This window comes from Tauraco erythrolophus, chromosome 5 (assembly GCF_009769465.1).
Source record: "Tauraco erythrolophus isolate bTauEry1 chromosome 5, bTauEry1.pri, whole genome shotgun sequence".
NCBI lineage: Eukaryota > Metazoa > Chordata > Aves > Musophagiformes > Musophagidae > Tauraco > Tauraco erythrolophus.
The window spans coordinates 80,293,597-80,437,423 of NC_141469.1; the positions used below are offsets into that span (position 1 = coordinate 80,293,597).

Below are 143,827 nucleotides of genomic sequence, written 5' to 3' on the forward strand. Positions count from 1 at the left end.
CACACACAGTCTTTGATTTCCCACAGCTTACTGTGGGGTGCAGCAGGATGCTGGATGTATGCAGTGCCCTCTTCCTGAATCTACAGATGAGATCTAGAGGGTAGATGGAAAAAAGCCAAGCTCACTGCAGTAGATTGTCACATTTTGATTGTTTGTCGGCTTTGGCTAATAATTCATTGCTAATTCTTGTGGCAGAAGCTTTTAAGTGTTCTGAAGCTATGGGCAACTGCTGCATGTTTTCTCTCATTCTTGATCTGGTAAGTTACAACTGAATCAGCGATTCAGTATGCTGAGTCAGAAGTAAGATTTTTTTGTTGATGATTTGGTCTACTGTAAGGGTCAAAAAAGGGTTTCCCTTCGTGAGGGAAAATGCAGACGCCAACAAGAATTGCACTGTTCTCTGCATGAAATGTGTGTCTTATGTGCCAGAACACTGCTGCCCGTTAGCTTTTTCTCTTAGAACATCCTCATAAAGTTTATAGTTTCTTCACAGATGTCACCAAGTTTAATGCTAACTTTTTTATTTATTACCTTTGGAAGAATGATAGTTGCATTACCCAGGTATTACAGCACATATGCAAATCTATGTGTTCAGTTGCACTCCTTGTGGTTTGCTTCTGTATATGCATTACTGCTTGCCTGGAAATTAAGGGTTTTTTTCAGACTTGAACATTAGGTTTTGTGTGCAGTGTTCAGTGCTAATAGATCACTGGGTGGTCCTGTAAGCTTCTCTTTCAGGATGAAGAGAGTAAATGTAGTCACTGAAATGGCTGCCCTTTGTAGCTGTTACTAGCTTTAAGCTCATTTATTGCTGCTTGTATCAGGACAGGGATATTGGAGTGTTACGAAACTGGTTTGTCTACTCTGTGTGTCTGACTGCTGTCTGCTGCTATTATACCAACTGCAGGTTTTGGAGTTTTTCTTAAGCGTTTTCTATTTTGCTTGTTAAATATACTGAAGAGTAAACATCTACCTGGTGTCAAAAGCCCTGGGTTGAAATACAAACAATTAACTTCAAATTCTGCTTTTCTGCAGTGTACCTTGTGGGCTTGGGCAGACCAAATAATCTTTGTGCTACCTGTAAAGCGGGTAGAAAAGTTTCTTCTGTGAGTGGTCTGATTTCTACCAAAGAGAGACCTGACACTTCCCCAGCACTGAGAGGGGAGCTCCTTCCAGCGTCTAGGAAAACGTAGGATACATTCAGCTTTGTTGACAGCGAGAAGGTCAGCTATCTTGACAGGCTTTCTCAAGGACTTGGCTGAAGATAGAGGCTTTGCTAGTCAGACTGATCGGCCGAGGGCTGTCTGATGGTGTAATTACCTTAAGAGTGAAAAGAGCATCAATGGTGGTGAAAGTTCAAGGTGTAAATTGACATCTTCTTCCGTGTGAGTTCTGCAGGAGACTAGACTCAATTCTTAAGCAGATCTTTAAGCCTCCTATTGGCCTATGTGATGTTTCTGGCGTGCAGAAAAGCCAATTTCAAAGTGTAACTCGTGACCACCTCAGAGTTCTGAGCACTTTAAATCATAGGAGGCCTGGGAACAATGCTGGTTTAAGAGTCAAAGTGAAAATATCCTGCTAGTTCCTACTATTTAAAAGACATACTATGTGGTAAAAAAATCATGTCTGGCTGAGCAGCATTTGGCAGCCTGCTCTCCCTGGAGGGCTGGGATGAGAGGGAATGCACAGTCACGTGAGGACAAAATTCCCCTGACGGAGCTGTTCACTGAAATTTACTTCTTGCCTCATTATTGTCTTGCTTTAACTAGATTATTTATTCCTTGTATGTGATAATTTGGGAATCAAGAATTTAGGAATTATTAGGCCTTTACTTGGGCAATTTCTGACTCTGACAAACGACATGAATCCCTCTCTCTCTTTTTATGTCTATAAATAGGGACAGTATCTGTTTATGTTACAGTGATGTTGTGGGCAATAGTTGCTTAAAAACTTTAATCAAGGAAGCCTTATTGCTAACAGATGTCTCTCTGACCGTATGGGTTGGCAGCACAAAGCTACTAAGTATTCAGATGAGAAGTTTTGGAATCCTGTCATGAAAGTTTCTATAGTTGTGTGTGTCTGGAAGGGAAATCCTGCAAGAGAAAAGGAGTCAGGGTAAGAGCAGGGTGGCTGAGCAAGGATCTGAATTCCCCAACACAAGAAGGACATGGACCTGTTGGAGTGGGTCCAGAGGAGGGCCACGAAGATGATCCAAGGGCTGGAGCACCTCTGCTATGAAGACAGGCTGAGAGAGTTGGGGCTGTTCAGCCTGGAGAAGGGAAGGCTCCGGGGTGATCTTATAGCAGCCTTCCAGTACCTAAAGGGGGCCTACAGGAAAGCTGGAGAGGGACTTTTTACAAGGATATGTAGTGATAGGACAAGGGGCAATGGCTTTAAATTGAAAGAGGGCAGATTTAGATTAGATCTAAGGCAGACATTTTTCACTCTTAAGAGTGGTGAAACACTGGAACAGGTTGCCCAGAGAAGCTGTGGATGCCCCATCCCTAGAGGTGTTCAAGGCCAGGTTGGATGAGGCTTAGAGCAACCTGGTGTAGAGGAGGGTGTCCCTGCCTGTGGCAGAGGGATTGGTACTAGATGATCTTTGAGGTCCCTTCCAACTCAAACCATTCTATGATTGTGAAGTGCATAGGAAAAGAAAGTGGTAGCTTGTCTGCAGCTACTGGGAATACAAGAAGAGAATGAGGGGACTCAAATGAGGGAAAAGGTAATGGCATCTCCTACCAAACACAAGAAGAGATTTGAGATTCAAGTTTCTGTCGACCTAAGTGTCATCAGAACATCTTTGTCTGTTATCTGCCAACCATGTACAGATGTTGCCCCCTCGTTATGATAATTTGCTTTGTGTAACTAACTCTCTGATTCACTTAGCACTCTTTCTGTCTTGAGCTGGAATGGTTTGTGGGACCTCTAGCTGAAATGCAAACTTGCCTTAGATGTCTCTCTTCAATTCGCGCTTCTTGGAAGAAGTGACACAATTCTCGAAAGTATCATAATGATGTTTCTGTGACGTGCAAGCACTTTATTTTGCATACATAGTATAGCTAATCTGAATCATACCAATATGCTTAAAGTCTGCCTGAAAGTGTAATGTATGCAAGTTGCACAGCATGTGGTATTTTTCACTGGATGCGTGATCTGGTGATCTCATGTGAAAACAAAATTTATTTTTTCAGAGAAGGGAGAAAAATGGGGGTGGGAAGTGCCCTTTACCAGAAAGGGACCAAGCAAACTTGTAGCAGTTAATGAACGTATGCACACCAGCTCCTAAAACTTCAGCATTTTTTTTCCGTTTTAACTTAAAAGCCTTGATCCCTTTCTAAATATAGGTTTATTGAAATAAGTATAGCAAAAATTGTTTCTTTATGATGATTAGTTGCCTAGTGAATATGGGTGGCTGACTCATTTCCAGTTCTTTTCTGTAATAATTGTTTTTTTCTTTCTGAATGTTCAAATTGTAAATACTCCTATATAAAAAAATGCCTATTTTTAAATTCTTCATTTTGAAACAATGTTGCACTGAAGTCTTCCGATCCATCAAATGATACAGAGCATCCATAAAAATGGAATGCTCATTTTGTATAGCAACTATTTTTGTGATATTAAAGCTGCTATTTTCCAGAACATGAATAATGAAAAAAAAAAATCATTTTGCAGCCATAACGCTTTTCTTCATCTATTAGAACTTGTTGTTATCCTGATCAGAGAGCATAGTAGTAGGTACGTCAAAATACACATAGCACCGCAAAGAGCTAACAATCTAAGTAGAAAAGAGAAAAAGAGAGGGGAGAATTAGATGCTATTTCTGTTCTGCTGCTGAGAGGACTTGAGGAGCAGTGAATGTTAGTGGGTTACTCAGGGGTAGTGACTGGTATGTGAAGGAGATGAACTCTACGGAGATTTATCCTGGCCCTTCAGCCTCCGTACTGTAATGTCATGGTGTTACTGTTGGACAAGCAGTTATATATTGTATGGAGCGACAGTGGCGGTTTGTAACACAAAACAGTCCTGCCAGCAGGACTAAAGTTGAAGTGAGGAATTTAATTACTCACAGCGTGGCCAGCAGGTTGAGGGAGGTGATCCTGCCCCTCTACTCTGCTCGTGTGAGACCCCTCCTGGAATACTGCATTCAGCTCTGGAGTCCCCAGCACAAGAAGGACATGGAGCTGCTAGAGCAGGTCCAGAGGAGGGCCATGAAGATGATCCGAGGGCTGGAGCACCTCTGCTATGAAGACAGGCTGAGAGAGTTGGGGCTGTTCAGCCCAGAGGAGAGAAGGCTCCGGGGTGATCTTATAGCAGCCTTCCAGTACTTAAAGGGGGCCTACAGGAAAGCTGGAGAGGGACTTTTTACAAGGATGTGTAGTGATAGGACAAGGGGCAGTGGCTTTAAACTGAAAGAGGGGAGATTTAGATTAGATCTAAGGAAGAAATTTTTCACTCAGAGGGTGGTGAGGCCCTGGAACAGGTTGCCCAGAGAAGTTGTGGATGCCCCATCCCTGGAAGTGTTCAAGGCCAGGTTGGATGAGTCTTTGGGCAACCTGGTGTAGTGGAGGGTTTCCCTGCCCATGGCAGGGGGGCTTGGAACGAGATGGTCTTTGAGGTCCCTTCCAACCCTAACCTTTCTATGATTCTATGAAATTTAGCATGCCTAAACAGTAAAAATGTAGGATCCTGGATCCATGCTGTTGTATCTTAATGTCTCAATGGTCTGAGTACCACATGTTGCTGAGGCTCCGAAAAGGAAGCCTTATATTCCCAAAGGAGAGGAAAGTAAATGAAGTGTGACTCACCTTGAGGAAGTACCGTTCCCTGGATTACAACCTATCTATTGTGTCCTTTTGCCAGCGGAATCCTAGAGCTTCCGTGAATGACCAGCCAACATGTATTTCCCTAATGTGCAACCAAACTGTGAAGAGTTACTGCCTTCCAGGGGTTAAGCTAGCATCACTTGAATTGTTTTCACAAACCCTTTGAGCTGTCGTTTGGAGATTACTGGCCTACGCTGTGTTGCTGTAGAACACCTTAACAGCCTTGGCAGAGAACCGTCACTTCTCAGCCAGGGATAGGAGGTTAAAATGCTTTATTACATGAAGAAACTTCTGTGTCTAGTGCAGACCTACTGAGGTCTCGTCTTTCTGCTTGCTTCCAATCTTGTCATGTTGGTGAAAGTGTAAACTAGAGGCAATTCCTTTGGCAGGGGGACTGAAAGTATTTGTGTGATGAGACTGTAGCCGTTTAAGTTGAACAGTTGAACTGTTCCTACAGTCCCAATAATTCACGACATTTGTTGGTAGTTTTCCATTAATAAGGAATTCTGGTGCAAGAGTCTGTGTGTTTGGCTTTTCATTCGAGCTGATGATGTTTGTTTCAGTAAAAGTGTGGTGTTTCGACCATATGCTCAGATGTTGACATGTTTAATGCCAGCAGCGGAATATTTACATTAAAGGATGCGGAGCCAAGTTAAACTCAATTGCAACTTTAACTGGATTACAGTATTATCAGCAAAAACCAGCTGTGGTAATCAATTGAGTGATCTCTTGCTTTTTTGCCTCTTTAATTTTCCGAGCAGGCTCAGGCAGATCTGCCCTTGTTGGAAGTTGTGCTCTAGTTCCTATCTTAAGTCTTAGTCCAGCAGGGTAGAGGGCGTTCCAAGAGACATTCCGCTCGGACTCGAAACCCCTGAGAGGGAGGGATGGGAAGGAAAGCATATCCAGGATTATATTCCGTACCCCCTCTTATCAGGGGACTAGAAAATGTTACGTGTTTTCTTTTGACAATGCACAATTTAGCTATGTTAAATTAGGCAGTAGTTCTGGAAGAGAGATTTTACAGGTGAGACCGAGGCAGTTGAGTAGATTGTCCCCAAAAGACTGTGGACACACAATATCTGGCTGTGGCGCATGCCTCAAGAGGTCTCCACCTCTCAGATGAGGCTTGCAAAGATTTACAGTTTCGATTGTGTAACTGAACCAAGGGCATTTTGATAGAAATGGCTAACGGAGAGACAACCAGACTAAACAAGTCAGCAGATTTGAGGAAGTGGTAACTCTGAGCAAGGCGTGGCATGAACGGTTAGTGATGGACATGACATCTGCTCTGTTACAGCCAGGGGAAACGGTCTGTTCATAGATGGTGTCAGAACTGGGACTGCAGTGCGGGATTAAAATCTCTGTGCTTTGTTTTAAACAGTAACGAACAAGTTGTTGCCTAGTGGAGTCACGGCTAGTGGTAGGGTGAGGCGACCATGAAGCTCAGAATTTGAACAAGTGTTCAGCCTTCAAAACAAAAAACCAAACCCCTAACAACAGCCTCAAAATCTGGATGTTCATGATGCCAGTTTGGAAAGAGGATGAGAAAAGTCTTTCTTTTTACAGTTCCCCTTTCCATCTGAAAAAGAGAACCATCTGAGGAGCACAGAAAGGAGAAGTTCAACGACACTTTTATGGTTCGTTTGTTGGCAAACACTAGGCCTCTTTCCCCACCCCACCCCCCTTTCCCCTCCCAAAGTTCTTAATTCTAGTTATGCCCATTCCAGATGATCTTGGAGAGGGCTGACAGGGGATTAGCATCATAGTATGATCCAGCCATAAGTGATTTCAGCAGAAGATGGACCTTCAGCATCCCATGTGTATTTTGTATGCAATACAGCTGCCGTCAGAGGAGTTCTGCCTTTTTGTTGAGACAATAAGGCAGCAGAAGGGGCACACAGTGGAGAATGAAAAGCTGAGGAATTTACACAGAGGAAAAAATTCATCTGCCACATGGGATTAGGCAGCAATAGAGCTGTAGACAGTTTTCTCCTTGCTGAGCCAATGTTTCTGAGGCTGGAGATGGTGAGTGTTAGGCAAGGTGTGAGGGCTTGTGCACTCGTTTTTGGAGAGCACAGTTTGTAGGAGAGTGTTGAAAGTGAAGTTGTCGGGGTGCTCAAGATGAGAGGAGACGATATGCACAATGGAGGTGATACAAATCAAAATGAGAGATGAGGGTTCTAAGACAACTGTGGAGATGAAAGAAATAAGTGGATTTTTTTTGAGGCATCTTTTTTCCCCACCTTGTGTGTTACTGCTCTAGTTTTACACTTGTGAGTGGCAGCAAATGAAAGAGACCCCTCTTTCCCTTGTTTGTTTCCTAGTGCCCATCAGCTTTTCTGGACCGCCTGGCAAAACCTTGTGACACATGCTTTGACCACAGAAGCTTGTTTCTCATTCTGAGAACATGGTCAGACTGCGGTGGTGCTTAGAAAAGGGTTATACAGATGGTAGCCTCAACTTCCCCAGTTATTTTCAGCCCCAACCACTTCTGAAAGGAAGATGAGCTTAGGGGGAGCAATTGATTCATTCACTCCTTAAAGCTCTCAAGCCATCTTCTGTCATTTTCCTACTTGTAGTGACTTCTCAAGAAAAGATCCTGTATGATGAGGCACTGACCCAAGAAGGTAAACAGTCGTTGGAAATGTCAGGAGGAAAGGTTATCATGAGTGCTATTAATGATGATTAATGAGTGATATTAACTCGTGGAACAGGTTATCTTGAGTGCTATTAATGAGCACATGCAGGTTAACCGGGTGATCAGGCCCAGTCAACATGGGTTTAGGAAAGGCAGGTCTTGCCAATCAAACCTGATCACCTTCTATGACAGGGTGACCCGCCTAGTTGACGAGGGAAGGGCTGTGGATGTAGTTTTCCTTGACCTCAGTAAAGCCTTTGATACAGTTTCTCATAGTGTTCTGGTTGAGAAACTGGTAACTGCTGGCCTGGACAGGCACACCCTCCTTTGGGTTAAAAACTGGCTGGATGGCCGGGCCCAAAGAGTGGTGGTCAATGGGACTAAATACAGCTGGAGGCCGGTCACCAGTGGGGTTCCCCAGGGCTCAGTGCTGGGTCCAGTTCTGTTTAACATCTTTATCAATGACCTGGATGAGGGGATTGAATGTACCCTCAGTAAATTTGTGGATGACACCAAGCTGGGAGGCTGTGTCGATCTGCTCGAGGGCAGAGAGGCCCTTCAGAGGGATTTGAACAGACTGGATCGTTGGGCTGAGGCCAATGGCATGAGCTTTAATAAGGCCAAGTGCAGAGTCCTTCACTTGGGGTATAAAAACCCCAAGCATCGCTATAGGCTCGGGGAGGAGTGGCTGGAGAGCTGCCTGGCGGAGAAGGACCTGGGGGTGTTGGTTGACTACCGGCTTGATATGAGCCAGCAGTGTGCCCAGGTGGCCAAAAAGGCCAGTGGGATACTGGCGTGTATCAAGAATAGTGTGACCAGCAGGAGCAGGGAAGTGATCCTGCCCCTGTACTCAGCACTGGTGAGGCCGCACCTGGAATATTGTGTCCAGTTTTGGGCCCCTCGCTTTAAGAGAGATATTGAGCTCCTGGAGCGAGTCCAAAGAAGGGCGACTAAACTGGTCAAGGGGGTTGGAAAATAAACTTATGAGGAGCGGCTGAGGGAGTTGGGGCTGTTTAGCCTGGAGAAGAGGAGGCTGAGGGGAGACCTGATTACGGCCTATAAATACTTGAGAAGGGATGGTGGGGAGGTGGGGGAGGGGCTCTTTACATTAGTGATGGGTGATAGAACAAGAGGAAATGGATATAAGCTTAGTCAGGGGAGATTCAGGTTGGATGTTAGGAAGTATTTCTTCTCTGAAAGGGTTGTCAGCCACTGGAATAGGCTGCTCAGGGAGGTGGTTGAGTCCCCATCCCTGGATGTGTTTAAGAAGAGGGTGGATGAACTTCTTAGGGATATGGTTTAATGGGGGATTAGGGACGATTGGACTGGATGATCTCTAAGGTCTTTTCCAACCTAGAAATCTATGAAATCTATGAAAGGAAGAAGTACTTCCATGTTTGCAGAAACTTTAACATTTGGTCAGGCATTTACCATGGTTTTAATTTTTTTTTTTAATGTTTTTTTTTTCCCCTGTATTTAGTGACTTTATTTAATTCCTTATAACGAGTTAGAACAGTTTTCATTAATGAAAACGTTACCCAAAACAAACAGTGGGCTTAAGTCTGAATTAATTTTCCTCTTGAATTAGCTGGAAAATTGTCTCTCGCATTCCGGATCCCAAATTTAAAGTGCAGTCATGCTTTGTGAAACTGAAGCCGTATTCTGATGTTGATTTCTATATGCGATTTAGTGGTTGTGTGGAGTGGCAGATGTACAACATCAGGACTTTCAAGTGGTACTGCAGACTGAGTCATTTAGTGACCTTTGGGCAACTCTTGTTTAAACACCTGCATGTGGAGCTTGGTCTTGAGCAGTGAGGAATGGCTGCAGCTTCCCTGGGCTCCCTCCCCTTGAGCTTGGCCAAGACCTGGGCAGAGCCTGCCCGGGTGCCCCGCACTTCTGACTGCCATCAGCAGGGGTAGCTAAGCTGCTGCCTTCTCTGGGAGTCCTCTTCCTTCCCTTTCCTCCCTCTTCCTTGCCTGGCAGAAGGGGCCAAGTGAGTAACCACAGAGCTTCTCCTCCTTGCTGCCTGTGCTGGGACAGGGCCAGGAAAGGGGAAGTGGTGCAGGGTGTCAGCTCGGAGGGCTGCCTTCCTGGAAGCGTGCTGCTTCCTATGGAGGTGTGTGTGGAGGTGGGTGTTACTGTCGTTCCTTTTTCTTCCTCCTCTCTGATGCAGGACTTTTGGTTGAATGTCCTGAAGTTTGCTTTCTTGATGTTGAAATGAGTTTGTGACAAATGTTTCCATAACCTGAGTGGAAAAATGCCATTTGAATCTCTAGGAGACTTACAGGACGTGAGGGTAGAGAGAAGGTAAGATGAGGAGAAATGACAACTTCATCCAGATTAGCTTCCAAGTTAATTATAAAATGGCTTGGGTTTGAAGGGACCATAAAGATCATTTAGTTCCAACCGCCCTGCCATGGGCAAGGACACCTTCCGTTAGATCGGGTTGGTCAAAGCCTCATCCATCCTGGCCTCAAACACTTCCACAGATGGGGCATCCACAGCTTCTCTGGGTAATGCCACATGCCAGTCAGATGACTGAGCACAGCTGCATGGCTGTGTGGTCCCATTATCCACGTCTTCACCAAGTAGTTTGCTAGTGACTTCAGAAGGGCAAGTCAGAGAAGGGGAAGGCAGAGAGACTGCTGGGACCCACTGTTGTGTGGCACGGGAGAGTTTCTGCTGCTGTGCTTCATGCTGGGACATGTGAAAACAGTGAACAATGCAATACTTTTGTGCACAGAGCCTGATTCTGTGAAAACTCAGGCTCAGAGGGAAAAGCAGCGCAAAGAATTCTTGTGCAGATGAGTAAATGCTCAAAGATTGCTGATTTCCACCTTCAGCATTGACTTTTTTCATGCAAAGAGATGTGGCGGCAGGCCTGGGGCTGTTGGCAGGCACAGGAAGAAGTGTTCAGCTGTATGGGCACTATTTTCTGTCCCCATTTCCTCCAGAGAAACAACTGTGGGTGGGTCTGGTTTTAGTGCGTGTCTCTTCGAACTCGCTTTGCACGTGATGCTGGGTGTGCATACCGCAGTTTGGGGAGTCCTGACCGAGACGCAGGGAAGCCAGCGAATTACTGCTCTAAGCCTCTTTGAAACTACAGTGCCATAAGTGAATGCTGCTTCTAGAAGGAAGTGCTACCAGTAAGGTGCAGCAAGCCAGGGGTGGTGTTACTTCCCTGATTGTTAGCAGAACGGCTGAATCGGACCCGCTATTCACATTCTCCAAACTTAGTCCAACACTGCGGAGAAGGGATTTGGAGAAGTACTGAGACGACTCAATATGAGTTAGCTGCAGGAAGTCTCGTTTATTGCGCAGTTCTTATTGCTTATATAGACAGTATTTGCCAATAATCCTGAGACCACACCTTTTCTACACCATTATTGGATGATACATATGCTTGTCATATTTAACAGCTTATTTCAAACAGGTACCCGCCTAGCGAAGCTCTGCTCTAAGCAAACACTACTCCCTTATCATACTGCATAGTTTTCTTATCCTTAACTTCAAGGGCATTCTGCACTTGAGGCCTAACTTTAGAGCTCCAGTCTCTATTTACACAGGATTTTCTTCGTGCAGTCTCTTCAAGGATCTGCACTCCGACAAATCCCCCTTTCTTTTCTTGCACGAAGAAAACCCCGTGCATGAGACTGTCACCCCAGTTACTAGCATATTGTTTTGGTACAGCCTTGCAAAGCAGTTTCTAGCATACTACTTCCCTTTCTGAGGGCTTTACTATTTCCGCTATATCCAAGATTCCGCTGAGCAGGAGGGTGTCAGTCGGCAGGGTCATCGCAGAGAAGAGAGGCAGGCACGGCACCTTCAAGGCGTCCCCTGTTTATCCACACAGTGTGCTCTGCAGCCTCTTTCCGCTCCGCTCTGAGCCATCCCTTTTACACCCTCAGCAGAGTCTATGAAATAGGTACTGACACGGCGTTGCTGCACGCGTGGCCAGTGCGTGCAACAAGGCCGCCAGGTATGTGCTCTGCTGGCCAACAGCGGATTTTGCAAATCGCAACATGTTGTTCAATAACAATCCTCCTAGCTTCTCTTTTCAAAGTTACGTGCTCACAACTAAGTCTAGTTTGTAATTCTTTGTCATTAATTCGGTACCAGTTAATGCTTTTCCTTCCAGTAGCTACGGGTGGAATCCATACACCTTCCGATCGGAAAAACACACAAAGCATATATACAAGCAACTTTCACACACGTAATATACCAAACAATAAGAAAACATGAAAACAGTTTACATATCAATATACAATCCTCTACCACAATTCTCCCCGAATGCTCTCCAAGCCATTGCAATTGTTTGTGGATGGACTCACCATGGTCACTTAGATTAAAACAACACGTTTGTGTAACGTGGTTGTTGCTGGCACTACCTGCAAATTTTGATCCTAATAAATTTAACTCTTGTGGGGAAATATACGGAAGACTGCCCCTTTTTTTTTTTTTTTTTTTTTTTTTTTTTTTTTTTTTTTTTTTTTTTTTTTTTTTTAGCTATTTGTTTTGATGTTAAATGAATTCATTCAATAACCACTTGTCCCATAGGTGAATGAGGGATACTGGTAGTGTGCGTCACTCCCCAATCCTGTAAAAAGGCACCATACTGGATCACTGTCTGTCCCGATTTTCTTTGGTACTCCCATGGTTTTCTTCAGTGTGAGCAGTAGCAACAACAAAGGCAGAAAACATATCAACAGTTACATGCACATATTTAGATTGATTAAACGATGGAATATAAGTAATATCAGATTGCCATAATTCATTGGCACATAAACCTTTTGGATTTACTCCTGCTGGATTATTTGAAGGCACAATATGTTGACGGTCAGGGCAGGCACGTACAATCTGCTGAGCTTGATCTGCTGTCTGACCTGACAGAGAGCATCATCTACCACCAACTGACAAACTGTAGGATTATTCATCATTCCTCGAAGCAGTACAATCCAATGATATTGTTGCGTGGGTCGTTCATTGTTAAGCACTGGAACTGAAAAGGCAAATCTAGGACAATCGTTAGGGTGTAAATAAATAAAAAGGTAAAAAGGTGAAATAACCCAATCTTTTAAATCAATCACCATCAAATGCTAACATTCTGGAATCATAGTAGGATTTGGTACACCCAGTTGTAATGCACCCATTGGTGAAATGATTGCATTAATAGCTCTTAAATCTTTTAACATAAATCTCCATTTTCCTGATTTCTTTGGAATAACAAATATCGGAGTATTCTATGGGCTAGTGGAGAGAATTTTATGTCCTAATTTGAGCTGTTCGTCGACTAATTTTTGAGCTCACTCCAGCCGCTCGCTTTTTAATGGCCACTGATCGACCCAGACCGGCTTGCCAGCTTGAGTCAGGACATCAGTGACGTGCTAAAAATTTGAGGTTAGCCTCACATTCCAGTGATTCAACAAAGCCCAACCTCATAATGTATATGGGACATCAAAAACATATGGTTTCAAAATAGCTTATTTGTTACCTGGGCCTACTGCTAACAAGGTCTGTGCACTCTGCTGTGGGATCTGTGTTCCACCTACTCTGATCACAGCTGCCAGGGCTTGTATCAGAGGCCGAGAGGGCGGCCAGTCAGGATTTTTCACTATAGATACATCAGCCCCTGTGTAAGCTAGGCCAGAAAAGCCTTCCCATTAATGATTACTGTTAAAGGAGGCTGTGCAGCTGTGACTGTCTGTGTCCAAAATTCTTTTGTGATAGCAGAGTGGCCTTTATTGTTGTTATACAGGCAGCTTTTATAGATTATTACTCTAGCCACGATGTGTCCACGCGCCCCTTACCCAGCTGTGATTGATTACAAACAATAGTGCACGCACCTATTTTAACTTTACTATTGGCTATGCCTAAAAAGGAGCTATTTTTTACTTGCTAAACTAAACATCATTTTCTCATACACTCTATATCAACTTCCCAAACTCCCATGTCAGCTTCTCACACTCCCTGCACCAGCTGTTCACACTCCCTTCTCTTTCTCACCCTCTTTATCGGTGTTTCCCAACTTCAGAAAGGAGCACAGGCTTAAATCATCAAGGTCAAACCCCAACTGTAGCTGTGTGTATGATGCCACAATTCCCCTTTTTTTGTTTTTCTATGACCATTACTTGATGAACCGTACTCTGTACCGTTCGCTGGGAGCGTGACAATAGGCGGGGGTGATTATTACTATGCATAGAAGAACTACTAGCAATATAATGCCTGCTTTACTAAAGATTTTAACCATCCTGTCAATTAAGAGCATTGATAAAGCAAAAGCTGTAGCATTAGTTTGTTTTGTAAGCCAACAACCCAACTTATTCAGTATAGTTAACACCTGTGCCACTCCAACTCCTGGTGCAAATATTGAAGCTGCAATGATTTTAGCTGGTTCCCAAAATTCTGCTCTGGAATTGCACTAGCTATCATAAGCATGCGTGCTGCAGCTATTCTGGGTGTGTCTATGACTTAAGTTCATGGTGGTGTTAGGGAAATACATTCTTAAAGTCCCTATAGTACATGGATATCCCCTTATATGCGAAGGAATACCCTAAGCTCTACTATAGCCCTGCAGAAGCAGTTACTAGCATTTTGGTGTTTTGTTTGTTTGTTTGTTTGTCTACTTTTTCCTCAGAATCAATTACCCTTGGGAGTACAAACAATCCTAATTTTGTGGTGGATGATCGTCCCAGCAATAGTGCACATAATCCTTGTGATATAAGACCAAAGACACCAGTAGGAATTAAATGCACCAACGTGTCAGTGATTACTGTTGACCAAAACATTTAGCTGCCAATATCTCTGCTTTATAGCGTTCCGAGCCCACATTGTGACACGCCTTTACTAAATCTACAATCGCTTTTTCCCGATTTTCGATAAGATCAAGAGCTTGTTGGCAGTCTGTGTTAGCATTTTCAATGGCTAACTGGAATACCAACACATCTGCAGTAGCCGGATTTTCTGTTTATCTCTGAACTGCCATTTGTAGCTGATCAAAGAAATGCTCATAAGGTTCCTGTGCTCCCTGCCGAATGGAAGCAGAGGAAGCCTCCCCTGTCCCCAAAATCAGGGACACGTCTTAATGCTCTCTTAGCCAATTCAGTCAGTTGTTGGAAAGCCACTTGCTGTAACCCTGCCTGTGCCTGATTTTGACATGTGTGACATTTTATTCATCCCAAAATATTTAGCTCTCGATTTAAGAGATTAAACACCTATAACACTTTAGCTATTGTTTCATTGGGAGATTTCCCCATCATTCTTGTTTTAAAAGCATATTCTCCGAAGTACCATGTGTGTATTCTATGATCGGTTGCCCAGTAGGATTGTAAGAAATACCAGCAACATGCTCAATACCTTATAATGACAAAAATACATGTCTGATAAGAAGTGTATGCCAAAGTTCCTGCGAGCGTAAACCACGAAGATCAACACCATTCACTGGTGGCATGATCATATTTTGACAGGTACTACACAATTGTACAATTGAGCGGGCTTGCTCTGTTGTTATACCAAATTGTCACCTAATAGCATTAGCAGTCTGATGGTAGCAGTCATGCAAGATTTTGCCTGCATGAGCGAGTTTGGTACCAGAGCTGCACTCGTGAGAGGCTCAGCTCGCCTGTTCCCTTCTGCTATAGGCCCTGGCAGCGTGGTGTGCGCTCGCAGATGTACAATGGAATATGCACGTTTACGGTTTTGCAACACTGATATTAACTGTTCAAATTGCTGGAACAGAAAAGGATTAGTTATTTCCCGCAATGCCGATCGAGATGATCCAAGTTACGATGCGCTGTCTCTCGGTACAACCTGGGCCCCGGGCCTCAGCCGGGCGGGGGGGCGGGGCCAAGCGGCCGCTCTCCAGGCGCGGCCGGCGGGTGGGGGGGCAGCAGCGGCGGGGGGGGGGGGGGGTCAGCCCTCCCTCGCCTCAGCCGGGCGGGGGGGCAGGGTGGCGATGACGACCCAGCAGCCCTGTGCCGGCCCCCCCTTGTTGTCGTTGTTGTTGTTGTCGCAGCTCCGGCCGCTCGCGCTCCGTAACCGCCGCCGCCCCCTCCCGCCGAGGGACCATCAGCTGCGAACGAACCGGCGCAGCGGGGCCCGCCGCGCGTCTCCGTCCCGTCCAGCCGCGGCTCCCTCTGCACACGAGCAGCAGCGCCGAGACAAACGCCGCGCCCGCGGCCCCGGCCGGCAGCAGCAGCGGCGTCCCCGGGGCGCCGCCGGGCGCGGTGGGCGGCGCGGCGCGGGGGTGCCGGTGTACTGACTTCGTTGGAAGAGGGGGAAAGCAATAAGTCTGTCTTTCGTTCGGGGTCCTGGATCAAAAGATTCGATGATGACTTTTCCAGGCCAGCAGCATCCCCACAGGTGGCTGCACGCCAAAGTTTAACGTCTATAGTGTCCCAAGTCCTTGTCATGTATATATTTGAAGAGTTTGCCTCCGGTACATGGGCTGATACCCAAACCAGGAGTACCGGGAGTTTTATCAAGTCAGAACTGTTAATAGTGCTGGTTTCTCTAGCACTTTGTCAACACTTTAACTACAGACTTATGTTCTGTTAAAGCCATGCTTCCCATTGTTCCCAGTCGCTTACCTCCTCCTGTTGAGGCAGTTGTCGCTTTTTTTTTTTTTTTTTTTTTTTTTTTTTTTTTTTTTTTTTTTCTTTTTCTTCAGTCGCTTACTTCTTCCTGCCTTTGGTTTCTAATTCTTCATGTTTCCGATAATATCTTTTGCATACCCCTCTGCAATCAGGGAGGGCCAATATCTTTTTCCAAGTTTTAATCCACACTTCTCTAAGAAGCTTCCCAACAACGACAATGCAACGTCCCGTTCCATCGTCTTACCGCGACAGTGGATCCTACAGATCTTCCGGCTTTCCCCTATAGGCCGCCTGTATGCAGATCTGCACGGCTTTCCCCGATGGGCCGCCTGAATGTGGATCCTGCGGATCGTCGGCTTTCCCGTATAGGCCGCCTGAAGTAGATCCGCCCGGCTTTCCCCGATGGGCCGCCTGTAGGTCGCCGTCCCTTCCCCGCTAAAATAACACTCGTTCAAAACAAGTAATAAATGTCCCGAGTGAAACGATGAGTCCAGCTCATTTTTTTCCCGTCCCTGTTCGGGCGCCATAATGCGGAGAAGGGATTTGGAGAAGTACTGAGACGACTCAATATGAGTTAGCTGCAGGAAGTCTCGTTTATTGCGCAGTTCTTATTGCTTATATAGACAGTATTTGCCAATAATCCTGAGACCACACCTTTTCTACACCATTATTGGATGATACATATGCTTGTCATATTTAACAGCTTATTTCAAACAGGTACCCGCCTAGCGAAGCTCTGCTCTAAGCAAACACTACTCCCTTATCATACTGCATAGTTTTCTTATCCTTAACTTCAAGGGCATTCTGCACTTGAGGCCTAACTTTAGAGCTCCAGTCTCTATTTACACAGGATTTTCTTCGTGCAGTCTCTTCAAGGATCTGCACTCCGACACAACACTAAATAGGACAAGGGATAGGACAAGGGGCAATGGATTTAAACTGAAAGAGGGCAGATTTAGGTTAGATATAAGAAAGAAATTTTTCACTCAGAGGGTGGTGAGGCACTGGAACAGGTTGCCCAGAGAAGTTGTGGATGCCTCATCCCTGGAAGTGTTCAAGGCCAGGTTGGATGAGGCTTTGGGCAACCTAGTGTAGTGGAGGGTGTCCCTGCCCATGGCAGGGGGGTTGGAACGAGATGATCTTTAAGGTCCCTTCCAACCCTAACCATTCTATGATTCTATGATTCTAAATGTAAAAATCAGGTAGAAGAGGGAAAAGCAGACAGGGAGGTGGCTAATTCACTTCTGTTGCTGTAATCCTTTTGCTTCATGCAACACATCAGAAAAGGATGGGAGAAGCACGTGTGGCTGGATGTGGTGATGGAGCAACTCCTGGAGAAAGCGTGTGAATCTGAAAGCTGTGGAGTCATTGAGACATCAGCGTCACTTCCCGTAATTACAGGGAAAGAGGAAACTGGAATAAGGGTTCAGACCCTGGCTAAAGGCAAACCCGTCTTCTACAAGGCAAAGGGTATCCTACAGGGGTGATGAGACTGGCCAGCAGTAGGGCAGGATGCTGCCCTACCCTGGCAGGGGTGGCCATGGCCACTTCTGTGGAAGGGCAGGAGAAGTGAGAAGCTCTTCACTGCTGGCTGCATGGTACTTCTCTGCCATTCTGGAAATGCTCCAAGACTTCAGTAACTTATGCAGAATGTATTTAAAACAGCCTTGGTTATTTCATGAGGCTGTTACGACATGCCGACTCTGCTATTTTTCACAAAAGACTGCTATGTTTTGGTAAAAGAGGAGATGATATGAATTTGAGAGGTCTTGAATAAGTTGGTTGTAAGCTCTGGAATTTTTTTTCTTCTTTCTTGGGGAAAAAAATAACCCACCCTCCAAAACACAAAAACCCCTGAAAACAAAGGTTATTATTTTCATTGGAGAATTTTGAAATGTTCAAACTAAGCAGCTGTTTTTTCAGCTGTTGCAGGTATTAAACAACAGCAAGAAAATCCTCTGCTATGACCTGTCACAGGAAATAATCCTTTCTTGATCATGGTGAACAGCTGGGTTCATTGCTTCTCCTGCAATAGTAGTCTTCAACTTCTCGACTTGTTACCTGCACAATGGCTCGTCAAAATTTCAAGCTAAAGGTATAAAAAAATGAAATAATGAAATTGCAGATGTTTAAGTGCCTCCTTGGGATTCATAAATTATTTGAGCTACAGTGAATTGCTGTTAGGAATGGATTAGGTGTTTGGAAGCAACCTACTTTGGAGGGATTTTTCCTTTTTTAAAAATGCTAAATGCTTTTGACCTTTCTCCCCATCGCAGTGCAAGTGACCACCTAGTAATACCACTTCAATTTTGTTGCTTTTTTGTGATAATAAATAACATTTACTTTTCAATGGTGATACTTGAATTACGCAGATCAAATTCTCACTAATAGCTTTTTTCAGACCCCATAAATCTGCAGTGTGATTTGTCCTTTAGTAAATAGGTCAGGGGAAATGCAACAATGACAAGGGTGGGCAGAGGCATTTTGAATCCTCTGTTTAACTATATGTAGGCTGTGTAATCACTTAAAACCAAATGCCAAAAAGCCCCAAAGACTAGTGGCCTGTATAAATGCTAAGAAATGGAAGTCAAGATTGGAATTGCTGTGTTTTGTGGTGGTGTTGTCAATAAAGGGGCTGTTGCCAATTTATTTCACTTAACAAATGTCAGTGGAACCAATCCTGAAAAATCTTACTCTGAGAATATCCTGTAGGGTTCCTTTATTTGGAGATCAGCATTTTTATTTCTGGCTTGAACCTGCTTATTTTTAGATTAAAATCTGCTTTGCATGGTCAACATAGTCGAAAGCAAGCAGGCTGCCTTCTGACTCCTACATCACCAACCCAAGAATAATTGCAATCCCAAATAAAAAAAGCAGGAGATAACATGTGTTACTTGAAAAAGAACACACAACTTTCATGTTCACAGATTTTTAACAGTTACTTTCAATTCTTTCTCCTGCTTTCAAATCAAAACATAACCCTACCCCTGAAAAGCACCAAAAACTTGGGAACAAGCGAACTACCCCAAAATGGCAACAGATTTAAACTGAAAGAGGGGAGATTTAGATTGGATGTAAGGAAGAAATTTTTCACTCTGAGGGTGGTGAGGCAGTGGAACAGGTTGCCCAGAGAAGTTGTAGATGCCCCATCCCTGGAAGTGTTCAAGGCCAAGTTGGATGAGTCTTTGGGCAACCTGGTGTAGTGGAGGGTGTCCCTGCCCATGGCAGGGGGGTTGGAACTAGATGATCTTTGAGGTCCCTTCCAACCCAAACCATTCTATAATTCTAAAAGCTGGGAAGCAGGCAGCTGTGATCTGTAATTGCGGGGAAAAATAAAAATGGTCTTTTGCTGTGTCATTTCTAGGCTCCTACTTGAGATTGGTAGTGTGATAGAATTGTTGCTGCACTACAGAAATAAAAGCACAGGGACATACCGAGGCGGAGTTGCTAGACGCAGCCAGACCAGAAACCCAGTGCACTGCAGATAGCTTTAAATTCGGTATGTAGCAACACCAACCGATTTCTGGATGATGTCTGTGCTCTCACATGTACACCAGCCAAGGCCATTTCAGCTGACTGATTGCATGGGATGGGAGTCTGAAAGATAACATGAAGAGAAGTGGAGACAGGAGAGTCGTGAGGAGAGGACTTGGAAAGAGAGGAGTGCTTTGCACCATCCTGCATACATTGAAAGTGGCTTGATAGCTATAGCCAAAAAGGTGCATTTTATCAGAGGAGATTAGATGTTCTTCATGCCATGCTTGTCCCTTCCCCTCACCATCGTTTTGATATTGTAAATTTTTATAACAAAAATTAGAGTGTGAGAGTGTGAGACACCTTAAAGAATCAGTAGGTGAATAGCAGTTCTTTGAAGATAGCACAGTCCGTGTCAGAGGACTTGTTGATTATCCAACAGCAATTTGATCTTGTGCTCTGTTGGTTCAGTGATTTGACACACTGTGTTGGCATTTTTATTTAGGGTGTTTTATATAAACCAGTATGAGCTGGTTTATCCTGTTTAGAGTGTGAGCTAGTTCTCCCACTCCCACAACTGAATCTAACAATTTCATTACGGTGAATGCTTTCCTTATTTTTCTCTGAACTCTTTACCATCACAAACAAAACAGCTATGACCTCTGTCTGTGACGTGATGTTGTCAGACTTTTCTTAATATAAGAGAGGGGATATTGCCTTGCCTTGCTTTGGAGAGCTGTTCCCCATTATCTTTGGAAATTAAATCTTTTTGTATAAAAAGGATGGTGGCATCTGAAGAGCCTCCATTATGTCAGTGTTTCTCAGGCTACGATCCTGGATTGCTGGTCAGCCATAAAACATGGGAAGTTACCCCAGGGAGGACAGAAAGTAAAATGCTCAACCTGTACCACGTGTGTGCTCTCATGTGTCAGCAAATCAACAAAGTGGGAGAAAATCAGCAGATAAAAATAGCAGATGTACAGAGTTTTAGCCTCATTTTTTGTTGGGAAATTTGAGTAAGAGGGCAACATGCATGGCCTTGGCTATTGTTTGTTTAATTTCCTGAAGGGGCAGATAGTCCTTTGATTTATTTATTTCTCGGTTGTTGGGAAGCATTGTGATCGAGCTCTCTTCTGGTGGGTCTGATCATGGTAGATGAGAGATGCCATCTCTCCTGCCTCTGGTCTGGAGCGTTGGTATCGCAGGCACTGGTCTGCGGGAAGAGCTAGTACACCTCCCGTCACAGCCAGCTCCTGTTCATCTGAACTTGGAAACTCTTTGATCCTGGTTTTTCACACTTAAATCCTTGGAGATGGACAGTCCCTCTATTGCTGTTCTCAGAAACACCTCCTTTCTCTGCAGGGCTAAGTGGTGTGGCACATCCATCCCGCCCGAGCCACGGACAGGCTGCTCTCCCTGCGGTGCTCCGTCCAGGCAGCTTTCAGAGGGTCTTTTCACACGATGGCTCGGAGGTCGGAGTGTTCAGGTCTCCAGTTTCTGAGGAAACTCAGCCCTTGCGAAACTGAATAGATGGATCTGAGTCCCAGCAAGCAAACAGGGAACTATGTTGAATTCCCACATCCTGGATGAGTGCTCTGACTGCTAAGGAAGGGCAAGGAAACTGCTGCTTCCTCTGGCCATGCTGTGTAGTAAAGATGTTGCCCTTCCTCGTGCGAGCAAAGGGGTAGGCAGGGCAGAGCTCAACGTGCTGAACTGCAGATGAAAAGAAGGGCCTCCAGTTGCCCTGCATGGAGAGCCTGAGCCCCCAGAAGAGGTGGGTTTAAGGAGCTTCTCTCTCCTCGGTGCTCCCGGCGCTGGTTGCAGCAGCTGATGGAGCAGTGAGCTGTGCTGCGTGGATCGCACTCTGAAGCATCAAGCCCCTTACCTGCACGCTGCACGGGGAACCTACGTGCTGAAATCACAACTGTTGCTTCTGCTGTAAAATCTAGAGACTGAAGTATTTTAGTGCTTTTGTGTAGCACTGCTGTGCCAAAAATCTACGTCCACAAATAGATTAATAATTTGTTCCTGCAGGGGCATTAGCGCCACAATACTCTTCAAGTATGTGGTTGTTCAGAGAAAAAGTAGCGTTTGGTGCTGCTTTCTTCCCAAACCCTCCTCCCAGCAGTCTGCACGTTAAATATACATTAACCCCCTCCAATAACTACACAATTATGACAGTTGAAATAGAGCCAGAGGAGCTAACACAAAGCCAGACCCTGCATCCCACCTGCACTGCAGGCTGCTGTCAGAGCACCCGTCACTCATGATTTGCATCTGCGTGACGGTTTCTTTCCTGAAAAAAAAAAGCAAAACAAAAAGCAGGCTTCCTTCCAGCCTGCTACCCCGATAAAGCTTATCAGTCATAGTGACAGCGACGGCGTAGCGAGGGTAGCTATAACGCTTGCATCACTTTGCGCTTGGAAGTGTAGATGACACAGAGCTGAAAATCAGTTCCTTGCATCTTGTTGCCCTTCTGCTGCTGGTGGGACATCTACCAGCAGTTACCAAAAAAAAGAATAAATCCAACTGTAGCATATGCAAAGCCTGCACTGATATTTCTGTGGACCTATGATCAATTTCTCAGTGTCCCGCTTGTACATAAAGTACATAATAAAATATTTGTACAAGAAAAAAATAGTCCCATTTCTCTAGAAAGAAGAGACCTCCTGGGGTGGACTAACACCTGGAGTCCTGGTAATCTATGCATTACCATAATTCAAGAATGGATGGTATCTTTCTCTTGAACAAGTAGTATACTTAGCGGGAGAAATAAGAGAACCTTTCCAAAAGGCTGGTATAACGCACCGGCGTCTTCAAAGGTTGTTCTGGAGTCTCAGCATTTACTCCAGTAGCCCTGAACTCTGAAATGTCAGTGTGTTGCATTCCTGGCTTTGGATGAGTGTCTCCTTTCTTTCCAAGCTAAGACCAAGCACTGAGGCAGTTGTAGTTGGAAGATAATAATGTCTTTAGTTAAATAAACCCAAGACTCTGCCATTTTTTTAAACGTAGCTCTAACCCATTTGTTGCAAATTACGGTTTTCTGTGTTTGCACCGCTGTGACTGTGCTGGTTCCTGATGCAGGCTCATTAATAGATTATTTCCTTGTTAGCTGTAGGTAAAGCTTTGACCTACAGCTGATTAGGGAAAAGAACTTCTGTATCTATTATCTTTTCTCTCTCATAATTAGTGTAATTATGCTTCTGTGCCCTAGACAGATCAGACAGTCTGCCGTGGAGCCACAGAAACCGTCTGGACTGCAGGAAGGGGAGTTTGCTGTTGAGCAAGGGATGGCTGGGTTCTGTAGTGGCAGGGAAAAGCTGAATTACAGCGTTACACACAAAGCAACCAAACCAGCGGAGACGGAGTTCCCTTCCTCCCCACCCCCTTAAATCCAATTAACTGGGAGGAATGCAGAAAGCAGGTTCTGCCCTTTCCACTTTTTAAAAGATAAATTGGCACACCTGTGAGATGGAAACATTTAAGGGCACAGTGTTTCGATTTGCAGGTGGAAGTCGCTGGCGGTGTCGAGGAGGAAAGTATCCAACTGAAACCGCTCTGGTTTTGACACAATCCTACAGCTTTTTTAGGAATGCGTTCACCTGCTCTCTGTCGACTTGGGCTGGCTGAGAGTGTTTGCAGCTGTGCAGAGTGGGTGGGAAGGGGACTCATTCCACTAATTCAGGTGTAGGTGGGTTTCCCTTCCCAGGGGGCACTGGTCAGCTGCAGTGTAAAGGCCAGCTGCTTCTCAACGTAGGTCACAAAACAAAAGTGAAGGGGAGGAGGACTCTTTTCAAGGTAGATCTTAGCAGCCTTCAAGGGGAAACAAGTTCAGAAGGTGAGTTTGATTTAGTGCCTTTGGTTTTCATAAAGCTTTGGTGGTGTTTTGAATGCAATGCTCTGTTCCTGACATCTCAAATCTGCCTGGTAAAAGTTAAGGCTCACTTTAAAAGGGATGTGGCTAAACTGCTGGTGGGTCTGGAAAGCATTGTGCAGCTTAACTGGCAAGAGATCTTGAACTTGAAGGAGTTTAAGTGTGTGTTGGAGGGCACTCACAGCTGTCTTTTTGTTGCTACTTACCCTTCCCACCATGTTTGTTCCTCAGAGGATGTGTTGCTTTTCCTTGGAGTGCAACTGGGCAGGCAGGTTTTAACAGGACTGCTGTTCTTTACGGCCATCTCTGTGGTACTATGGAGTGTAATTCCCTTCATGAAATGGCAGCTGTACCTAGGCAGTAGAGCTGAGATGCAAAGCTCAACAGAAGGAGAAAGGAGATGACGGTAGTAGGTAATTGTGAGGGTGCAGCAAGTGCAATTTCTTCCTTGGGCTCAGGGTTTGGAGTCCCCACCTCGTGCCTCGCAGGGGGGCTCTCTGATGAGGTGGGAGTGGGTTGTCATTCAGTGGGAGCAGCCTTCACCCATCTTTTTGAATTAATCTTGCAACCTGAGAGCTGCAGTCTGAGTGCCCGTACCTGCAGTGGAGAGGGAGGCTCTAGTGTTTCATGCTCTTCTCCGTATAATGATAAATGCATGAGCAGCCCCTGGAAAAGAGGAAAAAGCTCAGGCTTTGCTTAACTTAGTGCTTTAGCTTAAGTGTTAGGATGCTTTCTTGGGAACTAAGAGTTATAAATTTGGATCCCTTCCAGAAAGAGAGAGGCTTTAAGGCCTAATCTGCCACATCTCAGCTAAGTACTGACTAGTTGTGATCTGAAGAAAACGATTCCAGCTCTAAGAGTAGGACTAGAGGGGCTTGCTTTTAATCAGAGGATGTGCATTGGGAACCAGTGATGCTGCTTCTTGAGAAACCCTTGAAGTCCTCGGTCAGGCTGTGGGAGCTTCTGCCAGGGATCCTGGGCTGTGCTGCTTGTCAGCCCCCGCGTCTCCTCTTGCGGTACCTGGTTGTCCCTGGGTTCTGGGTAAGCTCAGTGGTTGTGTTAATGCAGACCCAAGTTCTGCTCAAGGCCTGGTGATGGGTTAGATCCTGCAACGCTGTGTATGGAGCTGCTCGAGTCCCTGTTTGGGCTGAATTCCCTGCTGTTAGCCCTGCCAGGAAAGAAATCACTGAAATGTGTGAAAATACTCTGTGTAATAGATCACCTGGCAACTGACAGGGGATAGTTGGATTTTTTTCTTGTTTTCACTACATAATTTCTCAAAACAAACGAACAAAAAAACCCCAAAAAAAACCCCAGACAAACCAGAAAAAAACACCCACACCAACACGCTAAACCAATAATAATAAAACAAATAAACCCCCAAACCCCCAAAAACTTAATTGAAGAACAACAAAAAAAATCCAGTTATAAATGGCAAATAATGTCACTCTGGGTTACGCTGCTGCATCCTGTGGTGTAACTATCCATGTTCTTTCTGTGTTCCACACATGATAAAGTAACCTGGGGAGAGCATGGGGTGTCTGTAATCCCGTGTCCCTGGCTCCCTGCCTGGAGGTGTTCCACAAGCAGAACCAAAGGGGGGGGTCATGTGTTACGGTTTGATGTGGTGGGGAATGAATGCGGGGCTGTGATTAAGGCTCTTGTGATGTGCCTTGGGAAAATAAAAGGCTCGTGTGTATTATTGGTGGAAATGGAAAAGGAGTTTTGTGACGTGTGGAGGAGTCTGCTCCTGCGTTCAGCTGTTCCCAGACTGGGTGGATGATCTACTTGAGGATATGGTTTAATGGGGATTAGGGATGGTTGGACTCGATGATCTCTAAGGTCTTTTCCAACCTAGAAATCTATGAATCTATGACTGTGATGAAATGCTCTTACACCTGATGGTTGTAGGAATTTTTAATATGGCAATGATAGGACTGTTGTGTTAGTGGAATAATTAACACATTTTGGAAGTGACTATGTGGTTGACCACACGAGTTTGTATGTCTAAACTGGGTTAGTGGCTTGGAGCTTGAGAAAACAGGTAAAACCTCTTGTCAAGAGGAATGATACTGTTTAATTCCAGGTTACCAAAGAGAAATCTGAGATAGCAAACCAAGGAGAAACTGCCTGCCTCTGGAACTGTTTCAGGCTTCAGCTAGGTTTTTACTAATTCCGAGAGACCGAGTTCCAGCGAATAAGTGTGAATTGGTTTATTAACTGGCTGTTACTGACCTTTCTCTCTGTTTACTTACGTTGCTGGTGCTTTCTGTGCATTACAGCAAGCACTCATAGCTTCGGCTTTCTTCCTGGGGAGCTTGTGAGCGTTTACTTTGCAGCGTGAAACCTCTCCCTTCAGCTGACAAGGAGCAAACTGTGTTGGAAGTGGAGCTGTTCAAACCCAGGCGCAGCTCCCAGTGGTGCTGGCTGGAGGCTCGGGAGCGCTCACTAGCCGTGGTTGAGTAGGTCCACGCTTCAGCGGGGACAAGCCCGGTGTGAGCAAGGCTGGCACAGGGCAGGTGGAGGAACTGGACCGTCTTAACCTGTTTAGACAACTTGCTGACAGTTTACCAACCAAATACATGAACTTGCATGCTGACTGTATCCAGAATGAGTTGGGTCATTTTATGAGATGGCTGTTTTGGTTACAGAAGTGTATGTGTGTTCTTCTTGTGAAAGATACCGAAAAAGAGCGAGAGTGACTTCCTTCTAACGTATGTGGAAGTTCTGGCATTCACTCCTGAGGTTTCCTTGTCTCCTGTTTGCCTGTTACCTCAAAGCGTATTATTTTTTTTCCAGAATTTGTGAATGTAATTTCTTTTTATTAGCGATCCAGCTATCATGCCATCTTCCAACCTAAGGGAATTAGTCATCCTCAACTCCTTTTTTCCTTTCTCATTTTCAAGGTGTCTTAAAATCAAACATAAAACCCTACAGTTTGGGTGTGACTTCCATGTGAGCGGGATTGAAGTGATTGGATTGATTCTCTGTTCGCTGACTTTCCTTTGAAAGCATCCAAAGTGAGCAGCTTTCATGTTTGTATTTTTGTGCTTCTCTTAAAATGAAAGAGATTAAAGGGTCAAAATGCAAAGCAATGAATTTGGACTTTTTCATAGCATCTTGGTTTAGATCCCGTTCCTTGCTGCTCTGTGAGAAAAGCCTTTCTATTCATTTTCTTATAGGTTACAACTACTGTTTTTAGAATGTTGGCTTCTATAGGTAAGTTAAACAGGTTACTGAGTTGCTAAGAGGGGAGGTGGAGAGGATGTTATTTAAAAAAAAAAAAAAAAGAGAGAGAAAGAAGGGGAATAAAGAGAGCCCATAGGTATGATTTCTCATCTTCTGGAAAAGCTTTGAGTCACAAGCACCAAGAGCTCTGTTTCAGTGGCCGCAGAACCTGGTAGGATATTCCCTTCCAGAGTGATGCGTGAGCTCCTGTCGATGGCCAAAGTTTTTTGTTAATTTTCTGGAATTAGTACAGGTGGTCATAGCAATAAAGCTCCATGGCAGCAAAATATCGTGAAGGCATAAGTGGGTTTTTTTCTGGACTGATGGAGGGCAGTAGACAAGCATACAGAGCGAGACTTCAAAACAATGTACTAAAATAACCTGCTGTGAACAGAAATAACATAATGATAAATAGAGGTCACCTAAGAATTCCCATAATGGCTTTTTTCCCCTTTCAAAATTTCTTTGCCGGTTGATGCTGTCAAGTCGGTCAGGGTGGTGAGCCTGGTAGAAGTGTGGAGAGCTCTGAAAGGGTGCTACAGCTCCTGCGAAGCTGCAGTCAGCGGGTGGTGAGGTTTAAAGTGCTGAGACTATTGAGGGATGATAGGACAAGGGGCAATGGATTTAGATTTAGATTAGATCTAAGGAAGAAATTTTTCACTCAGAGAGTGGTGAGGCACTGGAACAGGCTGCCCAGAGAAGTTGTAGATGCCCCATCCCTGGCAGTGTTCAAGGCCAGGTTGGATGAGGCTTTGGGCAACCTGGTGTAGTGGAGGGTGTCCCTGCCCATGGCAGGGGGGTTGGAACTAGATGATCTTTGAGATCCCTTCCAACCCAAACCATTCTATGATGAGGAGAGCATGACTCCTTAGGAAAAGGAGGTCTTCTTACTGATGTGTAAGAGTGTGGGTGTCCCAAATGGAACTAATAGCCCAAATAATGGTGCTGAGTAAAGATCCTTGTTGCCTTTGCTAGTAGGACAAATCAATTTCTAGCACGTTGGGCAAAGACATCTCTTCAGCGCCTGAAAATGGGTGTGGAGAAGCAAATCTTCAAATCCCTGGGAGAATTTGGACGCTGCAGAGACTCCTGTGGCCCTGAAGAGGATTGAGACTTTCTGTAGTCGTTGTTGATGTCGTGGTACTCCCAGGCAGCATGTGGTGCCTGCTCTGAAAGCTGTATTCTGGCTGCCCGGATCAATGGATTCCTGTGGATTCACTTTACACCCAACCTCCTCCTGCTCGTTTCCGAGGGCCATGCTCTGCAGGCAGCGTTGGCCGGTCGAGGTTTGCGTTCAGGTCCCTGTGTGTGGAGCCTATTGGATGGGGGCCCATGGTGTAAAGGAGAAACTGGACACTCGGCAGATGACCTTCGCTGTGTAAATGATCCTCTTTGTCTCGGCCTGACTCCCTGCAGCATTGCAACAGGCAACTGTAAAATCGCATCCATGGCAAGAAAATGTGGCAGTCTCTCTCCTCAGACTGTCCTTCCTCTCCTCCTCCCTTCTGTATTATGCCGGGATTATCCTGATTTTCACTATTTCTGTTTTTTTTCCTTAAGAAGGAAACTGAATGTGACAGAGCTTTCTCCTTTTTCTCTCTCTTTCCTGCCAGTCACATAGGATCCATTCAGAAATCCCCAGTCCATGTCTTGCTTTCACTGGTAGCAGTTACAAGATGGTGCTTCTTGTTCAGTGTAGCTTGTGTGCATCTTGGTGTGAAAACTGTGGGGAGCCTGGCTGGAGTTCTGCAAAAATTGCTCGTTGGTTGTACTGCTGACGAATAGGCAAGGGAGAGCGCAGCTCGCTCGCTTTTGTGTCAATTCCTCCACCTTCATGGTTATTCTGTAGTGCTCTGCAGAATGGCTGCATTGTCTTGCCTTGAGCTTTCCCACAAGTCCTATATCCAGTGTAATCTTAGTGCTTTAAAACTTTATGAATTGCCTTTTGGGAAGGACCTTTGGAGGACTAAGCCATTGTGGGGCTTTCTCGCGTCTTGAAAGGGCGAGAAGGTCAGGGCAGCGCTGTCTCAAACAGCTCTCACAGCCTGAGCTCAGCCTTGTAAGCAAGGCTCTGAGACAACCATGCATTTCATAAACAATCACCTGGAATCTCTACTACTTATATCCCAGCTTTTCGAGTGCGCCATAGGCTGTTTTGTGAGCGATCAAAAATTATATAAACAAGGTCGACCTTTGTAAATCTGTAATTGGAGGAAGAAACAAAAAAAAAAGATGGTTTTAATAAGTATGGAAATAGATGTTTTTGTAGTCTGATCTACAGGTGGTCTGCACTCAAATACTTTTCAAAGTGGCCAGCTGAGTGTTGGATGGTTAATGTGAGGTGTTAAAAAGAAGCTGAAGTACCTGTCTGTGTTCCAATAATCAGGTGGCTATAAAAGGTTTCACGCTGTGCGCTCTGAAAACCTTGGAAGGCTCCAAGAGCTTGTAGCGTATTTGGCTCCAGACTTTCTATAGACTTCAAGACGTTGTTTCGTTCTTTCCCTTAAACCATAGTGATAAGAGTGAGGGGCAAAAAAAGTGTGTGTGTCGGGGTTTGCTTTCTACGCATACGGAGTTAAACTAAAGGAAGAGAATTTAGGTGTCTTCACTTCTGCTTACCTTACCCCTGATGGACCAGAGGGTGCATCTGAGCAGAAAACACCCTTTGCCCCAGGGCCACTCGCGATCCCCAGCAGCTCTTGGAGATCGCTGCTGGTTGGTTGGGATACAGCCCTTCTGCCTGCAGAGCTGTAAACTCGTGGTTAAGATGCGCTTCTTGGCTTTGCAGTTGGGGCAGGTCGCTGAAGACAGCTTGCAAAAAGTTTTGCTTGCTTTGTTTGCTACAAGAAAGATGGGGAGAGGCTGTTCAGGAGGGCCAGTTGTGATAGGACAAGGGGTAATGGTTTTAAAATAGAGGGAGGTAGATTCAGGTTGGATATTAGGAAAAAATTTTTTACCATGAGAGTTGTAGAACACTGGAACAGGTTGCCCAGAGAGGTGGTGGATGCTCCATCCCTGGAGATGTTCAAGGCCAGGTTGGACGAGGCCCTGAGCAACCTGATCTAGTTGGAGATATCCCTGTTCCTTGCAGGGGGGTTGGACTAGATGACCTTTGAAGGTCCCTTCCAGCCCTAACCATTCTATGATTCTATGGTTTCATGGTTATTTCCGAACAAGGCTGTAATGCTGAAAGCTCATCCTTCTGCCTCAAACCTGCTGCCTGAGACAACTAGAAGCATCGTTGTCGAATTGTGCTCCTCTAGGTGAAAGGTGATTCCGACCGGTGGATTTTGGCTTTTTCCCTTGCAGCTAGCTGTTACTTGATGCGGTATGATTGGAATCAGAAAATAAATCATTTTGTATGGATTTTTACTTGAAAAAAAGCAGTCAGCAGATCTGCATCTCTAAGGGGTTTATTTTTAAGTTAGTGTTTTTTTTTTTTTCCCAGACATGACAGCATCTTTCCCATCTTTTGATGATGCAAATAAGATTTTATGGGTCATAATGAAACATTTTATTGATCATATTATGAGAAATCAATGCAAAAGTTGCCCTGGCTGTCAATTCTGCACTACCTACTGTATGTGCAGTGACAGGTTTGACTGCTCACCGTTGTGGCTGAGAAGAGAATACCTTGGGGTGCCCAATTACAGCAGCGGTGAGAGGAAATTCAGAAGAGTGATTTTGGCTTCCTTCATTGCCTTGATGTTGGCCTCTGAACGAGTGGCCGTTCCACTCCTTTCAGATTTCACAGCAGCACGAGCACTAATGGCAACTCTGTGCAATTTTGTCTTCTCGTGTCCGTGAGATTGAATCAATGCTTTTCCTTCCACATTTAGTAAAACAATTTTCCGCGCACGCTGAGCAGCTCTTTTTGTCTATATCTGCTTTGAGATGGGCTAGATGAACTGGAAGATTTTACAGAATGCTGCCTCTTTCATTCTTCCCCCCCCCCCCCCCACCTTTTTCTTTTTATAAACTGCCAATTGACAATGGAAGAGTTCTCTAAAGGAGGTATTTTCAAGGCAAAGATGTGGAAAAGCCAAGTGTTTTAATATAATTTATCTCATAAGGGGTGGAAGTTTGAAGCAGGAGAGAGGAAAGTTAACATAAACAGGAGAAAAAGCAGTCGAGCTCTCCCAGTTCAAGGATGCACAATTCAGGTGCTGTTACCATAGTATCTGAACACTTGAATCAATTTGTTAATGTATTTATTGCTGTAACGTTCCCGTGTGGTTTGGAGCAGACCCTTTTGCAAGGGAACTGGTGACCGAGAAACCCAGTTAAGAGGCTTGGGTACCTAAAGCAGATTCTAAGCAGAGTTTAGATGCTGAAATCCGTCACTGCGGTCTGTATATTCCCTGATCAGTCACTACTTACCCCTGGAGGTGATGCATCTCCCCGACATCTGTGAACAGCTGGATTTTGCTTTCATACTCACCAGGACTGCTCAGAATGGAAGACCCACAGCAGAGCTCGTAGGGAAGCGTGACCTAACCCCAAAATGCAGAGTTCCTTTGCCTAAAGTCGGATCAAAGCGGGCTCATTGCTCAGGGGAACTGAGCTCCCAGCAAGCATCGTGCCTCTGTTTTGGCTGTTTTTAAAGCGTAGCTGGGGAAGGAGGGAGCCTACTGGGGAAGGCGCTTGCTCATGAAGAGGAAGGCAGGGGTCAAGTGCTATTTCTGAGCACTGTCTTTTAATGTGCTGTTTCATATTAACGTCACATCCATAAGCAGAAACGAGAACAGGCAGAAATGAGGATTCTCCATTCCTGTACTACAAAGTCACACTTCTCCTTAGGCATAGTTCTCTCCCTCTGGCCCAGCAAATACATTATTTTAATTTGGGTTGAGTGGCAGGAGGAATCTTCTTCTTCGAGGAGGTGAACATTTTGGACTAACGCTCTCACACTCTCCCCTGCACTGGAGCCTTGAATCTCTTCTGGCAGTTGTTTAAAAACAGTGACCATGCTTCCTAACAGGAACCCAGCTGCGGTTTTGGAAAATGCGTGGTGAGCAAGCGATCTCTTCCCAGCCTCTGCGGCAAGAGGTTGTGTGTAACGTATCATCTCTCTTCTTAACTGTAATTGATTGATCAGAGTCCACTGAGCAAGCAAGAACTTTGTTTGCTCTGTGCCAGGAGCTGTTTGGGAATACTCACTAGCAGCAGGGCCTTCCATGGATCAGACGGCCTCTGCTCGCTGCCTGCTCCGTGCTCTAGAGGCAAGCAGGTAGGCATCAAATACCCAGCAGATCTCTTTGGTTTGTTGTTATCAGCACAAATACAACACATAACCCTCCCCCAAAAGAGGGCAGTGGCTTCGCTTGAGCGATAGTCCATAAGTTACGTGGTGGAGGTCTACCTACAGAGAAATGGAGCTGCCACGTGTAACGGGTGACCATCATCTGGCAGCAAACCGCTTTCTTAGGGAGAGGAAGAAAACAGCTGCCAAGGCTCCCAGCTAGTCAAGCGTCAGCTGTACCTGACTGTACGTGTACTTAGCTGTGTGTTTGAGTAGTTCTACAGCGCCTTACTACAGATGCGTGAAGAGAGCGTGTAGGAATACTTGTTGGATTCGCAGGAACTTGTCAGGTCCTCTTCAGACTCTGAAGTTTTCTTCTTTCCCTTACACTTAAAATGTGGGGGTTTTTTTAGGTCTAAGTATGTGTAAGCGAGCTGCTTGCCTGCCTTTCCCAAGGAAGCAGCTGCTGCTGTGCAGCAACAGTGTACGTGGTGGAGGAGGAGGAGGAGGCAGCACTGCTTTCTTCACATAAGAGGCACAGCTGTGGAAGCTCTGCAACCTCGTGGCTACACTTGACCTGGTTTCCTTAACAAAAGCACATCTGGTTTTCAGTTTGATTTAACCTGGAAACTGTGCCTCTGCCTGCGCTGGGGCTAGGAATCCCGAGTCGTAAATCCTCCTGTAAGATGCCAGTGTGTTGCTGCTGGGAGAATTACTGAGAGAGCAGATCTAAGACGTTTCCTGTGTCCTCTTGGTAGTCCTGTGAGAGAGGCCCACCTCGTCTTGTCGCATCACCTTGTGTCTAGGATTTGTACCTGGCAATGTGAGTGCTGCGGGAGCTGTCAGAGCCCCTCGTCCTCCCTGTACCGCTTCGGTTTGGCTGGTATCACCCTGCTCCTCCTCGCAGTGTCACTGTCCTGGTACAGATGAGTTTCCTCTGTGCCACCATTAGATCAGCTGGTACTTGCTGCCTGAGATTTCGGACAGGAGGAGCCCAGGGTGTCCTCTGCCAGGTGTGTGTTGTGTCATGGCCTTGGTCCCCATCTTCCCTGGAGCAGCTCAGCTGAGGAGTCCCTGCGGCTTGCCGAAGGGTCAGGGTGGAAATAGGCTGCTCTTGTGTGCATCCTGCGCCGGAGATGGAGCGCTTTGGTGCAAACGAGCCCTTGTTTTCAGCTTGGGAGCTGGGAGAATAAATGCCTGCGGACTGCAGCCCTCCCACAAAATGCATGCCGGCCGCTTCTGGTGCGGGAGCACTAACAGCAGAGACACAAACAGAGGGGAGGTTTGCCAGGGTTACTGATTATAAGGCTGTAAAAATTCTTGAAGAGCAGGCAAGCTTGAGGCTTTAAAATTCTGCCTCATACAGTCCCTTCCAGTATCCTGTCCCTTCCTGCCTTAGGAAGGCTGTGCAGATCCTACAAGGGTTCAAATACACATCCAGTCTGTGGAGTCTGGATGTTCTAAACCAGGGCCTGAACTGTAGGGCTGTCAGACCAAACAAATGCGCTGGGAGTGGTGGTGGTGGAGGAGGGAACAGCTAATAGATGTTTTCCCCTTGCTTGACATCTGTCACCTCCCCCCCACGCCAACCCTTCCTCTGTTTATAGCAAACCATTTGCTCCCATTAATTAGAACTGGATTCCTGCCATCTGACCAGCTTTATGCCTGTACGAGTGTCAACAGAGCCAGGGCTACACAGGTGGGGAGAAGGGTTAGCCAGAGGAGAGCTGTTGCATCTGTTTGGGGAGGGATAGACAGGGGGTGGGAATGCCCCCCCTCCCCTTTCCGAATCAGGCGCGTTAGCTACAACAATGATTGAAATGTGGGCTGGGAGCCCCAGGAAGCCACTTTCCCCATCCCTTTTCAGAGCAGGCTGCACTTTAAGCCATCCCCTCCAGTTAAATCTCTTTACCAAAGTGGTCTGCATGAAGGCTTACATACAGGAAGATAATGGTGCTGTCACTTTTACAAATAATCACAACAGGAGCAGGAAAATAAAAGGGAGATGATTACGCCTGAAAATCCAGTGAGGTCCCAGTTGCTAATGCAGTGGAAGGTAAAAGGAAGCTGAACCACAATCCCAAGCTGTTCCTGCCAGGCACCGGGCTGGCTTTTCTGCTGTGGTTTAGGAGCGTACAGCTGTGTTGCCATGACATTAGAAGAAGGAAATGCGCTTACCCTGGGATGGTTTTCCTTGTGTAAAATACTACGGAAGCAAAGTGTTTAATGCGCTAGTTGAAACAAATCCTGTGTGGGAGAAATGGGTTAACCTTGATTAGCTTGGCTAGGTTGTAAAAGAAAAAAAACCAAACCTGCAAACCCTCTCGTGGCCTCCTCCAGCAGCGAGTGCTGCGTTTCTGCTGGGATTAAGAATCGAGAGAGTGGCACTGTTTTTACACTGAGGATTAACCCTCATCTTAAAAGGAAGTGGAACAGCAGACTCTCCCTCCCCCACTCCTTCATGTAATGACTTGAAGTGGGTTTTTTATGTGACGTGGGAAGGAGGGGGGTGATGTGATGTGCCTGTGTGTACCCCAAAGTATTTTAAGCCTTTCGCATCCTGTGAGATGGTGCTCTGACTCTGTTCAGACAAGGAGGACCTGAATGTCAAGGTTGTGACTGCTCAAACCCACTGAACTAATGACAAAATGGTCTGGGGGGAAAAAGTGGTGCCTTGTTCCTACATCTGAAAGAGTCAGGTGCAGGCTCCAAACCTGGCAGGCAGGTGACCCTTCGAAGTCAAGAATAAGGAGATTTCTAAACTTGAGAGGCCTTGGGTATGTCTTTACATTATGTTGTAGGAAGTACGTAATTCCTTCCCCCATGGCCTGGCAGCTGGGGATCCCTCCCTTGCATTCCCCTCCCTTGTGTTCCCCTGTGTGGACAGGGGCCACCGTCACCCCGCTGGGCTGCAGGGTGGCTGCAGCGAGCGGGGTGCATGTCTGGGGCACCGGCGCCTCCTGTGCAACACCCAAGTCAAGAACGCAGCTTCAAGCGCCGATTTTTGAAGCTGGCAATGTGCGCTGGCAGCCCAGAGACCCAACCGTATCCTGGGCTGCATCCAAAGCAGCGTGGCCAGCGGGTCGAGGGAGGTGATTCTGCCCCTCTGCTCTGCTCTCGTGAGACCCCACCTGGAATACTGCGTTCAGCTCTGGAGTCCCCAGCACAAGAAGGACATGGAGCTGCTGGGGCGGGTCCAGAGGAGGCCACGAAGATGATCCGAGGGCTGGAGCACCTCTGCTATGGAGACAGGCTGAGAGAGTTGGGGCTGTTCAGCCTGGAGAAGAGAAGGCTCCGGGGTGATCTTATAGCAGCTTTCCAGAACCTAAAGGGGGCCTACAGGAAAGCTGGAGAGGGGCTTTTTACAAGGGTGTGTAGTGACAGGACAAGGGGCAATGGCTTTAAACTGAAAGAGGGGAGATTTAGATTAGATCTAAGGAAGAAGTTTTTCACTCTGAGGGTGGTGAGGCACTGGAACAGGTTGCCCAGAGAAGTTGTGGATGCCCCATCCCTGGAAGTGTTCAAGGCCAAGTTGGATGAGGCTTTGGGCAACCTGGTGTAGTGGAGGGTTTCCCTGTCCATGGCAGGGGGGCTGGAACTAGATGATCTTTGAGGTCCCTTCCAACCCAAACCATTCTGTGATTCTATGATTTTCTCTGCTGATCGGAAAGATTAGAGAGGACAGCAGTAGACCTTTAACAGACCTTTTCCTTCTTCTTTCTCACCAGAGTGCAAGGCTTTTCTTCCTTCTGAACTGCAGAATTTGTTTTTCTTTAAATCAGCAACACTTTCTGTGCTAACTTCATGCACATCAGTTATTCCCTTTGCTGGTCAGAGGTGAGGCAAGTAAAACATGGAGCTGACTGTTCTGCAAGAATCTCTCCTAGTACAGTATTTGCCTTAATTAAACTAACTTAGGGAGTCATTTACAGGTCAAAGTAAAGGTTCCCACTTAATACGTGAACTTAGTTGAAAAATGAAATGGCTCACACAGTGGTGGAGGGAGAGCTGTCGTTGTAGCTCGTGGGGTGCTGGGGGTGAAATGTTGGTCCTCTGAGACAAAATGGTCATTTCCTGAGTGCCACGAAGTTATTAGTTGTGTCTGCATTAGGTAAACAGAGTTGAGTGTAACAGGAACTTGACAGATGCATGTTTTTCGGGAGGGTGGGAGGAGAAAGTGTTACTGTGTCAGTTAAATAGCAGAGTATTGATGTACTGCTGAGATGATGATATCCACCAATTCCAATCTCGGTGCTGCTGGACTATCAGCAAGCTTCAGTGAGCTCGGTGTGACGCTTGCCAAGCAAGCGTGGAAGTAACAGGGAGCCCTGCCTTGCAGCTCTGCCGGCGGGCATGGCACGCTGCTCTTCTGAACAGCCTTTGGGAAAGAAAACGTGCATTTCTGTTAAGCTCTGCTTTGCAGCTAGGTTTAAACCACAAGTCTTGTCCCCTTGCCTTGAGTTTTACTTGAGTGAAAAGACTTGAGGGTTTTTTTTCTAAATATTTCCTAACTTGAAAGTAGTGGTAAAAACGTGCATACAGAGAAAGTAGTGGTAAACGTGCATACAGAGAAACTTGTGTTGGTCCGCATTCAAGGAGCACCTCCTCCAAGCTCAGCAGAGGTGCATCCCGATGAAGAACAAGTCGGGCAAAAAGACCAGGAAGCCCGCGTGGATGAGCAAGGACCTCCTGGACCAACTGAAAATGAAGAGGATAGCCTATAGAGGGTGGAAGCGGAGACAGGTAGCCTGGGAGCAATACAGAGAAGCTGTACGAGTGACCAGGGATCAGGTGAGGAAGGCTAAAGCCCTGAAGGAATTGAATTTGGCAAGGGATATAAAAAGCAATAAGAAAAGCTTCTATAGGTATGTAGGGGACAAAAGGAAGTCCAAGGAGAATGTAGGCCCCCTCCGGAAGGATACTGGTGCTCTGGTCACCCGGGACATAGAGAAGGCTGAGGTACTCAATGAATTTTTTGCTTCAGTCTTCACTGATAAAGCCTCTTGTCTTACCACCCAAGCTGTGGAAAGAACTAGCAGGGACTGTGAGGATGAACCACCGCCCACTGTACTTGAAGAGCAGGTTCGGGAACATCTGAGGAACTTGAAGGTGCACAAGTCCATGGGACCTGATAAGATCCATCCGCGGGTCCTGAAGGAACTGGCGGATGAAGTTGCCAAGCCACTGGCCATTGTATTTGAGAAGTCGTGGCGGTCTGGCGAGGTCCCCGATGACTGGAAGAGAGGGAACATAACCCCCATTTTTAAAAAGGGGAACAAGGAGGACCCGGGCAACTACAGGCCGGTCAGCCTCACCTCTGTGCCTGGCAAGGTCATGGAGCAGATTCTCCTGGGAACCATGCTAAGGCACATGGAGAGCAAGGAGGTGGTGGGTGACAGCCAACAAGGCTTCACCAAAGGCAGATCATGCCTGACCAACTTGATGACCTTTTATGATGGGGTGACAGCATCGGTGGACAAGGGTCGACCAATGGATGTCATCTACCTGGACTTGTGCAAAGCTTTTGACACTGTCCCGCACGACATTCTTCTCTCTAAACTAGAGAGGCATGGGTTTGATGGATGGACCACTCGGTGGATAAGGAATTGGCTCAATGGCCGCACTCAGAGAGTAGTGGTCAACGGCTCGATGTCCAAGTGGAGACCGGTCACGAGTGGCGTCCCTCAGGGGTCCGTGTTGGGCCCGTCCCTCTTCAACATCTTTGTCGGTGACGTGGACAGTGGCATGGAGTGCACCCTCAGCAAGTTCGCTGATGACACCAAGCTGTGTGGTGCCGTTGACAAGCTGGAAGGGAGGGATGCCATCCAGAGGGACCTCGACAGGCTGGAGAGGTGGGCCCGTGCCAACCTCATGAAGTTCAACCAGGCCAAGTGCAAGGTCCTACATCTGGGTCATGGCAATCCCAGGCACAATTACAGACTGGGCGGAGAATGGATCGAGAGCAGCCCTGAGGAGAAGGACTTGGGAGTACTGGTGGACGAGAAGCTCAATATGAGCCGGCAATGTGCTCTTGCGGCCCAGAAGGCCAACCGCATCCTGGGCTGCATCAAGAGGAGCGTGGCCAGCAGGTCGAGAGAGGTGATTCTTCCCCTCTACTCTGCCCTCGTGAGACCTCACCTGGAGTACTGCATCCAGTTCTGGAGCCCCCAACATAAGAAGGACATGGACCAGTTGGAGAGGGTCCAGAGGAGGGCCACAAAGATGATAAGAGGGCTGGAGCACCTTTCCTATGAGGACAGGCTGAAAGAGTTGGGGCTGTTCAGCCTGGAGAAGAAGAGGCTCCGGGGTGACCTTATAGCGGTCTTCCAGTACCTCAAGGGGGCCTACAAGAAAGATGGGGAGAGGCTGTTCAGGAGGGCCAGTTGTGATAGGACAAGGGGTAATGGTTTTAAAATAGAGGGAGGTAGATTCAGATTGGATATTAGGAAAAAATTTTTTACCATGAGAGTTGTAGAACACTGGAACAGGTTGCCCAGAGAGGTGGTGGATGCTCCATCCCTGGAGACATTCAAGGCCAGGTTGGACGAGGCCCTGAGCAACCTGATCTAGTTGGAGATATCCCTGTTCCTTGCAGGGGGTTGGACTACATGACCTTTGAAGGTCCCTTCCAGCCCTAACCATTCTATGATTCTATAAACCACCGTTAGTCACCACTTGTTAATCCCTGCTGCCTTCTGGAAGGTGCTTCTCTTCTCCAAAAGAAATACTTTTAAGTGTTTTTTTTTCCCTTTTCTCCGCTCTTCCAGGCTGGAGTCTTTTCTGTATCTCTGAGCACAATCACCTGTTGCTCTTAAATTTTGCCTTTGTTTGTTCGCCCCAGCTTGGCTCATCATCACAGGCTTTTCAGTCATTCCCGTAAAAAAGCTGCGTTGTCCTCTCTGTGAGATGTCCGAAGGCAGAAATGGACAGAACAGCTGGGGAAGAGGAGAGGCAAGGCAGAAGCGACCTCTGGGAGCTGGGTGCTCAGCTGGGCATCCCTGGTTGTAAGGAACTGACCAGGGCTGTGGCCTGGGCGGTGACGGTAAGCGGCGCCTTGCCCCGCAGCCACCCGAGCGCCCGCGTTTGCGGGAGAAGCGCGGGCAGCAGCTGTGGTTTGACTCGCCGGTGGCTCCGGCTGGGAGCGCCTTGTGCCCGTGTCAGCGGCGCCTCTGGAGCGAGATCCGCCGAAGCGCAGCGAAGTGAGCGCCGCTCACGTTAAAAAGTGGCCGGTGGGAATGCTCGTTAATGGAAGGATTTTTTTTTTTTTTCCAGGGGGGGGCTAAAGGGGTGGCAGACCTTTGTTAAAGCGAGTGCATCTGTCGGTTCCAGCTGTCTAATGCGCCAAAGTGCACCTGCGTGCAGAGAGCAGCAACACTTGGCTGCTGCAGCCTGCTCGCCTGCCTCAAGATGTTCCCATCTGGGAACACGCGGAGAGCCGGGGGTGAACATCATGGATTTCTGGAGTTTTAAATCGCTGCTTCCCCAAGCCACTTAGCTACATGAATGTACGGAGTTAGGGGGGGCTTTCCCAGGGTGCGTGGCATTGATGGATGGGGTAACCAGGGCTGACAACAAACTCGGGGTCTTAAAAAAGCAAGCCTGAAAAGCTTTCAAGTGCTGATTGCCACAGAAACAATTTGCAACCGTGGAGAGAGCAATTTCTGTCTCTTCCCACAAAGAATATTTCAGGAGTCAGTCCTGATATCCCTTGAAGTTAAAAGAAGGAACCAAGAAAACAAGCTTTTGTCTGATGCCTGCAGGAATGTATGTCCTGGAGTTGACTCAGGCACACTGCTTGCTGCTTTTCTCTAGGTTACGTGGGATTTAGATTATCCATGAGGTTTTCGGCTTTTATAATTTTGTTTTTTTTCTCAATCATAGAATCATTTAGGTTGGAAAAGGCTCTTAAGGTCACCGAGTCCAACCGTAAACCTAACACTGCCAAATCCACCCCAAAACCATGTCCCTAAGTGCCACATCTACACATCTTTTAAATACCTCCAGGGATGGTGACTCAACCATGTCCCTGAGCAGCCCGTTCCAGTGCCTGACAACCCTTTCCGTGAAGAAAAATTTTCCTAATATCCAATCTAAACTACTTCCCTCAGTTCAGTTTTATTGAGCAGTAGCCTGGGCCAGGTAGCTAGTGCCCAGACCCACGAGTCGAAGCAGAACCAGGGATAAACGTGATGTCTACGTCTCCTGTTTGGAAGTCCCTAGTGATGGGTTTTGTTGGAGTGTGATGCTTGAGAGGTGGGCTAAGCCTGTGTGGGTGTGTGGACCTGCTTCGTTGACAAGTTCGGGTTGTCCTGGTGCGTCACTCAAAGCATTCAATTTCCAAGCAACTTCCTCTGTGTCTCGTAACCCAGTTTCAGATTTAAGCTCCCCAGGCTGGCAGCTTCCCCAGCCCTACAACTGTTGTCTGGTTTCCCTGGGGCTGGTACCAGGGGCTGCATTTCACTGCACTGGCTTTGTTGTTAGCTGACAAAAATGACAAGGAAAGACAAGTTTCTGCAAGACAGACTTAGAGTGCATTAAATAAATATAAATTTTATTAAAAACACCCACATCTCAGCGTTATCAGGAATGATATAATAATAAACAGCTTTCAAATAACCTGCATTACATTACAATACTTACAGTATTTATAACCATCCTCGGATTCTTTTTATAGACATACCAAACATTTCATGAAAATGAATGAAACTAAAGTAAAAAAAAAAAAAAAAAAAGTAGAACATAAGCATAGAAAATGCACACAGAAGTTCATTACCTTAGTGTCAAACTGCTAAAGTCTCCTACACAAGTTAACCACTAGCTTTAGAAGTGAACTTTATACCACTGTGCGTCAATCAAGATGAAAAATTCATTCAAGTAAAGTTGACACCACTCAGAAGCATCTTCAAGTATGGCTATAGTCAACCTGATGATCCTATACGCGCGGCCGTGTGTCTGCTGTGTCATTCGTTCCAACTGAGGCAGGGTTCTGTACACCAGGAGTTACAGTCCGGGTATTTACAGCACGGAACCGATTCGCCAACTAAGCTTCCCGCTCCTGCTGCCAGCAGTTTGGCAAATGACGGTGCGTGGCATATTAACCAAACGTCTACTATGGATTACACGAATAAAATAGGACTTAAAAAACAAAGAAAAAAATCACTGAAAGATGAAGATTTATAATGATTTAGTTAATCTTGACATATAACCATCATTAATTTTTACTTTTTATTTTTTTTAAAAAAAGTGAAACTTTTGTTTCACTGCAGTGGGTAAAGTCACAGACTGAGAATTAAAAAACAAAATTGCCATAATAAATATTTGACCATTAAACCCAAAGGCCTCCTTTGATTTACTCGAGTTAGGCTGTGATTCTGTTAGATAAAATTTCTTTCGACCGAACTTAATCTTACAGTATATTGCACAAGATATATCTGGGACATGGAGGTTTGCGTGTTTAGGGAAGCCCTTGCACAGACTGTACCTTTTTATACTTTATTTTATTCATTACAGTATCCAAGAAGCCTTGTTTAGAGAGTGACTCGAACAACTCTAGCAAACAGTCACTTGCCAAACCCCTGCCTTACATTTTTCCCTTTAATCAGCTCAGTGCATTCTACTTTCTTTTCATTTATTCGTTTGAAACAGGCAAAACATTCTAACTCTCTTTAAACACTTTCATTACAATAAAAAGAACTAACGAATTTACAAAATTAGTTTTAGTTACATCAATACATGTACAAGAAAAATTAGAGAAGGGATTCAAAAGAAAAGCATTAAATCCCTGAAGAAAAAAAAAAAACGAAACAAAACAAAAAAAAACCCAAGAATAATATACTTAACCTACAACAGCTTTACATACACACAGGTGACACGTTGGCATAGGAGAACATGAGCTGAAATATCCCTGAATTTTTAGAACCAAAAAAAAAAAAAAAAGTTGAAGTTCAAGTTATACTTGCTAAAATGTCAAGTACTGAGAGAGGTTTTTTTTTTGTTTAGTTTTTTTGTTTGTTTTTTTTTTTTTTTTCAAAGGCTATTGGGGGGAAAAGATGGTATACAATATATAAACTTTCACACTCAGTTCAATATCCTATTGCCAAACTAGTGTTGAGGTATATGACAAGTAGGAACATCACTCAAACCTTTTAATGTATTTTTAGCTCACATTATGATATATTTGTAGCAGGCTGAGTAGCACCATGATGTGAATTCAGCTCAAAACCCAAATATATATAGATTTAATATTTTTACAGTACTAAAATACTAAAGCATTGCGTTAAAAAAAGTTTTGTTTACAATTTAATTTACTATACAACTCTCCTGCTTTTTTTTTTTAATAGAAATTAATGATTTAAAACCACCACAGCAAGCCAGCTGCCTATTTATTTATTTTTTTTCTATTTAGTCAACGGAATCACACAGAACTAACCCTGTTTCATTCATCTTGTGTAGGCATCGGTCTGCTCAATCTTCCTGGAAAAGAGGACACTTGCACCGAGAAATGACTTACACCACGATGTACGTAATTATCAACACAAAAGCAATCTGCCATTCAATATTTGAAGAGCGTACAGATCTTGAAAAACAGCAGAAGCCCAAGCTAACTAATTGTAGTCTGTCGCATGCTGCTAATTATTACCTGTGGTTAATAGAAAATTCTTTCCTTAAAACTGTACATATTTGAGCAATGAACTTGTCATAATAATTGTAGAAAACAGTTTACAGTATAGCTGTGTGAGATGAGCACCAGAAAAACATGTGTTTTGTGTACTAAAGTATTCCCTTATATCCAGTAAGCCCCATTTTTACCATAACTGACTGTATTAAAAATGGATATGTAGCCCACTAGCAGATGCACGGCTAAAACAAAAGTATTTAAAAGCTTTCTTTTTTTAGTTTAAAAAAATTATCTTTGCATTTTAAAATCAAAGTAAACTCTTTTTTTTTTTTTTTAATGTCTTAGTACCTTAGCATTGTTCAAGTTGCCAAGCTTAGGTAGACAAAGTGCTTTCGAAACACTATTTAAAAAAAAATATCTCTCTCTATATTTTATTGTCCTTTTCTAGGACTTGACTGGATGAGCAAAATCCAGAGGTCTTTGTAATTCCCATAGGTTAAAAAGTAAGCTTATTTTAACACCAGGTAAATTCAATACATACATGAATGAAAGGTCCTCCCTGTTGTTGAAGAACGTTTGACTACATCATTGACATTTTGCTATAAAGGCATTAACTGTTCGACTGTTAAAATAAAGACACCGTTCTCTTAGATAGCACCATGGTTTTAGAATATCCAAACAAATTCAGTGTTTTGCTGTCTATTCATTATGTTTTATACTTATCTACTTTGTTAAATAAAATCAAGAGACTAAGTTTACAGTAAAAACTGCATGTTAAAAAGCCATAATTCCAGTATTTCAGTACATCATAGATTCAGCACCAGATGTTATTTTAAGATTCCTGCAGTTGTAATACTACAGAATTATTTTTTTTTTAGGGTTTTTTTTGCTCCTGTTCCATGACTATGCAAACTCGATGACATTAAAAGTGGCCACAGATGTGCAAAACTGTAAGAAAAAAAATAATCCGTTTGCAGATTATCTCCTTCAGTAATGGAGCCAGTGTTTTCAAATGTAAATCGTGAAACACTTTTTTGTTTTGTTTTTGTTTTTGCATAGGATGCTTTGGTCTTGTTTCCTACGTGCCATCTGTGACCACTTAAAAATCAGTGGAAAATGAGTGCGCTAGTGAGATTACCTCTTTTTGCTGGTGTGCTGAGGCTTTTTTCCACTGAGGAGTTTCGTAAAAACACTGTTTTCTTCTCCACCCTTGCCTTCCCCAAAACCTAAAGGAGAACTGCCCTGCTGCCAAGGTGTTTTTTCGGATGAGGTAACCAACAAAGGTGTGAAGTTAGATGTAGCGGTTGTAAGGCCCTGTAACCCGTGTAAAGGCATATGGAGATGTAGTAACCGTGGAGTCCGTGGTGACCGACAGCGTCCGTTGTGCAAGAGACTTGATGAAGCGCACGTACGTTGGCTCCGAGGGTTCGTGTGGCTCCGCAGGCTCCCGCTTGGCTTTTTTGCCGTAGGATTTCTGAGGCACGTAGTCTGGACCGTACTTCTCACATTCCTCTTCTTTCTCCCTCGCCTTCTCAGCCATCTTTGCCTCCCACAGAGCCAGACCGTGTTTCGGCTCATTCATACTCTTGTGCTGGTAAAAGACAAGGGATATTCTGGTGGGATGGTTCCTGTTGGGATTTTTTAAGGGGGTCGTTGCGTGCAGCTCACGTTTTGCACACTCTATGAGAATTGACCCATGAGATGGAGCAACTGCCACTCCTCCGATTTCTGGATCCAGAAAGCTCTGCTCACTATCTGACCAGACTTCATCGGGATCCTCTGCTTTTTCTGGATTCAGCACATCAGCTTTATCTAAACCACCCTGGGGAGTAGTCCTATCGTGGTTTTGACCTGGAAGCATGTTAGACAAACCATTAACTGCATGTGAAATCATTTCGCTATCTTTATTTTGGAGATGCAGTGAATTAGGAGGACCACTGAACATGCTTGGAGCAGAATGGTAGTCGCGTGCTAAATGTGGAGGGGGTTGCACGTGATGATGTTCACTGGTTTTACTCATGGAGGCGTAATCCATGCTTGGAGTACTCAGATTAGATTTTAACCTTGAGGCAACCTCCATAAAATGGCCGTCAGCCTCATGGGTGGAGTAAGAGGAAAAAGACCCTACGTGGTGTACGTTTGGTCTAATGGTGCAATTACTGAAGGAGTCTACCTGCATATTTTGGTTTCCATAATTCAAGTACTTGGGACCAAAACTCTGGTTACTCCCAAACCTATGCTGGTATAATGTTTGAATGGGTGGTAGACTTAGTTTAGACATATGGTCTTGGCTCTGGCAACTATAAAAGTCCATGTGCTGATGCTGGGAAGGGTATGAGCCCAAGTAAGAGGGGCAGTTGTCCATAGGTATGTTTCCATTGCATTGGTAGGGTGGATATTGGTTATTTTGACTTAATGATCCTGAATAAGGGTTCATGGGACTGGAAGAATTCAAATAAGACCCCGCAGGCTGTGATGAGGTTGTATAGAGGTTCATGGGACTGGACCCTCCATAGGGATCTGAAGCGTATGAAGAGCTTGGATAAGCACTGGCTGGATTAGGCAACCTTACATAGAGATTTGCAGAACCTGAACCCGAGTAAGAGTTAATAGGATTTGACTGAGGGTTGTTAGGGAGAGTGCGCTGTGGATGCTGCTGCTGCTGCTGCTGCTGTTGTTGTGTGGCTGGTCCTGAAAGACGTAAAAGATCTGTAGATGTGAAAAGAGAAAAAAAAAAAAACACCACACAACAAACAAGCTTTTTTTTTTTTGTAAAAAAACCCCACAAAACAACAAAGCACGTACTTTATAGACTTTTCATGATACATATCTATGAAATTTTTAAGAAAAGTATATCATATGATACGTTAACAGAGGTTCCCTTTCTCATATCTCAAATATCATCCTTTAAGAAGCTGAATAAATACTAAGGCTACTCATTCTTTCTGGCACGTATCCAGTGAGATCAGATGCTAGTGGCAATGGGGAAAAAAGAGGACAGCACAATCTGTTCAGTCACATGCACAAAATCAGAGAGTTGAATCACCATTTAAGTAGCCCATGAAATGGAGCATCAAAGCGCTCCCAAACAGCCATGCACAAGGTGACCTTCTTTTCCCCAAGAATAAATAATTCTTCTCATCTATATTAATAGAACTGTCTCAAAAAAAGTCCCTAGCTTTATGTAAAAACACAACGGTGACATTCACTGATAGAGAGTACAGTTCAGTAACAAGAGAGATTAACTGAAGACGTAAGAGCAAAACCATCATTCATTAAAGTGAAATGGCATCATTTCCTGGTTACAACCCTAGCCTGGGTCATGGGACAGCTGACTTCTATTCACAGGTATTTCGGTGACCTTCTGGGTGGCCCTGGATGTTTCCCTTTTTTCCCCCCTGTGAGAAGGCTGCTATAACAATCAAATAGTCATGATGAACTCCATTGCTCAGGACTCTCAAATCTACTGATGAAAACTGCCAGAGATTGTTAAGTGGATTTTTAGACTCTTACTCCGCTACGGAAAAACCTGCTCTGCTTTTGGTCTTGAAGCAGAGAGTATAAATAGTGGTAAAGAGGTTAGGCTTGAATCCCCTCAAATTAGGAGGTTCTCTGTAACAGTGGCAGACAGTGAGTGATGTGTAGGTCACTCTTTCTTTGGCAGCAGCATCACACACTTCTCTTCATGGCTTCTAGCACTACTGGTCTTTTAAAGGTACTTTACAATACGCTGAATGGCAAGCAGAGCTTGCAAAAGCACCAGATTTCTACTGGTGTTAACTATCCAACAATAAAGGCTTTCCCAAACAACATTTTTTTTTTTTACTTCTCCAGAGTTGACCACAATTTGGCACTCTAGTATTTATAAATACACAATATTGATATTTACTTTCATGAATTCTCTTTCCTTTTTACTTTAAAATGTTCTTGAGCTGAGAATAAGGGTTTCCTTGAGACTCATTATAAATGGCCCTAATTTTAGGAAGCCTACCACTGTTGATAAAGATCCCGATCAGATTCACGTGTTTACCTGCTAGCTGCTTTGCATGACCCGCTGCCTCGGAGTTGCCTTGCTTGTTGCGTGCTGCAGCAGACTTATCTCTCTCAGCTTTGTTAGACCCATTCTCCAAGGAGGAAAGCTTTTCTGCAGCTGCTTTCTTTGCTTCTAGCTTCCTTTGCCGACACGTCTTAACGGGCTCTGCTAACATCCTTACTTTCCGGCGAAAGGAGGTAAGGACCTGGATGCTGCCATTCCTCTTCTTCTCCTCCTGGCCCTCAGTGCTTCCAAACTCATCCACATCAGAGACTTTGTACAACGGGAGCACGTGGAGCTGCTCGTCTTCTGGTGTTTGGCCAATTTCGCGATTGTCTTCTCTAGTTAGTGTGCAAACCTGTCAGAAAGGTGTGTCAGAGTAACCCTCTCAAACCAGTCTGAGACAAAGAGGTCTGAAATACTGGCCTGTGCATTCTACCTCGCCCTGCCACTGCTGGTGCTGGCATCTGGCAAGCTATTTGTTAAGTTTCTGTGCAATTTACACGTATCACCGTGAGCCTGCAATTTCATTTCTTCCATTGCTCTGTTGAACAGCATTAATAGAAACAGAAGGTGTATGGGTGTTTATTTCTTGTACTTGTGCTGAAATAAACCAGATAGTTAGGGATTTCCCTAATGTGAAACAAACTGTGTGGTCCGTTGTACCATGGCCAGAGAGTTAAAACAGTAGAACCTGGGACCTTGTGCTCACCTGAAGATTTTTTCAGTATAATCCATCAGCTAGCTACCTATTAGAAACAGCATGCAATAGAACACATTGCCATTGTGTTTCACGCCTCCTTGCAATGGCAACTTCAGGACTTTGCAAAGGAGCAAGTCACTATAACGCTAATAATAAGATTTAAGGAAGTTACTGTTGTGTCATGCAGCATGCTCGTTGTGTTAGCTCCAGCTACAACAGGTATTGGGAGGATCTCAGCAGGGAAAAAAGATGCTGATACAGACGTATTCTGTAGCAAAATCATTGCATCAGCCAGTTTTAGGAAGAAAGCTCAGCTAAAAATATATATTGTATTGGTGGTGGTTGACTTGTCAATTAAGTCAGACCCTGGAAACAGGAAAAATTTAGTTGTTATTAAAAAAGTAGATATTGTCTTCAGTTGTAGTAAGAGCTGCACTGCGAATTTAGGTAGTTGCTTCAAATTACAACCATGGCGATTATTCAGAATTGAAGATTATTCTTTCTCACGTTTACCCCAACTGTATTGTGACAGAGAGGGTAGGCAGGGAACAGAAATGATCCAATACACATTGAAAACCAGCTTGCTTCTCTGGTATATTCTATAGAACCTTTGCCGTACATGCTAGAGATCAGAACTGAAGACAGTAAAGGGCACGTGTACAATACTTAGGATGGCAAGACTTGCAGACTTTCTGCTCATCTGAAGCAGGAATGAAATCCACAACTTCCAAAACTCTCCTGTAAAGAAGTTATTTGTTTCCATTTTTATTTTATTAGAAGATATAATCCAAAGTTGTCAGGAAAAAAGTGTTTCAAAAGGACAACATAAACCATTTTGTGCCAGGAATGCTGTAAGAGACATTTCAGCCCTGCTGGGACCTTCCTTCCATTGTCTCCACGGTTTCTCTATCAGTTCTTTATTAAACCTTTCTTTAGTACACCACAAGTCTCATTCATTTGAATGAAAAATTGTGTAGGGGGTAATAAGTTAGCTCGATTACTGCTTAATGTTTCTTTTTTTTTAGCAATCTGCGTTATGCAAGTATAGATTTAAACAGATGGGAGATAATGAATTAAATATATGAAGTTAGTGCTGGAGCGAGGAGGCTGTACGCATCATGGACTCACCAGTGTACTCCCGTTCTGCATATTGTGCAAGTCTCTGTGAGCGTGAGCGCAAAAATCCAGGCAGGCAGTGACTCCTGAGAATGGGCGACCTTCTTTCAAACCCAGGCGACACTCGGGTGCTCTGTGTTCATACTCGATCTGCAAAGAGATGACCAATGTCACTGCAACTGAGCTGGATGCTCCATTACACGGAATGAGCACTGAATGCTCTGCTGTGACAACATGCAAGTCTCCTAACGTCTCAGTGGTGGCAACGTACAGATCTTGAAGGCAAATAAAATGAACTGTTGGCAGTTTTGTATCTGTGCTTCATTCCTTGCTGCTTTGCTCCCTGTTACCTTCTGTCTCTGGCGTGACTGTGAAATGGGCCAATAGTGCTTCTCCTTGTGTGTTACTTTTGATCCTCTGCCAGCAGCTGGTGTTCCTACACGACAAATGCAGCGCATGGTTTCAGTGTCTGGCACTGTAAGGGTGATATGTTTGTGTAGAGTGGAAATACACCAAGCTATTAAGGGAAAATGGCTTTAGAAAACTGTCTTCAGAATGACTTCATGAAAAATAATGATTTGCTTTTTGATTTGTAATATTTTGGCGTGCTAAATGTATATTTCATTAGCTTTGGTGCAGCTCTAACCACTGACCAAAAAGAGAGATAATTCAGTCAAGACAGAACTTTCCACCCATGCGGTCATTATTAAGGTGTTTTACAAAGAGTTGATAATGCAACAATAAACCTTACACAAAAATAAAGGACTTTGTAATGGAAGATAAACCCTTAGACAAATGACGGTTTCATATTTTATTTGGAAAAGTAAAAATGAAACCATGTTTGTAAAATGCTTGTATTTTCAACAACTGTCAGTCAGGACCATGGCTTACATGGAGAAAAGTTTTTGCGAATTTTTGTGGGGAAAGCAGCCCAAGCAAAGAACCATTTCATTGTTCACCACCCCCTCATTTTTTCTTCTTCCTCTTCCTTTCTTCTCTTGCAGAATGTCTCTCAGATATTTGGACAGATAACCACAGTTAGTGGGCACACGGCCACAGTTTCCTCCTCCACAATGAGTCTCCAAACATTATCTGATCAGGTAAGTCAAACTGAGTAAGTCTGTACTGAATCTGCTAACCCTGTCTAGCTGCTGCGAAACACGCAGTAAAGAAGTGAGTTTTACGGCAAATAAAAATGGACAGTTTTGTGTTAGTTTACTGTTTCCATTACGGTTGAAAATCTGTCTTATGCTGGTTGCTACAGAAAGAAAGAAGATGTCACAGTTTGCAGTGATGCTGATAGTTTGGAGACTAAGTTCTGTGGATCACAGAATCACAGAATGTTAGGGATTGGAAGGGACCTCAGATGTTTGTAATGGTAGTGAACCTGAGCAACAAAAATGAAGGCCAACAGTTATGCGTTCGTAAGGGATATGTTGTCAAATTTTGATGCAGATGTCTGAAGGACGTTTGATAAAGGGACGTAGATGAGACACAGCCATAATGGGAAACCTCATCAAGGCTTCTAATGTGTTAGTATCTGTCAACACTGCTCCACAGAAAACACGCGCGTACGATCCCCTCGTGCAAGAAGGCTGGTGCGTGCGGGACTGAGTGTGTGGCTTCAGGACTCGAGTGCAACATGACAATGCCTTCTGACGCCGCTGCCAACTCATGCCAACTCCATGGCTGTTTTGCTAGTTTGGCTGGTGAATCATGCCAAATCCAGGAATTTGTGTTGTAGAGCTGAAGAGTTGTGCTCAAGTGTGAAGTAATTTCATTGTGTTGATGTAGATGAAAAGCTTAGTTCTATTTAGTGGACTAAATTCTGCTAGTTTTACTCTTGAAAATGTTTAAAGTGGAATCATTCATTTCAATTCATCTTTCCCTGACGTTAAAGGAACGCTGGCACAAAATCTATGTTTTGTGTACATAAAAAAAATGGGAAGTGTGGTAAAAATCAGGTTATTTGCATGACTGATTCCCTTTTTCCCCAGCATACCTGGTTGTTATATGCATCAGGTGCAAGCTTCTTGTAGGTAGGTGCCATCAGGGTTGACAGATTCTGCAAATTGGATTCTAGTTTTTCTTCCTGTAAGGAGATGAAATAGAGTTCAATGACGCTTCCATACTGTATGTATGGGATGTAAGAAGTTAGAGTCTTTACAGAATTATGTTTACACTGAGAGTTGTGTAAAGGCCTAGACTATTGTCATTCTTGTTTGGACAGTAACTGTTGTGAATATCCTTTTAATTTTATTGTTTCACAGTCTCTAAAGTAATGAAGTAGTAAACTAGTGTAGTGTGATCCTTGCAAGAGGGCATCACGTACTATAATCTTAATTTTGTTTATGTTAAGAAGAGTCACATTCTTCAACATGGAGATGTTTTGGATCCAAGCGTGATGACCTTTGTTATTTTCCGTACTGGAGTTTTGGGAAAATAATACTCTGAAGAAAGCTCAAGAGAAATAATAATCAGAATGGTCCATCAAGTAAATCTGGCTAATTTAAGGGTTTTGCACATTGCAATGGCAGCACTTCAACACACTGAAATATAGGATCATTGAACAGTTTGGACTGGAAGGGACCTTAAAGATCATCTAGTTCCAACTCCCCTGCCATGAGATGGGACATCTTCCACTAGATCAGGTTGCTCAAAGCGTCATCCAACCTGGCCTTGATCACTTCCAGGGATGGGGCATCCACAACTCTGCGCAACCTGTTCTTTCATGAAAAATATCTTTTCATACAGCAATTTAAAATTATTTAAATACTTCAGACTTCAGAAAGTTCCCAATTCTCAAGCAATCAAGAATTGTGGACATGTCTAGTAGCTGGCAATATGGAGGTGGGAATGACCACACTTCTCTTCTTCTATAAGGAGAGGTACACAATCTTAAAATGGAGAGCTCTTTAAAAAATGAAGCACTCTAATAACACACTCCGAAGTTGTTCCCCATCTTCTCAGGATGGGATTCCCAAATTAAAAACCTTGCTTATATGAGGCTCTTATTTTTAATTTCGAGTGCACAACGATCAGTGGCATACTGGAGTGGTATACTTGGTTTTAGGAGTTTGTATATTTCAGGAATGTGTGAAGAGCTGTGAAAAACCTATGGGTTTGAGAGAGACACCTTTGGTGCATTAAAAGTTTTTATCTCTCACTATAGGACTATATCCTATTTGGGACTCCAAAATGACATTATGAAATTGTCAAAAATATCTTGCTGTGATCCCGTAGCTGCTGCCAGAACCTGGAGCTTTTGTATGGCCTGTAGGTTACCATTTGTAAGTGTTACTTCTAGTTTTTATTGGTGAGGATCCTATTTGTGTTGTCTATAAACTGTGTCTATGCTATGGGACCCAGCCCCTGGCTGCATGCCTTGGCTGCCCCCGACTGTGTGAGAACAAGACTGGAGGGTAAAACTGTCTTCCCTGCCCAGCTCTGCCTTCTATGGGAAGTAAATCCAGGACTGCAAGTTGGAAGAGTGCCCTGGTGGGCTCTGGCCAGGTATCCAGCTTAGAAAATTTAGGGGGTTTAGGATTGCAGGTTATGATAAAGAAGGCTTTGTGCCACAGCATGATTGAGAGCGTGCTATTCAGTAATTCTTGGGGCTGCTGAAGAGCAGTAGGGAGGACAAACTGCATGTTAATTATGATGATATTCCAAATGGTGTGCTATTCTCACCACAGGCCATAAAATGCAGAGGTGCCTCTCTGGTCATGTGAAAGAAATCCTTGGATTTGTGTAAGGCACTAGAATACAGTGAAAGCTGTGGACCTATGCGTCAGTACCCAAGCAAGGGACTAAATTTGCCCGTGCTTGCCAAAACCAAGACTCGGCCATTGGAGCCTCCCAGACACATGACTAGCTGGAGGTGTCCAGGAGTCACTGCAGTCATAACTTTAAAGGTATCCTGGGCCCCAACTAAGGTCAATGTTTTTTTATTTTATTACTCTGACTCGTTTTAAACAGTTGGCAGTTTGCTGTAACACAGAGCCCAGTCTGGAAACATTCAGTGGGGCAGGACTGTATGTAGAATGAGTCTTGCTGTCTTTTTCCTATTGTCATCTCAGGGTTTCATCATGTTTGTCTCCATGCAGTCTGCTCTGGTTCCCAGTTGCAATGTTATGTGCCTTCAGTTGGTAAACCTTCTGCTCTGGCACTGGGGAATGCCCAATTGCAGGCCTAATACAACCACAGTTACTCAGGCCATGCCCTCTTCTCTGATTGTGAAAGCCTGCAAACATGGTTTCAAGTCTCAGGGCTTTTTACCAGCTGTCAGAGTTTGGACAGTCAATTCAGCTGGCTCAGTGACTGCAGTCAATCAGTTTTGACTGGCAGTTACTTAATTACCCTACATGTATGCCATTCAGGCAGGACTCTGGCCCCTGGTCTCTTGTACTGTATCTCTATTTGCAGAGTGACAGAAAACATTTCCTTGCAAATGAGGCTCGATTTAGAAATGTACACCAACCTCTTTTGGGTCATCTCCCATCAGCTTAAACTTTCTTGGAATCTTGCTTCTGGCAAACTTACAACCATTGTAGTACATGCTCCAGGAGCAACCAAAGGAAAATGAAGCACCACAAGTTTCAGGGTCCAGCCCTTGACATGCACAAGTCCGTCTGAAAAATAAGAGAATATGGCTGTTAGCAGCAAGCAGGTCACCCTGGGGCGCTCCTGCAGCGGACATCGGCGTTTTGCCAGCACTCTGGGGAATCACTGGTCTTGGATTGTCTTCCATCAGCAAATAATGAAGAAATGAAAGAGGGAGGCAAACACATTATAACGGAAGAAATGGTCAGAGTGAATAATTTCATGGTTGCAAAGCGGTTTCTATGCTTCTGTGAGAAAACTGGCTTTGCTCAGAAGAGGGCACGTTTGCGTAGTGCCTTGCTAGGTCGTGATATTGTGGTACCTGAACCGAAAGGGGCATATGCCGACGGCGCTGCAAGAAGGCGGGAGCCCCCTGACAGGGGCTAAGCAATAATTCCTGAAATACAACTCTAGCCCTGAAGCCAAAGTACCATACAGTGATAGCTACGTTAATTTTGGTCTAAATGTTCTTTGCTATCAGAAAGATGGGGGAAAATGATACAGCGCAATTTCTTTAGACTCAGGCTAGTGTCTGTAGGCTTACGGTACGATCGAGCGCATCTAGTTTTTATTTCGAGGTTGAGGCATCTGCTGTCCTGGCCCCTGCTGAGATCTCTTCCATTAAATATACTGAGATGCTTCACGACTCTGGGAAGGCGTTTTTCCCTGAGTTATAAGAAATTTACTTTGCTTTTCTCATAAGGTTTGCGAGTTTTCAAACTGCCTGAGATAGTCGGAAAGGTTATCTGTATTTCAAGGTCACTGCACAAGCGGAGGTGCCAGGTCGGGGGCTGAAGCACCTTCATGGTGCGAGTTTGGTGAGCACACCCGTTGTTCCACTTACTCTTCGTTCAGGGCGCATCGCCGGTTGGTGAGCGTGCCGTACTTCCTCAGCGTGTCGGTGAGTTCCGAGTAGAGCTTGTCGGCCAGGCTCGTTGGGATCCCCTCCCAGACCAGGATGAGAATCACGATGACGGCCGTCTCGCAGGTGTGCCCCGCTCGCTCGCGCACCAAGCAGAGTAGCTTTTCCTCCTGACTGCTTCTGCGGACTACCTGCATGCACAGCAACACACACCCCCGGAGCCCCAACACAAACGATGCGTTTCTTAACGTGACGAGCAAGAGAATAGGAAACCTCAGCGTCAGCGTGTGAGTGGGGAGGTTGCTTCTACTTCTGTCTTCCTCTTTGTTTCCGGCAACTTGGACCATTTTTCTCTTTCAGGGATACAGGCCAGGGCTACCCTTTCTACTCAGTGAAGCAGGCACTACGAGGCTAAGCTTGACTGATGGCACAGAAAGCCACAGTGGTGGAAACCAGCTTTGTACAGGTATCTCCCATGCTCTGATTCAGCAGAAACGCTCTCCTGAACTTGCGTTATGGTTCAAGTGGCCCAGTTTGATTAGTGGGCAAAAGGAAGCGAGCTGTGAGATGCCTCCCTGCGCAGAGCTTAGGGTAGGAGCCATGCAGGGAAAGGCAGGCAGCTAAGGGTCTAAATAACTAGACATGGGAGCTCTCTCCCTTTCCTTCCCTTCCCAAACTTAAGCAGTTAAACTTGTAATCAGCCACTCAGGTTTGTGACCTGCCCTTACTACATACAAACGTTACAGTGATGACAGGAAAGCAGCAGATGTTGTTCAAACAAGAGAGTGTCCTCACTTCCCAGTGCTTGTGCTACTGTGGGCATTTCTGAAAAAAGGGTGCAGTCTGGCACACAATAAAGACTATAATCATGTATCAGTTTTTCCTCACCCTGTCTCTCCCCAGCCTACCCAAACCACTCAGTAATTAGTGCCAAAGTACGACAGTGTTTGCTATGAGCGTGTCCTAATGCCTCTCTCAAACTGAGAGCACGTTTTAAAAACATCACAGTGGTGCACTTACTGGACTTACTTGTAAGCTAAAATTAAACAGCAACGAGAACGTCTGGCGTTGTGAATGTTAAACCTAAGTGAAACCACCTTCCTTCTCAGGTTTCCATACCTTTAAGCCAAATTTTATTCTCGCTGTTCTCCACGCAACCAGTAAATGGAGTGGGAGAGACAGGGGTGGGAGCAGGCTACAGGTGTCCCGTGGTATTGCTGCTGTTGAGCTATATGAAGTTTCATAGCATCAACTAAGAGAAGGACATGTCACTGCTGTCTGCTTACACGAACCATCGTACTGAACTACATTACTCTTAACATTCGTGTACATCACTTACCCATTTAGCAATTGGACATCCTTGAGAACTTTTGCCTTCTTTCCCAGTGTAGACAACCCTCTCAATCCTTATAGCTTTACCCTTCTGTCCAAATCTTAAACAAACAAAAATACGTACGATAAGCAGATTCATTTGGTTCTGTGTGAACACTGAAAAGATGGAGCACATTTGCCACTCTTATCTTAAAAAATAAATGCTATGAATTACAGGGAGGGATGTGCAATGCGGTTTATCGTGCTGATTTTATTATAGTGGTGGATTGATACGTTAGAGAGGCAAATGTCTTTAAAATATCACGGATGAGTAAAAATTATCCATATCACATTAATATTCCCAAACCTTTTAACTGTTTCTGTAGAGAATCTGTTATAGATGACATTTTGAAAAGTGGACTTGCAGTCTATTTTGGGGAGGAATGTTACATTTTTCTTTAATTTCTGGGTTAAACTTCAAGTTATTACTCTGAAATGTAAACAATTAAGTTGTCATGGAACAGCTGGCATGCAGTAGTCACTCTATTAATTTTCTGTTCTTGTTTCTGGCTTAGATACAGTGTGAATCGGTTAAGCCATGATTAATTTGCATCATACCTATTTCTTTTACTTTATCATCTGCTCATAGATTGTTACTTATTTACTTCTGCCTGACTTCTATACTGAATTAGGATCACAAGGTGCCCCCAAATGATGCCGTTTGTGTGTGTCTTTTTATGACTGAGGTGGGCAAGCTCGGCTCTTGCTGAAGCGTTTAATGCAAGCAGTGCTGTAACTCAGAGCAAATGGGATCCCCTTTCCATGTCCTCTGATGGACCAGGTGGAAATATGCAGCAAACGCTAAGTGAAGCAAATCTTTAATCAATAAAAAGCATCAAACCTCTTAAGCCATTTCCAGGCACGTTGTCTGGCCAGGGCTCCCCCCGGGCTGCTGCAGCTGGGGGATGCCCACCTGCTGAGCCCCAGAACACACCAGGTCTCAGGTGAGGCCATGTGTTAGAAACCTCAGTGTCTGCAACGTTACACATCCAGCTACCACATTGACTCGGCTGCGTTTTGGGGACTGGACAAATCACACTTCCATCACCATTTCTTGAGTTCTGCCGCTCTCATTGGCGTTACCTTTTTTTTTTGTTTGTTTTTAAATAACCAAGTGTGAGCACTATATCACTATCTCCTGTTCTTTGCCTGTTCATAGAATCATAGAATCGTTAGGGCTGGAAGGGACCTTCAAAGGCCATCTAGTCCAACCCCCCTGCAAGGAACAGGGATATCTCCAACTAGATCAGGTTGCTCAGGGCCTCATCCAACCGGGCCTTGAACGTCTCCAGGGATGGAGCATCCACCACCTCTCTGGGCAACCTGTTCCAGTGTTCTACAACTCTCATGGTAAAAAATTTTTTCCTAATATCCAACCTGAATTTTTCCTAATATCCATCCTGTTACCTATAGAGCAACCAAAATGGTTTCTTCCTGTTATGCAGCCATTTAATGATGCCTTGAGAACTTTTGACCTTTCATCCCTCTTGCTTTTGCACTAAAATCTTGGTGACATATTTAAAAGCAAATATTTGTATTTAAACTTCTGTCCTGCAAAGGAAATGAAAAATGCTTGTTTTCAGATCTGATCTCATTGTGAAATTTCAGTGTCACAGGAAATTATACAAACAAAATCAAGTTGTACTACACGTGTTCTGCAGGCAACTGTTAGGTCACTTTTTCCTACTTAGGCTTGGATATTAGTATACATTTCTTTCTTTAATTAAACACACTAAAACCTCATTTTTGAATATCAACATTTTCTATCAGTTTCCTAATCTGGATTGCAGGACAGCTGTGCAGATGCGACTGTGGAAACATGTTGTACATTACACACTGGAAATGAAATGGACTTTCTCTCAGATCTTTTCAACTGTCACAAAGGAATTTGTGCCTGATGTTCGTCATGCTTGCTGTCAGGCCAAAGCTGATTCGCTTCAAAAGTGGTGCAAAACTCACTGAGCATGAAGTAGGGATTGGGAGAAGGAAGAGGTAAAATGTATGTATTCTGCAAGAAATTTGTTCAGGTATAGCTAAAATATGAACTTCAAGTCTAAATCCAAATCCTCGTTTGTTTGGCAGTGCTGACACCTTAAAAGTCAATCCATACTCATGGGAAGCCAGTTTAAAAGTGCTTCAGTTGTGATTAGTGTCACCAACTGCACATATGTGCTTGAGAGTATCTTTATAGTTAAGTGGTTTTTTTTACTTAGGGATACAAAATTAACTAATAAGGAGTAGTTCTGGAGTTCTTCAGTCAGGGACTCGCACAGTTCATACCATATGAACAGGTGAAAACTAGCCATTGTTCAAGTGGCTGCTGCTATACTCTGCAGAACCTGGCTGAGTAGATGCATGTTATCTATAATCTCTCAGGATTTCCTTCTGCCAACACAAAATGAAATTAAATGCAAAAAAAAAAAAAGAAAAAAAGGTGAGGTCAATATTAAGGATGAAAAAATTACATTCCAAAGAAAGAAATGAAAAAAGTTTCATCTCTAATAATTGACATCATGGTATGACTGACTTTCCTCTTTCATTTATTATTTGTAAATACTAAAGAATTAACCAGTCAATGATAGCTCTGGACATAACAAATTGTAAGAAGCTTCTCAGGAGGGTCAGTGTTCATTCCCTTTTCCCCTTTCGCAGGAAGAAGTTGATTTATGTAGCTTACATGCATTTGAGCTGCTCACAAAGCTGAAAAAAAGTATTGGGGCAAGCCCTGCACAGGAGTCACTGGGAAGGAGTTGCTGAGAAAGGACCTTAGGATTTAGAGGTAATCCGAAGGGCTAAACACGCCCTAAGTGGCCCATGGTTGTGCAGTGATGAGCACAAGCTGTCAGACCTTGCTAAGAAATGGCTCTCCTTAGCTCAGACACAGCACTGCAGTCATGTCCATTTGCTTTTGGTTCTGCAACTAGCTGGAGCTTCTTTGCAGTTCAGAGTCCAGATTTTTAAGGTATTAACAAATTGAATTCCCATCTGTTTCTGACTTACTGGGGATCTTTTTCTTTGCTTGTTTGTTCAGAGGGGAACTGAATTCCCAGATACCTCTAAAAATCTGGCCATTAATGTCTGTGCATGCCAAAAGCTGCAAGTGATGCAGAATTCACAGTGCAGAAGTCACTTTTGTGACAGTCTTTAATTTAAATACCTTAGGCTGATGGGTTTCGCGCTTACACATGTTTTTAAGTAGCATAGATCATGTGTCTGTTCAGTGCTGTTAAAAATTCCTAGTTTGGCTGGCTTTGATGAAATAAATATATCACAGGATGCAACGTGATGCAGGGATTGTCCATAACCAAGATAAGGCTGGTTTTGTGCAATGCTCCGAAGGAGGAGGATGTTTTTTCACAAAACTACTTATCGATTCTTGGGCTGAAATCCTATCTGACAACTTTGTGGCATTCCTCTGGACGTGACCAAGTTGGATTTAGCCCTTTAGGGTTGTACTATATACTTAGTAATTTGGAGGAAGGGAGCTAATTTTGGAGTTTGGTATTCTGCTTTTCGTCTTCCTTCTACCTTGGCATTCTGCTACCCAGAGGGCACACCAGGTCCATGCCTGCTTTTGCAGCCATTGCCAACTGTCTTGCTTGGCACGCTGGTGAATACTTGTTCCTGCTTGGGTTTGCTGGCATCTGTCTCAAAGCGTGCAGCCCGTGCCAGCCAGCAGACTATTAGCCCTGTCAAATATTGTGACTCTCTGGTGAATAGCACAGTGCGTAATGTTGGCAACACTGGAGTAGCTAAGCCTACAAGTAATTACTTGATTTGCAATTGTTTATTCCTTTATGTGCAAAAGCTGGAAAAATTCTGACATCCACAAAAGGATAAACGTTAATCTGCCCTGTGCCTTTGCACTAATTACCTTTCTTCCATGATTTCTCTAATAGCTGCCACATTAGGACCGGCTCCTAGATGGGTATAGAAAGGACCTTCATCTTTTTCAATAATTTGCTCTGTTTAAAACAAAATAAAGGTTATTACTTTGAAGCTTAATTCTTTAATGTAAAAAGTCACATTGCAAAGCTTAGATCTCGCTTCCAAGAATACTGCTGTACGGGTCTGGGGTCAGAGTTTTCAGACGCTTATGTTTAAAGTATGCCCACGCAATTTGTACAAAACATGCAAAGCATGTGGCTAATTCTGCAAGCAGCCGTGATACGGACTGCGTGCCTTTTGCTAGCACAAACGGTTGTTTCGCATCTCAGGCTCTACACTGAAATTCAAAAGGCATTTTCCTGTTATCACCAAACAATTGTTTCTCCCTCTCCCACTTCCTCCTCTCCCAGTATCTGGAGAGGAGGATAAATGGGATAACAACGGTAAATATTGACATTAGTGAGCTGTACAGTACTTGTTTTTCAGCAGACATGTTACGGTGTAGGAACCTGCAGCTTGAGAAAGTGGCCGGTAAGGTTACATAGAGAATTTCTGCCACCCACAGAAAGACTCTGGGAAATGAAAAAAAGAAAGCAAGTTTGCTGAAAGAAATCCTGCACAAGGCTTGGTCGAAATGCTTGTACACTAAGAATGTGGCCTCACTTTTCTGTGTGTAGGTAGGACCACGTCAGCATTCGCAATATACAGCATGCGTTTGGTTCTATACCAGGTGGCAGGCTCCAGCAGTGAGAAAAAACTGGCCAGGCTCTGCTTGGGTTCAGGAGGAGATGGTGGAGCTGTGCTGACTTGTCTGAGGGCTGACTTTGTGCTTTCTGCTACGCTAGCTCCAAAGGCTGGATGAGGTGATGCTGCTCTTGACGTGCCTCTGGAAGCATGAGGAAGGCATGCTATAAACCCGAACATGTCACGGGGGAAATGGCTTAATTTAATCTTCCTACGGACAAGTATTGGTAGGAAAGAGCAATAAACCCTATTACACTGGTGGCACTGGGTTCTTCAAAGAGGACAGGAACTAAGTTTCATGCTCTTTATTTCGTAGAGGGTCTGCTAAGACTGAAGAATTAAAATGCAAGTGGAGAATAAGCTCTTTTGCTTAGTTAGCGGTTGCAGTACTGGCTAAAATAACAGTGAGAATAATGAAATGATCGCCAGAAAAACTTGTGCCAACCACATTGGAGAAACCATCTCAAGAAAAAAAATCCCAAACAACTTCAGTGTTTTCAAAAATACTACATTTTATAGGTTGTTTCTTATAAAAGAACAAGGAACAGCAAGGGAACTGGCTTCCAGTTTTCTTCCTGGGAGCTTTGGAAATCCACTACCTCCTCTCTTTGTTCCCATGGATCATCTCTGAGACATAGCCCCAAGCATTCAAAAAGGCAAAAAAAACGTCCATTTGGCAGTTTTGGAGGAGCATTGGTTCAACTTTCCTCTTTTATAGTTGGTAGGAAATCCCAGTAAGTGAAACTATAACAAGGATTTAATTTTTTTTCTTCCATTTTTGGTGCTGAACCTTTTGTCTCAGCCTGAATAGTTTATCCAGTAGAGTCTGAAAGTGCCTGCTAGACCTGGCTATGTGTAATGTCAGTGCTGTATGGAGGCTTGGGCTACGGGGCCAGGCCTGTCACTCTACTTTGCTTCCATCTGCTCTATTCTTCCAGCTTTTGGAGATCGAGTATGCTATGAAGAAACACTGAGGGTCCCCCTCACTGCTTTTTTGGTGCTGCTTGTGTAGCTTCTCTAAGAAATTGCTGATCTCTTTAGCCTTGCAGGAGACAAGTGCGTGAAAGAGAGGATAAACTCTTGCAACAAGTGAGGAATAATGTCATTCCTTCTTTGCTTAGGCTTTACCGAGGGAAACTTCAGCAATTTCACTGTTGGAGCTAAAAATGGTGTAAGGATCTCAAGTTTTGGACCCAGGACATATTTTACAAATGCTACATCTAACCTTGACGAATAAATCAGATGATGAAGTTATGACCTACTTTTTATCAGCATGTTGTCATTCCATGTCTGCTGCTCAAGGAGAATGGATGTGAGGGGATACGTTAGTGGACATAAGCATTCTGACTGAAAAATCAAATAGGTCATTGCTTTATGAAATACCAAGAAAGGGCCTGTGTGCAGGATTAGATAAGTGGAGTAGGCATAAGTGTACAAAATTGCAATTTTAAAAGTCTTTACCAATTACCGTTCTGAAAAAAAAACTACCCAAAAAATCCTCCCACAAAAACACCCAACTACCCCTGCGATCCCAACTTGAAGGCTTATTTCCTTCCTGTGAACTAGCACGTTTTCAGTACATCTCAGCACTTACCAACACAGCTGCAAGATGGGAAATCATACTGGGTTTTGGCAGGTGTGTCCAATAAATTTTTTACAGGAGTATCCAATAACTTGGAAGGTGAGTCTAAAAAATTATTGAGAACAGTTCCAGCTGTTCTTTTGGTCGGGGTTTTCTCAGCAGACGAGTTCGCTTGCTGATCTAAGATTGGGGTCTGAGTGTCAAAATCTGCAGCACCAGTATTTCTTGATAGGATGGTAATGGGGCCTGCTGTTTCAACCTTCACATGTTTAGGTGATTTGATAGTAAAAGTCTTGTGATCAAACAGTGATTTGACCTGTATCTGTTTTAGCTGCTGTTCCATTGTCTCGATGATGCTCTTTTGTTGCATGTTCTCGCAGCCAAAGTGCTGATTCTCTTGTTTAATTGTTTTTTTCCACATTTTGTTATCCAGCTGTCCAGCTGATGGGCGCATGCAGACGTTAGACTTTGTGCCAGCTTCAGTTTTTATAGGCTTGCGTGCTGCACCGGGACCAATTTCGGGTTTGGGTTGCTGGTACGCTTGTTGCTCCTGTTTTTGCAAGAGATGCCACCTTAGAGCAGCATGCTTTTGAAAATCCTTAGGGGTTTGGGACTGCAAATGACAGCCTCTCTGGTCTTGGGAGTGTGGGGCAGTTTGCTGGCTGTGTGGTAAGTACCGCTGAGGAATCTGCGCAGCTTGTTGGCTCGGGAGATCGTGGTTGAGGCTACCACCGTAGCATGGTGTTTGCTGGAGCGGTGGCAGCTGTATAACTGAGGCTTGTTGTGTCTGTTGCTCTTGTTCTTGAAGACAGTGATTCACATCTTGCTTTGCAGTCAAGTTATTCGAAAAATACTGCACGTGTTGCAAGTCCTGCGTTTTGCTGGCTCCAAAGCGTTCAATACTCGCGGCGTTTTCTTTCTTCTCAGAGATCAAGTGCACGTTGTTTGGGCAGGGATGCTGCAGACCAGCGTTCGCGTTCTGAGCGTAAGGGGGAGCTTTGTTGTTCATGCTCTGTGCCTGCTCCAGGCCTAGCTGAGGGTTACGCAGTGGGAACGCGGCTGACTTCATGTACTTACTCCCCGTTTGAAAACACTCATCTACTTGGAGCTGGCTGAAGGCTGTCCTGTCTAGCGGCTGTGCAGCGCTGCTTTGGGAATGGGAAATGGTTTGGGGCAGGTCTTTATTTTTCATGTGCAGAGCCTGTTGCTGGCTTGGGGTTAGCTGCGGACTGCACGGCAGTGGCACCTGCTGTGTCTGTTTTTGAAGCATCTGTTGCAAAATGTGTGAATGCAAGAATTGCTCATTTTCCCCCGGCTGGGGATTCAAGTGTTGCTGTTTCAGCGGGGCCCCTGAAGGCTGCTCGGCTTGTTGTTCTGGTCTTTGCTGGAAATGGAGCTGCTGCACTTGGGACTTGAGTAGGGAATCCATCTTTGTAAGCTGTGGCTGCGGTGAGTGTTTCTGGAACGGCAGCTGCTGGTCGGCTGTGGGATGCGGCTGCAGCTGGGAGGTCTCACTTTTGTACAGCGAAGGAATTTGTTCCTGTTGCACTATCTTCTGGCTCTGGGGCTGTCCTGAAGGCCCCTTTAATGCATCAGGACTTCCAGCATACTGTTTTGTATAGGTTGTTTTGGCTGCGTTTGCCTGGAACTGAAGAATCGATCGTAACAACGCTTCGCTGGGCTTTTGGGGAGGCTCTCCCTGGCGGAACTGGGTGGAAACCAGTTCTATCCAGGCTGGTTTTGAATAACGTTGAGCCTGTTGCACAGGCTCTTTCACTTGGTCCTTTTCTGTGTCAGGAGGAATCTTGGGTTCTCTCTGTCCTGGGAAATGCTGATAGTGTTGCTGCAACTCACCCTCACTTCCGCGGGCTTGCAGGGTTTGGAGGGGAGGCTCCGACGGCGGCGGCATTTCTTCGGGGCGCTGCTGAATCGAGGCGGCCACAGCAGCTTGCGGGTTGCTTTCACTGGCATCTTGTTGTGACGTTTGTGCCTGCTGCGGAAGTCTCTGCTGAGGGTGAAGTTGTTGTTGGCTGAGGCTGGGACTTTCTGACACTGGTCCCTGCTGCTGCCCTTCATTCTTTATCTCCCCAGGAAGAGTTTCATCACATCTGCTGTCATAGGAATGGTGTCCTTCTCGCACCACCACGGACAGTGCACTGTTCATTTCCGGAGCAGGAGGAGCGGAGGAATCTTTGTGAAACATTGAGTTCTGTTTAAAGAAAGCACCATTTTTTTCTGCTTGCTCAGAAAACCTTTCCAGAGCGGTGCTCTGAGCTTGCAGGTTACTGCTGGAACTTAGAGAGAGGTCTTGGTTGGGAACCTGCCCTACACTTCCACGAACAGTACTGTTTCCTACGGGTAACTGGTGTGGATCATAGCCTGGAATCTGTTGCGGTAGCTGTAGTTCTGGTTTCTGAAGCAAACAGCTACCTGGCAATACAGGTGGTTTACTGGAGTCTTCTGCGTTGTAGACCTCAGTAACCACTACAGCTGGCACTTGAGGCAGCTCAGAGTTTGAGGTCTGTGGGGAAGTGATCTGCCCTGAGGTATGGGATGAATGCGTTGTCTCATAGGACAACTCATTAGTAGCCTGACTGGTAATGGCATTGATATGAGATGTGTTCTTCTGCATTGCTATGGAAACATGTTCTGGATAATATTGAGACAGTGTTTTCTCCAGGAGTTCACCATGCATGCTTTCCATGGAAGAGGCAGAAACTGTAGCACCATTAGGCATTGGCACTGCCTTGTTCTTAAGTAGTAAGACAATGTCCCTGTTGTGGCAATGAACGTTTTCCTGCTCCTGCTCATCCTGAATCAGGACGTCATGAGGGTTTTCTGAACCACCACTGTTGTATCTTGTAGGCTGTATCAAATCTGAAACTTCATTTTCTTCTCCTGTAAAACTCTCGGGTTTCTTCTCACTGTAACAATTGGAGATGCTTGGTTTTTCATTGTTATCCTCTGGCTCAGCTTTTTCTCCATTTACCTCTTTGTCTTGTTTCACTTTCTTGCTCTCATGAAGTCCATACAGAGAGGGCTCACTAAAAGTGCGTTTTATCCCACCATTTTGCATATATTTGGAATATACTTTCTTTTCTTGTAAAAGGTCGGGGCTAAGGCGGTTGTTTGGGCTTTCCTTCAGGTGGGGCACTCCATAGTTGCTTTTAATGAATAGCCGCTTGTGGTCTCCATTTATTTCAACTTCAGGCCTCTCTGTTGCTGGACTTCCATTCTGTAGCTTCACCACGGAAGGCTCCGCCTGGCAAACGTGAGAAGATTGCGGTATTAGAAATGGACTCAATCTATTGCCGTCAACATGGTTGGTTCTGTCCTGTTCCATCTGGCCTGCTCCGGGGCCATCCACAAGGCTACCCTCTGAACGTATCTGAAAGAGAAAAGAAACGAGAGTCTAAGTCAATTAGTTTCCTTTGATGGGTAGCCAATTACCGACAATTCCTGCAGCATTCCAGTGCCCCATTTCCTGACCAGCTCCCACACGCACCGGGAGCTCGCAGGAGCACCTGAGGGGTGCTTCACTATCCTATCGCGTCTCGCAGCCCCGCGTCTCCCTTCCTCTTGAAGGTTTGATCTTCAAGATGAAAAGAGAGTGAAAACACAGAGTGGCTCCTTACCTCCTTTTAACACACATGCAGATACGTTCCCCAAAAAAATCTCTCCTAACGGTGCAAAAAGCACTCTGCTTTTGAACGACTGCATCGACTCCACTGTCATCCCTTTTTCTACTTGGTAAGGCAGAAAGTCACGCCGAAACCATGGTTCCCAGACTCGGTGCTAATCCCATTACTTGATTAAGCGTGCCAAACCTCTTTTGTGTGACTTGAAGGATTATTGCCACCAAGCTTGCCAATTAGAGGGGAAAACCTCCTTTTTTCTGACTTCAGCTGTCTGACAAGGTCTTTTAAAACTGGCATTCCTAAAGACCACGCAAGTGGCACGATACACATGTGAGACAAAGCCACGCTTGATTTCTGTCCATACGAACTCTTACAGTTCACCAACATCTTGGTAATGTTGACAGAAACAAATTGAGGTATTTCTCTCGGAAAGATTTGATGGAAGTGGTATTTTTTCAGGTATTAATAGCTTTTCAAATTTACATATAGACATCAAGCATGGCTTAAACTATGCATTGGGTTTTGAACTGAGCCCCACAGCTGTGGAGCTAGGATTTTTTTCTTTGTTTGGATGGAAAATCCCATTTTCTCATATACTCTTTATATTTTTATTTATAAAATGAAGTTTTTTGTTGGATAAAAATACTGACAATATGCAGTGAACAAATTCCATATAATGACAAGCTAATCCTGCTCACATGGATCTTCCCAGGATTCACAATTCCAGCTAACATAGATAAAGCCCTTGTTTGACTCTGCTTGTAATTTATTCTTTGTTGGTTTTATGGTTCTCAACCGGTCACAAATGACAGAAGACAGTCTGACAGAGGGTCTTACAGATGTGAGACTGCACAGAAAAAATTTGGACTCGTGCATGTCTTTGTCCTGAAGCTTTTATTTTTAGTTTGCATAAAGGGGAATCTGAAGGGTTCTGTATTACCAGGTCATCCCTGGTTGGACTGCAAAGTCAGGAGAAGCACTATACATGGTTGGTATTGCCACGACACAGGAAGAACTACTATTTTGAAAAATTTCTCCCACAGTTCGGGAGAACATTCCTCTGCTTATATATTTATCCTACACTAATCTTGTGGGTTTCTTTTTTAAATGCTAAGGAACATCTAATTTATACAATTTTCAGTGCAATATTGCCTTACTTAGTTGAGTAATATGATTATAAAATGCTTTAAAAAGTAAATATCAATTAATGAGATTCATTACATCCAGCAGAATCCCCTCTGCTTGCAACTCTGCTTTCAGTATCAGGGCAATTCAAACACACATTTTGACTGGCAAGAACCTATATGATGACTTGTATCCACCTCCTCCTTATCCCAAACTTGGTTTTAGATTTACCTTTGACCTCCTGAAGTTTTTTTTCTTTTCTTTCTGTACTCAATTTATGTTTTGTATGACAGAAGTAGAGAAGCTCTCTCTGCAAGTAACAGTTCTTAAAAAAAGTTTTTGAAGGGAAAGCTAAGAATAGGGAGATAGAAAAGACGGTTTGTCCATCTTCTTACCTATTTTCTTAACAAGGTAAGGTAGGCTTCCTCCCTTCTAGATATATTTCAGTATATTTCCCAACCTAGCTTTAAAGCACCACAAGACACGAGCCTTTGCAGCTTTCCCAGGGAGATGATATTCCACACTTAATAGAAAGCAGCGTGGAAAGGATTCCTCTGATGTGTCATTCTAGGCCAGGCGGCAGAATGATGCTCCCAGAGTGTCTCAAAAAAACCCCGTCAGCCTAATTTGGAAACCATTTTTTGCCTTCACACCTTTCATACCTAGAAATTGCAGCTGAACCACAACTCAGACATGAGTGTGTAGGCTGCTGTACTTCGCAAGTATAAAATGAAATAAAAGGCACCATCGTAATTAACACTGTGCTGTCAAGCTGCTTCTAAAACTTTTTATTTTAAAAAAAAGCTTTTTCTGTGTGATTGAGTCATGAGCAGACTTCCTCTGGCCCTCTAAGTCTGCCTTGCTGCTTGTGTTCTGGTGTAGCGTGTGGGCTGCAACTAAAGTCCTTCTGACAGTTCCCAGACAATCTTTCTTCTCAACTCCATGTTGGTGATAACCTTCTATTGGTGATAAACTTCTAAACACCTTTTTGTTTAGAAGTGAGGGCTGCCCGACTTCTTTAAACTTAGCTTGCAAACCCCTCGAAGGAGCACATCTGTGCTTCAGAAAAGAGTCTTCTTTCATGTCGTCCTCAAAAACCACGAGGTTACCTTCACTGCGTGACATGGATTATTATTCACGGTATTCTCAAAGACCTCATGGCATGAGTCAACCAGTTCCCCCAAATTCTGATCACCTCCGGTGTAAAAGGCACTGCTGTTAAACATTGCAAAGGACAAGAGAATCATTTGGGTCTTCAAAATACAAAGTTAATTCATCGATTAAAAGTGCCAGATTTGCATTCTTTGAAACGCATGGAGGATTGCAGTGACTCTGCGTTATACTTCTTTCTGTCTACACTCAGTTATTCGCAATCCTTGAGTCACACCTGAGGGCAAGTCCTGCTCAAGCAGCTACAAATCACAGCAGTTATTTGTATTTTAAAACGGGCAAAAGACAAATGCCAGCGATACCTTTACGACTGGTTTTAACTGGGACATCATGAAGATACTCTTGATGCTGCTACTAAGCAGACCTGGTTGCACCTTACAAAGTCTGTGTGCTCTTCCTCATAATTGTTGTGGGGAGAACTGCTTGCCTCTCAAAGTAAATCTACCTTTCCCTAAGCGTAGCAGTTAGCTTTTTTTCTCTTTCCCATAACTGTATTTTATCTGGACCATTTAGTAGCTCACATATTTTTCTTCAGCTATAATTCATTAGAAATTCAAGTCACATCAGTAGCATCTGTGAAACAATTACTGCATCTAGGACTGACTCTGCAGTCTAATCCATCATAATTATGACTGGCCTCTTTGAAGATGCCACGATGCGTGACTTAAATATAGCACATTACCGTGCAAATGGATCAGCATCTCATCCCACCAGTACGCATCCAAGTTATAATTCAGTCCACCACTGTTTGACTTTTTCAGATGCAAGCAATGTATGAACGTTTATTTCTTGCCACATATGGGGCACAAATTGGAAACCAGCTACTGAAAGAGAGTTTGAGATTTTTTTGTGGTTGTTCGTTTTATGGGCAAATTTGGCATATTCCTGCCACCTCTATCAATACGGGAATACTGAAAGGCTGTGGAACGTGTTGTTATGAGCGCGACAACGTTTCTTTGGCAACAAAATACTCTTAGTTATGTCATTTTCTTTTATGGAAAATCTTCCTTTACTTTTAGTCAGCTCTAGAGGTTCGTGCCTTATTTTATACGGCACTTGTATCTGGGGAGTTTGTGAATGCAAAGCAGCTCAGATGAATGAATGGACAAATACGGCCACTGCAGGGGAGCACAATCTTCTGCAAAGCTGGGCAAGATTCCCAGTAGAAAAGTAGGTGAGGGGACGCTGTGTGAGAGTACTCATGGCCCTAAAAGGACCGAAAGGTGGGATGTCAGATGGGTTGTCTCCTCTTCTGAGGTTAGCTGGGATAGAAATACATTTCTTCAGAGGTTTTTCTCCCCAGCAGAAATGTACCTCCTCAGATCACGACCTCAGCTGACTTATGCTCGAGTGATTATCAGGATGAGACTCATGAAAGCAGAAGTCAGATACCCGGGAGCTTGTCAATGGCTCGCTGGGTTGTTCCTGGAGTGCTGCCACCGCCTCCATCCTGCTGGCACGCTTCTGCCACTGCCAGATGACACAGAGGTCCAATTGCTCCCAGACGAGAAACCCCTGTAGCACTTTCTAGACAGGAGGTGAATTTACCTATATGTCTTGCCAAACTCCAGTTTGCTAAGTCGTGCTTTCTGCTTACGCTCTCCTGCTCCTATCACCTGGGTACAGCAGTTGCCTTCACTTCTGGCTTAATTTGCTATGTATTATTACGTGCTGCTGTGCAGTTGCTTCTCTCCTCTGAAGCTCATGCCGCTGGGAAAGAGGTCTAAATCCTGAACTTCCAACAAGTGAAAAACCTACTGAAGTGAAAGGATTTTTTGTTTCCCATTTCAAGAATGAAAATTCAAGAAAAGGCATAAGTAGAGTTGTTCCTAAGTAAGGATGCTCATACATGGCATTATCAGAAAGCTCAATTTCTGCACTAAAACCTTAAATCTTTTGGACTTGCATACATGCAAAATGGTTTCTGATCAACTCTGTCTCAAAGTTTTCTCTTTTTTAACTTTGGAACAAGACATGAAAGCAGTTATAATGGTGCCCAACACCATGATTTATAGCTGCGTGGTTACTGTGGGATGTCATTTTTCTCCAGCCTACCTAAGTAGCAGCTGCTTTAGCTGTGCCTTGGGTTAACACCTGTAAGCAAGCTGCAAATGTCACCGGAGGAGAAAAGATGCGCAGTTAACTCAGATGGCTAATGGGCGATGTAACACATCAAACCCCCTATTAGTAAGGCATTTCTATTCTCACTGGGAAAAAATGCTGCACACATGAAAACTACGGTATATATGTTCTATTTATTCCACATAGTTCCTACATGTTTTGCACTTGAGGTGCACTGTATAGATAAGTGAGAAACAAGCAAGCTTCCACATGGAAACTAATGGGAGAAGCAAGACTAGGACTACACCTGCCCAGACCCTGGGTGGTTGCCATTTGCAGAACAGCTTCTTCCCAAGCCAGGGTTGCTGGTAGCTTGCAATACACACAATACCGTCAGAAACCAAACCCTGTGTGGGCCTGTTGTTTGAATATGGGTTTAACGTGCTTTCCTGAAGCCAAGGCACCCATGAGAGAGAATTTTAACCCCGTTGTCCAAAGCAGATTTGAAAGAGAGATTGCATTCATGCCCAGGGTGGATCGAGGCTCTGAACCCTACAACACGCCCTAAGGATTTGCTGTGCTCCCTCCCAGCATTGCTGCTGCCCCGCTGCAAGTGTGGTGGCTGAGGGAAACACAGTGAAACTTCAAGGCAGATGTAAAGGAGGCCCCAGAAGGACAAGGACACTCTGTTGTTTGCTGGGCTCTACAGCCTTACAATGGGGTCCTTTTGCACTGCATTCGTCTGTCTCTCATTTGGATAGTGTATTTATTCAGTGCCTTAGCAATGCATTAGAAAAACTCGCGTAAGGATGTCATGCCTTCTCTATCGCTTGAAGTCTTTAAGTTAAGGCTATATTTCTTTCTAAAATATACCTATTGCTTTCTCATTGTAGCTTTAAATAGCACTTAAGGGGTTAACTTAGAAACTACTGGATGAGACTCTGTGACTGTATTCTGCAGGAGGTCGTATTACATGAATATAATTGTCTTCTCTGGCATTTAGATGTATGAATAATCTGTGTCAAACAGAAAAGAAAATGTGAGATGGCTAAAATTTGTTACCCAACTTATAGCTAATTATCCTTAATTTACAGAGAAAATAGTGACTGGCGAATACAGATATAAGCAGACATAAGGGAATGAAGAGCATGGGATTTGTGAAATATGAGGATTAATTATTCATTAAATCTTATCCAAGCCAGAAGCCTCATAATTCATGCATTTTTAAATCAACTAGTGCTAACCCCCCCTCAATTTATTGACACCAGTTCTCGCATTTCAGTGATGCAATGATCTAATCGCAAAAGCACTTGAATGAGTTTGATTTTTGACCTTAATACGGAGCGCATGAGAGTAAAGCTAAACTGGTCTGCACAGTGATTTCCCCTTGTTACATTATACAACCACTAGCAAGACTGGCTACTGCACAGTATCTACCCAGACATGAAAAACTGCACTATTTAACAGTTGCATAAAATCAAGGGGAGAGAAAATTAAATGCCTCTACAATATGGGTGGAAAAAAAAAAACAATTATGTGAAGGAAATGAATTCAGGAATATAAAATGCGAGTAAATAGGAATTATAATGTCACATCACACAGCTCTCCAGTTCCTATTTTTTTGTGATTTATGTCCTATACAAACTTTGCACCTAATTGTACCATGTAGCACTTCCAACAGAAGAACACAACTCTTCCGGTCGCTTGTAATGCCACTATAGTAGGACTGGATCAGAAGTGTTCAACCGGAAATTGAACACTTCCCTGGAAGTGTTCAAGGCCAGGCTGGATAAGGCTTTGGGCAAACCTGGTGTGTGGAGGGTTGTCCCTGCCCATGGCAGGGGGGTTGGAACTAGATGATCCATTTCTTCTCTGAAAGGGTTGTCAGCCACTGGAATAGGCTGCCCAGGGAAGTGGTTGAGTCCCCATCCCTGGATGTGTTTAAGATAGGGTGGATGAGCTACTGAGGATATGGTTTAATGGGGATTAGGGATGTGTTGGACTCGATGATCTCTAAGGTCTTTTCCAACCTAGAAACTCTATGAATCTATGAATCTCTGAGCTTTGAGGTCCCTTCCAACTCAAACCATCTATGATTCTATGATTCTGTGTTTCCCAAAAGGTCAAACTTCAGAACCAGGGTTGTATTAAGAGGCAAAAGGACCTTCCTGCTCTAATAACCAGAACATTCAAAATGAGGTTGCCACCTACGCCTGTTCTTGCTGGTTTGGACGCTCCTTTCTGTGGTTTTTAGATTTGGAACACGGTGGATCCAGGTGGTTTATACTCACAGGCTGTATTACTTCCCAAGTTAGCCTGTTTGATATTACCTTGGTGTGTGGTATGCTGACTTACTCTAAGACCAGTATGGCTCAATTTCTTGAGCACCACCTTGTCATTATACATCTTCACAAACACAGAGAAGCTGAACCTAAAGCACCCTTTCGTCCCTTGCTGGTTTTGAGAGTCACTGCAGTTGGTAATTGTAATAGGAAGGCTGTAGGGAGGGGAGTTACGGTCTTAAACTCTGGAGATGCTCAAGTAAGTGTGCGCTGAGCGAGATGCTTCTGTCCCTGGCTATAATGAGAAATTTCTCTTGTGTGCCTGTGAAGTTTAGACCAGCAACATCGTGTCAAATTGTGACCCACGCAGGGCATCATCCAGCTGATTCACCAGTGCCTGTGGATTCAACCTTGGAACATGTTGGGGCAGGAAAGCAGAACCAAGTCTCTTTTTTCCTACATCTTGGCCAGTTATCATGCTAGGTTAGGCGTGTTGAGCAAAGGATGGAAGGTAGGGTGTGTTGGTGGTATCAGCTGCACAAACTGGTGCTCAGACCTGGTTTTGATTTCTTGAGAAACAGCGGAATTTGAGGGATGATTTTCTTCTCAGTACTTCAGCTACCCCGTGTGTCAAATGGTAACGATGATACCGGCCGCTGATTAAAATCAGCTATCAGAGAGCAACAGCGAAGTGCTCGTGTAATTCTGACCGAGCTCTGCAGTGCGGCATGCCTCTGTCTCAGCACGCCAGAGCAGCACGCGTTGGTGGCTGAACTGTTCTCAAGACACACTTGATGTTATCAACCTGCCGTTTAGGGAAGGTACCAAGAGGTCAGTGTCCTCATTATCTTCCAGTTTCTGTGATCTTTGTCCATCTGGCTTCAGAACTGGATATAGCACAGATTTCTTGGGCTGATCACTTCCTGACACCAGTCGAAGGTCGGTTATCCCTGATGATTTCATCACAGCTGCTGGCTGAGTAATTCTCTATAAAGTAGTACATCCTCCTTGAGAACTAGAAGCAGTGGAAGAGAATCGCTTGGCTCTCTTCATCCTGTACTATAAAGGAGAAAGGGAGGACCCAAAGGAAAAAAAACTGGCAAGCTAAAGATTTCAGGGTTCATCATGTTGAGATTAACATTAGAAAATAGGAACAAAAATGGTCCTGTTTGGCATGTGGGTGGAAGAACTGACAGAAGACAGTAAAAACGTTGTGGGCTGCAGTGTCCTTAGAAAGACTATTTACACAGCTCTGTTTTCCATTATCCTTTGAACTTCAAATAGGAAATCCTGTTGGTCTCCCCATTCTGATGAAAACAGAATTTTGGATGAAATGTAGTTTTCTTAAATTTCTTCTCCGAAAGCTGGCGGTGAAGTTCATACCAAGAGTAGAGCAGGGAGAATACAGAGACTGCTGGGCTGATGACTCTGAAGATTACTCTGGCTGTTGCTCCCACGTGTCCACATGATAAAGCATAGCTTTCAGCCTCTTCACTGGCCTCCCTATGGTAGCCTTTACACCCCTATACCCATTCCTCCTTCATTTTTCTCATGCCTCTGCCACACCTCAGGCTGGGATGCTGTAGTGAACTCAATTTTGGCTAGTCTTCTGGGCCACAGAGAAATGAGAAGTGGCACAGAGAGAGAGCTCTCACGCTATGCACCACCAGCGTACCTGAGAGGCAGGTGCTGGGGATCCCTCCCAGGGGCACTCAGGCACGAGACACCCATGTGTCCGCATGCGAGATGCTGCGTGCCACGGCAGCTTCTGCGTGGTCTCCTACGTCCCATGGGGATTTACTTCCAGATGGTGAAGTTGGCGGAGTTGAGCCAAAACAAGGATACTTGCTTTGGAACGATCTTGTGCTGTTTTAATCATTGCACGATTTGATTTTAAAATATGTTTTCATGCCCACTTGTGATTTTTTTTTCCCCCCTTCCAGTTTGTGCCTTGCACGACTTACAAACCAAACCAATCGCTCAAAAACACATGGGAAAAACAGGTTCGTGAGGGGGCCTGAGGGGATGACCGCCCTGTTCCTCAGCTCCAGGGCAGCACCAGCCAGACCTGTACCAGTCCCCTCCAACCTGTTTTCAAAGGTCTCTAATGACGAGGGTTGCATAATAACCCACAGTTATATGCAGTGCTTCATTAACCTCACTTATTAGAAAGCTTCTACCACTTAAAACATAACCTTAGATCGTCTCTTCCCATCTACCACAGACTCATGGAGCATTTTTGTTTCTTCTGTGCTATGGTTTCTTTCTCCCCATGTAACTGAAGGCTGTTACTAATGCTCCTCTTAGACAGAATAAACAACCCGTTCGTGACATCTGATCTCCTCCCCGGGTGGATCTACATCCATACCATTTGTTCCCTGACCAGATGCATAGAGGACACAAAGCAAATGCAACAGTCTGTTCTTCAGAGACCTTACACACATGCCACATTCCGCTAGATTTTCCCAGAGTTCAGATGTTTGATACACAAGCAGCTATCCTATGCGCCTAATAATATTTCAAATACCTATATGAGTTAATTTGGCTTTCCCTCCAGTAACTAAAATCAGTTTTATTCCCTCGCAAGAGAGGGACTGTGTAAATCACAATGAAATCAACAGAACAGGCTCGCTACTTCTAGAAGAGCTTTATAGAGGAGGATGTTTCCTTAAATCCTCTGACTTTGGTATTTTTAAGTTTGTTAGTTGCTGGCACAAATATCTCTTCTGACTTCCACTGTTGCTGAGGCACCACGGAAGATAAGAATCTAATGCATTTTTAGAGGTCTATCAGAAGATGCTCCCTGGAGCTACGGTTGCCATTCAGCTTCTTTCTGCATTCGTGTGTGGTCTTCGGGGAGCGGTTTTCATGTGGGTTACTGCAACCTACACGCAACAGTGGCATGGATTATGGTGCTGACATCCGCATCTGAGAAAATAGTTATGATTGCCTCTGCAGATGTACAAGTGATGAAAGGCAAGGTGGTTTTGATGACCAGAGCCAGGTGACAATCTAAGAGCAGTCGAGATCTAATTGTGACAAAAGCAGAACTCTGGGAGAGAAACAAAATGTGGGAGCCAGCACTGCCTTGACGCAGTTCTGAGCACATGAGAGAGCTTGACGTGGGTACTGTTGCTGTCTCCTTCAGTTTTAGGTTGGAGATGAAGATGTGGGACTACATTTTCATTTTGACTACTCAACATAGGACCTTGGAAAGAACTTGGTCATTGACTAATCTTAGATAAAATGGCCTAGGGCCCAAACAAATTGGAAGTCAAGAGACACCCACTTCACATCATGCCAGCATTTATCAAGGAGTTACAGCCTAGCTTCTTAAGGTTGGCTTGAAAAACAGATTTTATGTAGTTACCATCTTGGCTACAGTCATTTTCCTCCCTTTCTAATTTTAGCTTTTTATTACTTGGCAAGAGAGTTTTTAGCTTTTTCTTTAGAAGGCCACTATTAATCCTCTTCTGAGGATCAATCAACAGTTCATGATCCTACACAACTGAGGCCATTTCCGTCTTCCTTCTTATCTTGGTACATCCTTGCTTACATAGAACGCAGTTTTTATCTATACCATTCAAAACTTCTTAACGTTTAAGCATAAATGGGCATATATGGGGAATTTTATGTATTTTGTGGCAAGAAACATTTAGTTATAGCTACTAGAGAAAAAAACTTATTACAGGGAGACAGGCTTTTGCCTTTCTGTGGAATCTCCCTTTGGTGTTTCAGTGAAACTGGAAACCCATAAGAAGTCTAGATTTTGTGAACAGGATGTTTGCTTAAAAACACAGCTCTAACACGAAGGTTTCTCCCTTTAACCAAATTACAAGACTGGATAAAAACTTGGGATTGCTGTGCCGAGAAAGGTTTGGGATCCCAGAATGAGCTGGCATTCCTGCTTTCCTTTAATTTCCAATAATTCAAAGCACATTCTTTCTCCTGTTTAAATTTTCCTCTTTATGGCGAGATGCAACATGAAGAGACAGAAAATTTGCTGCCGCCAAGCTAAAAGAGGGTGAGGGGGAACTGGCAGATTGTGTTTTAACTCTCACTAAGACTTTCAGACTCCTGCAGCTGACGCTTGGAAGAGCAGTATTTCAGCAGTCCTGAAGGGAACTGCAACACTCCTCTCTCTGTCCTTCCTTTTCAAATATTTTCAAAGCTTTGAAAACAGTCAGTTGTTCTTCATTCTGGCAAGTCGCCACTTGCTGCCGGCTCACATCAGTTCATAGTCGTCCGAGGTATCCAGTGGCCCACGTGGATTTGAGAGAGTCTGAAGCTCTAATGAAAGACCTTTGATATTTTGGGATATTTAAGAGACATACAGGAACGGGTGAGTTAAAAGAGCTGTTGTCAGTTCCCGCAAAGCCCGCTTCATGTTCTCAGTCACGAGATAGTGTTTCGCTAATTGATTATTGTCTGCCCGTAACACAGTCACGCTTTTTCGTGCACAAAGAAGCAGTGTGGATGAAAAAGCTCACCCTTGTGAAGTACACACTCAACTGGATTTACCAAGCTGGGAACTACAGACAAATCTAAGATACGGGACTACTTTGAACGAAACTCATAATCATAGCCGAGTCTTTTTCAGCTTAAGTAAACATCTTTACTGCAGACGGTGAAAACTAACGGAAGCATTTTAAATGCTTCTCTGCACTCATCCTTGGAAGGGTGGCAGGTGAGCTCTCCTCAAAAGGGTCAGGTGACTTTTCGTTATTTAAATCCACACCTCCAGCAATGAGGACCTGATCCCGCAAGTCCTCTGGAACTGCTCCTAGCTGGCAGGGTTATGCGAAGTGTTTGCCAGGCCAGCCCTTCAGTCAGAAGTCCAATAGCTGTGGTGGTCTTGAGCTCAGGAACGCAGGTGAAGGGATGAACGCCTTGCATTGTGCTGGCTGACTTCCCGTAAGCTTGTGTGCCTCCTTGTACATGAAGTGTGATTGCACAGCACAGTCGCTGCTTTTCTTGCCAACACAAACCTTTGCTCCCTCTTCCACTCTGCCTCCCCCAAAACACATCAGGGAGAGAACAGGGTGGAGAGCAAAGCAAGGATGATAGACGTTATGCTCTGACATGCGCAACCGGTTTTGCTCAAAGAAAATGCAAGGCAGTCTGCCCTTGGTAGTACTACTGCTGTGCAGCCTTTGGGGGCAATGAACAGCTGCTTTTCCTTTAAAAAAAAAAAAAAAGGGAGGCGGTTGGGAAAAGAGAGGAGAACAGCTATCAAGATACTAAATATCTAATGCAGTCAGTTCAGCTATAACATGCATGCCAGTGTCCAATGAATATAAGGTTTCATTTTTGGTTTGTTAACAATTCGAGGGTCAGCCAGGTTGATGATGAGAAAATGAGCTAATTTCACTGTGGGAGAAGTGGGGGACAATGATGAATGGCAAAGTTTATCTGCTCATTACACTCCCCAGCAAACAGCTCTTTCTAACAGCCTCATCTAGCTCACAAAAGCTTGCGTGTAATTGATGCGTAATAAGTCAGAAGCGTGCCTCAGCTCCCCAAACCCAATCTTAAAAGTTTATGATAGGTATTGATGATTAAGCAATGTTCTGAGAAGTTATTTGCACCTAAAATTAGAAGTAAAACCGAGATGGGCAGAAAAAAGTATTCTGAACTACCTGCAGTTAACCTTTAAAAAAGCATGTGGGGGACTAAAGTAAATCAGGTGAGCACTAGAGACTGGATATGTGTTCCCTTACTGCTGTGTGTCAGCTCTGCAGCATTCCTTCACAGAAATTACGGAATGAAGCTGTTTGGAGTCCATGTTCAGGGTGCTGATGCCTCCCAGCCCGTCCTGTTTCCTGCCTTCTCCCTCTGGCACCATTAAGGTCCTTTCACTGGCTGGTCCCAACAAAACGATGCTCCTCTCTCCAAGGCTGACATGCATGCCTGGGGCACATGACAGTACAGGACACGTGTCAACACCACCCCGCAGGGTCCCAGTCCTGTCCTGGAAACCGATGGGGACCCTAGCAGCTCCTGACCTCTCCCTGCCCCAGCCCTTGTTCCCGGAGCTGCAGAGGCAGGGATGTCTTCAGAGCTTATGACAGATGACTTGTACGATCAGGACGCTGGCTACGCCGATGTTAAATATTTGTTTGCTCTTTTTCCTCCTGTCCCACTTCCTCATACACCTCAATATAAGCAGGCAGCACAAAGTCTTAGTTTATGCTTTAGTTTTTCTGGCTTCATTGAAAAATTCGATGTCTTAAGAACAGCTGCTACTACTTAATGATCTTTGGTAACTAAGGCTGATTTCTTTTGTTATGCTCTCTGAAGATTAAATTTTGCTCTGGACTCTATTGCCTGAAGGAGGCTATTGTAGAACAAGATACTCAGAAATCAGCAAAAGACGTTAAAGCTAAAACAGAAAACCAAAACACTTTAACTCTAGTGGTGCTGCTGCCAATGAGTTCAAGAAAAGATCCTGAGATTATGCTAAAACCAGTCTGGTATTGTGGGCTGATGGCTGAGAAACTGCTTTCTGACAACGTACATAGCCTTGCAAAAGAATAAAACTTCCATGATACGAGATGCATCTTTGATATTAGGTTTTAAATCCTGATTTGATGAAACAGGCTATCATGCAAGTAACTAGATGCTAGTAAGCATTACTTTGCTTTAGATTGTGAGGAGAGAAATACAAAGCTCAAGGATTTGCAGTTCCTTTTACCAGAGACCCGTTGGAGAGAGCCTGCACCTACCGAATACTGAAAAGCTTGATCAGGACTACAAAGGAAATTGCTACAAAAGATTAAAATATGCCGTCAGCAGTAATAACTCTCCCTCTGTTGTTGTCTCAAATTGTATTTGTGTTGGAGGACAGATTGGTGTGCTTCAGATAGCAGCAAGGAAGAGAGAGAGAGGTTTTGAGAGAGATTTTTCCATGACAAGGTTAACAAGAGGAAGTGGATGGGGATGGGGGAATGTGCTCCACAGAGCTGCAGGAAGCTGAAGTTGGAGGAAGGCAGTGTAGCAACTAGAGATGAGAGCTGAAGACTTTGATGAGTACAAACACTGACAGTGGTTTTTGGAGGTGAAATTACCGAGGACTGCCAACTGACCCGATCTTCAAGTCTCCCCTTGTTGGGTTAACCTGCCAGGGTTAGCCTGTCCCCAGGGACTGGCAGGGAGTGACCTTCGTTGGGTGTTTATTACAGAAGGCTTCCCCCTTGCTCAGGTCAGCTAGGAACTTACTGCATAGTTTGCACTGACTGTGGAACAAAAAGTTATCACTGTGGTTATTGGTTATAAAAAGCTTTTGTTTAAAAAACAGCAAAAGGACACACACAGAATACCTGTGTGTGCAAAGGAGTCAGAGGAGGACTCTGATGAAGTTCTGGCTGAAATGATTGCAGCATTTTATCTTCTGTGCTCTCTGTTTGTCTGTTGCTTAGAATTATGATGGTGATTCAAGGGCCCAAAAAGGCAGGAGAATCAAGCTAATTCCTCCAGATATGGCTGACGAGAAAAGCCTTCCTTCTTAATTGAAAGTTTAAGCTCTTGCTTTGCAACTATGGCACTCGTTTCCAAGTAACTGAAGAAACTTTGATTCAAATCAGTCTTTATGGGAACTTGCCCACATGACCCTCTGTATCTCCCAGTGCAGAGCAACTCTTTATGTTTCCCTGATCCTGCCGACTCGCACTGAAATCCTCTCCTCTGATCTAGCCTGGTACCAGGAGACATGCTCATTTGGCCCGAGATACCAGCTGTGGGATTTATGAAGACACTTCTTTGAGGCTGACTGTCTCTGGGGAGCCCTCCTATTCCCCGCAGCGAGCACTGGGTTACTGAACGATACCGGGGCTTGCACATGACACCACTTAGCCTTCATTTTACGTTCCAGCTGAAACAGGGCATCAGCCTTCGCCAGGGATTTTGCTCATACAGATCACCACCACAGACAGATTCACAGGGATTTACAGTAACCGATACATAACAACGTGCAAAATTTAGGAAACACATTTGTAAGCACTTTAATTACTCACTGTTACCTCTTTCTGTTAAAGGTACAGATACATATTTATAATATACAGAACAAGATATAATTAAGTCAAGTACCACCAACGTTATCTTTAAGAGCAGATTTGCTTTTCACACATGAAGATGGTAACCAGTGCACATGATACGCTGAACAGTAACTCTCCTTGAAGGATCCAGGGTGGCCAGGCTGCCACTGCAGCCCAGACTGACACGGCGGGGAAACCTCAGCACCTTTTCCATCCCTGAGGTATGCAGATTACAAAATGTTATTGCCACCTTTGGCTTCCCTTTGGGCACCTGGTAGGCACCGTGTCTGTATCTATGCACGGCTCTTCGTTTGAATATTTGGGAGACTTAGGACCTAACATGAGAAGTGGGAAGCTGTGCATCTGCCTGTTCAAATCACAGCTCGTGTGTGCAAAACAGTGGCCACAGGCCACGCGTGGCAAAGCGTAGAGCATGTAGTACAGGATATAGGGCGGTTTCTCTGACCAAAGTTCAGGGATGAACTACTCACAGACATTGTAAAAGAAATAGCTCTACTTCTGAGTTTTAAATTAACTTTGTTGACGTGAGATTTAGAGGGTTTTCATTAAGCAGATTGAAAAGAGGGGCAGCTGTAACATCAGTTGTTAACTTTTGTACTCATTTGTGACCTGCCTTATCATCATTTAGATTTAGTTTTAGGTCCAACTACTTAATTAAGTGCAAAGTGATTTGTTACTGTATTCACACTTTCACTTACATGTACTACACATGCATGGAAAAGAGGACCATAAATTTTTGCATCCATTGCAATGGACAGGAAAACTGGCATTGACTAGACCAGAGACCAGATTTTACACAGAAACATTAGAGACTCTAGTAACTTAGAGGTGCTACTTTCAATAACAGGAAAAGTAGTCAGTGGTGGTATTTTTCATATTGGTCATGCCCCAGTAACTCCCACAGTGCTCTTCTTTTGTAATACTGAATCTTTCATTGCTTGGCAATGTTTATTTGCATTCTTTGTATTTTTTGCTCGAAGGGAAACTCTTCTGAGCTTTTTTTTTTTTTAAATAACAAACACAAACCCAACCATTTCAATTTTGAAGTCTAGTTTCTGTATTTCTCATCTTCTCAAAGGGAAAAAATAGATTTAGAATATCCGAATGAAGAAGACAGATAATATTGAGTAACTGACACCTCCAAAGAGCAAAGATCATCAGCTTTCTCTTTCACTGTTCTAGTTAGAAAGTGCAGTTGACAAAGTTACGCTGTCAAACAGATCATCTGCAGGGAAGATTTACACAGTTCTCTCACTTGTGATCTTTTAGTCATGACACAAAGCTTAGTTAAAGTCACCACAGATGACAACAAAAAACTGTGTTTCTTCACTTAAAATCTTTGGCGATTTTAGAATGCACAAAGTAGCTGGATTAGAGTTTCCTGCCCTGTACGATGTTTCTCCTGAATGCTTATTCCGAAATCCCACTCGTCTGTGTTGCTGCATTTCTGCTCACGACAAGTTAGCATCTGAGTCAAAGCCCAGGGAAGTCAAAATGGCACTGCAAGGTCTTAGATAAGAGGGATATTCCTAGAAGACACCTCATGCCCAGAAAGGTGTGTATTTTCATACCCCATGACTTGAGTCCATGGCAGTGTCTGTCTTACTAGCCGAATTGCAAAATGCTTTACAACAGGCAACTGAATCAGTAACGGATGGGCAGAAATCTCTTTCTTTCCCCAGTTCCCCAGTCCTCACAGTTGGTTGTTCTTATTGTTTCCTTTCAACGTTAGCTGTATTTGAGAGCTGCTGAGGAAGGAAGAAAAGCTAGGCAAATTTCATTCTTAGACTTTTTGTCCTATAGAAAAAGTTCTATATTCCTTTTTCTTTTATTCTTCCTAAATTTAAAACAGAGCTAAGTTTTTCTTGTTTATCTCTAGGGGTAATGGAAAGGGATTCTTTCCAAGCTTTAAATGGCATTTTAGCAATCCAGAAAAACAAACCTCTGTCATAATGAAGAGCAGGATCTTTACCTTGTAGTAGGTGATACAAGTGGTGTAGCAAGATCATTGTTTTTGCAAGGGTGAACTCTAGTTCTGTAGTTCAGACATAAAATAGGAATCCTTCTAGATTAGGAGAAAAAGGAGTTACAGAAGTGTGTAATCTTTGTTACAGTTGACCTTTTCTCTCCTTGAGCTTACGGGTGTTTTCTCAAGAAGCAGAAATTCTTGTTCTTGCTGTGCATGGAGGAGATAAGGACAGTATCACAGGGGGAGACAGTTGTGTTGTCCTAAATGGTAAGTTACTATTTAGGGAGGGGAGGGAAAGAACAGACAGAAACTGCTGGGGATATGTTTCACCCAGGGAAAGGAGAAAATACATAGTATCACAGCTGAGATCAATTCCACTGAAAAGGCTGTAAGAAAGTGATGGAGAGAGTGTGGGGAGACCCAAAGGTTGAACAAGGAAAATGCACCCACCAAGATTCAGATTTGAAACTCCTGTTTTTTTAGAGAAAGAAAGGATGGGATGACTTTTTTTTTTTTTTATCATCATCTGATGAAATGTTTATTTAATAAAGAAAATAAAAAATGCAAATACAGGAAATCTTCCTGTGCCTGGGTTAAGAAAACCCTCACTGTCACTAACGCACTGAATAAATCCTGTTTTAGGCAGGTAATGACTTGAAACTCCCTGCTGAAAACAAAGGTGGCTCACAATGATGCGTGACAGATGCAGAAGCAATGTGACTGTGAGATGGCACAGTTACTCTAGTTTCAGGGACGACGGGAGTTTATCTAAGGATAAAGGAGGGAGGGATTCCCTGTGCAAGGTCAGTGTGGGGGAGAGATCCAGGGGAGACCAGCTGTCTGTACTTACTAACCTCTAATCCAGGAGGAAGGCTTTGTTGTGCTGCTGCAATACAGAGCAGGTTAGATTGAACGCCAATGAGTACCGGCCATCTAGGAAATCACTTTCTGTCTCACTGATTTTGGTTCTTGTTTTGTTTTCCCCTCTCTTTGTATGTAAAACAAGTGTTGGAGGAGTTCCTGAACAGAGGCCGCCCTGCTCCCCTGTACCAGCAGCATCACAAGCAACGCGATGTAGTACGTAAATTCAGATCGTCACCAGACAGATAATTTTATGTGGTCCGCAGAAGAATAGGCCTTTGTCAGAATGAGATGATAGCTGACTTTGTTTGGGGGGCGGGGAGGAGGGAGTTTTCTCAATTTCTGTGCATTTCTATTCAGCTGCTGCAGAAACATCCCATCTGCTTTGAATCTACATTTTAATTCCAAAACCTAGCAAGAAATGAAGCAAGCTGGCTTGCTCTGCCTGGCAAAGTATACACATAGCAAGTTGCTGAGCTGAAAGCTGTTCCAAAATCCAGGAATGTAACAAACTTAAAAGCCAAGTTACCTGCCTTTGTGCTCTGTTTAACTGTACAACGATTATCATCAGAAAATGAATTTCGTCAGTCTGTACTTTAAATGTTGTCACTTACTCAAGAGGACGTGCTTTCTTTGCCATCTGCTCTGCCAGGACGATTTGGTTTAAGGAAATGACACCACAAATGAGAAAACCCAAACCCATTTCATTTCTCTGGTGAAAGCAGGCAATGGAGCTTTGCCTCTTCTGCATGATTAACAAGCAGGTAGCGAAACAGTGGGTGCAAATGAAATTGTTGTTTACAACAACATTTATAACACCTATATCTGAATTCATGTAGTATTCCACTAACAGTAGAATCTTGCATACTTATTTTTTATATATATGAATGCTCAAGGGCTTATTTTAGCTTCATGACTGCAAGGTTTTTGCTTGCCTTTCCTAGTGCAGGAAATTTTATCCCTAACTGTCAACAGGTGTCAGAAACAGAAGCAGCTGGAGCCAGAGCAGAACAACATTTCTGTTCTGATCTGATAAACTTGCAAATAAACCACATGTAACTTCTGTTATGGACGCCCAGCAAAAGCTAATCGTGATGCAGACCCTAAGTTAATTTCTGTGCCTGTTTCACAAGCTGTAATGGAGGATAGTGAGTGATATACAGACTAACTCACAGGCTGATAAGAAGCAGAACTGCCCCTTAAATTGCTCCTGGCTGAAAGGAATCGTAGAAATGCAAGTTATTCGCATCGTGTTCTAGAAAGAGTATAATTTAAGGGATTTTTTTTTTTGTGGTGGAAAGAAAATGGACAAGAGAAACTGCTGAAGCAAACTTAAGCTGTTGTGAGAAAAGACAGAAAAGGAGAACAGAGTTTACTGTGAGCTGAAAGGGAAAGAATTGAAAGATGCCCATTCAAATGCTTCATCTGCCTGCTAATTTTCATTAAGACTCCTCCTTTGTAACTATGCCACAGAGCCTGAGTCTTTAAAAAAAAAAAAAAAGTTGTCACTAGGCAGATTTCTGAGAGTCTCCTGATTGAATCACCATTTAATCTCTTCACTGCCATCCCCCACTCCCAAGCAGAAGCTACTGGCTGCATTATCTGACAATTAACATGCTGAGAAATGCTACTGCACTCCTCAGGGAGTTTCAGCAATGCAAAGCACTGTTTTGTTGTGTGACAAAAACACCAAAACCTTTAAAACATCCTATGTGGTAAAATATCCTGTGTTTTCTGAATACTCGATGCACACCTTGTTTTCATCAGGAAAAAAAATATTCTTCATGAACTTTTTCTGAAGCAAAAATATTCCTTTCCTTCAATTCTTCTCTCCCACCCCACTCCCCAATATCCCACCCAAGTCTGGAGAACTTGATAAATACAGCGGTCTGTGCAAAGAAATACCGGTCAGTGACAAAAACTGCCAGCTGAGTTTGCATGTCTTTGCTCAGTGTCCTTGTACTTTTCTCAGATTCTTCCTCGTCCTTGTCTTACTGCTTCACGTTTCACCTCTCTTCCCTAACAAAGCACTAGAAACAGCTTCTTGCTCCATGCCTGGTGGGGTCCCAGCCTGCTCTTCTGCACCACCCCGCTCCAATCCCACAGAAGCCAAGCCGGGTTTATTGAACTGGGTCACTGGTCCCAGTTAGACACCAGCCACTGTACCGGTCTCCTCCCCTAGCAACACAAAAGGGAGGAGGAGGGGGATAAAAAAAGGTGAACAAATCCTTTCTGTGTCTTCTCCCTCTGCCACCTTTGTAAGCCACAGATCAGCCCAAGCAAGGTCTGCCCACAGGGACACGCTAATTGAGATGCTGTTTGGCAGCAGACCCTGTCCTTGCACAAACGTTCAAAAATGACTAATTAAAAACAAGCCTTTTGCCCCACTTCCTTCCCTCGACAAGTTAACATAGGTACGTTTTTCCTTCATTATTTTATGGACAACAATAACGAACATGCTAAGGAAAGAGCACTTCAGGAACAGTTTTGTCTGAAGAAAACACCAAGGGTGGTTGTCCCTTTCTTTCCCCCACCCTGATGGCTGCCTGCGTGGCTGGGAAGGTACAAACCAGGAGGAAGTCGTGCGAGAGGGGATGTATGGGGAAAGGTGGGTCGTTCCAGGCAACTTTTAATTATAGTGAAAAAAGAGGAAATATGCTTAAGCGTTAAGAGTTCTGTTTCTGTTGTCCCAAATGTACTTTGGGTATTCGAGATGAGAATAAACAGATTTTCTGTGAAGCCAAGAAGGTTAGGTCTCGGTGAGGAAAACCTTCAGGTTCTGCTGCTCAGCTGAGCATCTGTACTCCCACGGCCTTGCTTGGAAACCAGGAGGCACCAAGCAGGAGTGCAGAGTGCTGCGTTACTCCAGAAAGCACACATGATGCCAAATGGGCAGAGCTCTTAATTACATCATAGATAATCATGGTGTAATCATGGAAACATGTAAGGAATGGGAGTAGCTTTAATTCAGGAAAAATAGCTAACCGGCTTCTGTAATGGGGAAAACCAGCAAACGCAGGAGAAGAGCGCAGTGGTGAGGGGACTGCTGCAAAGTGGGCAACAGAAGGACTTCCACGTTGATCGGAGATCGTGAAGCAACAGGCCGTCTTTTTATCTAGCTGTTGTACGTGACTAACGCCAGCTCTGCGTGTGCATGAAACGCTGAGGAACTGCTGTCGCTGCTACTCCGCTGTGCGTGTGTGCCTTCATTGTTGTCTAAACTTGGGAATAATTGCCGTGAAACTTTCAAGCGCGTAAGGGTTTTCCTGTAGGCAGAGTGGACGAGTCCCCAAGGGAGAAAGGAGTTGGCTCCTTGTGAGGACCTTGATCTTTAGACTCGGAAAGGAACGGCTTTGCTGTGCTGGAAAAAGCTGCATGCGCATCCACGTGCTTTGGAGGCAGCCTCCTCGCTGGGCCTGAGCCAGCTGCCCGATCGGAACATGCTGAGGAAGCAGTTCTCCGCTCCATGCGCAGCCAGGCTGCTGGTTGAGTGCCCAAAAAGCACCGGGACATGGAGAGGAAGCCGTGTTTGTTCCTGCCAAGGCTAGGAGGGGACGACCGTGTGGCACAGGGCCCACCCTCCAGGTGGCAGGTGGACGTTGTTCTTCCCAGCAACCGCTTGGGAAACCTTCACAAAACTGGAGTACGAGACTGAAGAAATGAGCAAAAGATGGGCCAAAACGTGCAATGGTGCTTAAGCACACAGGCATGCAGATGGGCACCTCCTGGGGATTTACAAAATAATTTTGGTAGTTAACGTAATTAGAAAATTCATGGGAATTACAGAAGCACCTATCTGACTCTCTAGACATCTAAATGCCTCTGGAGACATGGTCCTTCAGGCCTGTTTTACCAAAAGTCGGGTATGCAGGTCTGGTGACCACAGTAGGCACAGACCAGGTGCTTGCCAATGCAGCTCTCCTGCAAGCCACCTGAGCTCTGCTGGGTACTGCTGGTGTTTTGGTGGCCAGCTCTCCAAAACACCTGCCTCTGGCATTCAATCAGGAGTCCTGTACTTAGTTTGTGGAACTGCCACTGATCTCTGTGAGACCCTGTTGATGTGTGGACGGTCACCAGAATCAGCCTTATGAAGCTGAGGTCAAAGTGTTACGCAAAAAAAAAAAGAAAAGTGCAGTAGCAATTGCACCTTGAGCCATGGTACTGGACCTCCCTTGCTAAGCAGGTAAATTAACTCGGTTACAAGGAAAAGCCAAATGCTGCAGGAAGTAGAGCTCACATTTCCATATGTAACACCACCTTCTCCTTATGTTAGCACCAAACCCTCAACACAGAAAGACAAAGTAGCTTGATTTACAGGCACAAAAATCTGTCTTCCTCTGAAACAGTTAACTATATTTTTGTTAAGGGTAAGGAATGGGTAGGGAGTGAAAAGAGTGATCCTTACATGTTGGGTTTTTAGTTATATAAACTATACAGAACACCTTGACAATCTATGGGATACACAGAGCTATATATAGAAATGTGAGTAACTGGATAGTGAGCGTGACACTGTGTGCAAGCCAGAATATTCCCGAGTGTTTTCAGCCATGTGCTTTCCTTCCCCCCTCTAGCCTTCCATAGGTTATTCTAAATCACTTTGGCATTATCTAAAATACTTTTTTCTTGCCTTTTACGGTAGTTATTTCTGTATGAATACTGTGTAGTCTGAGACTTCCTCAAAACCTCCCAGTTTGTCTGGCAGTTTCTACTGAATAAATACCTTTATTAGGATCTCGTAAAGCTCTACCTCCATCCCATTGGAGTAGGTTATTCTGCAGTGAGCAGGCCATACAAAAAAACTCATCGCTGGAGAAGTAGAAGTGCTATGACATGAAAGTCAGTAGATCAGTAACAGGCTGATGATTCCTCCATAACTGGTACATACCTATTATTATCCTGAACTACTTACAGAGCTTTTCAGACCTGAACACTAACCCAAGAAATAATATCTTTCCAGGTGGTGTAACCACACAAGGGGTTTCACTACTGGTACTTGTATTTTGAGGTTGAAGAACACAATGCTGTGTTTGTTACTCCTGAGCTAAACGCAAATGCTAAATGACTCTGACTGGAGCGGGAACTATTCCTGATTAGGGACCCATGTCATGCTTTCCAAGCAGGTAGTTCTGGGAGCAGCAAGCCTCAGGAAGACTGAGTCCCATGGGTTTGCTCTTCTTGGGTGACTGTGAGTTTCAGCAGAAGCTTTTCCCATGGGTGGAACATGTATAAGGACTCTCTCCCATGAAGGTTCTCTGGTGTTTAATAACAGGTGAAGTTATGCATTTGTTGTTCCCTCACTTGGGATGTTTACAGGGTTTTTCTTCTTTATCCAGCTTCTGATCTTCACAACAGTTGGAGCACTAAATCTATTGCACATGGCTGAAACCAGCCAGTTGACTCAGACTCTCTTTGTGGGGGATGGACGGGCACGTAGGCACGATATCAACACATATTATTCATTTTGCTGGGAAACTAGTTTAATGTATATTTTTCTAGTCACAAGAGGGACATGTGACAGCAGTAGCTTGTGGTAGTGAGCAGAATGGCTGCTGGTATTAATGGTTAAGGGAAATCCATTCAAACCAAATTGCAGAAAGCTGTCAGACATACCACCTTAACCACAAGTCAGAGGACACCAGGGAACACTAGCTGTAAGAACTGGAAGTCGAGAGTAGACAACAGAGAAGGGCAATTTTTAAACAAGCCTGGACAGCAGTTGACCCTTGGACCCTGCAAGGTCAGTGGGGATCGTGTAAGGAGATCCTCTGGAGGCAACTGGAATGGGTTCGTGGAAGACACACACTGTTTGGGTTCACAGAGAGAGATAAGAAGGTAAGAAGTAAAACCAAGGAAGCCTTTTTCAAGCAATAGACTTACTGTAATTTCGGACTGGCTAGAGGACAGTACTTTGGATTGATTGCTTTCTTGTCTTCTATGGAGAGAAACTTGGTAACTGATGTTTTGGGGAAAGCAAAGCAGAAGTGTTTGACAGTGCACCCAGAGCAGTGCTTCAGAAAGGGGCAGGGCAGAGAGGTGGTGCAGTCTAGAAAAATTCTGGGTTGTTTTAATGCATGTTAAGTCATGTAACTGCAGGGTAGGAATTTTGTGCCAGTCAACACGTTTTCCCAGAGAACAATTTCACACACGTTAAAGTGACACATGTGAAAGGCTGGACAGCCTCAGAACCAAAAGGGACTGGAAGCTGGTGCATGTTAGAGGAAGTCCCTCCAGAACTTTAAATTTAGGAAAGGAACTAGTTTGGAAACAGTCGAAGGTAGTTGCAAAGTTTCGTGGCAGGAACTGAAGAGAGAAGTCTGGAGGATGTGAAGGGAAGCAGGGTAGTTGCACAAGCAGAAAACGTGTAGGTGCTTTGGGAGCAAGCAGGCTGCAAGGAATTAAGTAAGAAGAGTGCTGTACGTATCCACATACACATGCAGACCTTGGTTAGTTTAGAGAGATCTGATGCCTGGCCTTCTTTGGGCATGGGAAAAAAGCAGTGAGATAAAAGGAAGGATCTTAAAGGAGGGCAAGAACAGATGAGCGAGAATGTGAAATGGAGAAGGCTAGATATGAAAAAAGAGGTTCTGGATACAGTGGAAGAAAAAGCTGACGAAAGCAAGTTTTGAAATAAAGCAGTGATGCTTTTCAGCTTGTAGAAAGTGAACAGAGCAAGCGAGAGGTGAAACAAAGTTTATATAGCCAAGAGAGCGGACGATAAAGAAGTAAGACTTTCTGTTTTCTTCCTTTTAAAGCCATGCCTTTAACAAAATTGTGAGATTCGGCCATCGGGGAATGAGGATTGTTGCTCTTACCTACTTCTAGAGCTAGCGTGGTGTGACCAAATGGCAATAGGTGATGGACATGATGACAGAAAGGTCTCTAGTGATCACACAGGCAAAAATACACGCGAGGATGAATTTACCCACCTAGCAAGTTCATAATAGCCGCTACGAACGTCCCATTCAAAACGATCCAATAGCTTATACGATATCTTTCCTGTGACCCATGGAACCGAATCTGTGTCACGGAGTAAGGTCACTACACTGTCAGCTGGGTGACAAACCTAGTTTGAGCATTGACTCGGGATTGCAGGCCATGGGCCTCGGGCCAAGGGATGTCGAGCGTGCCACAGAGGTGACGTGCATACTCCCGGCGGAAGGCTTCCAGCCGATCGGCACGCCGCCACGCCATGCCCACGCCAATTCATGGAAAGGCAACCGGGCCGCCTCTGAAGGGAGCGACCCGTCTGGCTGTCCAGATGGACGTGGCGCTGTGCTGGCAGCAGTGAAAACCTGGCGGAGAGGAGGAAAGGAGTCTGTTGGGTAGTCATTGGCTGTTCATGGCCAGCTTTCGAAGGAGATCAAACGCTTGCCGAAGACGCCCTGTTTGCTTTGGCTCAACAAATATGGTAATTTTGCAAGAAGTGGAGGAGACAAGGGCAGGTGTCGTGCCGCTGTGGATCGGGGTAGCTCCGCTGATTTCAGCAGAGCTGTACCGGTTGAGTTTTGGCTCGAGGTCTGAACAATGGCATTAGCACAATGAGACTGTGTTAGCTATGCTGCTGTAAAATGGTACCGTTCCAGATATTTCTGGTATAACGTAGATGTAAGCCTGTCCCCTCGTGCGTTACTGCTACGATACGTTGGTGCTGAGAGTTTGTTTGGGGTTTCTGCGTTGGTTTGAACAGGTAGCAACCTCGCTGCTGCAGTTTAATCCTTCAAACAGTGCCATGACAACTGTACCACACAGTGCCTGCCAGGTTCAAGCAAGGACATAGTGGAGCGCACGTCAACAGTGGAGCTGCGAATGAGGTAATGTGTTATCAGCAGACAGGTCAGGGCTCTATGTATCAACTCCTGGAGCACAGAGTGACTAAAAATAACTTTCCATTGCAAGTACCCATTTCCCGAAGAAGGAAATGCCCTTGTTTAACACCTTCCACCCCAAATAAACCAGGAACGCCTTATCGCAGGTCCTGCATCCCTTGATATTCCAGTGGTCTGGCTGGATGACTGGCTCAAGTGCTCCGCTTTCACCTCCAGAAGGTGACCAGAAGTCAAGAGTAATATAAAGACCCGAGCAATCCCAGCCACATCCCCATCACCTGACCGTCACCACAGGTAATATTACAGTTGTGCACCAGCCTCTCTCTCTCAGGAATGTGTCTGGAGCAAGTGTGGGACTGAAGTACTCCTCATGCCTTTTGAGGCACACATCATCAGATCAGGATCTAGACTACTAAATAACCTCACGGGTCAACTTCCCACTTGGCTCTGAACAGTGAACAGAGAAGCCTTTGGCTTCTGTTATTAAGCCAGACTTTACACCTGTACACAGACACCAGAGAGATCCCATGCAAATAATATTTATATTCTTAAAAAAATATATAAAAAAATCACTATTTGTTTGTAGCTTATAGTGTGCCCCAAGAGGTTTATTTTATCCACTAAACTGTAGTGGATGTTTTGGGCCTTGTCTCTATGAAGAGGTCTATAGCACAACACTGCAGTGTGAAGGGTGCGAGTCTGTTCTCCCTGGCCCTGTGGAGCAGCATGGGTTCAAGTCAAGGGGAGTGAGGTCCAGTTTCTCATGAACGTTGGGCAAAAAAAGTTTCAAACTTAGGTACTCTAATTGTGTTTATGCATCTTCACAAAAAAAGGTTTATCTGGTTTCTATGGGCAGCATGTTTGACAAACTTGTCCAACAGCTCTGATGCTTTTACTGCTGGCCAGGCAATTTCTATTCCCTCTGCCCTCCTAATTATTACTTTTCCAGATGTTTATGTTATTAAGTCATGGAGTATGCTAATCCTATCTAATGAGAGTGGTAGATTTACAGTTGTGCCACTACAGGCCAACGCAATCTTCTCCTGAAGATACTACTGCTTTGATAACCCGCAATAGAAGGCAAAAATCTACAATAAATACATAAAGCAAGCCTCAAATAATGCCAGGGGAGCGATCCTTTTCAATGAAAAAGCAAAAGCATTTTGAAAAGGCACGTAACATGTTTTCTTTGAAGTAAATAATGCACGGCACATCTCCTAGTGACCGAAAGCACAAGTGTTTTATTCACACACGTAATCAATGAGCTTAAGCAGGGCCATTGGATCAGGCAGGCCAAAACTCCTCTGCGTTTGCATTAGTTGACTCAGGACTGGGCTTTTTTTTTTTTCCCCCTGACTGCAGACAGTGCTGAGAGTATAAAAAGGACAATTAAGCACCACTGCTGAGCATGTCTCTTCTTCCCATGTTGCGCACCCTGGCAACAAATCAATTTTGTCTTTTGCTGTGAGACTTTCTCTCTCTCTCCGCCGGCTCAAAATTACTCTCCCAGAATCCTCTTAGAGCAACTTTTTTTCCCCCTCTACAGTTCTTCCTGCCAGTTGCCACTTCAGTAAATAGCATATAGCAAGCAATAACTTTATTTTTTCCATTCCTTCTAAAGGTTAACTATAGGTGAACGTTTTATTCTTTATAACAAGTAATTGACATGCATGAGCCAACTTTCTGTTCAGAACATAATTTGTATTCTTGAGAGATCTGTGCGTATTCTTGTTCATATTGCTTCTTCCCCGAAGGGATCTAGGAGGGGGAGGAGAGGGAGAAGCTTTTAAAGTTTGGCTCACAAAAGTTACAGAGAAAGATCTAGGCTTTCAGCTCCATCAGATAAATGGTAATGTAACTGCACAATGTACAGTGCAGTGGCACGTACTGATAGGAAAAGAACAGAGTAAATAACGGGGAGGGAGAAGGGGGAGAAGGGAAGTCAGCAGGAAGAGAAAAGGGAATACTCACATTCAGGCAAGCTTGCTGCTAAAATATAAATCATCAGAAACTTTGATCCCAAAGATTGGTGGGCTTACCTCCCTCATCACAGACACAATTCAGGTGGGGTTTTAATGGGAGCTATCTAATGAAAAGTCAATGTAGTTCTTCATATCCTTACACTTGGGCAGCATTTGCTTAATCAAATTTAATTATTTGATCCCAAGATCACTGAAATCAGTTTTGTTTCAGTCACTTCAGTGGGTTTAGGATTAAGTGCGAAAAAGCACCATTTTTATGGGGGTGTAGCAGGGGTGTTTAAGGAGTGTGCTTTTTTTTTTTAATAAATCAAGAGTCTTCTCATGTGGTTACATCTTCTTGTGAGAAGGTCTTTTCAGAATTTATATATAAAAAGAGTGTCAGCACATATGCAACACCTGTAATTTAGAACATAGCTCACGGGTTGTGGTCTCCTTGGTCAGGCTGGTAGGTGTGGTGGGTACAGCTGCGTAATCCTTGCGATCCCATAATCTGGCAGCTGCCACTTCAGGCCTTTAATTTTACCACACAATGGTGAATTTTTATTTTGTAGTAAGGATTTTCAGCCCCCATACATTTAGGGGCTTTTCGAGAGTAAACAAATATGACTCGCTTTAGCAAACACAAAACAGATTGCAAACTTAATGTGAAATTGTATTTCAGGACTTGATATTCACACTTTCACCTACGAGGCCAGGTCCTGCCTCTCAGAAGCAACCTTCTTAGCTTGTAACATTCAAATCTGTGGTTTTAGAAGAATGGACAGTGTATTTTTACTCAAGAAAATAAAATTTACAGACAAAACTGGGACAGGATTATGTATTAGTCACATGGTATCGTGGCAATTTATGAGACTTAGGCTAGCGGACAGTCTTCACCCTACTTAGGTTACAGGATCCTCTTGTAGCCCCTGACTGGCAGTTGCCTGCTGCACCCACTAACAAGCCTTCTCCACACACAGATCCCAGTTGTCCAGTAAAAAAATTACTCTAATTAACTAAGTAACTAAGACAACTTACCCAGACACAGCCACCTATCTCGTACAATGAAAGCCTGAAAGAGCACCATGAGGTTATTCTTTCCACTCACACACTTTACTTCAAACAGGTGTGCAAAGGGAACACGTCAGAGAGATTTAAAGAGAAGGTTAAGCAGACTGTAAATTTCCATCTACGCTTGGTCTAATTAAAGCTACGAACAGACCTGAGACTGAGAATTTTGTTTAGAGTAATCCCTTTATCAAAACTGTCATATGCCAGGAAACGTTAGAAGCAGAGTTTCTTATTCCCCATGTTCTGGCGCTCCTGTACCTGCCATTTAAATACCAACCTTTCAGAAGAGCTTTCACTTTAACCCGCAGAGGTTTCCCACAGTAACTACTGGCTGGCTTACGAGCCCCTTACTCATACCAGTGATCAGTTAATTCCAGAAATAGCTCCACTGACTGCAATGGGATCAAGTTTAATTATGACTGCATCAGCGCAGAAGATTTCCAGCCCTTTAGGACCAACGCAGATAGCGCTATGAGATAACCACAACAGCAGCACTCCCAGAGGTTGCGACCACCGGACTTTTTTGCTGCTTCTGCTCGCGTGACCGATAAGCCACTGCACCACAAAGTGGCAAAGTGTTACTATTGCAAGCCCTGCTAAGCCTGGGTTGGTTTTTTTTCCATTGTTACCTACCTACAAAGAGCTCTCTGCCTCTTCTGACTCTCGTATTCTACCCTAAAAGCAGTATTTTAAGCTGTAGGGTGCAAGGATTTTCTCAACTATATACTGTCTCACTCACTGCGGGCACCTCTACCCAGCATTTGCACTTATAAATAATTAACAGATTATACAGAAAAAAACTTTATGTGCTATTTATGTACCACAGCAATGTCTTTAGGCCTCAGCTGAGCTAGGGGCCTCCTTCTGTCAGACACTGTAAGGATATATAATGTGCTTTTGATTCCCCTCGCTGTTACCTGCTCCTTCCCAAAGGGCTGTATTGTGAGTGTCCTACATGGATGCAGTAAAAACCATAGGTGATCTCACCGCAGTCAGTGACGTCATTTGTGAGGTTAACTTATCATCACTGTGGAAAAAGGCTCACGTTCAGGTCTATAGTTAATGAAGGGAAAAGGGGGAAAAAGCTTTTCCGTGAAGGGACTACAACCCTATGCAGAGCAGCAGTCAAATGCTAGGACTGGGAACAGGTGCTCACGCATCGACCAAGCCCTCCTGAGGCCACCGAGTGGGTCCAGGGCTAAACCTACACATAGACCACAGGGTTACCTGTTCCCCTAGGGCTCCTTTTGCTGGTGTCCCAGGGACAGATTTCCCTGCTAAGCTTTTGCCTGCATGCCACAAAGCTTTCTTTTTTGAGAACGGCTATGTAATAACCTAAAATAGCCTGCCCCATCCATCCTGAGTGCAGCTGGGCAGAGTTCCTTCGTAATATCTGTCATGCCTAAAAATATTCCTGTTATGAAAATAGAGTCAGAGATACTATGCCTGTTTTTGTGTGCTGTGCCTGTGTGTTTAGTGTACGTGCAGTAAGTCTGAGGGTGAGATTCCCCATCCACAGAGCGTGAAAGAATTATCTACAACAGTGAGCTTCAGGAATAAAGGCTTGATCTTTGTTTCGAGTATTTGTCTATAGCTCTCTTGCTGCCCTATAAATACACCTAAACCAAGGCAGAGAATATGTAAAGCAGGGCAGGGAATACCTCTGACTTCTAGACGTGCTAAACTTGCAAAGCTGTAGGCAGTGCTGCTCACAGTAATACTTCAGAGAGGTGAGAGAAAAATACAACCAGGAATGAGGCAGGCTAAGCCTCACGAGTGAGATGAGGTATGATATTTGAGCGTTTCCAAGGAAAGAAAATAAAGGGCAGTGCAAAGTAGGAAAGATGTATCTTGACTGGCATGTAGAGGATGATAGCAGAGAGGACCATAGTGACAAAGCAGAAAGGTGGGAGGCATTTTAGATCATCTGTGGTTTTCCTCCTCTGAAAGTTTTAAGTCATAGAAAAAGCCCATAGAGGAATCAGATATGACCATACAGAAACAGGAACCGATGAAACAAGCTAGGTCTTGGGGTAGAGGAAAACCCTATTAGTCGAGTGTTTCTCACAACTTTTTTCCCCTCCTTTCTTTTTATCTAAATGATGATGTGTTCAGCTTCATAAAAGAGGCAAACCCTGCAACTGGGCCTGCCCAGCTTAGGTGTGTTAAAGTGGAAAGGAAACAGAAACATGCAAGCACAAGCATCTACTGAGTTTAGGAGAACAAAAAGAAACCAGAGAAAGGATGAAGCAAAGAAAATGCCCAGGTTGTCTCCAGTTCCCTCTGAACCCAGTCCCGGTCAGCACTGTTGCTAGCTATACCGCAAGGTACAGTTTGCAGCAGGATGCCCATATTTTATGAAAGGATGGATATTTCTCACAAGTGCTATCTTTACATCAGGTTACTGTTGCTTTGAAACCTTCTTTGCTTCATAGTTTCTACAGTTCTGCGATCAATATCTCTGTGTGCTCATCCTCTGTGACTGCTGAGAAGTACTTAATTCCCTGGAGGGAGAGACAGAGGCAGATGAGGCAGCACTTTCCTGCCCAGTTCTGCACTGGAGAACCACTAACCCTTCCAAAAAGACTGCCATTTACACCCCCCCTCCCCCCCACAAATATCCTGATTTAGTGCAAATTCATATTCATATATATAATAACATTTTAAAAGGATTTCTGAAGTCTGTGTCATAGCCTATAAAATTCTTTGGCATATGCAGAGGAATTTAGGTACTTTCAGGTTAAATTAGTTTTGGCAGAATAAAGAAAACTAGAAGCAGTAATAAAAAGCCCAAATCCCTGAAAGTAGACAGTGTCCTTCCCCCTGCAGTAAGTGTGTTTATAGGCAATGTTAGATATGCAAGGATGAAGTAAGCAAAAAGCCTGAGGATTGCAAAGTAAATATTTGGGTGTATTAGCTAACTGTTTGTGGGTGTTTTGTGCTTCTAAATTTATTTGTATTAATGTTTGAGTCCAACTCACCTTCCAGAAAAAGATAACTGAAATGATCTGTCTCTTGCCCAGGGTTGTCTCATCCATCAATATTTTTGCTTATCTCTCTTCTCATGTTTCATGTTGTTTCAAGCAGCTCTTTAGTGAGCCACAAAAATGTTAGCTATCCAGCTAGGTTTAAGTGGACCTCAGCTGAAGTAAATGCTCTGTGCAGGCATACTATCTTTCTTTTCCATTTCTTGGTTAGTACTCTTGGGCCTGCTACGTGTAGATCAAGAGTCTTTAAAATGTTTAGTGAGGAGACCATGCATTACAGAAACTATTGCTTTCAGTGCTGTGTTTCTATAGTAACCATCTTATTAAAGCACTGCAGCCATCTGCTTTAAATATTAACTTCACAAGACCATCAGGGCTAGCTTAAAACAATATCACATGTTCATTAAATATTAAAACTAGAAACAAAAGGAGAGAACTACAGGAGAAAGCTTTTTCCTGTTCCTTCAATCTAATCTTTAAAAAAAAACAAACAACACTGGTTTGCTCTTTTTAGATAATTTAACAGTTCATGCCACTGCTTAGAAAGAACTGTTAAAGTGACCACACTAGCTGCTGGTGGCATAAACTACAATTTTCTGGGTGTTGCAAAAACAAATGAAGAAAATAGGTTCTTGGGGTAGGTGGTGACTTTGTATGTGTTCCTCCTAATAATAGATTTTCTTGACCCTGTTTTCGTCGCAGTACTCTCAGCCGTACTGTGGCAGAGTCTTTAGAGGAGGGAACACACAGGGGAACAGCCAGCAGCTGAGAAGTGCCACACTGGAGCAAACAACTGTCTGGTTTTATCCGTCTGCTAAAGGGCAGATGCCTCAGCGAAAGGTATAAACGCTCGGTAACGCGTTCAGCCAACCTCCAGCTTACAGCCAAAACCACGAGAGTTCAAACCCCCTACGGATCGTATCCCAAGGGGCAGGAGCCTAGACGTTGTCCTAATTCACAGAAATGCCTGCTACTTACAAAAGAACCCACATCAGCAACAGGTTGTGAGAAAAAGGTCCTTAGATTAAGCACATCCAATTGCATTTGCTTCTTTTCAGCAGTTTGAAATATGTTGGCTATTCCTTCTTCAAACACTCTCTTCCTTCAAACCCTGCTGGAGAGCTGAGGGTGAGCTCCTGAGAGCCCTTCTCTGCCTTGAACATATGGTGTCTGGCTCACCCTCCCAACGTTATTTTCACTGTGCTGTACTTCCTGCTCCCTCCTCCTGTGCTGCCTGTTTGGAGGCCCTGACCCAGCACAGGCTATTGTATGTGGAGACAGAATACATGGGAAATTTGCAAATTTCAGATGAAAATTTCACTGGAACAATACCACGAGAATTCAGGTCTTGCAGCGACAAAACCACACACCTCTGGCACTGTAGCTCAAGAGAAATATTTTCTAGTGTTTTGGGTTCTCTGAGACACGCTTCTATCTCCATCCACTGCAGCTTAACAAAACCGTACGCACTCCTAAGATAAAGTACAGTATGGCATCTGGTTTTCCCACTTCTCTTTCCTGCCACATTGAGCAAGTGCCTACACTAAGCTGTTTATGATACTGTCCAGATCTTCTGCAGGAGAGAACTCTTTGCATTATGCATGGGATAGCAGCAGCATGCCCAGGTAACACAGACATGGTCCTTGTCCAAGAAATTCACAGTCTAGTGGATCACCAGACCCTCACAAAAATGCGTAATTAGTTATTTTAAAATTACCCCAGTATGCGTTTCCTCCTCCTTGATGACACCAACTTCTCTGTTTTAACACATTTTAGCTTTTTTTCTGAAGTTCTTCTGGGGTTTCTCGTATTGGTAACCCAAGGGCAATGTCTCAAAAGGCAGGAACAATCACGACCACAAACACTGAATGAGGAACGGCAGTTCCCGGAGTTACAGTGTATATCAGGCTGAACAGTTGATGTCAATCCTTTTGAGAAAAAAAGGCAATTTTTGCACAGGCTATAGTCCTGTTTGTGTGGCTCTGTCAGGCATTAAGTTACCTTTCTTCTCAGCCTTGGCAAGGCCTCAGCTGGAATGCTACATCTATCCAAAAAGAAAAAAGTTGATCAAAATGAGAAAACTTTGAAGAATACAGAATCTCCACCAGCAGAGGTCTTCTAGAGCAGATTATCCAAGTATTTGTCAAAAGTGACAGTTATGATTTATCTGGCTTGGGAGAAGAAGATGGACTAAATTGTCTCTTCTATGGCTGTTTCATAGCACTTTTAGGAACAGCTTGTCTGTCCTTCTAACTGCTGTGCACTGGTACAGGGAAACTTCATTTAGTGTATCCTGGCAAGAACTTTCCTGGATGAGGGTGCAAGCAAATTTGCACAAGCCATGAGGGGCTCACAGAGGGAAGACGCTGACCACTCTTCCCCCTAGAATTAAACAAACCCCAGTTTTCCACATCAGAACTTTATGCTGGAGCACAACGTTCTTTTACACAGTTTCATGATATTTGCTGTGCTTGAGACACCCATTTTGTCCACATTCATGAACCTACGGCAAGGAAAAACAACTGGGGGGGGCGGGGAGGGGGGAAAGCTGCCAGGATAGTGGAACATCAGTAGAAAGGAGGGCCTGATTTTGCTGCTTCTGGTGTATCTCTATTGAATTCATAAATCGGGGTTTCTGCTGTTTGCCTGCTAACATAATAAAGGCTGTTTGCTTTTGTTGATGAGTAATTTGGCTTTTAGAAACGGGGGTTTTATCCTATTTTGAAGCTTTGGAGGCTGGCCCTGGCCAAAGGCAGGCCAGTGGGCAAAGCACAGTAGTGTTTCTTGTAGCACTGAAAAACGTGGGAAGAAACATCAGCACCTCACTGGTTGAATCCTGTGAACACGAAGAAGAGCCACTGCTGGTATGGCTCAGCCAACTTTTATTTTTTTAAACTTACTCCATAACATGGTATTTCCTTGCTTTCCTAAGAACATCTCCGGGCATTTTCCCCGTACGTTCCCCAGCACCGCAAAAATCTAAAATACTCCTTGTTCCTGTCATTGTTTTTGTTCTCTTTTGCCACGCATTGTAGTTCTTGTGATTCTCGAATTAACAGGACTTGTTTTAAGTAGGGTGATGGGAAGCCTTTTCTGCCTGTGGTTTGTGCTGAGCAGATATTCTGCAGGCCTGCTGCATGTTCCTACCTTGCCTCTGAGTGCTGTGGGCAGTTGTTAACATAACTTAATGTATTGTCCAGCAGGTGTTCTGTATGTTTTCTTCTCTGTGCACAAAAAGAATAAGCAGTTGGTCTGTTGAGGAACCATGTTCTGCTGAGAAAGCAGTAAGTAAGAGAGACAGAGGAACAACGTGGTCCCTGTCTGTCTACGTCCTGGGCCAGAGCGTCCTCCCGCTGCTTCATTCAGTGCTGCAAATTTTGGTAGTGCAATTCAGATCCCATCCAAGATTCCCAAATCCAAGAGACATCAATGAAAAACCCCTCAGGTAAATACCACAGGTGCTGTTTCATCTCTTCTCCATCTCTCCCTGCTTTTTTGGTAGACTGGCTTTTGGAGGGGGTGGGGAGAGAAGGGGATTGGCAGCAAATTATAAAATGGTGAATAATGTCTCTCACACACACACATGTAGCAGAGAAAGCTACAGCTGGGTATAGCTGTTTATTATGCCAAGGGATTCTTTCCCCCAGACTATGCACTGACAGGATTATTGATCAGCATATGTTCTAAGTACAAGAAAAATCAAAAGTCCCAAGTCTGTTCTCTGGTAGTTGGGTAAAACTCTTTAGTAAGAATTGCACCTATGCATCTGAAGACATAATTAAACTTTAGGTGTGCCTTTTGCTGAACTTGTTTAACAAGATTTCCATTACTTTTTTACCTAGAGGACAAACCCATGACAGAGTCTGTATTTATTTTGAGATACTCATCTAAACCGACACAATGGCAGTATTCACCCTGTAGCACACAATGGTAATCCTACACTATTTGCTTCCATCCTGCCCTCAACTAAAAGCATTGAACAAAATAATCTTCATCATAAGCAGCATTTCTTTCCTTATATTCTCTTCACTGGGTGACTAAAAGAAGTTCTTCATATAATGTAAGAAAATATCATAAATGGTAACAATGAGAAGATTCTCTGAGTCAAAGACGTATCAGATGCATCATTTGTGTATCTGTACAGATCTTACACTGGTTAAGTTAAATGTACTGGTAAAGCCCACAGACATCATAAATACTAATAAAGCAGTCATAAAAATACTAATAAAGTCCTTCGGAACCTCAGTACTTTCTGATTCACAACATTTTAAAAAGCGCTTCAGGGCTTCTGGAGAAAAGACTCCAGAAGATGTACAATGATGCACCCAGGAAAAAAACTATACACATTTAGAGAAGATTTTATAGTAAGGCTCTGGTTCTCCTTTTTCCGAGTCTGTCCATACTTGCACAGTTTCACAGCAAGGTGGATTTGCTTTCCTCAGGCAGGAGAAACACCACAAAGAACTCTTAAAATAGGAACACGGCAGTGACCTATTTTCAGTACTTCCATTCTTATTTCTAGGTCTATTATATACAGTGTAATGAACACTGTAACGAACATTCAGCAGTGAAAAGACATCAATAACTGACGCAAGCACATTTGCTCACATTCTGAATGCAACATTAAAAATTAGATAGGAGACTGGACTAAACCAGCAATGGGTCAGGGGCTGACCTGCAGAGCACTTCACCTGCTCGGGTGAAAGCTGTCTGACCAGATGAAGCGAGTTAGTGACCAGGCCAGAGTGGATACATGTCAGCCTCTCTTGTTTTATTTTGTTAACACAGTGGAAAAATGCTGCAGGAGCTTTGATGACCCTACTGTAGAGCTGTGATGGGTATGGATGGAAAAGGTGAAGAGTACGGAATAGCTTTATACTTACAGAGGTGTTCAAGCCCAGGGTGGATGAGGCTTTGAGCAACCTGATCTAGTAGAAGGTGTCCCTGCCCATGGTAGGGGGGTTGGAACTAGTCGATCTTTAAGGTCTCTTCCAACCCAAACCATTCTGTGATTCAGTAATGAGATTGAATCACATTGGAGAAGAGGCACGGAGAAGCTCGTACTGTATCTTTCCTAAGGGCTTTGTCATTATGATATTTACAAACACTGAGATGCATCGTAGTGACTAATATAAAACAAAACTACCATCTTTCTACCATCTCGTCTGCTTCTGAAAGGTCAATCTTTCTATTTGGGAGGGGAAAAAAAGTCCTTCACCATTCAGTAGGCTTTTGCAAAGCTGGGATTAAATTCTTTGTTTCTAAAAGTAAAAACTGGAAGTGATTTATTAACAAACATGGGTTATTTTTGCCAGTTTAGCAGCTTTTTCAAGAAAGCTGTTTATCTTTGGCAACCACTCCCAGTTATATAGCCTGTCTTCCTCCACATACATGTATTTCTGAGAAAACTTCAAGAACGCTAGAATCTGTCAAAAACTAGTCGTCTGACCACCTACTTCCATTTTACAATAAACTGCTAACTTCTAGAAAGGAAACTGCTTTAGAGTAATTTGGCATCAATACAAACTTCTTTGAAGAATTTTAAGGGTAAGGAAGGGACACTTTTTTAAAAAAAAAGAAAAAAGTAGACATCTACTGCGTCCAAAAGTGATTTTTAAAAAATATATATGAAGATAGAATGAGGACATTTGACAGTTGAGCATACAATGCCTGGTTTGCTTCAGCTATGCAGTTTTTTCTTAAGCCCCATGTCGAAAAACTAAGTCAGCCGTACAGTGGTATTCGTATTTTGTAGGTGGAGGTGTGTCATTTGGAACTCAGGCATCTTTTTCCTAAACGGATGGTCACAACCTGACTGCAAAGCATTCATTAGTGCCCAAGTGCAAGTGTTAAGAAACGAATAAAAAAGGAGCTGCCAATCAGGAACCAAGCGATTACGCAGTGTTCTTTCCTTTTGGCCAAAGTAAGCCAGCTTTCCAGTTCCTTCCCGCTTTGAAAATTTTATGTACTGAGTCAGTTCAACGCAGATACAGACTCACGGTGCCGAAGAACACAGCCACTTCTATCCCCGAGCTGCTGAATCACTTACCGCCGCTCCTCCTAGTTAATAGTAGCTATTTTTAGTTTACGGTGGAAAACTCTCTCATGGTGGCAATGATATTTCAAAACAGTTTGGGAGCAGAACAATCTGCCTCGAACGCCTGATGTGCTCTCAGAGCCCGCACTTGGTGCGAGCGCCTCGCTGTTCGCTCCCAGCACCGGCGATCCCGGTCGCCCCGGCGCGCGGGATGCGGCGCTCGCTGGCTGGCTCTTTCATAACTGCCCGTAAGAGTTCTGGGGTCATGTTTGTAAACATTGCTGCCATGTGCGCGTAAGCACGTGGCGAGACACCAGCATGACCTGGAGCGCCGAGCGAGCGGGAGAGGTGAGCCTTGGCGCCAGCGCCCATGTCGCTCAGCCAACGAGAGCCAACTCTCCGGCTGGCGCGCGCCCCTCGCCGCCCTGTGAGACGCCGCCGCGGGTTATTTGAAGGGCAAACGGGAACCTTTTTCCTGTACATGGCACACGTGGACATGTGCTACTGTTGATGGTGTCCAGGCAGGTTCCTTCTCTCAGCCGGAAGCAAATGGCAGCGCTGAACTGCCCTCAAAAAAATAAAACTCATTTCTGCCCTAAGCCACTGGAATTGGAGCCAGCATGGTCCCGCAACACAATGCAAAACTATGGCTATTAGGAAAAAGAATTGTATAAGGGCGTGTCGCCAAAGTTTCCAAAATGACTTCAAAGACAGATAACCAAGACTTCGTGTCTGTAATAGGTTTTTGCTGGCTTTGCACGGATGAAATTAAGACCATGTTTCAGGCATTTGAGGAAGTAACTCCTAAATTATTTCTGTTTATCAGTAGAGGTTGCACGAAGCTAGATATGGCCAGTACAAACAAAAGTCACAAGTCTTTCATTTCCTCTTAATGAGAAATTAGCAGATACAGCCACCCAAAACCTACGGAAAGTTTCATCTCACTCTGGTCACGCACTTTATATGCTTCAAGAAAAAAAAAACGGAGGGTGGAGGGGAACAGTCTGTGGTCTCCGTCCCTCCCTCCCAGACCGCCCCCGTTTCAAGTGCAGCTCTAAGTCTGGTTTGCTGTGACCTTTGCTGGGATAACTGAGAATAGGACAAAGAGTTAAAGTGTTACCAGTCCCTGCTGAGTCTGCACTTCTCGGCCGGGCAAGCCAGGGAGGCGGCTAGAAGAGGGTGTGCACGCAGCAGAGGGTAAGCGGGAGGGAGAGTGAAACAAAAGGAGAAAAATAAACAGTGCACACCCCAAAACAAAACAGGGGAGCGAGTACAGAAATACGCTCCTCTCTGAAAAACACGGACTTTTCTGTTTGTCTCCCTCCGTGTGGTTCTATCTCGTTATCTGAACTCAAGGTACAGTAGATACACCAGTCCTTGAACTCTGAACTTGCGAGGAGGGCAGCAAAAAGCAAGTCAATACGATTTTAGCTGAGCGGCTGGAAAGAAGCATGCTTTGTCTTTTTGTGCCTCGGCTACAGGAGGCCATTCAACACAACACCAGCTGTCCAAACTTCTTTCTTGCTGTACGCCAATGGCCTGCTAAAACAAAGCAAAACTGAGGCAATCTTCTCCCAACTGTGGTTTCAAACACTAGCTGTTCCAAGCTTCTTACGTTCCGTTCAGACCTGTCTCTTACACCTGGACAAAAAGTGGTCCCTGGTTTGTTAGTGGGAAGTAAAAAAACCATGCCTGTTCATTTCTACAGGCTTTCTGAAATCCTGCCCTGCTGTAAACGTTACCCAATTCCCTAATAGCATCTCTGGAAAGCAGAACAGCACCTTCCTCGCTGTTCCGTGTATGTCTAGCTAGTGCTCTCCAGCGCTACTACTCTATCGAGCAATAAAGTTTCTATATTTGACTCATCGTGGACGACCTTGCTCCAAACCCCTGGCCCGATTACTGCTTAAATGTAAAACGAGCAAACCCGAAGGAGATAGCAGGCTCCGCCAGCCCGTCACAGACAGCCCTGCCTGGGGCCACAACTGCCACCAGCAGCCACGGACGCGGGCGAAAACCGGGGCTCTCGCAGGTGGCGCACAGGGAGCTTGGCCCCGCAGCGTGGCACCCTCTCGCCCGTCACGCGGCGCCTCGGGGACACCCGGGAGAGTGTTTGTAAACAGCGTGGCCACGTGCATGCCAGCCACGTGGGGAACCTCCACCAGAACCTCCAGAGGAGCTACTGGGGGAGGCAAGGAGGCAAGTCCGAAGGCTCCCGCTCCATCTTTTTCCCAAAGCACTTTGCAGTGCTATTGGATCTCTAAACATGACAGGGGGGAAAAAATCCATCTGTCCTTCACGGTCAACTGGCTCTGTCAGCATCCAGAGACGCTGCATGAGCTAAATTACCCATTGGATTTTATTTCCAAATGCATTTCATCATGGATTGTACCACGAGTCTGTGAACGTGCTGAAGTTACTCAGGGTAGGCTCTCAGTTTAAATGCGCTACGTCCGAAAGCAGGCACTACCCACGGCAAAGCAACTCCAGAAGACCAGAGAGAGATGACATTAAATGTTACCGTCTCCGATTCAGGTCTAAGAGATAACAGGTGACTGTTGCATAGAAAGCTATGAATGCTGCTAAGGTTGTGTCACCTGCACGGGTCTGTCCAGCCCATCTCCAGCAGAGAGATTTCTGACAACAAATTAAAGTTGGTTTTGGTTGGGTTTTGTGTTTTGTTTTTTCCCTTTGAGCTCTGCTACCAAGTATGATGTCAGCGTGGGGTTCGTGAACCCTGACGAACCTTTAATTGATAATACAGATCAAAACGGGAGTCGTGTGGTAGGTTGGAGCTGATGCAAACTGTTGGGAACAGTGTGCAGACTGTGGGAAATCTTGCCTGAATGAATAGGAGGATCAAGGGTATTAAAGGTTAGTGGGAGTTATTGGAGTACCTACTTATGGAAATGACATTACACAACTCGGTTTCACACACTGCAATTAACTGACACAACATACGATTTTTAATTATAATTAGCTCATTGTAAGATTTTGCTTATTTGTTTGGGGACATCTGCAGCGACAGTGCAACTGAGAGAACATCCTTTCCTGCACCCTTTCTCACTTGGACTGGAGAGTTTCAACAGTGCTGCAGTCAAAGCAGTGCTCAAAAAGCCGTCCTCTTCCCTGAGGAGATAAACAGCAGATTTAATTTGCTGGTTTAAAGGTCTGAAGGCTTGTGCAGCTGAAAAAGAACATGTTGTCAATCAACAGAAAATGCTACTGAAAACCAACTTCTGAAAAGAAGTGAAAAGCTACTTGTTTCTGAGTCTAGTTTCTGTTTCTTAAAATTGATACTTCTGTTATCTCAGTAAGCAGAGAAAACTATCTGTAAACCTCTGAATGAGCAGGAAGGAGGGTATCATGGGTAAGGCACTGGGGCTCAGGAGATACGGGTTCAGTTCCCAGCTATACCACAGCTTTCCTGTATGTCTTTTAGGGTTAAAAAAAAAAAAAAAAAAGGCACTGAAATGAATGGCTCCAGCAGGGTTTGAGGGTTTGTACCACACTGCGTGATCTGTGTGTGCTTTGGCTCTCAGTTGTTGCTTATTAATTTTGTACCCTTTCTCTTTACTCTTTGCACGTTTGGCCTGCTCATTAATATTAGCACCCTAGGGAGAAGGCTGCAGCAGTGCTGCTTAGGAACTCCTCTCAACACATGCACACACACAGACAGAGCAGGTAGCAATAGCAGCTTTGCTTTATTTACTGCAAATATTTAGTTTTCTGGTAGGGAGCTGCCTGCCTCTGCTTTGCGTTACAAACAAGAGTTTACTAACACTCTGTCCCCTTGTGTGCTGCCAGGCTCCTGTTCTGTGTCTCCCCTGCTGAATTAAACAGCAAAACGGAACAAAAATGGCTTGTTTGTACAGCCCCGAGCACAGCGGGATTCTGTTTCGTGGCTGGGATATGAGGTGCCTCCTAACACACAATAATTAGTTTCACTCTATCCACTCTCCTTATATTTAGAAGCATCAGAGTTGCCATCCTGAATTAGACTCATGTTCCCGCTTGTCCAACAAAATATCTCCAACCAGCTAGTAGCAGTTGTTTCAAGAAAAGGCAGCTATTCACTAGGTATTTACAGACTCACTCTTCCACAGGCAAAACTTCTTTCCAATCATAGAATGGTTTGGGTTGGAAGGGACCTCATAGATCATCTAGTTCCAACCCCCCTGCCATGATTAGAGTTTATATTTTAATAGCAAAAAAAAATGTTAACTTGCAACTGCTTTGAAAATTGATAAGGCTTTTTTTTTTTTTAAGTAAAAATTAGGTTTTAGCTTCTATACCTGCCTCTAACTCTTTCCATCCAGTTCCTCTCCCTCCCCCCCTTCAAAGAAGAAATAGCCCCAAAACTACTTTTCTTCTTTTCAGTTACTACAAAGTGTGTGACTGATTAGGTGCCTCGCTCCTGCAAGTGTCTCCACATAGGCAGACTGTTACAGCTCTGTGAGCGCAAGGAAAATGAATAGGGCTTTGTGAAAATGGCAAGGGCTGCCATCAGTTTGCAGGATCACAAGTCAGCTGGCAGCACTGGAGGTGGGGGGGGAAGGGGGAAGCTACCTATACCTCACTTACTGTCAACTGCACAACATAGGCACAGTGGAAAAAATACATAGAAGTCTGTTTTCCTACCTGGTCTTTCACTTCTCAGGCACTACATAGAGAAAGAAAATAGATCAGCACAATTTATATTTTTCCTACTACTCTCTAACACCTACAAAAGCTGCTTCTCTGCATTAAGGGTTACAGGGAAGCAGAAAAGTACAGGTCCAAACTTATTTAAAGAGAATAAATGTTCTGGGGAAAGTATGGAGAGTACCAGAGAAACAACAGAGAACTGAAAGGCTGTATTTTTCTGTTTTGTGCATTTTTCATGTTTAAAAACATCAAGAGTGCTTTTCCCTCTTTGCTCCTGGGGGTGTGATGTGTACACTCACAAACTGTACGTGGAATGGATGCTCACTAGCATAGGTTTTCTTTCGCTGAGAAGGTCTACTGGCTATATGAGTTAAGTAAATGCTAAATCTGACCCTTTTCAGTTACTCAGCTTTTGTGCTTTTGATTTTTACTGTTGCCACTTCAGTAACACTTCAGACCTTTTTTAGCAGACAAACTTGAAATCAAATAGACAAGCAAGCAAAGGAGTGCACTGGGAACAGAAAGTTAGTCACTTGGAAAGAAAATATGTTAAGGTCTATAATACATATACACACATGTACCCCCACTTCTCCAAATCCCAGGGAGAGGTGAGTCCAATGTATTTTCCAGCTTTCACATGTTCTCTTTCAGGGATAAATTGCATTCCTTTTATTAAGCTATACATGCACTTTAAGCTTCAAGGAAATATCTCACTTTGTGAACTTTAGTAACTTTGGGGGAAGGGAGGCAACTCCTGCTTTACTGCAACGATTCATTTTCCTCATTTTACTGTGAACAGGACAGTAAAGCTACTGGCACACAGGAGGAAATATGCAATCATTCTTTTCTCCTTTTTGCTTACATAAGAGCTGAAAGAGTTTTGTGTCCTTTGGCAAGTACAAAAATTGTATAGCTTCAAAGTATGTGACTTCAAACACAGTGAAGTAGCACTGAAAGAACAAACAGATTAAACAAAGATGAAAAAAAAAAGTATCAGGGGCATGAAATGAGGGTGAGTGCTGCAGAAACAGTTGTTGCCTCTCATGCTAAGGGACAAATATGGAAAGTTACTAAAGGACACTGAAGTTGAGGGCAAAACTCTCCTGTCAGCATCAGGCCCAGGGTTAACGTTTACCCTTTGATCTTTCTAACAGCACTAAAAGTGGCAAGAGAGGGAACAAATAGTCAGTGCAAACCCAGAAATGCCTTTGTGACATATTCTCTCGTATATCCTTTATTCTTGCTTGCTACCTTCTGCTACCCAGCTGCTGCAAGAGTAATGGGAACTGTGGGTCAGAAAGAAGTCAGAAAAGAAAACAAAAGGACGTGAAGCACTTAGTGGAACAGAACCAGGTTCTGGATGTGACCCAAATAATTGTGCCTTGCAAATAAGAGGACAGGTGAGAAAGAAACCACTAGAGTGTAATAACAAAAATACAGTGATTGTAATCCACATTAACATAAAATGGAAGGAACCATGTGAACATACAACTAATAGCAGAAGTCGTGTATAACAAGATCTGTGGACTGGCCTTCGTACTCTGTTGTATGATAGTGAGTACCATGACTCATCTAGACAAATTCTGAACATGGGAGAGACACTTGTGCCGACTGCTTCCTCCCTACAAGGAAAAACCAGTTCTTAGGATTCATTTTGTAAAGCAAGTGGTGTGCTTTGCACGCCGTCCCGAACACTTGCTGCAAAACCGCATATGAGAAACTCTGAAAAACGTGCACGGGACTGGAAAATATTTCTGGATGAGGAGCAGAACATCTGCTAAGAAAGCCCCACAGTGCACATACGGCATCGGCTTCAAGCGTCTCCAGAGACAGAACCTGTCTGACAGTTTTGGTTTAGGTCCGCAGGGGAGGGCATGAAACACGTTGTCAGTTGGTGCTTCTGACCAGCTACAACGTGTCTTCATCTGTGCTTCCTGAAACCCTCTTGGCAAGACAACCTCAATGATGACCATCACCTCACTCCCCTCCTTTTTTTCCTCTTTTTTTTTTATAAAAAAACCCAACAGATTGGTGGCATTATTCTTTCCATTGAGTAAATGCAGAAATCTCCACCAATCTTCTTATGTCTAATGGAGATCCCAAACTTGCCTTGCAGTGGTATTAGCTTTCGTAACAGCAATGCCTCTTTGTGTCAACATGTCTCGTTAAGTAATAAAGACTTTCAGCTATTTGATTTTACTTATAAAGTCAGTAGGATTCATGATTTCTTTTTTATTCTTTAAAAAGGGAATTGTTCTAGTATTCTAACAGGCAGTGAGTCATGCCTAATTAAGGAAAAATATATAACCATTTACAGTGGGATTCTTGTATTGCAAAAAGCTGTTTTGTCATGAAAGCTTTCAGGATTGAATTCCTTATAAATTTTTTAAAAAGCGAGGAGGGGAAGGAAAATAATTTGAAACCTTTGCAACAATTCCCTTAACCCCTGTTTCATACTGAGGGTCAGTCCGTTCCAGGCAAACGCGTCGACACAGCCCAGATTGCACTTGAGCACGGGGGGAAACGACAAAAGAACCAACGATCTAGAATGCAACACAGATGCAGAGAGCTCAGCCAAAACCTAAGCTACCATATGTTTTCTTAAACTCCACGGTTTTTTACTTCTTCCCCACTCCTCCACCACCCGTGAGGACCAGGGACATTCCTAGAACTCTGGCCTCGCTGGCTGCATTGGGGCAGCTGCGGAGGATGCTGGGATGCTGTTTGTAAACACTCTAACCACGTGCGTGCAACCACATGGAGAGTCATCGTCCTGACCTAAACATCTACCCACTTGGGAAGCCGGGGTATTGCTGCAACGGAGCCAAATCCTTTTCCAAGACGATGTGACTTAAAAAGCAGCTCATGCCAGGACGCTGGAGGACAAAGCTTGGAACGTTTATGCCTTATTAGAAAGGAGATTAAGCGAAGAAGTAGTTTAAATTTTGGTCATTGAAATGTAAGTTTCAGGATAGGGTAGCTCACGTAGAGTAGAGAAAGCAGAAATTATCCTCTTTATACAGCTGGAGAGGGACTTTTTCCAAGGGCATGTAGTGACAGGACAAGGGGCAATGGCTTTGAACTGAAAGAGGGCAGATTTATATTAGATATAAGGAAGAAATTCTTCACTCAGAGGGTGGTGAAACACTGGAACACGTTGCCCAGAGAAGTTGTAGATGCCCCATTCCTGGAAGTGTTCAAGGCCAGGTTGGATGAGGCTTTGGGCAACCTGGTATAGTGGAGGGTGTCCCTGCCCATGGCAGGGGGGTTGGAACTAGATGATCTTTGAGGTCCCTTCCAACCCGAACCATTCTGTGATTCTATGATCTGCGAAAAATTTAATTTAAACCTGGAAACTTCTCCTCCCCCGTGCATACACTTGGTGAAACCAGTACTCATATGCTGGGAACCCACGTGGAACACATTTGAGGTTAGAGGTAATGCTGCAGAACACGTGAAGATATTTCATGTTGTCTAAATTGCATCATAGTAATTAATCAGAGAGCGCTGAGGCTACTGCCCTGTACCTGTGGAAGCCACTTCCAGGCGGTACTTGGTTATTCAGCTATTCCTGCTTATCTTGGCTATCTAACCCCTCACCTGCTCACCTCTACTTTGAAACTGTCTTAAAAGATATGCTGTACTTGATTAGGATTAAAATGCTGCATTTTCCTTTCTTGCTGAACTTGGGCATAGAACAAGCCTGTTCCTTTGCACAATGCAATAAAAATGCTACCTTTATATTATTTCTTTTTTGTTGTTTAATAAGAGGAAAAAAACACACACACCAAGAATTAGGTCAAACTGAAGCCTCAATTCTGCAAGCCTGTATTTCTTTGTAAGAATAATCCTACCAGGGTTTCTTGCCATATGTATCTTGCAAGGCAGCAACAACAGTCCAACTTGGAATCTACACCTCCACAGAAAACTTTGTTTTTGAAGGACAGCCTGAATTTTTTTCAGGTTGCTAAGATGACTCAGCTTTCTGGAAGGTGTTTGACAGAGATGAACAAGCCTGCTTGAAAAGACAGACAGGAACCTAAACCTTTACGGCTTTTAATTGTTCAAGTGTTTTTCAAAGCATAGCAACTTCTTTAAATTGTCTCCAGATTTAAAATCCTTAACTATGAACAACTAGTAGAACACTCTTTCTGATCCTCTTATAAGGCAGGGCATCTTTTTTTTTTCCTTCATTTCAAGAACAGTGCAAGATATGTGGGTGAAATTAGTTAGCTGTTCTTCCTATTTCTCAAACCTTGTTTTTCTCTACCTTCCTTCTTTCTGTTACTCCCTGCTACACAATGCGAGGCACATTTCCAGTATTGTAATCCAAACAACCTTTTGGGGTCAGTCATCAGATGTCCTTGGGATTAGTCCAGTTGATGCTGGAGGTTCAGAATTGTATTCCTTAACCCCACCACCTCTGGCTCCACCCACTGAGCAATTCCTTGGGAAAATGGGTGATTTTTTTTTATTTTTTAAAGAGACTCGTCTACCCCAAGGGAAGGCAGAAGTGACTTCTTTCCAATGGGTGACTGAGAAGATGATTACTCATGGTACTTTCCATTTGTAACATTTTATTATCTAGGATATTGGGACGAGCTATGCAAATTGAACATGCAAGCAGTGACGATCTGAAAGTGTAACAACCGGAACTATGGCAACTTGTTACTAGTTACTTGTTCAGTGCTCAAAAGGATATTTTCCTGCAGAATATCATTAAATGAGTAAGAAGGTATTCACTGCCTTATGGAGTATGAGATCAGAATAATGCTACAAGTGTGATTGATTCATATAATTCCCTTTTTGGCTTTCAGCCATGATGCAGTCATATGCTTTATCTCTGTTCAGACTACAGCTTTTCTTTTTTTTTTTTTTTTTTTTTAAATCATGAATCATAGTACATCCCACTCCATTTCAGAACCAGCACACTGCCTTTCAGAATGATGTCACAACACTTACTGATGCTGGCTGACTGCCTTAACAGCAATCAGAGAGCTCGACTAAATAAATACTGTATATTATTTGGCAAAATCATTTGTGGTTGTGTTCTCCAGCACAGTTTCCAAGATAACCACCAACTCTACTTGAAACTTGGCAACTTTGTTCCACCACTTTCAGGCTCCAGTTGTGAAGCTGGCTTACAGATGCTGCTACCAGGCTCAGAGCTACTGTGTGGCAGTCAAGTGAGAGAGGTAGAAGGGTCACTTGCTGTGACAAGCCAAATTTGACAGCTCATTTGAAATTCCACCTTGAAAAACAGACAGGTTTTCAAAAAGGTCCTTATTTGGCTCCTGTAGAAACAAGAGACACATCTTCCACTCGGAACGAAACACAGCAAGGGATTTAAAGTCAGGGCTTAGGTACACTCTGAGAAAACCTCTCTACTGCCCATGCAAGTAACTTAGAAGTGAAGCACTGCCTATAATCCCAAACAGGGTCCGTAACACTAGTCCAACCCAGACTTCATGTTTTTCAACACCTGAGCAGCAGATTTTTTCCAAAACTTGGTGAGGTTGGTTTGTTTGGTTTTAGTTTTTAGTGTGGGTTTGTTGTTTTTTTGGTTTTGGGTTTTTTTTTTTTCTTTCAAGCTGTCTGGCTGTTGCTGGTATTTAAAGGAACCATATGGGACACGGAGTCCCAGCAGCATCTTGAAGTGCCCAGGGCAAGAGGGAACGAATGGTCCCTTCCAACTCTGACAGCTGAAATCCCCATTCCAGCAGCAACTCCAGGGTCTCCCAGTTCTGCACGCGGAAACCAAAACACTACAACCTCCTATTTCTGTTACTCAATGCAGCACTGGTGCCAACACGAGACCTTGGAAATCTATCCGTCATAATAACTCCTCAGCGGGCACAAGTTTCTTGTTCTTAAACAATGTTGTCATGCCAAAGTCTAGGACCATGCGCTCTCTATCAAAACAATACCCGTTTCCCTGGCCAAAAGCCAGGAACCAGCACAATGCCAAAGTCCTCGCTAAAAGCCTTTCTACGAACAGTGATAGTTGGGCAAATTCGGGAGCCTCAGTGTCTCCCATTCAACTTTTTCTTCTTTTGAAGATTTGTTAATAAGTAGTTCCGAAACGGGCAATACAGAAGCACTTTCTGAGGTTCCCTGGATGCATTCACAAAGCTTTTTGATGTCACTTCCCAAAATGAAACAACTATTTCCACTGAAAGATGACTTTTGAGTTCTTCGTTTCAGGTAAACAGCAGTTTAGTCCCGCCACTTAAGCAATGTCATTTTTCACATCTTTGCCCTCCCCTTTTTTTCTCCTCCCTACACCCTGGTTGCTAGATTTAAATGTTTTCTGACTTCACTGGCAGGGTTCACACTTTATGTGACATCGAGCAAGAGAGAGAAAATATTGCCCAACAGTGATTTATTTAAATTGGTTCCCAATTGTTGTTTTTCTGAAGGATAAAATCCAAGATGCGTACGTTCTTTCACAGCATTAACAGCAGCAGATCCAGCAGACCAAAAGTTCTTGACTTGCTAGATTTACGAATGTTTGCAAGATACAACAGACTTAAATATAATAGAAAGAATATAATCTGGGAGAAGGAAAAGAAATATACAAAACTGTCTAACACAGATGTAGCAAAATAGTATCGGTGTTTTTATCCAGTTTTATTTGCGTCTTTCGAAAAAAAAAAATCAGACCTTTAGCAACTGAGAATTGAAGTGTCAAAGGACAGCAGCAACCAAAGTGCCGTGTGTTTGAGTGAGAAAGCTGAAAGTAGTAGTGTTTCTGTATGACTGTCTACTAAAAACTGTTACTTGAGCTTTGTTAGTCATGGACCTTTAGCAATGACAGACAAACGGTAATCTACATAGAAATTGCATAGGCTTACCTTTACTTGGAGGGGTGCAAGAAATTAATTGGGAGGTGACCAGGAAAAGAAAAAAACACAAAACCAAAACACCAAGAATGAAAAAGTTTAGGGAAGTGTAACGACAGTTGAGGGGCAAGCAGCCCTAAGGGCTCAAAGAAACGTGCTCGTTTTCCGTGGCTACTGGTAAAAGGAACCAATACATTCATCACACGCCACTTAAGGAAATTTGTCTAACTCCCAAAAGATAAGAGAAGGAATGATTTATAATCTACAGTCAGCCTGCCACGCCGAGGGCGTCTCTTAAACGCACACTGCATGATGTACCACGGTGTTGTTTTTGCCACCTTTCATTCAGTCAGATCCCACTCTAACTCGAGTTTACACGGGACTCTTGACCATTAACATCTCCCTGCTGAGTGTCTTCGGCAACCACGTCCTGTTTTGCACTTTACAACCTCCAGAGAAAGTGTCGTAGTGGAATACACATGCGGATACACAAGCGAATATACATGTTACTACACTCACCCCCTGCTGCAGTTAAGTCAACCTGTCATTAACATGCAAACAGAATGGCCTCATTAGCCGACAAACAACACCCACTGACCTGCTTTCACTAGGGACAATATCTCCTCATCTCTGAAACTCCCAAACTTCACGTTCAAAAGAGGGAAAAAAAAAAAAATCATGATGCTGAACTGATATTCAGAGCTGCTGATGACTGCTCAAAGCGTGCGCATTTGCATGCCGCTCATCATGGGAAACAAACCTTGTGATGAGATCTTGGGTTGCAACATTTCGATGGAAGCACGCTAGACCGCATCACTTCTCCCTTCCCCTCAGGAAAATTACTTAGCAGAAAAGGGTCTGCTAGATTTCCCAGATTCAAACCGCGAGCTGAAAAGCCTCCTTTTACCGATGGGCACGAAAACGCCTGCTGGTGTCTACGGGGGTGATTTAACGCCAAATAAACGCCACGATGCGAGCAGGCAGTGCCGCGCGCCCGACTTACAAACGTGGTCAGGTTGTTGCTCTTGTCTGTCATCTGGCGGGGAGCAAGCCCGACCTCGCCGAAAGCGTTATTTTAGAGGAACATGCACGAGAAAGTAATTTTTTTTCCCCTTCCCGTGGCCACGTTGTGCAAGTGGCCCCGACGGCAGGATTTAGCAACGCGGACAACACGCGCGTGTAGATCGCACAGAAAAAGGAAGGCCTCGCAGCGAGCCCCCCCTCCCACCCTTCTCCCTCGCCCCCCAGGACCGGGCGTCGCTTCCCTCCCCCCCCTCGCCCTCCCCGAACTCCGCAAGCCCCATCGCTCTCCCCCTTTTCGCCGGGGCTGCGCCCGCCTTTGTGTCCGCCCGCGGCCGGGGAGCGGCACAAAGCCGGGGCCCGCCGCCGCTCCGCGGGGCTCAGCGCGGAGGCGGCCCGGGAAGCCGGGGAGTGGGGCTGGGAAGGCCGGTCCCCGCGGGGCGCAGCGCCGACCAGGGCGCGGCGGAGGGGAGAGCGGGGCAGCCCCGCGGCGGGGAGCCGCCGGCCGGGGGGGTGGGGGGGGGCTCAAGGCGGCGGGGAGCCCCCCGCCGCCGTCCCCGTCCCCCCGCCGCCGCCGCGCAGACAAAGGCGCGGGGAGGGGCGGCGAGGCAAAGTTGGGGGCCGGCCCCGCGGGGAGGGGGCGGCGGGGGGAGCCCGCGGCGCCCCCCGCCGCCTCTGTCAGTCAGCCATGTTGGGGGAGCCGCGGCGGCGCCCACCCCCCCCGCCGACCCCCGGCGGCGCGCCGCGACCCCGCGACACCCCCGGGGGGCCGGGGGGAAGGCGGCCGGCGCGGGGGGCCCGCTCTGACCTCTGCCGCGTCCCTCAGCCTTGCCGACATCCAGCACGCACAGCCGGGCGCCGCGCTCCCCGCTCCTACAGGGCCGCCATCTTGCTTCCTTCTGCTCCTTGACGAAAGCGGCCGGGCCCCCGTATCAATATGCACGCGGCGCCCTGACGTCGGCGCCCGTCCCGCTCGCCGCGCCGCCCCGCGCGCGCAGCACGCCGCCCCCCGGCGCCCCGCTTCCACGGGGCGTGCTGCGGGGCGGGGGCGCCCCCATCACCGGCCCCGGCCCCCCTCCCCCCCTGCCTGGGGCTTTTTTTTCCGGCCGCTGCCGCTTTTTTGGCCTTTCGGGTTTTTTTCCCCCCTCTTCCCCGCCCCCCGCGCTTTTTCTGCTTTCGCCGCGCACCCTTTCGCGCCCCGCCCTGCGAGGGAGCTGGGGGGTGCGTGGGGCACCGCGGGGTGCGGCATGCCGCCCGCCGGCGGCAGCTCTCCCCGCTCGGGGCACCCCTCTCCCTCCCGCATCCCTCCCCGGGGAGCCGGCGGCTCTTTCCCACGGCCGCGGGAGCCCGTGTGCCGCCCCCGCGGGACCGGGTGACTGCGGGGGCCGCCGCTTCTTCCTCGGGCTGCTTTCCCCTGGCGGCGGCTGGGGGGCTCGGGGCGCCGGTGACGCCGCTCGGTAGCGGGCTGGCAACGGAAGAGAAAAGCGAAAAAAAAAAATAAAATAAAAAAACCCGAATCAACCCCGAAGGTTTCCCCAAAAGTGAGTTACGTGCCCGCGAGCGCGCGCGCTGCCACGTGCCCGCAAGCCCCGCGCCGCGGGTGCGTGACTCCTCGCGCGTCCCTCGCGAGCGGCGCCAAACACGCCGCTCCCACCGCCCGCCGCAGCAGGAGCGGTCCCCGGAGCCGCCGGAGGAGCGGGGGGTCTGGGGCCATCCCCGGCCCGCCAGCCCTCGCCAGCGGGTGACAGGTTGCCGCTGCCGTCCCCTCCGTCCGCCGCCGCTCGCCGCCCTCCTCGGCCGAAGGAGCCGGAGCCCTTCCAGCCGGGCGGCTGCGGGGAGCAGAAGTCAGAGTGTGCGAAACTGCCGCGGTGGGAACCGGCGCCGGGGTTTCACACCGCCGAAACGCTGCCCCGGAGTCCCGAGCGCCGGACTGATCCCGGGGCCTCCCCTCCGCGGTGCCGTCCCCGCTGCGCCAACTGCAGCAGCCTCCGCTCCGGCCTGCCCAGGAGGAGTTGCGGGGCCAGGGCGGGGATTTTAGGAGAGCGTTAGCTTCCCGGGCATACCCTCTGCCACCCGTGGATGTGTCCTTCACCGCGGGGGTGGCAGGAGGGGGGGTCTGCAGGCGCTGCGCTCATCAGCGGTGCCCGGGAGAAGCCGGATCCCTGGCTGTCTCCGGCCCGGGGAAGGCAGGCTGGTGAGAAAGGGCTTTAGTGAGATGCCAAAGCCGGTGCACTCGATGCAGATCAGGGTGATTTCTAGGAAGTTCAGGTTATGACTGAGTAATTTGTTTTTCACATCACAGGTTGTTCTCTGGGTTTTGGTTTTGCTTTAATTTCTGCGAAACATTTCAGAAGCAGACTGGAGATAAAAGGTTGCCTTTACAGCTTGCTAAAGTAGTTCTGTGCCGACGGCAGTGTCACTCCTGTGCCCATGCCAGGCTGCTCATTCTCCCCAGCCCTTGGAAAGGTGCTGGCCTGGCTAGCCCTATCCTGTAGGAAAACACCTGGATTTTCTAGACAACGGTCATTGTGCGTGCTTACACAGAACTGGCTTCGGCAGCATCTCATGCAGCCTAAACCTGTGCAAGTAGGCTCAGTCTCTGTCTGTTTTTGGAAGAGTAAATGACACAAAGAATAGTCAAAATCTGTCTCAGTTTTGCCAGTTTTTTGGTGCTTTCACAGCACTTGCTTGATTTCCAGTAGGCTTTAATCACTCTTTGAAGTCCACGTATTTATTAAAGCCTAGGGTTGCTTTTTCCCCTGGTGTGGCACATCCAGCTGCCGTTAGCAGGAACCAGCACACTGGACCTCTTAGCTGGTGCAAAGTGCTGTCTCCTCCCTGAGCCGCTCTTATGGCACCTGCAGAGACACCTCCATGCTCTGCACCCTCTTGTTCTGCCTAACTGGGGCACAGCATCGACAGGGTTTGGCCGGGCCTCTCTCAGTGCTTTTCTCCAATATTTGCATTGCGCTGGGTGAGGTGACCCTCCTTTGCATGGCTCACCCCTCCCATGCCCAGGCACCCTTTGCCACAGGAAAAAGCAGGTGGCTGGTTTTGGCAGGACCCTGCCACGCCGGCTCCCGGTTTCAGTGGGAACACAGCCCTCTCTTCCCTTTGCATGAGCAAGAAGCTGCAAACGTGGCTAACTGGATGGGTAAAATGAAAAAAGAAAGGGAAAAAAAAAAACCAAAGAAACAAACCCCAAAGCCGCAAGAAGGAGTTTTACACTGTGCTGGGATTCTTTTCTTCTTTTTTTCCAACTGTGGTCCTGTGCTGAAGATAAGAAAGAGACGACTCATGCTTATCTGACCTGCACGTATGCATGTGAGAGAAGCGTGCATTTTTGAAATGCTTCCTGTCATAGGTGTGGTTCGCTTCTCTGTTCTTTTCTTTCTCCCTCTTCTTTTCTTTTTTTTTTTTTTAAACCTTTACTGCCCTAATGACAGCCTGTTGTAATCACCAGGCTCAATAAACCCAGGAGCGGTCCTGCTGAACTAGCAGTACTGTCTTGCCTCCCGCAGCACAAGGCACTTTTACCGGAGACTCCCCTGCTTGGCTGGGTTGTGCTCAGCTATCTTGACCTACAAGCCTCCTAATTGACCTGCTGCCCTCCCATAGTCATGCCACATTTTGACAGACCACAGGATCTTTTGGCTTCCAAATCAACAGCTTTCTGTTACACATGCCTCTGTCAAATGCAGCTTGCTCTACAATGCACGTTTCTTGGTATCTGTCAGCAGACTAATGAGAGGGACATGGATCTAATTTCTCCTTTGGAGTAGTTCTGTTGGCTTCAATGTATTTACTGAATGAGAAAATTTGACCTGTTTTGCTTTACTGTATCTTTACCTATCAAACGGGAAAAAAAAGTGACTGAACTTGGTCATAGCGAGGAGTGACTTAAAAAACCCCACACCCTCTCACCCTTAAAAAGTTGGGGGGAAAACGCCTTTTACCTCTCAAAGATGCTGTTCCCAGCCTGAAGTTCCATGCATTTTTCAAAACAAATGTCTGCTGTAAAGAATGGATAAGCAGCTTCCTCAGAAATGCACTGAAATGCACTTAGCTCAAGTGGTATTTTGGAGCTGTTTCTAGGACTATCCCAGCCACATCATTTTTCTTTTTGGTCAGTCTTTGCATCTGTTAGCAATGAAAAGTAAAAAAAAAAAAAACAACAAAAAAAGAGAGTTATCTCAACTGATTAAGCACATGGAGTCAGGAATCCTACCAAAATACTGTTGCTCACCAGCCTGGGCTGCGGCACCAAGGATGCTGTTGCATCTTCCGCAGCCAGGAGGAAATGGCCTGCCTCTTGTAGGCAGGATAGGTACCTTGAGTTGAGTAGTTAATTAGTAGTTCATTATCTTCAACTCAGTCCAGCTAGGTAAGAATGATTGGTGCCATAATTCCCCCTTTTTGTTTTACCATTTTTTGTTTTCACAAAGGCTTTACAGGTGAGCAGAGACCCGGCCCATTCATCCAACTCCAGCACGCTTCCCTCCCGCGAATACCACGTCGGGGCTTGCGGCTTTACCTTCTTCTCCGAAGGACTCTCACTCAAGCTCCCAGCTCCGGCTCTGGCTCCAGCTCTTTTGGCTCGGGCTCTCAGCTCGGCGAGGGAGTCGGGGCTTCCCAGGGTCTCACCGATGTATCACGTCGGGGTCACCAGTTGTCGCTCACCAGCCTGGGCTGCGGCACCAAGGACGCTGTTGCATCCTCCACAGCCGGGAGGAAATGGCCTGCCTCTTGTAGGCAGGATAGGTACCTTGAGTTGAGTAGTTAATTAGTAGTTCATTATCTTCAACTCAGTCCAGCTGGGTAAGAATGATTGGTGCCATAAAATACCACACTCCAGACTATGTGTGTCCACTGCTATCCTTGTCAGGAACAGCTTTTGCTCCTTTGGAGATCTGCTGGGAACAGAATAATCTGCTTCAATCTCTCTGAGCAGAGAGTTAGTAGCTGCAAAGTCCGGAGGCCTGATTGTCACACGGTGCGACTGTAGGACAGACGCTTGGGGGAGTCCCCACAGGCGGTGGCCGAAGAGGTGTTTCCTAATTCCCCAATGGGCCCTGCAGCCAGGCAAAAGTTTCCTGGGCAAAATGTCAGGTAAAAAGCATCCTGTCGCTTGGCAATTAGAGCGTTTGTGTGTGCAACACATAATTGCACACGATTAGATCAATGGTTTAGACGAGCGTGGGCATTACCCCTCTGCTAGAGGGAAAGCTCCCTCCCCGTGAAGGATGTCGGGGTGGCCAGGGCACGAGCTGCCGCCAAAGTTTCCTCCTAGCTCTAAAGCTGCAATGAGCAAACCTGACTGACTTACTGAGGGAATGTAATGTACTTGGCCCTCTCAAACCCCCGCATGAAACATTCAGAAAGACATATGGTGCAAATAATTTTTCACCCTTTACCCCGCATCGAAGAATAACGGGGTTTATATTAACTACCTGCTTCATGTAGCTTGCTCGGCCAAATTCAGCTCTGACTTAAAATTGCTGTGCAAAAACCAGTTCAGAGCTGTAATTAAATTGTTTCTTCTCAGCCTGCAACTCTCCATGTTGTTTTATTTATGTTTTCTTACCCCCGTGATAAAGTGCGAAGCGCTATGTGAAGTGAGGGGAAACAAATTTCCTGGATAGCCCATTTCACCTCCTTGAGCCAAACCCCAGGAGTCCAGAGGACCATCAGCTGCAACACGATAGGCCTACAAAAAATCTCTCGTATCCTTTCACCACGTAGGCATTTGTCACTGTCTTCCACTGAGGGACACTGGTTTCTCATGGGGTCGCTTCTGGACATAGCAACATCATAGAATCATAGAATCATAGAATCATAGAATGGTTAGGGCTGGAAGGGACCTTCAAAGGTCATCTAGTCCTACCCCCCTGCAAGGAACAGGGATATCTCCAACTAGATCAGGTTGCTCAGGGCCTCGTCCAACCTGGCCTTGAACGTCTCCAGGGATGGAGCATCCACCACCTCTCTGGGCAACCTGTTCCAGTGTTCTACAACTCTCATGGTAAAAAATTTTTTCCTAATATCCAACCTGAATCTACCTCCCTCTATTTTAAAACCATTACCCCTTGTCCTGTCACAACTGGCCTTCCTGAACAGCATCTCCCCATCTTTCTTGTAGGCCCCCTCGAGGTACTGGAAGACCGCTATAAGGTCACCCCGGAGCCTCCTCTTCTCCAGGCTGAACAGCCCCAACTCTTTCAGCCTGTCCTCATAGGAAAGGTGCTCCAGCCCTCTTATCATCTTCGTGGCCCTCCTCTGGACCCTCTCCAACTGGTCCATGTCCTTCTTATGTTGGGGACTCCAGAACTGGACGCAATACTCCAGGTGAGGTCTCACGAGGGCAGAGTAGAGGGGGAGAATCACCTCCCTCGACCTGCTGGCCACGCTCCTCTTGAAGCAGCCCAGGACACGGTTGGCCTTCTGGGCTGCAAGAGCACATTGCCGGCTCATATTGAGCTTCTCGTCCACCAGTACTCCCAAGTCCTTCTCCTCAGGGCTGCTCTCGATCCATTCTCCGCCCAGTCTACCATAAGCCCTACAGGGACAAGGTGTAGGAAAGGCATCGGAACCGGTTCAGTGAGCCATCATTTTGCTTTGGTTTATGCGTTCAGCAGGGCTTTTTCAGGTCCCAAGACATCCACTTGTCCACGTGCTCGAGAGCCCAGCCTCAGAGTTGAGGGATCAAGCTGATGCTGGGGCTGCAGCCATGCTGGCAGGCAGCGGGAAGGTGGCCCTGCTGGACTCCAATACAACAGGACACCGCTTTATTTTTTCCTTGAATTCATCAAAAGTCACTATTTCTCATTTCTTGGCATTCCTTCCCTGGACAGGAGGGGGCTTTTCCAGGACCACACAGGTGAGATGGTGCAGAGGAAACATGAGGGGAGCCTGCTCTGTTTGCCGTAGCTCAGTGTGGAGTTTGGGGAGCAAGGTGCCCGACAGCTGGGATGCCTGCTGGGACGACATCGAAGCTGCGGTGTGTTATCCGCCCAGTGCCGTTGTTCTGCTGGTGGGAGGCGCGCGGCTCTTGGTGATGGAGAAGAGCTGCAGATGGTTCAACTTTTCAGCCCTTGGCTTTTCACCAGTGGTTGTAGATGTCTTTATGCTACTCTTCAGCGCTTATGGCTCTGAAGGTGACTAGCTTTGTGATTGCTCTGGTATTTGTGACTAGAAAGCCTGCATCTGGGCACCTCAAGCACCCATGGGATAGCACCTGCCCCCAGGACTGTGGCCAGGACACATGCCCCAGGGCGAGGAAGCTCCTGGCCCAGCATCAGGGGTAAAGGATGCTTAAGGAGAGGTGAAGCAAGAGGACCGTCTGTGGGTCCGAAGGTACAGCTTGTCCTTTCAGGGCCCAAGGCTTGTTTTTCCATGGTTGTGGGAATAAAATCTTGAATCTTTCATGCGAGGGAAGCAGAGACTCTTCTTGCGGGCCTGTAGAGGAAAGTCCAGGCTGAGGGATGGAGACCTGATCTCCGTTTTTTCCAGAGGAGTGGCACTTTGTCATCTTACAGGAATAACCTTCCAAAAAAAGGCCAAAAGCTGACCCGGAAAGAAAGGGCTCTCAGTAGCCTGTGTAGATCTGGATGCAACTGAGTTGGTGACATTCAGAACCAAAGTTAACTCTCCCTGCTTTGCTCATGCCCCTGCCCAGCCTGCTGGCATCCCTTGGTCATCTTCATTCTGGGACTGCCGGGCCTTTGGGAGCACAGCAAAGCCTAGAAAGCGAATTAATCAGCTCGGTACCACAGACCAACATACACAGGAGGACAAGGGCAGAGTGCTTGGGAGCCCTTCCACAAAATTTCTGCCTTTGAGAGCAGAGTGGGTGACCAGTCTTGCTCCATCAGCCTTGCTTGCCGTGGCTGAGTGCTCTCCCGTGCGAGTGCCTGCCGTAGCAAAGCACGGTGAGCTGTGCTGCATTTCTGCCAAGTGCGTTACGCAGCCGTCCGGTGTCTCGAAACCCCACGGTGGCTGTCAATCCATCTCCGGGGAGGAGAGCCGAGCCGCTGCAGAGCCATGCCGTTAGCCCTCCATGCTACCATTAAAGCAATGATGTGAGACTGGGAGCGCTCCTGCTCGGTGCCACCAGCCCACCAGTGTCAGGCTCTGTGTGTAACAGTGTGCGTCTCTCACTGCCTTTCTGGCCTAGGGCAACGTTTGGTAGCTGTATCCGTTAATTCTCTGATTGTTGGAGGGATTAAAATCCTTCGATAACTCCCGAGCTGTGAGCGTTTTACTGCTGCGTGAATAGCTAAGGGCTCAGGTGGCCTGAGCAGAAGAGGCAGCTACAGCTGCCAAATCCCTTTACCGAAGTTTTTCCCTGCCTTCTCTACTGACGTTTGGTTTGCTCCTCATCTTCAAAGCCCTCCACACACAGCCTTGCGGTCCGCATCCTGGCATGCATCCTGGCATACTGCCCACGGGGTCTGCTGCACCGCCTGGCATCACCACATTCACTGGCAGACCTTGCCCTGCGGCTCTGCAGCGGTGTTACAGGAGCAGACAGGCAGACGAGAACGTCCTACGTTCTCTCCCTGGTCTCTGCTGGTGGTGATGATGATGAGGATTGCTTGCGTATAAGCCCTTGGTAGCTCTGTGAGCAGAGCCGTGCGGAGCGGGGATGAATGTGGGAGACTTTGGTGCTTCTGTTTCTGATATGAACATCAATAGTGTTGGCCCCAGGCAACACAATGTTGCTCCTGGGCCCTGACTTCTCCTCAGCTGTACCAAGAAGTGTCTCAATTAGAACTGTGGCTTGTTTTCAGTGGCCACTGTGTCCTGTTCCTGAATGTGACTTTTGGTTGACTATGAATTGAAGGGGAATGATGGAGGGCTAAATTCCTACAGGTGCTGGTCTCTGTTCAGTGTCTTTTCTCCTGCAAACTGATTCTGGCTTCCTCAGAAAATTGGGGTAGAAGATGAAGGAGTGATGGTGCACTTATGTCCTGTAACCACGTTTTTAAATTAGGTGTCTGAAAACAGGCTCCCTGTGTCTGTAGTCAGGCACCGAGCAAAGGTGGCTTTGTTTCAAGTGGGCTTGATGTCCACTGGTGTCACTAGTGACGATCTCAGGGAATTAGTACCACTCACCTTTATTTAGATATTTTTCAATACATAGATTAAAATATACTACCTTAGATGGGAGGAATTTGGTCATTTTCTACAGATCATCTTACAAGTAGGAAGCAAGTGGTCTTGATGTTGACTTGGAGAAGCCAAGGAGACATGCCACGTTTTGCAGTGCAGCCTGTGATTTCCTGGCAGATGAGAAAGCTGGAAGGAGCCTTAGCTGTGTGCCCGGCAGGAGCTGGGAAAGGCAGGGGTTGCATGGTTGGGCGACTCATGACGAGCTTTATCTTTTGATTTTTAATCATCATTTGCCTTTTTAACAAGCTCGGTGGGACTTTGCTTGTTGGTTTCCCTTCTCCCAGCGCATCCAGATGAGAAGCCCAAACCTAATCATGAGGTTGCTGTCGCCCCATCTGCTCAGCCTCTGAGCAGAAGTGACTGTGTCACTTTTGTTCACACCCTTAGTGAAGGCACAATTATATTGAGTTAAATTCTGTTTAAATCAATTTTGCCCTATAAATAAAAGGTACGTGCAAAGCTAACTGCTTTGCAGCGTGCATTTAAACAGCTAAATGGTGTTCAAAAGCGATATAAATGCTTCTGTACCCGTGATCTCGTTAGTGCAGGTTTTCTAATCTAGAAGCAATATATAAAGAAGATAAATGTTATAGCTGTCTCTGTCTCTTTTGGTTTCCTTCTCTGGCAGAGCAGTTCGTCTGTGGTCCTAGCTGAGCTGTCAGCTTGCTTTGATTTTTTTCTTGCATGCCTGCTACTGTTTCAGGCAGGGAGTCGGCACCGTAGCTCCTCGGGGGCAAGAGGTCTGCGTTCAGACATGATCTGGCAATCGCCTGGGGTTTTACACCTTGGTGAAGGACCTACACGTTCAGTCCCTTTTTTTTTTTTTTGTGAATGTGAGGATGTTATATATGGTCTTCCTTCCTCCCTTCTTCAAAACGCTGTAGAAAAGCTCTACTGAAAGATGCAGACGTACATCAGACACACAGTCATCATATCATATGTATTGAAAGGTACATTTTGGTCTGAGGATTTGAAGAACAAGAGGAATAGCCTGGCAGGGCTCAGCAGCTATGAAGCACCAGCAGAAGTCCTTGCCACCCTGAGCAACTTAAAAAAACCCACCAAAATTCTGTCTTCTTTCAGGGGGTTTGGGCAGTGGGGAAAAACTGGCTGCCTTTTACAGCTCATTGGCAGAGCTTTCTCTCTTGCCAGCCTTTCTCTGTGGGCAAAACGTACCATCCTGCACCCTTTTTCGGCAGGCAGGGGGGCAATGCAGCAGCAGGTGGAACTCGCTTTTGGTCACTGGCATCAATGGGTGCCTCGGGGCAGGGCTAGGGGCTGTCGGCCAAAGCGTGGCCGGTGGTCAGCCTTCAACTGGCATCGTGCACCTCTCCATGCAGCCGATGCTGCCGGTGTAATATGCCACTGGCTGTCAAAATGAAAAATAGTCACGGTGCTGCTTGACGGTGACAACCTGCCCTGTCTTCTCCTTCCTCAGGGGTCAGTACTGGGGCCAGTGCTATTTAACATCTTTGTTGGTGACACGGACAGTGGGATCGAGTGCACCCTCAGCAAGTTTGCAGATGACACCAAGCTGTGTGGTGTGGTGGACACGCTGGAGGGAAGAGATGCCATCCAGAGGGACCTTGACAGGCTGGAGAGGTGGGCCTGTGAGAACCTCATGAAGTTCAACAAGGCCAAGTGCAAGGTCCTGCACGTGGGTTGGGGCAATCCCAAGCACAAGTACAGGCTGGGTGGAGAATGGATTGAGAGCAGCCCTGAGGAAAAGGACTTAAGGGAGTGCTGGTGGATGAGAAGCTCAGCATGAGCCAGCAATGTGCGCTGGCAGCCCAGAAAGCCAACCGTGCCCTGGGCTGCATCCAAAGAAGCATGGCCAGCAGGTCGAGGGAGGTGATTCTGCCCCTCTGCTCTGCTCTCCTCTTGTAAGTCCCCACCTGGAATACTGTGTTCAGCTCTGGAGTCCCCAACACAAGAAGGACATGGAGCTGCTGGACAGGGTCCAGAAGAGGGCCACAAAGATGATCCGAGGGCTGGAGCACCTCTGCTATGAAGACAGGCTGAGAGAGTTGGGGCTGTTCAGCCTGGAGAAGAGAAGGCTCCGGGGTGATCTTATAGCAGCCTTCCAGTACTTAAAGGGGGCCTACAGGAAAGCTGGAGAGGGACTTTTTACAAGGGCGTGTAGTGATAGGACAAGGGGCAATGGCTTTAAACTGAAAGAGGGGAGATTTAGATTAGATAGAAGGAAGAAATTTTTCCCTCAGAGGGTGGTGAGGCACTGGAACAGGTTGCCCAGAGAAGTTGTGGCTGCCCCATCCCTGGCAGTGTTCAAGGCCAGGTTGGATGAGGCTTTGGGCAACCTGGTGTAGTGGAGAGTTTCCTTGCCCATGGCAGGGGGGTTGGAACTAGATGATCTTTGAGGTCCCTTCCAACCCAAATCATTCTATGATTCTGTGATTCTAATAGGATGTTGAGAGACAAGGAAAAAATGATTTCATGAAGCTGTTAAAAAGTAAAAAAAAAAAAAAAAATTAAAATTGTATCTGCTGGGACAATCTCTGACTTGTTAATTCCATCTCTGAAAAATTAGACATGTATTAAAAAGTGATTGCTCTGAGAGGAGATTTTCTGTGGCCGCAGACTCTGATTGCCAGATTGCCACATAGTCTGCAATTTATTTATTTTATTTCCAATCCAGGAAAAAGCTGTGGATGAGCTCCCGGCCTGCGTGACAGTATCCTCATTTTTCTGCCATGCCAAGGAAGTGGGGATCCCACTGATCAGAGGTCTCTAAACTGAAGCAGCTTAAGGGGCACGAGTTTTAGAGGACAGTTATTTGGCATTTTCAGAAAATTCAGCTGCTGGATGCTTTTAGGGCATCTCAAATTAGAGACCTGCTTTATGAGATTTTTACTTCCAGTCCCACTTTGCTTTTCCATTTGTAAATAAGACCACTAATACCCTTATCAGCAGAGGAATTTAGCAAAGATAAACAGATTTAGTTTTCATTCCTTCAGAAATCATGCCAGAAGTACAGAAAATAAACAGGAAGTGTTTGGAGACTCAGCACAGAAGCAAACCAGGATTTAATAGACACCACAGAGACGCTGGGGGACAGATCGCAGCTTGGAAAGACAGGTAGAGAAGGGCACGGCTGATTTAGGCAAACTAAGCAGAGAAAACAGGGGTTAAATTTTGCAGCAAATACCAGGAAAGGCTGTTCTTCATTTGATGTTCAGGAGGAAGCAAGAGGAAGATGTATTGAATGAGTTTGGAGATAAAGGGGGAAAAAAGGAGGGTGTCAAGAGGAGGGTTGTTACAGCCCACTCCATCAGAAGGGAGATTTTGGGAAGGTTCTGCATAAGCAGCCACTAAGCAGCACCCACTGGCAACAAAAGTCTTCACCTACCCCCTGCCCTCAGAGGGGACAGTCCCGAGAGGGGTACAGGCTCGTCATGCCTGGGGACACCGGGCATGTGTGGCAGCAAAGGCTCTGAAGGCACCGGTGGGTGCTGCTCCAGATCCAGCAGCGGGACGGTGCTGTCCAAGGACAAACTGTGCCATGCAGTGCATTTGCCATGGGGAGGTATCCTCTGTTCTTCACAGCTTGGTGCAGCTTCAGATGGAGAAAAGCAGCCAGCTGGAGAGCTGGGCTTCAAGTAATATATTAGACGAGGGAGTTCAGAGATGGTCTGCAGGAACGACAGCTTGTACAGCGAGGCTCTCCCTGAAGCAGAAGGGCTTGGGACTGCTGAATCGGGATTTTGGCAGATGTGAGAATGTTGTACGTCATCTGTTCCGTGTTAAATTGCGTTAAAATGCTGAGCATCCACTGCCCTTCACATCCACTGGAAACAAAGCAAGAAAAACCTGGGGTAATTGGCAGCAAGGCACGTCTATTGCCAAGACAATAATTTCTGACTGTAAAGATAGTTCTGTGCTGAAACAAGTTGCTTAGAGAAGATACTGCACCGGAGGCTCAGCAGGGCAGAGCCTGTCAGGATACGTCCACCCACGCAGGATAGGGTGGACCAGAAAACCACCTGCAGACCCATGTTTCCATCACAACATGAAAATTACAGACTTTTTTAAGAGTGTCAGGAAGGACAACAGCATACCAGTTGGAGACCATATAGAAAATAAAATCTGAGTGCTGGAAGTAAGATAAATAGTGGAGATGTGCCATTTGCGAGGCTGTCCGCACTTGTAGGGTTGCTGGCCACATCATCACAGGTGAAGAAGGAGTCACAATTTACATTACTTTGTTCTGGGATGCTGGGGAGTGGACCGAACCTGGAGTATTAAAATATGCATTGAAAAAATATGACTAGTTGTAAACTGAGGAGTGACTTGGATGGAGAACATTCTTTGATTTATAGAGATGGCAGTCCAACAAAGCCAAGCTTCAGAAGTATTTTAAATAGCTTGAATACAATAAAAATACACAAACGTGAAGTCAAATTAAGGAAATAAAATTCTGAATGGAAACACATAGAGAAGCAAAAACATTCAAAGTAATTACCAGAAGGCTATACCTGTTTGAGGGTGGGGAACACATCCAAATGTGATGCTGACACGCTGGAAAGGGTTCAGAGAGGACCTGCCAGCTTGCCATCTGTTCCTGACCTTTTTTCTGAGGTCAGAAAAACTTGTCTCCCTCTGAGAGATGAAAAGAAGTTCAACGTATTTATTTTAAGAAAGGCAAGTTTAAGATCACAGTCCTCAAATGTCTACAAAGGGAAATGTTCTCAGTAGCTGCAAGTTCTTTAATCAACCAGACAAAGGCAAAACAAAATGCAGTGAACAGGGGCTAAAGGTAGATAAATTCAGTCTGAAAGGTTCTCGTTTTTAAGAGTAAGTGGCATTCTTTTCCTAAATTGTGGAACAATTTAGCAGGGGAAGTGGCAGAGCCTTTCCATCAAGGGTTTGTCTAAAAGACACTTTGTGGCTTGCTTTAGCTGGTTATCTAAAGGCTGTGCTGTATGAGAGGTCAGGCGAGATGATTAGTGTGGTCAAATCTAGTCCATGGGCTGCGATTTTATGTCATTTGTGCTGTTCCCGTGATTAAAGCGCGGTGCGAGCGGTTAACCTGAAGACGTCTGCCCTGTCACTGGAGCTCTATCCAGTCAGCAGACATCTGGCTTTCAAGACGTAAAGTGCAAGATGCCCCACGCAAAAGAACTGTAATCGTATTAATTGCACAGTCCTTCAAGGGCTTTTGAAGTGAGGGGTGGCTGAAGGAGTTGAGAGAGCGGCTGCTAGCTCACTAGTGAGCCCCTGAAGCTCCCACCCGTGTCTTGCTTGGTAAAAGAAACTTTGTGGGCTATTGCCACGGGGCTCCTGCTGTTTTGACCATTTCAGCTGCCTGTCCCTCCCTCACAGAACTCTTCTATTCAAGCAACAAAAACCAGGGTGCTCCATCTGAGGGAGGTCAAGAGAGCAACAAGTTTATGAAGAGGGCAGGACTCAAATTAATAACTGTGGGTGGGAGGGAGATGGTGAGGTGCGTTTGTCTTTCACATCTACTCACCCATGTTAATCTGTTCTAATTGCATTAGAGGCAACGAACAGGCAACAGAGCTGATGTTTGCTGAGGCTGGTGCTTGTAGCAGCTCCGGGTGTCTGCTGGGAGATGTCACCAGGTCAGCTGCGCTGAAGGCAAAGATGCCTCTGTCAAGAAAAAGTAGACACCATATATGTATGTATTTGTCTATATTAGATTAGTGTCAGGATATCTACATACACATGTGCATAAATGCTCTCTTCTCAGGGAAGACATTTTTAGCTTAAAAGTTTGCAGTTGATGAAATAAATACTGTTTTACTCCAAACTTAGGTGAGATGCACACTTTCCACGTTGAAAAACAAATTCTTTATTTCTCTTTTGCTCCTCCGACATTCCGAATGTAATGTTTTTCTGGCAGATAGCATTCATCATGTCCGCCAGTGGTGCTGCCTTTTCCATCCAGATCTTCTCCAGCAAAGCTCCTGTGCAACAAATTGTGTCTCTTCAATGGGGGTTTCACTACGGATCAGAGCCCGTAAGGCTCACTGAGGACTAGCTTTGCCAAGGCGAGGAGGGAAGGATTTGGTCTCAGAGCCAAATATCATCTAGAACAGAATTTTTTTTTGCATTTCAGTCTATTTAAACTCATCAATACTTTTCTCCCAACTCTATAGTTTTGCTACAACCAAATCAATGGCAAAGGGAAGGTAAAAATCCCTGTCTGAAGCCTCCTCATGCCACCACTGTACCTGACACATGGATCACCTGGTTGATCAACCAATGTTGCCAGCTCCTTTCTACTTGTGCACCTCTGCAGTGGTATCTGTGGGTTGGGAGGCATGGAGAAGGGAGACACGGCAGCGCAGAGACCTCGTGTGCGTGTCCTTTTGATCCCATAGCTGCGAGGAGTTTGCGTTTTTAAAGGATTCTCTCATTACCTCCCATCTCGCTTCCATGGCTTGTTTTCAGTTCCTAGGTACGGTGGTGGCGGTGGTGGTGGCAGCAAGCTGCCCGTTGGCTGAGCACTGCAGGGCAGGCAGGGATGACGATGCCATGCTTGGGGATGCAGCTCCAGCTTCTGGCTGGTACCCTTCCGGTGACGGTGACAGCTCAGGGTACAAGGTGGCGCTGGCCACAAAGCCAAATGGCAAACACTTGCCTGCTGGAGCTAGGGGAGGGTGGGCCATCGTGGTAAACCGTGCAGGCACGACTTGCTTCTGTTTAGTATTTGCAATTTGAAGGGAAGCGTCAGCAGTCTTCTCATCCCTGTGGGCCTGGCAGAAGCATTTTCCCACTCCAAGGATTCCCCATCTTCTCCACAGGTGGGCTGGTGCCCCATGGGATGGTGTCATGTGTGTCCCTGGCAGAGCCGCCTGTGGCAGAGGCCACCGGGGAGAGAACCTGGCAGGTGCCTGGGCCATGATGTATCTGCTCTGGAAGGGTTTTTTGTAGGCATGTGACTCCAAAGCCTTGGCTGTTGGGATGAATGTGGGACACGGGTGGATGGAGTTTGCTCCCTAGGTGGTCCAGGCATGCTGACCTGGGTACAAAGGGTGAGGTTTAATGAAACCTGTTGAATGAAGGGCTTATCCTGGCCTCCTCTTCCTCTGGTCCTCCCTCACTCCCATCCCCTGCTCCCTTTCCTGGTCATCTTCCTGGTCCACCCTCTGGTCCCAAGAAAAGTAACGACCTTGTCTTTCTGCAGGGAGCTGATTGGCAGCCCCATCATTGCGACCGTAGCAGCATCCGCAGGCTACGGCCATGGAAAGCTTCTTTTCAAGGCACAGCCACCCCTAGGGGAGTTGGGGAAGCAGAGAGGCCTGTATCTATCTTCTTTTCCCCATCCTCTAAACCCAGCCTTGTTTTAAGGGCTCCCAAATTTTGGGTGGCCCAAGCGTGGGGCAAGTGAGACATTGTTGGTGCTACTGCCCAGTCAGGGGAGAAGAAGCAAACCAGGTGCCCTCGATGGGATGCTGCAGGCTCCCGAGGGGCCGGGGCTGTCCCTCCTAATAGATTTATTGTGCACCATGTTGTTTTCCAGGTTGTTGGGGATTTTAAATTGATTTTTTTCCCCACTTAACTTTCAGGCTTTCCTTCTGCCAGTGGATTTTGAAAATATGCTCGCAGTATGCCAGGCCTCATCCCAAGGGAAGTGCTAAACGGGAATTAACAGTAAACATCTATTACTGAGCCCCCCGAAAAGCAGCGGTTCACACGCTTCCTGCTGTTAGGCGCCAAACAATAGGCACTGAGTTGTCATTACTTACCTCGCGCACGCTAATTAGTCTCATACGTGTGGCTGGGAGCGGAGACGCACAGGGTGGCCATCCCCGCACGCCTGCTCTGTTTGGGGCTGCTTCTCCCAAGGTGAGGGCTGAGGACCTCTTTCCAAAGTGCCTCTGTGCCAGTAAAGGATGAAGCACTGTAAGGGCAGAGCATCCTTCTGGGCGGGTGTCCCGAGGAAGGGTGTGCACCGACAGGCACAGCTCAGCGAGCAGCAAAACTCCCATCCCAAGCACGGAGAAATGCTTTTAATGTAAATATATGGGCTCTTTAAAGTCGGAGGAGAAATTTTGGAGACTTGACAGTGTGGCCCAGCCTGCTTGGGCTTTAACCGGCCAAATTTAAGAGGGCAACGCAGCTTGCCATCGCAAGAGAAGGAATTTAGAGAGGGATTTCCCCGCAGAGAGAGCGAGCCCTGTGCAGCAGAAACCTCTTCTCTCCTTTTTGTGCTTTTTGCTGGATTTCAATGGTACTAAATCCTACTGAGTCCTGCAGGTGCGTTTCATCTCCAGAAGTCGTGCTGCCGGGTAGGAAATTGCCTATAAAATGCACATCCTTTGAGGACACAATCTGGGGACTTGACTTTTTCCTGGGGGAGGGAGGCTGTTCATTTCCTTAACGTATTTATTTAACATTAAGGTGTTGGAAATATGTATTTATGAGAAAAAAGCCATCAGATAGTCAGCAAAATCCCCGATGGTCTCTTCGAGTCTTAAACAGAAAGTGTTGCTCTCCGCGTATCAAAGCCAACACAAATCACTGCAAACAATCGTTAAGTCATTAGCAAAGACTGCGAATGCCAGTAGTCCTAATATTAAGCCTTCTGGTGCTTTCCCTGGAATCGTCTGACTCGATTGCATCCTGTTACACTTGCAATCTGCTTTCTGCTGTCAGCAGATAGGCTGGCAGCCGTTTAAATTCTCATTTAGAAAAATCCGAGAGCTCTTGGGTTGGGGCTTATTTTTTTTCTTTTCCTAGCTTTTTTTTCCTGCTCTGATGAAAACATCATGTTTCCCAGAGGGCAGCCTCGGGAAGGGCTTAATCTCCCATGGGACTGAGTACTGCAGCCTGATTTTGGGCTGGTGTAGCCCACAGTAAGGACAGTCAGGAGGGAGGGTGAGCCTTGCTGTGTGTGTGTGATATCTGCCTGCTGCTCCCGCCTGCCTCCTGATCCTGATCCTCATCCTCATCCTCATCCTGATCCTGATCCTCATCCTCATCCTCATCCTCTGTCCCTGTCCCTTATTGGGTTTGTTTCAAGGCTGAACAATCCCAGCTCCCGCAACCTGTCCTCGTAGCAGAGGTACTCCAGCCCCTGGATCATCTTTGTGGCCCTCCTCTGAACATGCTCCAACAGATCTATGTCTCTCTTATGGTGGGGACACCAGAACTGGATGCAGTATTCGAGGTGGGGTCTCACAAGAGCGGAGTAGAGGGGGAGAATCACCTCTCTTGACCTGCTGACCACGCTTCCCTTTATACATCCCAGGATGCGGTTGGCCTTCTGGGCTGCATGAGCGCACTGCCGGCTCATGTTGAGCTTCTCATCTATAAACACCCCCAAATCCTTCTCTTCAGGGCTACTCTCAACCCACTCTGTGCCCAGTTTGTATTTGTGCCTAGGATTGGCCTGACCCAGGTGAAGGACCTGAGATTGTTCAGCCTTGAAAAGCAAAGACTTCGGGGGGACCTAATAGCTGCCTTCCAATACCTGAAGGGAACTTACAGGAAGGCTGGGGAGGGACTTTTTACAAGAGTGTCCACTGATAGGACAAGGGGAAATGGGTTTAATTTGAAGGAGAACAGATTTAGATTAGATCTTAGGAAGAAATTCTTCAGAATGAGGGTGGTAAGACTTTGGAATAAATTGCCTAGAGAAGTTGTGGATGCCCCTTCCCTGGAGGTGTTCAAGGCCAGGTTGGACGGAGCCTTGAGTAGCCTGGTCTAGTTGAGAGGCGTCCCTGCCCGTGACAGGGAGGTTGGATTAGATGATCTCTGAGGTCCCTTCCAGCCTATGCCATTCTATGATTCTGTGATTCTATGAGACATGGGAGACAGTGATTCCCGCAGCCCAGGAAGGTGCAAGCCTTTTTTTGGGGGGTTTCCTGGCCCAAGGGGGCAGCACAAGGGACATGGGGAAGCTCACTCTCGTGAAGTTTGGATTTGGGTCAGGCACAGGAAAAAACTTAATCTTTTGGGGGAAAGAGAGGTGAAGAGAAGGTGTTGTTCTAACACGAACAGGGAGGTTGTTGCTCCTCAAACTCTTCTGCTCCTCCTCTTGACACAAAACAAGGGGGAACAGGGAGAGCCCCCTCTTCCCGCCAGCCCCTCCTGCAGCCCTTTGTGCAACCCTGGCCCTCAGTAGCACATCCCAGCGCTGCGGTGAGCCACTAGCCGAGTGGATGGGGTTCCTTCCGAGCCTTCCACCCTCCTCCCCATCCCGTCTGGCTTGCGAGGGTAGCCCAGAGGAAAGGCTGTTTGCTGGAGACGCCTCGCAGCGCCGGCCCCCAGAGCCACCGTTGGGCCCCATGAAAGATTTGCCTTTGCAAAATTCCCCCGGCCGCCCGAGGTGTGAAGCCGCTGGCTGCCGCCGGTGCAGCTTGGTGCCTGCCATTTCGGCATCCACAGGCGTGAAACGCCGCCGGGGGTGCCAGCGACTGACGCAGCCCGTGGCAGCTTTAAGCATTAATTCATTTATGCTGTTTAACTGTAGGCAAGGCAGTTTAAAAGGTTTTAAAATGCACAGAGACATAAATTGCCCCCTCCGATTCTTATGTGTAAGTCGCTCTGTCTCTCATTTGCACAGCTATGAAGACGTCAGGAGGTTTCCTGTAGGATTTGGCTGGGATGCCAGTCCCGAGGCCAACTTTTGCATCCCTAGGTCTGCTTTGCAGGAGGGATCTGCAACCTTCATATAAACACCATCCGCCCTGGTCCTGGTTTTGGGAAACCTTGTCCCGAGGGAGTATTTTCTGATTTTCGGTCATGGCTCCCTGACGTAGTGAACTGTAACCACCTCCTCTGAAAACATCTGGTCAGTGCGGAAACCCTGGCATAACTATCTGTATACAAATCGTTAACCTGGTGTGAGGGAAATAATTTGCCCAGCAAAGTTTAGCTCCTTGGTGTTACTTTATGCAACAAAATCTGTAAAAGCAAATAAAACCTGACAACCCCACTTTTGTCTGTAATGAACCGCAGTAATCCTATTGACTGCCCCCTAGAGAGAGGCTGCACACATCCCTAGCCGAGGAGAGCCATCGGATATGCCCAACTCCTGCTCCAGGACTTGAGGGTTGCTTTGGTGAGCACGATTCCTCCATGGAAGACACATTTTTTGGAGGACGTTGGAAAGCCGCAAGAGACAGATATGCACTGGCAGCATGTCCTTTGGCCAGCTTCTCACCAAAGCAGGAAAACCATCCTCCCTCACTCCTTCAGCTATGTGCACCGGGGATGGACCTGGCCTGGGGACTGGTCCCCGTGTGCGTGGTGGGATGGAGAACTGCTGGGTGGTTTGGGGGTGGTTTGGTTTAATCTTTGCCAAAAACAGTCTCGAGGGAGGCTGAGGGGACAAACGAACGCTGGGCTTGCCTAATGGCCATACTCCCAAGGAGACACCCACTCAAAATCCTCAGGCAGATGTAGGAAGCCTAGGAGAACCAAAGGGCATTTCAGTAGATGCTCTGAGATGCTCCAGGAGCAAAGTCAGGACCAGCAGTTGAACGCCAGGCTGATGAATTCAAAACACAGCCTTGACATGCTGTTCCTTGATCAGCCCACAAATCCCCTGCGGGATAAGTCTCTTCACCCTTCCCTCACATGGAAACACGAGAAGTAGGTTTGATCTTTCAGTTCGTGAAAAATCGGTCGTGGTGGCAGGGCAACAGGGAGGCTGGTCCCCCTGGAAGCAGCAGAGACTTCCCATCTTATGTCAGTGGGAATACATCACTTTTGCCTGAAGCAGAAGCTGGTGAGAGATGTGGGCATCCCCTGCCCCACACTGACAAGCCCAGCCATCGGCGACATCGAGGAAGAAACGCCTGCTATTTTTAGGCAGGCTGTTATTTGCAGTGTAGGGAGGGGAAACTAGAAAGGAAAAGGAAAAGCAGCGGAAGTTAGACTACTTTCCTCTGGGAAAGCAGCAAAGGGCAACACCACCCGGGAAAGCGGCAGCAAAACCGCCTTTGCTGTCAGGACCGCGGCGTCCCAGTGCCCGCGGGAGATGTGTGGGCCCGGGGGTGTGCTCCCGGGAGGGGCTCCCTTTCCTTCCCCACTTCACCCCCCGGGTTTTGCACCCCCTTGCTCGAGGACACCTGCAGTGATGTCAGTGTCTGCTTGTCCTCCCTGCAGCAGCTCTTCTGAGAGGAGAAGGTGATGGAGCCATCAGGAGGAAAGGGTTGAGGCTGTGGCAATGGGGAACCTGAAGGTAGCTCAAGCAAGACTAGCGTATATGTAGATGTATATAAAAATACGCGTGCATGTACGTGCATGATTTTAGCTGGAACAATGAGTCTGGGGGTTTACCACCCGGAGCTCCCCTCAGCGTTTCCCCTTCCCCACTACCCAGGCTTCATCCCCCTGCCCTGCAAGGGACTGGATCGAAACGACAGCTCCCATTGCCACTGCAGTTGCCCGTTGCCACCACAGTTGCCCGTGGCCACCGCAGGCAGTTCAAGTCTAGACCTGCACTGCTGCTGACCGCCACCAGATCTTCCTCCGAGCGTGGAGAGTGGCGTAAAGCCGCTTACCTGCCCCGCGGGGAACCCCCTCTTCTTCCTCTGGGCAACAGGTTTGAGACATGGCCATTGAGGACATTCGGTTTCTCAGAAGTCACACGTGGCGCTCTGTGCTGATAGCTGCCAAGCCATGCGTGCTTTCTGTGGGTGTACATATGACTATATAGGTGGTCACAGAAGCATATATATGCATAGAGATATATATGCACACATATGTGTGTGTATACAGCGTGTCACTCAAAACATTTACGGGTGAGCAGGGCCTGACTCAGTGACGCAGAGGTGAAGCGTCCCCCGCTGTCTCCAGCTCTGTGCCGCCCTGCCCGGGGGGTTTAGGGTGGTCTCCTCCGGTGTGTGGGCACAGGGGCTGGGCACCACTGCCGTTGGCACCGGCTGCTTCCCATGGCATGCAGCTGCCACTCTGAGTCAGCACACATGGCAAGTGATTCATCTCTGGTGTCCGTACAATGCTCATCTGCACAGTCTCAGGTTAGATGGGGCTTTTTTCTACTCTTTGGTTTGGCTTTTTTTTTTTCAATGCCCAGATGATTCATCTCCTCGTGCTGATGCTTCAAAAGCTTCGGTCCCAGGGGCACTGTCTTCTGTGGTTGGTCTTCTAGGAAAATCGTGCCACCACTTCCCTCCCTCCCTGCTGAGCGGTGCCGTCTAGGCTTTTTGAGCTCTTTGCTCTTTGCTTTCTTATTGACTTACAGTTGGGTTTGTGTAGCATCCGGATAGCCTTAGCTATCCAGGAGAGACCATTTTGCTCGCAATCTCTTCCCTAATATTTTAGGAGGGCAGTGATTACTGCGGCATCTTCCAGTCTCACTCCTGCAGGACTTGGCTGAAGCTGGAGACATGGTTTGACTGAAAATGTCTCACACTACCAGAAGAGTCTCCCCAAATGCCTCTGCCTGGAGCAAGTGGGCACATACCCCCTGAAGGAAACCAAAACACTCACCTGGAGTGTCAAAGCACATACTCGGCTTTTAGGAGCACCAAGGTGAAACCCCTTCAGCTGCCAGCAATAAAGCTAGTTAGATATTGGTCCTCTGCTGTGCTTGTTGGCTTGTGAGGTGGTGAGAAAGAGCTGCTGGACATAACGAGGGTAGGGAGCACAAGGGCTTTAAACTGGGTGTTTGCAAGCATCAGTTGGTGATGGTGGGAGGTGGACATCAAAGAGCCATGAGATTGATCCAGAGAGCAAGAGGACTTTCAAGGTAGAGATATATCCAGATATTTCCTTCCAGGGAAATATCCCTGCATGTGCAAGGAACTGGGATGGTGAGAGGGAGGGAGGGGGGGAAGTTCAGCCCCTAGCATGGATGTGGCAGACACCATGTGGGTTTGTGGCTTAGATTTTGACTTTAGTGTTTCTTGAAATACAGTAGTAGTTTCTCAGAATACTCTAGCAGATGCGCAATGTGTTCTCATCACGGATGAGTTTTCACTGCTTGTGGATGTCCCCTCTGAAAAGAAGGGGGCTGTAAAAAACCCGCCTTTCTAATTGAATGTGTGTGTAGATGGAGAAGGTGCAATCTAAGATAATTAATGCTAGTTAATTATTACATGGTCAAATGAGCAGGAAATGCACATGGAAGCTCAAAAAAATGATTATATGAAAATAGGATAATCGCTTGTGTGTTCAGATACACGCTTATCTAAGTGAGCGTATACTCAGCATTCTAAAAAGAGTTACTACAGAAAAAAAAAACTGTGAAGAGAAAACATTTCCTAAAATACTCCCTACTGCATATTAAAAAAACAAAGCTAGCAAAAATAGATGAAGTTAAGAAAGAGGCTGGTTTCAGTATCACTCACCTTCAAAGGGGAAAATACTGACATCGCACAGCCTGCTGCACTCTCACCATACAAATACACCTGGCCTGTGAATTTAGTCGTTATTAAAAAAAAAAACACAAAAAAAACAACAAAAAAAACCCAGAAAGGGCTAAATTTTGCTAATTGCCCTCATGGTGTACAGTGTTTTGTTTTGCGAGCCATTGCAGAGAGGCTGGAGAAAGCAAGATGAGAAGGCTGGCGGGTGAGTGACTGAAACCCGTGGGATGGGAGAGTGCAGAGGCAAACTGATGTTTTTTACATCTGCCACAACTTGGCCCAAATAACCATTACAGCTGCACGCAGAGAGAAGCTGGTTTCCTTACAAATATAAAAATTCTTGCTTAGAAAGGCTCCAGAGCTATCAGGGTCCAGGTTTTCTTCTCATATGGCTGTTTCCCTGTCAGGTCCCCAGCCATAGTGCGTGATGAAAAGCTCCTCCTCATCAGCCAAGGCAGGGCTTGGCGCTGGTGGAGGCAGGGGGAGATGGCAGCTGCAGCCTGGGAAACTGGGGCTCCCCAAACAGGCCCATGGGGTTCACCGCCCTGGTCTCCACGTGCTGTTGTGCATTGGGCGTACGCCGTGGCGTTGCTAAGCAGGTGCACCACCTCCTTCAAGCACCTCCAGGGTTACTGGTGGGATGTGTGGGACGGTCCATGATGGAAAATGCAGAAACGTGTCTGTCCAGGAAGCCTGAGATGGGGGAGGCAGTGGCACTGGAGAAACACATCTCAGCTCCTGTGAGAGAGATTTATAAGTACAGAACTTTATAGACAAAATTTCTCACTTTGTCCCTCCTCCTCATCCAAGGATTCTGATTTCAGATGTTTTAATGAAAAAGTAAGCTTGCTAAATGTTTGCAAAAAAAAAAAAAAAATTGCTCAGTGGAAAATCTAGTTTTATCCTAAAACTGTGTTTCATTCAGAAATTCATCCTAACCTTTGTCTGAAGACTTGCAGTGCCAAGGCACGTGTGTTTATCTACTTACACCTTCCCTCTGAGGAGCAAGTGGGAGGAAGATGAACAGAGCTTGGACCTTTCTCCAAGGAAGAGCACCACAGTTTGCTGTTGATGTGCCTCAGTACTGACTTTCTATCACCTTTGGGGAAAAAGGAAGACAGATGGAAGAGCTATCCTTGGAAATGGATAATGGTCTGAGCGTTTCCTGGGACCTGCTCTTGCACAGAGGGCTGGAGGATGAGCTCAGTGCTGCACCTGAAGGCATAATCAAGTCCTCAGAAATGCGTAACAGCTAAATTCTCATCTCTGAAAGGCAACAGCAACACCGATTTGGGATTCATTGAATATTTTAACCAGGCAGAGGCATCAGGTTGACCTCCAGGAAGCGGGCGGATGAAAGTGTGAGGAGGAGTGTGTGATTTGTATTAAATTAGAAATAATCAGTTAAGCCAACAGTGGTTGCAGGGAGCCACAGCAGATCGTTTCCAGTAATTGATTTTTTGGGAGCCCCATGGATAGAGGTTTGGTTTTTTTTTTTTGTATAATGGATCTGTTCCTCAATGATTAACTAAGTAATTCTTCTAGCAATTACATCCTCTCCAAAATGACAGTTTCATGGCTTAGAAGTTACCGGGAGCAGCTCAGATCTCTACACCAGTGCAGTTTACCCCCCTGGGCCAGTCCTGCTCCATCCTGCCAACGTCCCCATCCCTCTCAGACCCATCCATCCCCCATGCTTGATCCCCGTGCTCCAACCTCCAAGCTGCCCGCTTGCATGTGAGAACCTCGTTGCAACATCTGTAAATGTGGTATAAAGACAGGGCAAACTGCTCATGCTCTGGCCCCAGCACAAGGGCCGTGCCTGGTCTCTCACTGGCTGCTCAGCCCGCAGGGCAGGGTGCCGGCAGACACGGGGATGGCTGCTGGGTGCAGGAGTTGGGACGCAGGCATCACACTTCTCACTCGAGACCTTGATGTGTGCTGACATTAGGGATCCAGCAATGCTATGCAGTAGCTCAGGCAAGAGCAACTTGTCTTCTTTCAGCTGTAGGGTCGTACACGTTTGCGGTTGGAGGTGCCAAGACTCATGGAGGAAGGGTCTGTAACGGCATACGGGGGCAGGTGTGACTCAAACAGGTTGTCTGAATGTCAACGTTGTATGCTGTCCATCCTGCTGTGTTTCAAGATGCATTTTGGGCATACCTAGGAGATAGCAGACAGATTTCTTCTATTCACTTTAAAATTGCCTCCTTAACTCTAATGCAGTTGGCAGACCATGATTAACCACTTTCATCCTTGAGTGGGAGCTGCACAGGCACAACTTTTCCCAGAAGAGAGCTGTAAACTTGAGGGCGTATGATGGAGACAAGTCCTTATGGCCACTGGCCAACGGCAAATGATTACAAACTAGCAGGGGCACCCACTTCCTTCAGCTTTATATAAACCGGATAATTATCCTTTGGCTTTGATGCTGGTATCATCAGCGCAGCGTTGGCTTGTCAAGTTGGCAGGAGCCCGCGCAGTCTTCGCAACGGGAAGTTTCTTCTGCGAGTGCTTAAAACTTTAGTAATTATTTATTGAATAGGCAGGATGAGAGCCAGGACACAGCAGAAATGTGAGGAGTTTCCCAGGAGACCTTCCAAAGTCTTCGAGATACTAGCAGGTCCAGCTGTAAAGTTATTAAAAGGAAAGAAAATCTTCTCTAAAGCGCTTTTGGCTATTTTTCATGCACTCTTTCCCTCCCTCATTTACCTGGCCAAATCTCTTCAATCTGCCTTTATTTAGTAAAGTTAAGGAAACCATTTTCTCTTATAAACAGATTCCTTCCTGAGTGATCTTGGTGGAAGAGAGAGAAAAAGAGAATACAAATCTCAGCACCAAATTTATTCCTAACAACGGGAGCTCTTGCTGCTAGTCCTGAGACAAACAGATAAGTCCAGTAATTATAGATAAGTGCTTTTGTTTGATCTGTATAACAATTTCTGCATTTTCAGGTAATTTCCCTTAGGCGTTCACAAGCAGGTGGGAAGCTGTTCTTATATAGGCTGTATTTTAATCTATTTTCAATTGACTTCTTGATGAGCAAACAAACAGCTTTTTTCCATTTCTAGAACTAAACCTTTTCTTGAGACCTTGTATGAGCTAAAGTTACAATTAGTTTTTAATATTATACTTTCTGACTTCTGCCCTTTCCCTCAAGTAAGTCAGCAAATAAAATAGAATATAATATAATACCACATTGCTTCATTCTTGATTTTCCCCAGTAAAAAGAACTTCAAAATATCCTAGCATCTTGCAAGGCCTTATGACAACTTAGGGGCCAAAAGCCCTGGCCAAGATTTGTCTTAACTCTGCTAGATGCTCTACAAACTTCTCCAGAGAAGTGAGAGTAGTCTGTGAATAACTCAAACCCTACGTTTTCCCAGCCTTCGGATTCCTATGAAAGGAAATATTCCTTGCTGGGATACTTTCCAGAGGTACAGAGGCGCAGATGCCTCCTAAACCCCATGCATCCCACGCGCTTAGCAAGCTAACATGCAACCAGGACTTCAAGGCTGCTCACAGGAACATTCCCCTGGCCAGGGTGTTTGAAAGAGGACATGAGCCCAAGCCAGCTCCATAACTAAGCGATAAAGTCCAGAGTTTGATATCCCAGCTTCAGTCCCCTGAAACAAGGTCAAAATCATGGGGCAGGCTGGTAAGCTAGCAGTATGGCCCACACAGTTGTTCAGGAAATGCTGCTCTGGCCAAAATCTCCCCACCGTATTGGTGTTTCTAGGTGATTGTGAAAAATTTCAGAGGTTTCTGCTAGGGGAGGATATATTTTTTAATGTGCAAAGTGAGCACAATAGAAGGCTGCTTGTCAGCTTGACTGGCAATTGTTCTTTTAGTGGTGAGAGATGCTATTTGAGAAGACCTAAAGCAAACCAGACACATTGAGCTTTGCATCTTGCTCTTCGTCCTCTTCTCCACTCTTCCTGGCTCCGAGAGCAGTAGCTGATACTGTGGGTGAGGGATGACTGAATGGTGGTGCAGAGAGGCAATGTGAGCATGGCTCAAGAAACTTGATTGCCCTGAGCAGTCCTTGGTGGCCTTGTGGTAGCTGCCCCTTGACGAGGGGCGGTCACCCTTTGGCAATGCAAGACCTCTTGCAGTCAAAGGAAACCTCAGTCTTGGCTGTGCTGTGACCAAAAGCCATGTCTGAGTGGGTTGCAGGTCTGCTTCTTGCAATGAAGCTTCAAGGATATTTCAATGAAGTTTCTAGGGGCTGATGAGCCCTCGAGTTTCTTAAGTATCTCAGCGGCGTTTAGGTTACTGCTACCACCTTAATGAAAATGCTATTGTTGAACTGGATGAAGGAAGGTTGGTATAAGACAAAATTACTGTGTTTGTTGCCTCTCTCCTGGTCAGACAGTTAAGGACTAGCCAAAAGGAGGTTTCTCAAGTGCTGAGAGGTGGGAACAGGAGGAAAGATAATTGCTCCTGGGGGCACCCTATGCTGGCTGAGAGCAGGAGGTCTGTGGCAGATAATCACCACAGGGTGCCAAGGGTATGTGCACCATATAGTCAAGCAGCACCTATAGTCAAGCAAACTCATCACAGTTCAACACTGTCTGGGAACGCCCAGACAGTGTTGAACTGTGATGAGTTTCCTGGATGCAACCCTGGTCTGTGCCCACCTGTGCTCCCCAAGATGGTGCCTGGGGAGGAGACGGCTATGCTGCCTGGTGGTAAGGAGAGCTCAGCTTGTGTGCCCACGAGTCTGTGCCCTTCTGTTTACTAGTCCGGACGTCACCTCAGCATCTCCTCGAGAACAAAGTGTAGCAGAAACCTCCAACGCAACTAGAGTGATTTCACTCTTTGTCACTTTTGTCACTGACCTTTCACCAATGGTTTGGCTTCCTCTGGGCATGCCTAAGCCAGTTTGACCACTTTCCCTCAGATTTTGCCTGGTTTTCATCTTTCTTGGACAGTTTCTGGGATCAGACAAACGGAGGATGGCACGTCTCCCACTGAGGAGCAAGGAATAGCTAGTGGGATCATGTTTGACAGCGTGATTGTGCCTGGCAGTGAGGGACCACTGGTGTTTAATTGTGGGCTGTGTTAGTGTCAGCTAGGTGTAGAGGGAACGAGCATCTAATAAGTATTTGCCACAGTTCATTACCAGTCATGGTAGATTAAATAACAAGACATACATTAACTCATTTAATAATTAGCTACCATCATATCAACTTGATAAAAGAGTACTATTAAGTAAGTCTGACATTGTATTAATACAGTCTTTAATTTTTAACATGGAAGATTAAGATAAAACAACTGCCAAGGATCGCATCGTAACACCTTTTCCAGCTATCCTGGAGTAAACATCTTTTTGACAGTGTTAAAGCTTCCTGGGAGCGGTTAATGTTGACTCCCTTGTCTGTCA

At 45.5% G+C, this 143,827-nt stretch overlaps 1 protein-coding gene across 2 annotated transcripts; it reads right to left on the reverse strand.

The window, feature by feature from the left end:
• Positions 1–40,406: 40,406 nt before the first annotated feature.
• TET2 (tet methylcytosine dioxygenase 2) lies at positions 40,407–115,826 on the reverse strand. Of its 2 annotated transcripts, none has more exons than XM_086611520.1 (10): positions 115,755–115,826; positions 61,408–64,783; positions 59,056–59,146; positions 55,150–55,243; positions 53,793–54,001; positions 52,827–52,977; positions 50,349–50,438; positions 48,359–48,496; positions 46,525–46,885; positions 40,407–45,185 (listed from the first exon to the last, which is right to left on the reverse strand). In XM_086611520.1, exons 1-10 carry the CDS (start codon positions 115,782–115,784, stop codon positions 43,786–43,788), a joined length of 5,940 nt encoding a protein of 1,979 aa, XP_086467646.1. In that variant the 5' UTR covers positions 115,785–115,826; the 3' UTR covers positions 40,407–43,785. The 2 variants fall into 2 exon arrangements, with proteins under 2 accessions (XP_086467646.1, XP_086467645.1); XM_086611519.1 differs by having other exon boundaries at positions 40,407–45,203.
• Positions 115,827–143,827: the final 28,001 nt, after the last annotated feature.

What these genes read in the sequence shown, in the direction of transcription:
- TET2 (XM_086611519.1), bottom strand. Translation starts at nt 115,784, where the DNA reads ATGTCGGCAAGGCTGAGGGACGCGGCAGAG. An exon ending in TGGGAGATGACCCAAAAGAG is followed by an intron (nt 50,439 to 52,826) that starts GTTGGTGTACAT and finishes ATCTCCTTACAG; the next exon opens with GAAGAAAAACTAGAATCCAA. An exon ending in TGCAGAACGGGAGTACACTG is followed by an intron (nt 46,886 to 48,358) that starts GTGAGTCCATGA and finishes CCTTTCTGACAG; the next exon opens with GTTTGCACACTAACTAGAGA.